Consider the following 117,749-nt stretch of genomic DNA (forward strand, 5'->3'; position numbering starts at 1 on the left):
CATGTCTAAAACACTAAAAGTAATGGCAACAAAAGCCAAAATTGACAAATGGGATCTAATTAAACTAAAGAGCTTCTGCACAGCAAAAGAAACTACTGTCAGAGTGAACAGGCAACCTACAGAATGGGAGAAAATTTCTGCAATCTACCCATCTGACAAAAGGCTAATATCCAGAACCTACAAAGAACTCAAACAAATTTACAAGAAAAAAACAACCCCATCAAAAAGTGGGCAAAGGAAATGAACAGACACTTCTCAAAAGAAGACATTTATACAGCCGACAGACACATGAAAAAATGCTCACCATCACTAGCCATCAGAGAAATGCAAATCAAAACCACAATGAGATACCATCTCACACCACTTAGAATCACTAAAAAGTCAGGAAACAACAGGTGCTGGAGAGGATGTGGAGAAATAGGAACACTTTTACACTGTTGATGGGACTGTAAACTAGTTCAACCATTGTGGAAGACAATGTGGCAATTCCTCAAGGATCTAGAACTAGAAATACCATTTGACCCAGCCATTCCATTACTGGGTATATACGCAAAGGATTATAAATCATGCTGCTATAAAGACACATGCACACGTATGTTTACTGCGACACTACTCACAATAGCAAAGACTTGGAACCAACCCAAATGTCCATCAATGACAGAGTGGATTAAGAAAATGTGGCACATATACACGATGGAATACTATGCAGCCATAAAAAAGATGAGTTCATGTCCTTTGTAGGGACATGGATGCAGCTGGAAACCATCATTCTCCACAAACTATCACAAGGACAGAAAACCAAACACCGCATGTTCTCACTCATAAGTGGGAATTGAACAATGAAATCACTTGGACACAGGAAGGGGAACATCACACTCTGGGGCCTGTTGTGGGGTGGGGGGAGGGGGAAGGGATAGCATTAGGAGATATACCTAATGTAAATGATGAGTTAATGAGTGCAGCACACCAACATGGCACATGTATACATATGTAACAAATGTGCACGTTGTGCACATGTACTCTAGGACATAAAGTATAATTAAAAAATAAATAAATAAACAATATAAAAACTGTAGTATAGGCCGGGCGTGGTGGCTCATGCCTGTAATCCCACCACTTTGGGAGGCCAAGATGGCCAGATCACTAGGTCAGGAGATCAAGACCATCCTGGCTAACACAGCGAAACCCTGTCTCTACTAAAAATACAAAAAAATTAGCCGGGCGTGGTGATGGGTGCCTGTAGTCCCAGCTACTTAGGAGGCTGAGGCAGGAGAATAGTGTGAACCCAGGAGGTGAAGCTTGCAGTGAGCCAAGATTGCGCCACTGCACTCCAGCCTAAGCAACAGAGCGAGACTCCGTCTCAAAAAAAAAAAAAAATGTAGTATATACATACAATAAAATATAATTTAGGCATGAAAAGGAGTGAAGTTCTGATACCCCTTACAACACAGATGAACCTTGAAAACATTTTTTATAACTTCTTTCACTGTGACTTATTTTAATGCATTTTAATGTATTACTGCTATTTGCATAATTTGTTTTTCGTTGCACAACCAGGATTTCTTTCCTAATGTTTCTGCCATAATCAAGGAACACGGAAAAGAGAGAAGTAAGTGGTTTACTACAACATCTAAACCCTTTACCCACACAATGGTCTCCTTCACAGATAGACTCTTGACTTTACAACTCTCTTGTTGCCTATGCCAGATCCTATCAGAGAGTGTGGAGGTGCTTCCAGAAGTTTCTCCTCTCATGGGCCATGAGGCAAGGTTGAAGGCTGGTTTTGCTCTCCAATGTGCACGCCTGAAAAAGCCCTGGTGGGGCACGGGCTGGGTAACTCCCGCTCCACTTCTCTGCTTCATGCAGGGATGACAGGAGCGACTTCCCAGCTACCAATGGATGAAGAGCAGCTGCGGGTACCTATGCACATGGATATCAGCTTTTATATGGATTAAGTACTACTTTGTTTAGGAGGAGGAAATGATTTCCATAGATAAGATAATTGTTCTTATTTTAAACTAAATTGATTAACAATTTAGATTATTCATATAGAGAAGGAAAGGCCTTCTGGCAACAGGAAGCACAGTTTCATATCAAATACATAAAAATGATCAAAATCTTATGGAAGAAAGGTATCTTAATTTTAATCACCAAAATTTAACTTTTTGGATAAATATTTAGGGCTAGAATGAAAAATAAACCAATGCTAATAAAATGACAGTTGCAGGGAATGTTGCTGAGTTTCTTGTTTGTGGTTTGAACACTGAACGGCCCCACCTTGGTATGGTAATAATATTTAGCCTCACTCTTGTTCTTTTGCTGAGGACACTCACCATTTAGGGTGAGAACAATGGAAGGTATTCCTCGCGGAAGGAACTCTTGTAGAGCTGTAAGCTGCGGGGACGGTGGTTCGGCAGCTCAGTGTGGCCGCCTCTCTGGTCAGCATGACCTCTTCAGGAAATAAAGCTGCAGGGAAGCTGGAGTTCTTACTGAAGGTGTAAGTGTACTGTACTTGAAGATTGTAGATCACCACGGTGCCCGTTCCAACATGCCAAAATCTCTGGAATGACACAGTTTTGCTATATTAGGAATATGTATATGCCAGATGCTTGCTTTGTGTATATTTTTCAAGTATCTCTAATCCTTAAATATCTCAAGATAAAATAATCATGGCATTTTTGACATTTTTAAAAACTTTTAAATTTTAAAGATTTTAAAAGAGGAATATAAAATATAGATAATTAAACTCCCTCATATTCCCAGGACCCAGAATTGATTAACAATTAACATCCTATTATTGCTCCCAAAATGCTTCATCTTTGATTTGGATAAAGGTGAGTCTCCAGTAGAACCGTGTAATTTCTATGTTATCACTTTCCTCAGGGTGTTGCACTGATGCTCCTCTGAGAAATGCAGAAAGGACTGCCACCAGATCCAACAGAAGCAGTCAAAGACATCTCAAGAATGGAATCCTATCTCCTCCTAAAGTAAATGGATTTGGGAAAGAAATGATTCTATTTTAAATAATCAGACAGAATTGCCTTATACTTTCCTTAGAGTGCCAAATGCCAGAATGATCTCTGTAGTCTGTGATCTCCCACAGCTTCTCTGGGACCTGCTCCATGGGCACACCCATCTTGTGTGTAGACAGCCCATCATATGTGGCTGCCGCTGCCATGTCCTGCACACCCTGGCTCCACTCCTGGCATGGCTGTGGCTCTTTCTTCCAGCTTCCAGGGAGTGATGACAGAGAAGTCCTGGATAGAGCATATTCATGAGAGATGAGATCAAAGCTAGAATACATGTGTTTCATTTTGCCTGTTTTGGGGGAGCTGAGGTCATGGAGGTTTCCCTGTGAACATGCAGAGTTGCCAGAGGTGCTAATGAGCCAACAGGCCTGATGGCTCTGTCCTTGCGTTTTCTCATTTGCTACCAATTTTAGCGATCTTAGCTTTCAGTAAAGTAGGTATGGATAAAACACTTGCCAACAAATGATATAATATTTCAGATGATTCCATTAGTCTTTACAGCTATGGTCTTATTTAAACACTGTATTGAAGAGACATAACTTCAGAGGTAATATAATTTTTATCACTTTTTTCCCAATTATAAGATACATTGCTTTTTCAAGTTAATTATTCCTAATGAAATATAGATTACCAGGGCAGACAATGTTGTTTTTAACTCATGCAGCTAACTTTCCCATAAAACATGGAGATGTATTATTAGTGAGCCAAGACAGTTCCTCTTGCCGCTACTTACTGTCCCTTTGGTAGAGCAGAGACCCCAGCATGTAAGCCGCTTCAGAACATGGCCGGTGTGCGTCCATCCTCACAACCTGAGTAACTGGCAGGAGCTCCTTATGGGAAAGAACTTCTGTGTCACTGCCTTACGAAGCAAATACAACTACCTTAATGTTATTCTGAACAACATACAGTAAATAATAGCCTTTCATTGCAGTTCAAGAGGTATTAAGTTACATTTGTAAACACATAATGTAAATCAAAAATATAATTCCAAGCCCACCGGCCATCTGAATGGACCCCTCCTCTGGGCAAGGGCATTCCGAGGCTAACCTGAGGGACTGGTTCAGGCCATGATGGGGGGCAGGGGGTGCCTCATTACACCCTCCTCCCTTTCAAAATCACTGACGGAACAAACTAAGTCTGCTGAGAAACATTTTCAATCTCTTCTCTCTGAAGCCTGCTACCTGGAGGCTTCATCTGCATGATAAACTTCAGTCTCCACAACCCCTTATCATCATAACCCAGACATTCCTTTCTACCGACTCCAAGTCATCCAGTTAATAACTTCACTCTTTCAGCCAACTGGCAATCAGAAAATTGTTCCATCTACCCGCAATCTGGAAGCCTCCCCTTCCCCACTTCATGCTGCCTTTCCAGACTGAACCAACGTACATCTTACATGTATCTGACCAAGTCTCATGTCTCCCTAAATGTATAAACTAGGATGTGCCCCAACGACCTTGGGCACATGCTTTCAGGATCTCCTGAGGGTTGTGTCACAGACCATTGGTCACTCATATTTGGCTCAGCATAAATCTCTTCAGATATTTTACAGAATTTGACTTTTTTCATCATCCATAACAGCAGGGAAATAAAACTGCTCATGTGAACACTTACTAACATAGTAATGTATTTAGTGAGGCCATCTGAGGACCAGTGTTCACTGTTCATAAACCTGACCACAGAAAAGCAAGTGGTCATCAGTGCAGGCGTGAGGTTACATTCTCCGTGCCATTAAGCACGCCACTGCTCTTTCCGACGTAGCCACTGCATAAAACTTAAATGCAGTTACCATGCGAGGAATAGCAATCTGCCTTCATCATAAAAGCACCTGACTGAGAAGATTTAGGATTTCAATTATCAGAACTTTATTGCTAAAGTCTTAAGAGATTCCTATTGTGATTATTAGGCATTTCCTTACTCACTAATGTTATAAATTTAAAAGCAAAAAAAAAAAATACTGATTCAAGAGCAAGATGAATGTATGATACGATGCACTCTTTTTTTTTTTTTTTTTTGAGATGGAGTCTTGTTCTGTTGCCCAGGCTGGAGTGCAGTGGCGCGATCTCAGCTCACTGCAAATTCCACCTCCCGGGTTCATGCCATTCTTCTGCCTCAGCCTCCTGAGTAGCTGGGACTACAGGCACCCATCACCAAACCCGGTTAATTTTTTGTATTTTTAGTAGAGATGAGGTTTCACTGTGTTAGCCAGGATGGTCTTGATCTCCTGACCTCGTGATCCATCCACCTTGGCCTCACAAAGTGCTGGGATTACAGGTGTGAGCCACCATGCCCAGCCACAGTGCACTCTTAAAGTTATTTTATGTAGCATAATGCATGGGAAAGTGCTTGGCCTATGACTCTCACCACCTGTGCTTCAACACTTACTGCACATCTTGTATTTGCTGGGTCCTGTGTTTTGGGCATGTGGACATAAGTACCATTCATGCCCCCAGGAAATCTGCTGGATATTACAAACAATAATAATGACAACAATAATATCATCATATAAGTAAATATTTGGGGGAACACTAGTATCTGTGGTTCCAACACAAAAAGGACTAGCACAGGAACCTGGCAGGTGAGCTGGCTGGACCAACAACATCCCCTCTGGACACAGTAAGGTGATTTTTCTACAGCTTTTAAGCTGTTCATATATTGTGTTGTAATACTTCAATTACATGTGTATTTCTGATTTACGGACAAATAGTTGCTCATCTAGTTTATCTTTCTGATATCCTTTATCTGTGTAGAGCTTAGTAAGTTTTAATTCCTAACAATCACAAAGCCACCACTCGCTCCAGGATATACAGGCTGAAGCATCTGAAACCACCACTTTTGCAGGTCAAAAAGTCAGCAATTTAATATGACCCAAACTAATAGCTTTGCACCAAAAAATATGAATGACTTAGTAGCCATTCTTGTTCTATTTAGGTGTCACAACACTCATTTAAGATAGAAAAGTTAGCATTGTTAAGAAGACAGGAATAAATATAAAATGAATATCCTAAAAGAAATTGTTTTATTGAATCAGGTTACTACCAAAATCAGACAAAATAAAATGGCATGGCTTTATTTAGGTAAGTCCCTGTGATTCTCCCTAAGGAAAGCCCATAGATTATTGCCAACATAGTGCTATCTAGCTGTGTTGCGGAACCAGTGGCCAACAAGGTAGAAGGAACCACCAGATTATAAGGGGAGTGAACCTAGACGTTTGTTTTATTACAAATGTGAGGATAATACACCGAATTAATTTCTGGCGTTAAATATCAATCTATTTGTAACATCACATACAAATGTTTTAATTCCTGTGATTGCTGTTTTGAAAAAACATCCTATAGTAAAAATATAAGTGTATTAGTTATTTCTTGTGGATCTTTGAATCTTAAGGAACCAATTTAAAATGACATTTTTTAAATGTAGGAAAAACTAAATGTTAATTCTATTTTTTTATGTTTTGTTTTTTTGTTAGTTTGTTTTCTGAGATGGAGTGTAGTTCTGCCTCCGACTCCCTGGTTCAAGCGATTCTCCTGCCTCAGCCTCCCGAGTAGCTGGGATTATAGACACACGCCACCATGCCCAGCTAATTTTTCTTATTTTTAGTAGAGATGGGGTTTCACCATGTTGGCCAGCATGGTCTCGATCTCCTGACCTTGTGATCTGCCCACCTCAGCCTCCCAAAGTGCTGGGATTACAGGTGTGAGCCACCGCGCCCGGCCAACTAAATGTTAATTCTGTTTTTAACATTGACAATGAATGCAGAGTCCTCAAAATACATAAATAAAATCATGATGCATGCTGTTTGTATTAAGGCAGATAGTATAATAGTCTTTTTCATTTTATTATTTGCAATGTACCTTGCTGAATGTATAGGAATTTCTAACAATCCTTATTTAAAATTTTATTATTAGTACAGGTCATGCCCAACTTTGCCCACGCTTTATGCAGGATATTACTAATTGTGCGGTCACCAGACTTGTTCAAAACTGCCTACTTTAGAGTTATATCTCAGTTTTTTCTTGCTTCTCTATTTTCCAAAATTTGCAAACATAGTATATACAGGCATGGTAATTTTTCCCAGCAGTTTTAAACATTAAGAGAGTTTTCAAATCCATCTTTTATAGTTCCTAATGCTCTAGAAATTATTTTTACTGTTGTGTTCCAGCGGATTTTTTTTTTTTTTTTTTTTTTTTAGGTAAAACAGAGCTTTGACTACTTTGGGTTGTTGGGAAAACTGGGGGGAAAATACTGGGTCAAGCACATTTCATAATTGGATAAAAAGGACTGGAAACAACATCATCCTCACCATCCAGAATTATGTACTTTGGCAGCTCCTAGACTCTGAGCATCTTTGTTCCATGTGCTCCACCCTTTGGCAACGCCAAACAGCAGCAACGAGGATGCAGCATGATACATCTCCACGTCTGTAGGGCTGGTCTCCCCACACTGTTTCCATTTTCAAAATTCTCTTAGCTACATGTGCTCCATTGTCTCTCCATACAAATTTTAGAACCAGTTTGTCAAAAATAAATACATAAATAAACAAATATTCAGTATATTCTTGGAATTAGATTAAATCAAAGAAAGCATTTTTTGGAGAGATACTTAGTTTGCCTATGCATGGCAGTGGTGTGTCCTATCTCCATGAATTTAGGTCTTAAATTCTAATAAAGTTTTATGATGTCCTTTCCACAGAAGTCATGCATATTTTTGTTATCTTTATTCCAAGCCATTATACCCTTTATTGGCTTTGCAAGTGGTTTTTATAGCATTTTCTTATGGTAACATGTTCTTCACAGGAATCCAGTTATTCTAAGATTCAGCAGTCTTACAAAATTCCTATCAATTTCAACAATTTCTGTATATTCTCTTGGGCTTTCTTCGTAGACAACCATATTGTTTTCTGTTTATGAATAGTGCAATTTGTATTTTCTTGTTTTCAATCTTTTGTGTTTTAGAATTGAATTACATATATTTTTATCTCTTTATTATTAATTTGTACTCTAATTGCACTGTAATCATAGAAACTGTCCCTATGATAACAACTCGTATAAAACTTTTTGACTTTTGCTTTATGGAATATTGGGTAACCAGTTTTTAAAACCATGCCATGTATGCTTGAGAAAATTATGTATTCTTTAGTTTTGTTATAACAAATCAAGCTGTTCATTTTGTTTCTAAAATACCCTATTTCCTTACTAACTTTTGTCCAACTGACCAAATTACTAACAGATATATATTTAAGCCTCTTCCTATCATGATTAATTTATAAATTTCTTCTTATAGTTTAGTCAACTTTTGTCTTTATGCATCTTGACTCATTTTTACCAGAAGCATATGAGTTCAGATCTGTTCTTTCTGTTAAAATTAAAAAGTATCAGCTGGGATGGGTGCGGTGGCTCACGCCTGTAATCCCAGCACTTTGGGAGGCTGAGGTGGGCAGATCACGAGGTCAAAAGATCAAGACCATCCCAGCCAACATGGTGAAACCCCATCTCTACTAAAAATACAAAAAATTAGCTGGGTGTGGTGGCAGGCATCTGTAATCCCAACTACTCAGGAGGCTGAGGCAGGAGAATCATTTGAACCTGGGAGGCAGAGGTTGCAGTGAGCCAAGATGGTGCCACTGCACTCCAGCCTGGTGAAAGAGTGAGACTCCGTCTCAAAAAAAAAAAAAAAAGAAAAGAAAAGAAAAAAAAATGTAGCAGCTGGGTGTGGTGGATCATGTCTGTAATCCTAGCCCTTTGGGAGGCTGAGGTGGGCATATCGCTTAAGCTCAGGGGTTCAAGACCAGCTTGGGCAACCCAGTGAGACCCCGTCTAGAAAATACAAAAATTAGCTAGGTGTGCTGGGGCATGAGTAGTTTTAGTATGAGCTATTTGGAAGACTGAGGTAGGAGGGTAGCTTGAGCCCAGGAGGTCGAGGCTGCAGTGAGCTGTGATCTCACCACTGCACTCCAGCCTGGTGACAGAGTGAGACCTTGTCTAAAAACAAACAAACAAACAAACAGAATAAACTGTGGAGTCTGATACTAACTCTGAGTAGTTAGCATTTTATTCCATGATAGGACACACAATTGGTGTCCAGAGAACTGGATAATTGGTGTTTAAAAAGATACTATATATTTGAGGTCAGCAGGAAAAAACTCACATTTGGTGTTAGAAGTGTTAGGAACAAAAGTAGTTCAATTTCTTTATCAAAAATTATTTCAAGTGTGAATAAACTAAACTCCCCAGTCAAAAGACACAGAGTGGCTCAATGGATAAAAAAAATCTAACTGAATGTTGTCTGTAGGAGACTCACTTTATATACAAGGACACTCATAGGCTGAAAGTGAAAGAATGGTTAAAAGATAGTTCATGAAAATTGGAATCAAAATAGAGCAGGTGTGTCTAAACTTATCTCAGACAAAATAGACTTTCAGTCAAAAATTGTCACAAGGGACAAAGAAGGACATCATAAAATGATAAAAGGGTCAATTCACCAGAAAGATAGAACAACTATAAACATATATACAACCAACATCAGAGCACTTAAATGCTGTATATAAAGTAAACATTGGGCCAGGCATGGTGGCTCACGCTTGTAATGCTACCACTTTTGTAGGCCAAGGCAGGTGGATCACCTGAGGTCAAGAGTTCAGGACCAGCCTGGCCAACATGGTGAAACTCCGTCTCTACTAAAAATACAAAACTTAGCTGAGTGTAGTGGCACACGCCTGTAATCCCAGCTACTCAGGAGGCTGAGGCAGGAGAATCGCTTGAACCCAGGGGGTGGAGGTTGCAGTGAGCCAAGATCATGCATTTCACTCCAGCCTGGGTGAAAGAGCAAAACTTCATCTCAAAAAAAAAAAACAATTGAATAAGTAAATAAAGCAAGCAAACATTGGGAGAATTGAACTGAAAGAGAATAGATAGCAATTTAATAATAGTAGCTTTCAATACCCAGCTTTCAATAATGGATAGAATGTTCACACAGAAAATCAATAAAAATACAGCAGAGTTCAACATTATTGACCAAATGGACCAAACACACATACAGAACATTCCACGCAGCTGCAGAAGAACGCACACGCACATTCTTCAAAGGACACAGAACATTCTTCAGAACAGATCACATAGTAGGCCAAAAAATAAGACTCAACAAACACGAGGACACTGAGTTCATATTAAGTATCTTTTCTGATCACAATGAAATTAAACTAGAAATTAACAGCTAAAGGAAAACTGGAAATTTCACAAATATCTGGAAATTAAAGAACACATTTTTGAACAACCAATGTATCAAAGAAGAAATTAAAAGGGAAATCAGAAAACATCTTGTGACAGATGAAAATGAAAACACAGCATACCAAAACTTATGAGATGCAGCAAAAGCAGTGCTAGGAAGGAAATGTATAACAATAAATGCTGACTTTGAAAAATATCTCAAATCAAGTATGTAACTTTACACTTCAAAAAACAAGAAAAAGAGCGAACTAAGCCTAAAGTTAGGCAAAAAAGGGAAATTATCAAATTAGAGAAGAAATAAATTGAGGATAGAAAAGGAATTTTTAAAAAGTCAATGAAATTAAGAGTTGGATTTTTGAAAAAAATGAGAAAATTGACAAACTTTTAGCTAGACCAGAAATAAAAGGAAAGACTAAAAAAAGATAAAATTAGAAATAAAAGAGGAGATATTACAACTATTGCCACAGAAATAAAAAGAATCCTAAGAGCCTATAAAGAACAATTATATATCAACAAATTGAATAACCTAGAAGAAATGGTAAATTTCCAAAAACAACCTACCAATACTGAATCATGAAGAACAGAAAATCTGAACAGAACTATAACTACTACGGAAATTGAATCAGTTGTCAAAAATCCCCCAACAAAAAAACACTCAGGACCAGATGGCTTCACTGGTGAATTCCACCAAACATTTCAAGAATTAAAGAAAATCCTTCGGCCGGGCTGTGGCTCACGCCTGTAATCCCAGCACTTTGGGAGGCTGAGGCAGGCGGATCACAAGGTCAGGAGATCGAGACCATCCTGGCTAACACGGTGAAACCCCTTCTCTACTAAAAATACAAAAAATTAGCCGGGCACGGTTGCAGGCGCCTGTGGTCCCACCTACTCGGGGGGCTGAGGCAGGAGAATGGCGTGGGCCTGGGAGGTGGAGCTCGCAGTGAGCCGAGATTGTGCCACTGCACTCCAGCCTGGGCGACAGAGCAAGACTCCGTCTCAAAAAAAAAAAAAAAAAGAAAGAAAGAAAATCCTTCTCAAACTCCTTCAAAGACATTGAAGAGGAGGGAACACTTCCAAACTCCTGCTAAGAGGCCAGCAATACTCACATACCAAAGCCAAAGACAATGCAAAAAAATTAAACTTCACACCAATATCCCTGATGAACACAGATGCAAAAATCCACAACAAAATACCAGAAAACTGAATTCAATAATGTATTAAAAGGATGATACATCATTACTAAATAGGATTTATCCTTAGGATGAAAGATTGTTTCAACATAAGAAAATTAATTACTACACCAACAGAAGGAAGGATAAAAATCACCAGCTCATCTCAATAGATACAGAAAAAGCATCTGACAATATATGGCACCATTTCATGATTTTAAAAAAAAACTTCCGGCCTGGCACAGTGGCTCACACCTGTAATCCCAGCACTTTGGGAGGCCAAGGCAGGTGGATCACCTGAGGTGAGGAGTTCGAGACCAGCCTGACCAACATGGAGAAACCTTGTCTCTACTAAAAATAAAAAATTAGCCAGGTGTGGTAGCCCATGCCTGTAATTCCAGCTACTCAAGAGGCTGAGGCAGGAGATTCGCCTGAACCTGGGAGGTGGAGGTTGTGGTGAGCCGAGATTGAGCCATTGCACTCCAGCCTGGGCAACAAGAGCGAAATTCCATCACAAAAGTAAATAAATAAATAAATAAATACATATTTAAAAAATGAAAACTTCCAACAACTAATAATGGAAGGATATTTCTATAAGAGTTAAAGAAAGAAGAAAGAAACACAAAACGCAGCTGGCAGTTAAAGACAGGTTTACTTTAGACAAAACCTGAGAGGCGCTCCTAGCCGATTTCGGTCAGAAGACCTTTCTCTTACAGACTAAGAGTGTATATTTGTTTCAGGGTGAAGGGGCTTCTCAGAAGCTTGGAATGTTTATGTGTGTGGAGAAGTTTATGGAGGGGCTGAAATCTCTCTGGGAGGATGGGAAGTTATCTTGGGGCAGACATCTTTCTGGCCTGGAGCTGAGCGAGGTTATGTCTCTGGTCCGGGAGGAGTTTGGAATGTTTCTGGTTGGAGGTGTTATTTGTGATTTATGGTCATGCTGACCTATGCCCTTTGTATTTAGGTGTTTTTTTATTAAGGTATATTTTAGAATGAGGGGCTTGTCCAAGATGGTGATGCTCCTGCTCTGTCAATTACTTTAACATAATAAAGGTCATATCTGAAAAGCCCACAGCTAATATCAGGCTGAATAGTAAAAACCTGAAAGCTTTTCCTCAAAGACCAGGAAAAAGACATGGATGCCCACTCTCACCACTTCCATTCAACATAATACTAGAAGCCACAGTCAACAATTAGGCAAGAAAAAGAAACAAAGGGCATCCAAATTGGAAAGGAAGAAGTAAAATTATCTGTTTGCAGATGACATGATCTTATATGTGAAAAAATCCTAAATACTTTGTGAAAAAAACCTATTAGAGCTAATGAGCAAATTTAGTAAAGTTGCAGGATTAAAACATATCAACATAAAAAACCTATTGCATTTCTGTACATTAACAAAAGATTATCCAAAAGAAAAATTTAAAAAGCAATACCGTTTACAACAGCATCAACAAGAATGAAAAACAGAGGATAAACTTAACTAAAGAGGTGAAATAGTTTTATAGTAAAAACTGCGAAATGCTAATGAAAGAAATCACAGAAGACAGAAATAAATGTAAAGACATCCCATACTTGTGGATTGGAAGATTTAATATTGTTAAAATGTCAACACTATCCAAAGTGATGACCAGATTCAATACAGAAACCTTCAAATCTTCATCTGTCTGGAAGCTTCCCTAAATCAGTCCTTTTGGGGGTCTTTATGGAATCATAATTGCCCATTGGTGATCAACCTGCCCTCCAGGGAGGTTGAAGAGGGGCTGAATATTCCAACCCTCTAATTACATGGTTGGTTCACTAGGTGACAACCCACGTCATCTGGTGATCCAGGAGCCCCTAGCTGTCAGTCATCTTATTAGTACATAAAAAGACACATCACTTAGAAAATCCTAAGTATTTTAGGAGTTGTAGAACAAAAAACAGGACAAAAACTAAATATATCTTTTACAATATCACAGACAGCTTTCTTTTTATTGGTATCTTCTTTAGTTTATTTTAGCAATGCTTTGTAGTTTTCAGTTTATAAGTCTTTTGCCTTCTTGATTACATGCATTTTCAAGTATTTGTTATATTTCGTGCTATTGTAAATGGTATTATTTCATTTTTCTGATTGGCCCTGATAGTGTATAGAAACACATCTGATTTCTTCATGCTAATTTTGTATCCTGCAATTTTGCTGAAATCATATGTAGCTGGTTAGTGGTCAGCACTCCATGTCACTGGATTCCACCTGGGTGGATTCAACTAACCACAGATCAAGAATATTCAGAAAAAAAGTGGATGGTTGTACTGAACATGTATACCTTGTTTCTTGTCATTATTTCCTAAATAATAAATTATAACAACTATTTACATTGTATTAAGTATTAGAAGTAATCTAGAAATAAAATATATAAGAGAATATATATAAGTAAGATGCAAATACTGTATCATTTTATTTAAGAGAATTGAGTATTTATAAATTTGGTGTCTGAGGGAGGTCCTGGAACATAGATGCTGAAGGATGACTATATTAAGTTTTTAAAACTAAATCATTAGAGATTTCTTCATATTTTGTCATCTGAAAAAAGGAAAATTAATTTTACTTCTTCCTGTCCAACAAAGATGCCTTTTGTTTTTCTTGTCTAATTGGTCTGGCTAGGACTTGTAGTAGTATGTTGAATAGAAGGGGTGAGACTGGGCTTCATTCCCTTATTCCTGATCTTTGAGAAAAAGCTTTCAATAGTTTATTTTTTATTAAAAGCTAGATGTGGGCTTTTCATATATAGCTTTTGTCATGTTGATGTAGTCTTCTTCTATTCCTAGTTAAGTGCTCTTATTTTTATTTTTATTTTATTTGGGGTGGCAGGGAGGGGTGGGTCAAGACCTTTTTTTTTATTATTATACTTTAAGTTCTAGGGTACATGTGCATAACATGCAGGTTTGTTACATATGTTTACAGGTGCCATGTTGGTGTGCTGCACCCATCAACTCGTGAGCACCCATCAATTCATCATTTATATCATGTATAACTCCCAATGCAATCCCTTCCCCTCCCCCCCTCCCCATGATAGGCCCCAGTGTGTGATGTTCCCCTTCCCCAGTCCAAGTGATCTCATTGTTCAGTTCCCACCTATGAGTAAGAACATGCGGTGTTTGGTTTTCTGTTCTTGTGATAGTTTGCTGAGAATGATGGTTTCCAGCTGCATCCATGTCCCTACAAAGGATGCAAACTCATCTTTTTGATGGCAGCATAATATTCCATGGTGTATATGTGCCACATTTTCTTAATCCAGTCTGTCACAGATGGACATTTGGGTTGATTCCAAGTCTTTGCTATCGTGAATAGTGCCGCAATAAACATATGTGTGCATGTGTCTTTGTAGTAGAGTAATTTATAATCCTTTGGGTATATACCCAGTAGTGGGATGGCTGGGTGATATAGTACATCTAGCTCTAGATCCTTGAGGAATCACCATACTGTTTTCCATAATGGTTGAACTAGTTTACAATCCCACCAACAGTGTAAAAGTGTTCCTATTTCTCCACATCCTCTCCAACATCTGTTGTTTCCTGACTTTTTAATGATTGCCGTTCTAACTGGTGTGAGATGGTATCTCATTGTGGTTTTGATTTGCATTTCTCTGATGGCGAGTGATGATGAGCATTTTTTCATGTGTCTGTTGGCTGTATGAATGTCTTCTTTTGAGAAATGTCTGTTCATATCCTTTCCCCACTTTTTGATGGGGTTGTTTGTTTTTTTCTTGTATATTTGTTTGAGTTCTTTGTAGATTCTGGATATTAGCCCTTTGTCAGATGAGTAGATTGCAAAAACTTTCTCCCATTCTGTAGGTTGCCTGTTCACTCTGGTGGTAGTTTCTTTTGCTGTGCAGAAGCTCTTTAGTTTAATTAGATCCCATTTGTCAATTTTGGCTTTTGCTGCCATTGCTTTTGGTGTTTTAGACATGAAGTCCTTGCCCATGCCTATGTCCTGAATGGTACTACCTAGATTTTCTTCTAGGGTTTTTATGGTATTAGGTCTAACATTTAAGTCTCTAATCCATCTTGAATTAATCCTCTTATAAGGAGTAAGGAAAGGATCCAGTTTCAGCTTTCTATTTATGGCTAGCCAATTTTCCCAGCACCATTTATTAAATAGGGAATCATTTCCCCATTTCTTGTTTCTCTCAGGTTTGTCAAAGATCAGATGGCTGTAGATGTGTGGTATTATTTCTGAGGACTCTGTTCTGTTCCATTGGTCTATATCTCTGTTGTGGTACCAGTATCATGCTGTTTTGGTTACTGTAGCCTTGTAGTATAGTTTGAAGTCAGGTAGCGTGACGCCTCCAGCTTTGTCCTTTTGACGTAGGATTGTCTTGGCAATGCGGGCTCTTTTTTGGTTCCATATGAACTTTAAAGCAGTTTTTTCCAATTCTGTGAAGAAACTCATTGGTAGCTTGATGGGGATGGCATTGAATCTATAAATTACCTTGGGCAGTATGGCCATTTTCACGATATTGATTCTTCCTATCCATGAGCATGGTATGTTCTTCCATTTGTTTGTGTCCTCTTTGATTTCACTGAGCAGTGGTTTGTAGTTCTCCTTGAAGAGGTCTTTCACATCCCTTGTAAGTTGGATTCCTAGGTATTTGATTCTCTTTGAAGCAATTGTGAATGGAAGTTCATTCATGATTTCACTCTCTGTTTGTCTGTTACTGGTGTATAAGAATGCTTGTGATTTTTGCACATTAATTTTGTATCCTGAGACTTTGCTGAAGTTGCTTATCAGCTTAAGGAGATTTTGGGCTGAGACGATGGCGTTTTCTAAATATACAATCATGTCATCTGCAAACAGGGACAATTTGACTTCTTCTTTTCCTAACTGGATACCCTTGATTTCTTTCTCTTGCCTGATTGCCCTAGCCAGAACTTCCAACACTATGTTGAATAGGAGTGGTGAGAGAGGGCATCCCTGTCTTGTGCCAGTTTTCAAAGGGAATTTTTCCAGTTTTTGCCCATTCAGTATGATATTACCTGTGGGTTTGTCATAAATAGCTCTTATTATTTTGAGGTACGTTCCATCAATACGGAATTTATTGAGCGTTTTTAGCATTAAGGGCTGTTGAATTTTGTCAAAAGCCTTTTCTGCATCTATTGAGATAATCATGTGGTTCTTGTCTTTGGTTTTGTTTATATGCTGGATTACATTTATTGATTTGCGAATGTTGAACCAGACTTGCATCCCAGGGATGAAGCCCACTTGATCATGGTGGATAAGCTTTTTGATGTGCTCCTGAATCCGGTTTGCCAGTATTTTATTGAGGATTTTTACATCAATGTTCATCAGGGATATTGGTCTAAAATTCTCTTTTTTTGTTGTGTCTCTGCCAGCCTTTGGTATCAGGATGATGTTGGCCTCATAAAATGAGTTAGGGAGGATTCCCTCTTTTTCTATTGATTGGAATAGTTTCAGAAGGAATGGTACCAGCTCCTCCTTGTACCTCTGGTAGAATTCAGCTGTGAATCCGTCTGGTCCTGGACTTTTTTTGGTGGGTAGGCTATTAATTGTTGCCTCAATTTCAGAGCCTGCTATTGGTCTATTCAGGGATTCAACTTCTTCCTGGTTTAGTCTTGGAAGAGTGTAAGTGTCCAGGAAATTATCCATTTCTTCTAGATTTTCTAGTTGATTTGCGTAGAGGTGTTTATAGTATTCTCTGATGGTAGTTTGTATTTCTGTGGGGTCGGTGGTGATATCCCCTTTATCATTTTTTATTGCGTCTATTTGATTCCTCTCTCTTTTCTTCTTTATTAGTCTTGCTAGCGGTCTGTCAATTTTGTTGATCTTTTCAAAAAACCAACTCCTGGATTCATTGATTTTTTGGAGGGTTTTTTGTGTCTCTATCTCCTTCAGTTCTGCTGTGATCTTAGTTATTTCTTGCCTTCTGCTAGCTTTTGAATGTGTTTGCTCTTGCCTCTCTAGTTCTTTTAATTGTGATATTAGAGTGTCAATTTTAGATCTTTCCTGCTTTCTCTTGTGGGCATTTAGTGCTATAAATTTCCCTCTACACACTGCTTTAAATGTGTCCCAGAGATTCTGGTATGTTGTATCTTTGTTCTCATTGGTTTCAAAGAACATCTTTATTTCTGCTTTCATTTCCTTATGTACCCAGTAGTCATTCAGGAGCAGGTTGTTCAGTTTCCATGTAGTTGAGCAGTTTTGATTGAGTTTCTTAGTCCTGAGTTCTAGTTTGATTGCACTGTGGTCTGAGAGACAGTTTGTTATAATTTCTGTTCTTTTACATTTGCTGAGGAGTGCTTTACTTCCAGTTATGTGGTCAATTTTGGAATAAGTGTGATGTGGTGCTGAGAATGTATATTCTGTTGATTTGGGGTGGAGAGTTCTATAGATGTCTATTAGGTCCGCTTGGTGCAGAGATGAGTTCAATTCCTGGATATCCTTATTAACTTTCTGTCTCGTTGATCTGTCTAATGTTGACAGTGGAGTGCTGAAGTCTCCCATTATTATTGTATGGGAGTCTAAGTCTCTTTGTAAGTCTCTAAGGACTTGCTTTATGAATCTGGGTGCTCCTGTATTGGGTGCATATATATTTAGGAGAGTTAGCTCTTCCTGTTGAATTGATCCCTTTACCATGATGTAATGGCCTTCTTTGTCTCTTTTGATCTTTGATGGTTTAAAGTCTGTTTTATCAGAGACTAGGATTGCAACCCCTGCTTTTTTTTGTTCTCCATTTGCTTGGTAGATCTTCCTCCATCCCTTTATTTTGAGCCTATGTATGTCTCTGCATGTGAGATGTGTCTCCTGAATACAGCAGACTGATGGGTCTTGACTATTTATCCAGTTTGCCGGTCTGTGTCTTTTAATTGGAGCATTTAGTCCATTTACATTTAAGGTTAATATTGTTATGTGTGAACTTGATCCTGCCATTATGATATTAACTGGTTATTTTGCTCGTTAGTTGATGCAGTTTCTTCCTAGCCTCGATGGTCTTTACAGTTTGGCATGTTGTTGCAATGGCTGGTACCGGTTGTTCCTTTCCATGTTTAGGGCTTCCTTCAGGGTCTCTTGTAAGGCAGGTCTGGTGACAAAATCTCTAAGCATTTGCTTATCTGTAAAGGATTTTATTTCTCCTTCACTTATGAAACTTAGTTTGGCTGGATATGAAATTCTGGGTTTAAAATTCTTTTCTTTAAGAAAGTTGAATATTGACCCCCACTCTCTTCTGGCTTGTAGAGTTTCTGCCAAGAGATCTGCTGTTAGTCTGATGGGCTTCCCTTTGTGGGTAACCTGACCTTTCTCTCTGGCTGCCCTTAAGATTTTTTCCTTCATTTCAACTTTGGTGAATCTGGCAATTATGTGTCTTGGAGTTGCTCTTCTGGAGGAGTATCTTTGTGGCATTCTCTGTATTTCCTGAATTTGAATGTGGGCCTGCCCTTCTAGGTTGGGGAAGTTCTCCTGGATGATATCCTGAAGAGTGTTTTCCAAGTTGGTTCCATTTTCCCCCTCACTTTCAGGCACCCCAATCAGACGTAGATTTGGTCTTTTTACATAATCCCATACTTCTTGCAGGCTTTGTTCATTTCTTTTTCTTCTTTTTTCTTTTGGTTTCTCTTCTCGCTTCATTTCATTCGTTTGATCCTCAATCGCTGATACTCTTTCTTCCAGTTGATCGAGTTGGTTACTGAAGCTTGTGCATTTGTCACGTATATCTCGTGTCATGGTTTTCATCTCTGTCATTTCGTTTATGACCTTCTCTGCATTAATTAGTCTAGCTGTCAATTCTTCCACTCTTTTTTCAAGATTTTTCGTTTCTTTGCGCTGGGTACATAATTCCTCCTTTAGCTCTGAGAAGTTTGATGGACTGAAGACTTCTTCTCTCATCTCATCAAAGTCATTCTCTGACCAGCTTTGATCTGTTGCTGGCGATGGGCTGCGCTCCTTTGCAGGGGGAGATGCACTCTTATTTTTTGAATTTCCAGCTTTTCTGCCCTGCTTTTTCCCCATCTTTGTGGTTTTATCTATCTCTGGTCTTTGACGATGGTGACGTACTGATGGGGTTTTGGTATAGGTGTCCTTCCTGTTTGATAGTTTTCCTTCTGACAGTCAGGACCCTCAGCTGTAGGTCTGTTGGAGATTGCTTGAGGTCCACTCCAGACCCTGTTTGCCTGGGTATCAGCAGCAGAGGTTGTAGAAGATAGAATATTGCTGAACAGCGAATGTACCTGTCTCATTCTTACTTTGAAAGCTTCCCCTCAGGGGTGTACTCCACCCTATGAGGTGTGGGGTGTCAGACTGCCCGTAGTGGGGGATGTCTCCCAGTTAGGCTACTCAGGGGTCAGGGACCCACTTGAGCAGGCAGTCTGTCCCTTCTCAGATCTCAACCTCTGTGTTGGGAGATCCACTGCTCTCTTCAAAGCTGTCAGAGAGAGTCGTTTGCGTCTGCAGAGGTTCTGCTGCCTTTTTGTTGTTGTTGTTGTTGTTGTTGTTTATCTGTGCCCTGTCCCCAGAAGTGGAATTTACAGAGACATTCAGATTTCCTTGAGGTGTTGTGAGCTCCACCCAGTTCGAGCTTCCCAGCAGCTTTGTTTACCTACTTAAGCCTCAGCAATGGCGGGCACCCCTCCCCCACCCTCGCTGCTGCCATTTGGGTTAGATCGCAGCCTGCTGTGTTAGCAATGAGGGAGGCTCCGTGGGTGTGGGACCCTCCCGGCCAGGTGTGGGATATAGTCTCCTGGTGTGCCCGTTTGCTTAAAGCGCAATATTGGGGTGGGAGTTACCCGATTCTCCAGGTGTTGTGTGTCTCAGTTCCCCTGGCTAGGAAAAGGGATTCCCTTCCCCCTTGCGCTTCCCAGGTGAGGCGATGCCTCGCCCTGCTTCAGCTCTCACTGGTCAGGCTGCAGCAGCTGACCAGCACCGATTGTCTGGCACTCCCCAGTGAGATGACCCCAGTACCTCAGTCAAAAATGCAGAAATCACCAGTCTTCTGTGTCGCTCGCGCTGGGAGTTGGAGACTGGAGCTGTTCCTATTTGGCCATCTTGCTCCGCCCCCTCCAAGATCTTGCTCTGTTACCCAGGCTGGAGTACTCAGCAGTGTAATGACAGCTTACTGTAGCCTCAAACTCTCAAACTCACGTGATCCTCCCACTTCACCCCTACACCAAAGAGCTGAGACTACATGCCACCAAACCTGGCTAATTTATTTTTATTTTTTTACTTTTTGTAGAGATGGAGTCTCAGTATGTCTCCCAGGTTGGTCTTGGACTCCTGGGTTCAAGCAATCCTCCTACCTCAGCATCTCAAAGAGCTGGCATTACAAGCATTAGCCACCATACCTGGGCCCTAGTTAAGTGTTTTTAATTAAGAAAGTGTTTTGAATTGTCTCAAACTCTGTCAGCATATATTTGATTTCCAAATGGTTCCAGTTATGTTCTGTTGTTTCTATTTTTTGTTGTTTTTGGAAAATTCACTTTTTGTAGAGATAGTCTCAGTATGTCTCCCAGGTTGGTCTTGGACTCCTGGGTTCAAGCGATATTCCTATCTCAGCATCCCAAAGAGCTGGGATTACAAGCATGAGCCACCATGCCTGGGCCCTAGTTAAGTGTGTTTAATTAAAAAGTGTTTTTAATTTTCCTCAAACTCTGTCAGCATGGTTAAACTTATGTAGTGTTGTTTCTACTTTTTGTTGTTTTGTAAAAAAAAAAAAAGGCAGTAACAAAAAGCTTATTCCCATGGCTGGGTGTGGTGGCTTATGCCTGTAATCCCAGCACTTTGGGAGGCTGAGGCAGGCAGATCACGAGGTCAGGAGTTTGAGATCAGCCTGGCCAACATCGTGAAACCCTATCTCTACTAAAAATACAGAAATTAGTTGAGTGTGGTGGCATGTGCCTGTAGTCCCAGCTACTCAGGAGGCTGAGGCAGGAGAATCACCTGAACCCAGGAGGCAGAGGTTGCAGTGAGCTGAGACCGCGCCATTGCACTATGCAACAGAGCAAGACTCTGTCTCAAAACAACAACAACAACAACAAAACAAAAAACAAACAAAAACGACTGAGCGTGGTGGATCATGCCTGTAATCCCAGCACTTTGGGAGGTGCCAAGGCAGGTGGATCACCTGAGGTCGGGAGTTCAAGACCAGTCTGACCAAAATGATGAAACCCCATCTCTACTAAAATTACAAAAATTAGCTGTGCATGGTGGCATATGCCTGTAAGCCCAGTCACTCGGGGAGGCTGAGGCAGGAGAATCGTTTGAACCTGGGAGGCGGAGGTTGTGGTCAGCTGAGATTGTGCTATTGCATTCCAGCCTGGGCAACAAGAGTGAAACTCTGCTTCAAAAACAAAAAACAAAACAAAGCCTATTCCCTTTCTTCATGGTTTTATTTTCTGATCACTGGTAATACTTTCAGGAGTATTAACAGCATTTACTGTAGTTTGTGTAATTTCTTCCTACAGAGATTTTCAAATGAGTACTATCTCTTAGGCATGGCAAGAGTATATCTCTTGCCTGCATGGCAATAGATGCTTTATGTAGTTTAAGGACACCAGGCTTTATTTAGGTTAAACTAATAGTTTTGCTGTGCTACAGTCATTCCATGGGGGTGGTCCCTGACACCTGGAGGATCAGAGTCTTTGTTGTATTAGAGGCATGTGCAGCAGCAGGAGCAGAAGAGGCACTTAATGGTCCTACTGAGTATGGACCTTAGGACACCATCTAATGGCAACTTCCTCACCCTCTCCCTCTTCTCTTTCCTTCTCTTTTCCAAGTGACCGCTCTTTCAAGAATGACCATCTGATGGGCTCAAAAGTTGCACAGAATAAAATATCACAACAAGCCCCCAGTCCCAGACCTGTAGATTAAGGCCAATGCCCAGCATCGGTGACAGCTTCATTCTGAAATACACAGATAGGCCCCAGCCAAAACTCTTGAACCAGAGCCACTTTATGGAGCACCCCAATCTCATGCTCTTGCTTATAAATGACAAGGAATTATGCAAACTGCTGACTTTTCCCAGCTGAATCTAGAAATGAGATCTGCTAGGCTTCAACAATGCAACACAGAGCAACAAGCAGCAGCTCAAAGTGCATGCTGGCCATCAAGCAACAGAGCAGGTTAGCAACCCAGAGCAAGAGATCACAGCCCCTGGCATGGTGATGATGCCAATTGTTATGGTCACCTGAAAAAGTGTGGTTCTGATGTTGACACTAATGGCTATGTGGCACATACACACTGAGAGTATGAAAATGCTTATTTAACATTTAGTTGAGGTTTCAGGGAGACCAGCACAGGCCTCTCAAGAAGATGTAAAATGGTTCAGAGAGAAAGGAAAATAGCATTGATATCCCTTATGAATGTGAATGTAAAATCCTCCAATAAACATCAGCAAACCCTATTAAGCAACATATTAAAAGCATTATACAACATAGCCAGGTGAGATTTTTCTTGGAATATAAGGGTGGTTCTACATATGAAAATCAATGTCATACACATTAGCAAAATGATAGAAAAAAATCATCCTAATTGAAACAAAAACTGATAAAATTCTACACCCATTTGTAATAAAAATGCATAGTAAACTATGAATAGAAGATAACTTCCTCAACCTGCTATAAGCCACATATGAAAATCTCACATCATTTTGATAGTGAAAAACTGGACTTTCAATATCTATGACCAAAACAAATCAAGGTTGTCTGCTCTCACTAGTTTTATTAAATATGTTAAGGGAGGTAATCTCAGGGTAATTAAACAAGAAAATTAAATAAAAGCACTCCAGATTTTAAAATGCATACATGACCAGTGCGGTGGCATACGCCTGTAATCTCAGCACTTTGGGAGGCCGAGGAGGGCAGATCACTTCAGGTCAGGAGTTCGAGACCAGCCTGGCCAACATGATGAAACCTAGTCTCTATTAAAAATACAAAAATTAGCCAGATGTGGTGGCACACACATATAATCCCAGCTACTCAGGAGGCTGAGGCAGGACAATCATTTGAACTTGAGAGGCGGACATTGCAGTGAGCTGAGATCGAGCCACTGCACTCCAGCCTGAGTGATAAAGCGAGACTCCGTTTCAAAAAAGAAAAAAAATGCACACACACAACCCCACAGACCAACATAAAAATCACAAACATTTTATCACTATACATATAGATGGGAAAACCCAGACACAGACACAGAAGTCCACAAACCTACAGATGTAACAGGTCAGAGATACAGTAGACACTCCCAGGGCACAGCAACCCTAGGCCTTCTGCAGTCTTCTGCAGGTGTTTCTGCACTCTTAGAAATAACTACCATAATATTATACATACTCAATTTTTACTTGTTTTCTTCTTGTCTTATAGAATGTTGGAGAAGACAGAGATAGGTGCACAGTTTTGTTCACTGAATACCAGGACTTACACAGACACAGACACACACCTAAAAACAAGGTTTACACAAATCTCATCATAGGCCCACATATACATAATCTTCCCAGAATGAACTATTCTTGCCCCCATTTCATGTGTGAGAAGAGTGACTCCTAGACCCCAAACGTCTTCCAAAAGGTTGTTCTTCAGCCCGTCCTGATGGAGAAAGTATTTCACACTACCTAAACACAGGGTACAAAAATTGCTTTTCCACAAAAGCACAAAATGGGAATACAAGGGTACAAAAGAAAGGGCTTAAAAAGTGTAGCATGCACATAATGGTAACAGCTAAAGAAAAAACAGAAAGAAACGGAAAAAAGAATTGAAGCAATAAGGACTGATAATTTTCCCCAAATTAGTGAGACACCAAAACACATATTCAGGAATCTCAGAACTTGCCAAGCAACATAAATATCCCAAAATTCACACCTGAGCATATTACATTCAAACCAGAAAAAAATTAGACAAAGAAAAAGCCTTGAAAAGAGTTATAGGAGGAGAAACATTTATATGAGTTAAACTGGACTACCTGAAGGCTTCCTCTGCAAATAAGCACTTTGGTCTCCACAATACTTTATCTTAACCCAGAAATTTCCTTTCTATTGATCCAAGGTCTTTAAACTCAAATAACTGTCAACCAGAAAAATTTAAAATCTACCTATAACCTGGAAGCCCCACTTCCAGTCGTCCCACTTGGGACAACTTCAACTGAACCAATATGTATTTTTTCATTTCTAAAGCTTTATTATTTTATGTTTTTAAGTTCATACAGTCATACATCACCTAATGATGGGAATTCATCTGAGAAATGCATCATTAGTAGATTTCCTTATATGGGAACATCTTACAGTATTTATACAAACCTAGATGGAATAGCCTGCCCACCTAGGCTATCTGGCCTGGCCTATTGCTCCTAGGCTACAACTCTGTACCGCATGCTACTGCACCAGATATGGTAAGCAGGTAACACAATGGTATTTGTGCACCTAAACATATCTAAACACAGAAAAGTTACAGTAAAAATACTATAATCTTACAGTTCTGTAGTCCTATGTGCAGCCTTCATTGACTGACATGTCATTATGTAGCACATGATTGTACTTAAATTACTTGTCCGCCAAAATGAGAGGGTAAATATTTCCTACTTGGCCTGTTTTAATGCAAGGTTGTCTCATCTCAGGCTCAGGTATTCCAAAAAAGAAGTTTGAATCAGTGTACTCCTATTATAAACTCTTCAAATATCATTAGAGTGACCTGAAAAAGAGTTTCATTCACTTTCTGAAGCCGTAACTGGGGCACTGACCAATCTCATTTACAAAGTGCAATAAGTTACTACTACCTACTGAGCCTCCTGCTAAGCTAGAACTCACCCTGCTCCTCGTTTCACCCATAAAGATGCTGCTGATGTGGACCTGGGGTTGCTGAAGATATGGACATTTTTACTTTTGAGGGCAGTTGTTAACAGAAGTACAGGTTACCTGGATTTAACAATTCCATTTTGATCCATGCTCTCAATTTAAGTCAACACTTTGAGAAGTTTCTCTTCGTTCCTAGCAGTCATAGGTAGAACAAAGTTCCTAGTTTCCTATTCTTGCAGACATAGCTGTCCTGTCATTCCTCAAAACCTTTCCCAAAGATGGTTTTCCCATGAAGCTAATGAAACTTAAATTCATAGCTCATCACTTGTCCTCACAGGACCCTTCCAAGGCCTGGGAGGGGTCCCAGCAATGTGTTCACCTCATCATTTTGTCTTTTCCTTAAAGAGGACCTGTCAAATCACATAAGCACCAAGTCCACCAGAACGGAACCCTCCCCTGCCATTTTCCTCCCCCACTGATGGCCACCAGGTGCTGCCCAAGCAGAAGGTTGGGATGATCTTGTGGATAATGGTGGTTCTGCTACCCACAGTTCTGGTATAATAAATCAGCCACACTAGAAGAATTTCAGTTTTTGCTTCAAAAGATGAACTTAATATAATAACCAAATTAGGATATAAGGTCTGAAAAAAGGATGTTTATTCTGATTTATAAAATTATTTATATGAAACGTTCCATGATGTTAATTACACATTTATTAGTTTCTCTTCATTGAAAAGAATAGAGTTACTTAGATAAGGTCTCTCTTTTATGGCATGATACATAATAACCAATACCCCTCAGAATAGTGGTTCTCAACTAGAGGTGATTTTGTTTTCCAGGGGATACTTGGCAATGGCTAGAGACATTTTGGATTGTCACAACTTGAGGAGTGAGGCAGTGTGTGGTGCTCTTGGCATCTCGGGGGTGGAGGCCAGGGATGCTGTTAAGCATCCTACAATGTACTGGATGGCACCCCATAACAAAAAATTATCTGGCCCAAAACATCAGTAATGCCCAGGTTGAGAATCGCTCCTTAAAATAATGGACATATATAGATAAAGAAACAAGGATTCTCTCTGTAAATGATAAAACTTTAAACTTTGGAGTAAAGTGTATGATGGCCAAGCTGACAGGTGGCTTACAGAGAGCCACTGTCTGATTTAAACCACCATATCATGATAAAAAGCAATGAAGCCTCTAGACTTTCATGAATCATGGGCCTCTAAGGACCCTCACCAGGACTGACTAAGTGAGAAGGTGCTGGTTTCTGGAGCAGCAAGAAAGGTACTTTGCTTCCCTACTTGTCTGTGCCTGATATCTTCTCACAGTGAGCACAGGCTTTCATTCCATAATGAGGCTTAAAGTGCAAAGACCTCCAGAAGACAGAACACAGGGACCTACATTCATATTCAAGAGAAAGTGACTCATGACAGACTGGTTTTCCCCTGAGACCAGTTTTCATCCAGTGAAAGGCTCTGAACAGCTGAAAATAATGGCGAGAAAGAGAGGACAGCAGGCCCTGATGAGGCCAGGAAGGAGTGAAGAAATGGGCAATAGAGGTCACTGAAGTAAGTGTCACCTATTCTACCAAGTCTTTCTCCCTGAGCCTGCAAGGAGGGAAGAAGGATGCAGAGAAAAAAAAATAAGTCACATTCTTGGCCATGAAGATTATAGTCAAGTTCAGCTCAGGTGAAAAAACACCAGGAATGCCTGAAAGAATGGCTGAGACACATTCAGTGCTACCCCACGGCCAGGGCAGGGGAAAAGGGCACTTCCCAGCTGTGGGATCATGCTGAACCTCAATCAGTTCTGGGTGACACCCCCTACCTGACACCTAGTATAGTCCTTGACACACAGTAAAATTTTTAGTTCAGACAGTGCTTGTGTGTTGAGTGAATGGAAACTACTCCAGAACAAGATCTATCAAATCCCTAAAGTGCTCTAAAGATGGTTTGTTCTCCTTGACAGCTTTGCTAACACTATTTTCCTCAATTTGGGAGGAAAGTCTTTGTTAGTTTCTTTGCACATCTGAATCCTATTTTGTCTTGCAAAGCCAGTTTGTTTTCTCTGTAAATTCTAAATGCTGGCCTCCAGTGTTTTTCCCTCTTTTCTTATAAGCACATTCATGTAGTACTTATCATATTTTCTGTGTATCTTTCATAATGGTGTAAACCCAGAAAATCTGAGACAGATCTCAATTAATTTAGAAAGCTTATTTTGCCAAGATTGAGGACACGTGTCTGTGACACAGCCTCAGGAAGTCCTGATGACGTGTGCCCAAAGTGGTCAGGGGACAGCTTGGTTTTACACATTTTAGGGAGACATGAGACATCAATCAATATATGTAAGAAGTCCATTGGTTCGGTATGGGAAGGCGGGACAACTTGAAGCAAAGCAGGAAGACTGGAAGTGGGGAGGGGCTTCCAGGTCACAGATAAGTGAGACACAAAGTGTTGCATTCTTTTGAGTTTCTGATTAATCGTTCCAAAGGACGCAATCAGATATGCATCTATCTTAGTGAGCAGAGGGATGACTTTGAATAGAATGGGAGGCAGGTTTGCCCTAAGCAGTTTCCAGCTTGAGTTTTTCCTTAGTGATTTTGGTGGCCCAAGATATTTTCCTTTCACAGGGTGCTTACTTCCAAAAAAGATTTGAGGGAGGCTTTCAAGTTCACAACAAAAATAATAGAGTTTTAAATAAAGAATTTAAAAGGGAGGTCTCAGAAATAATTTAAGAAGAAAAAAAATCATTGTACCAAGAGGCTGGGATAAAGCAGTTACCAGCAATTTCTGGAGGCCAAGGCAAAAAGATGAACATACAAGGCATGTAGAGAGTTTGCAATGTCTGATAAAAGAAAAGCCATAGCTCCTTGAAGTCAGAATATTATTTTTTTCTGATGTTAAATTCTAGGAGGAATTTGCTCCCAGTTTTTCATATATGCTGCCCAAGTTGTCATTTTACATGTTTATCTCATGACCAGAGTTCCTTAGGACAAAGACTATGTCAGTGAAGCAGAAGGTAACAAGAGAAAAACAACTTTTCCTATAATTGGCTGGCTCACTCCAAGGCCAGCAATAGGCAGGGCCCTGGCAGAGCCTTGATAACACTATCTGAAAAGCCAGAGCCCAAAGGAATGAGCTCCAGAGACTCTCCCAACACCCCTCACCCCAGAGCGAGGATAAGAAAACAGAATTCTTTTCTCATAACTATTTCTACAAACACCTGGTTTTACAAGTTTTCTAAGTTCCTGTTTTCCCTACAGTGCAGCTGCAAGGTCACAAGCTCTACTGGGGTTGTGAGGTCCATCATAATTTAGTTAACTGCCTTTGTTCTGCTTCTGTAAGCCTGCTTGCATGCTGCACGAGTTTTGCACCACCATATTCCCGCCATGCCATTCAAACTAGCCAACCTCCTTTCAGAAATGTGTATGAAAGTCAAGCCCTGTCTTTGTTTGGGGCTCAGCCTTTGGATGTTAATCTGCTGAATCGATAGCCACCTAATGAAGTCCTCCTGTCCCACCCATTAGTCTCTCCAGTCTCCTGATTCCTGTAACAATAGGCTACATTTACCTGATAAAAGCCTATATAACATTGTAAGTACTCAAATATTTGCTGATGAATATGATTTTCTTGCTAGTCTGCATATTCCAGTGTATCTCAAGATCCTAAGATTATCGGAGTAAGAGATTCATCAAATCTCTTAGCGGGAAAACCATTTGATTCCACCCCTCGGTCCCCAGTCATGGGCAATGATGGGATTTAAAGACTCACTCCAATGCCACCAGTACCTGATTGGAGTGATGGGCTGGAAGGTCAGACTGGCCCCATCTTCATGCTTCCCTCTCCCTTTCCCTATTGGTTCCTTCCTTGTTTAGGTGATTGTCTTTTTGTCTTTCTGTCTCTAGCACAGATTCTCTGTCCCTTTGGGCATTAAGGCTTTGTCTTATTGCCCTTTCATTCTCTGTGATAATTCCATGGTGCTTTGTACAAAGAAATAGACTTTTCTAATGTAAGGAAACTGAATTGGAAAGAGGTTCCAGAGCAGGCCTTTTCATCATCAGCCTTGCTCCTGTCTGACAAACCCTCAAGAATAGAAATATACCCTCAAGTATAGAAGACCAGCCCTTCCTACACCACACAAGTGATCCAGAAAGCTTAAAATTCAGGTCACTAAAGGAGTTGAAGACTCAAAAGTCAGAAGATCATTTACTCTCCCTTGTTTCCATATGCCCAAAAGTACCCTGGGCAACCCTTCAGCAAAAAAGCCTTTTGTATTTAGTAGGGGCTCAGTAAATGCTAAAATAAGGTCATAGCATAGCTGCCTTGAACACAGTAGGTACTCTGTAAATAACTCTTAAATTGAGAAAGTCATGGCACATTATCTTTGTACACAATAGGTGTTCAATATATATCTATTCAATATAAAAGTTTGTAGCATATCTGCTTTGCATATAATAGGTGCTCAATAAGTATCTTCTACATTAAGGTGATTGTAAGATAAGTGCCTTGCATACAATAAACTCCCAGGAAATGGCTATTGGATGGAATAGTCGTGGACACTTTCTCTTTAGAGAACCCAGGCAGAGGTGACATTAATCAGCCCCGAGGCACAGATCCATGAATGGAAATGCCCATCTCCAGGTGGCACTTTGGAGTGTGCTGGGGAGGTGTGCGAGAGTAGGCTGGGAGCACTGCGCTCATTCGGGACACTGCCAACCCACTGCTGGCTCCCCGGGTATTGATTAGCAATTGGAATCCATTCTCCACTGGGGGAGGGAAACAGCCGCCGCCTCTAGTTGTCACTTCGTGGCCTCACCTGGAACTCCTGCCACAGCCCCCTCCCAGGGCATCCGCCCACCTGGACTTCTCCAGTTCTGGAGAGTAGGTGAGTAGGTGGCAGAACAAAAGCAAAAGTAGAGTAGGAGAGTAGGAGAGTAGGTAGCAGAACAAAAGCAAAAGTCAGCTTCTGATTGCTTTCCTGAGAGACAACAACCCAGACTAGTCTGGGGAGCTGGGCCGGGACCCAACTGTGGTGTCCTTCACAGCCTGGCCTCCCCACCCAGCTACGGCTCCAGACTGCAGTGCTGGGGGAAACAGCAGGACCCCCACTCCCCACTCCCCTGGAGCCCCAGACTGGCAGAGTGGGCACTTCACTGGGAGGGGCAGGGTGAGGGTGCTTTATTAACCCTTGAAGGAGGGAAGGAGCCTGGAGGGAAGGATCATAGGGGACCCCACAACCGAGATCTGAATCAAAGTTGCAGTGTGAATCACCCCTGGGTGACCCCAAGCGCAGCGGGACTGTCCCGGGGGGGGGGTCCCCTGGCAAGGCCCTGCCCATCCATCCCTCTCCCCTAACCATGGCCATGGGGGAGGAGGCCACCCACGGTGGTGGGCAGGTCCATGGGAGACCCTGCCGCTTAGACACGCACTGGGTTGTCAGTGGCTTGGCCTTGGGGGTTTACTGTTAAGGTGAGGCGGGGCAGCAGAGTGAGTGAGGAAGTCTCATTTCTTCCTTTCTCCCTGCTTCTCTGGAGCCTGCAGGCCTCCTAGTGGTGCCAGGAGAGGAAGCCGGCGGGAGAACTGCTGACCCAGGTGGGGCCCCAGAGTGCCTTTGTCTGTGGCCACGGCCCAGCCAGGGTGCTCCTCAATGTATTTCTCCAGTGTATTTGATCGATGTCTCGTGTCTCCCTGAAATGTCCAGGCTGCACCTGACCACCTTGGGCACATGTTCTCAGGACCTCCCGAGGGCCGTGTCATGGCCCATGGTCCCTCATATTTGGCTCCAAATAAATCTTCTCAAATATTTTACAGAGTTTGACTCTTTTCATCAACACAAAGAAGAAAAAAAAAAAAAATGAATGAAGGTTAAATAAAACAAATTTAAATAGGACAAAGACATTGATCCACTAATACAGTTGGATATTTCACTACCTTCTCTATTGGTATAAGGAGAGCCAGCAGGCGGAAAAGCAGGAAGTACATAATGAATTGAATGGCACCATCAAACAACTGGACTTAATTCAAAAATAGAAAATTCAGTCAGCAACTGCAGAATAGACATTTTTCTCAGGTTCACATGGAACATTCACCAAGATGGCCCATATTCTGGAATTTAAACACATCTTAACAAATTTGAAAGAACAGAACTAATACAAAACATGCTCTCAGACTAACATGGCACCAATTCAGAAATCATTAAGGGAAAGATAGCTTGAAAACCCACAAAGACTTGGGAGGTTAAACAACATGCCTCTATAAAATGTAAGGATCCAAGTCGTTTCAAGATATGTTAAAATTATTTTTAATTAAATAAAAATATAACATCAAAATTTGTGGAATGCAGCAAAAGACTAGAAGAAAATTTATACTACTGAGTACATATAATACAAAAATATATATATTCTGTGTCTAAACCTTAGAAAACTAAAAACTGAAGAGGCAACTGAACCCAAAGAAAGCACAGGCAATAAATAACAAGAGAAGCAATAAATGAAATTATGGAAAACCCATAGAAAAAAATCAACAAAAGCAAAAGCTGGTCTTGTCAAATGAACAATAAAATTGACAAATGTCTACTCAAGGTAACTGAGAAAAAAAGAGAAGTCATAAATTATTAATATGACAAATAAAAGGGGGGAAATGAAAATTAAAAAGCATTTGACCAAATTCAACATCCATTATGACAGCAAACTAAAAATAGAAACTTCTCTCTTTGAGAAACAACACCTACAAGAAACCTGCAGTTACCATGATGTTAGAAATAAATGCTCAGTGCCACAAAGTGAAACTAGCACTCAGGCAAAAGTTTTCTCAGGAAGGCAAATTTACTTCTGCAGCAGAAGGGTGCTGCTTGTGTCAATCACGATCACAAGAGCACAATGAACAAAGGAGGAAAAGGGCTTTTATTCCTAATGTAACCCCCACCTCTGTGTCACTCCCCCATGGGGCTGGGCTCAGACTGGAAATTCTAAGTTGACCCAACTGGCTATTTGTGAATACTTTCCCAAATAAGGAAGGGAAGGTGGATGTGAGTTACAGTGGTGGGACGTGAGGTTTTGAAGGGAGGAAGGGAGGAGTGGGTAACCAAGGGAACAGATGTGAGTTATTGATTAGAGCTGACGGGAAGGTTGTTTACAGTAACTGGGGACAAAGAAGAATAGAGAACAAGAAAGTTGAGTTTGAGAACAAAGAACAAGGAAGTTAACAGGCTAAACCTCTGAAGAGGAATTTATTGTATCCTAGAATCACATTGTTGGTGAGAAGCTAGATGCTTTCCTGGGAACATGACAAAGAAGGTGAGGAAGTTGCCTCTCACCAAACAAGGCGAGGAAGTTAACATTGCTCTAGAAGTCCTAGTTAATGCAGTAAGACAAGGAAAGGAACAAATGCTATACAGATTGGGAATGTCTTTGTTGCACATATCATCGTCTATGTAGAAAATCTAAAAACAGGCCAGGCACGGTGGTTCATGCATGTAATCCCAGCACTTTGGGAGGCCGAGGCAGGCAAATCACGAGGCTAGGGGTTTGAGACCAGCCTGGCCAACATGGTGAAACCCCATCTCTAGTAAAAATACAAAAAATTAGTTGGATGTGGTGGTGGACACCTGTAATCCCAGCTACTTGGGAAACTGAGGCAGGAGAATCACTTGAACCTGGGAAGCAGAGGTTGCAGTGAGCTGAGATTGTGCCACCACATTCCAGCCTGGGCAACAGTGTGAGACTGCATCTCAAAAAATATATAAAAAAAGAAAAAAGAAAAAAGAAAATCTAAAAGCATCCACAACAACGAAGAAAACTCCTGGAACTACTAAGAGTATAACAAAGTTGAAGTAAAAGGTTAATATAAAAAAGTCAACTGCTTTCCTACAGTCACACAAATTGTAAACTGATCTTTGGTAAAAAATAAAAACAGAAAGCAAAAACAAAAACAAAAAAAAAACCATAGGGAATCCAATGATTAAAAGATAGCAACAAATAGTATGATAACTATATGAAAATAGTATATAACCACATGAAAAACAATTAATCTAGACATACACCTAACACTTTTCACAAAAATTGACTCAAAACAGGACACTGGCATAATCATAAGATGCAAAACTCTATAACTTTTATAAGATAACATAGGAAAAAATCTACATGGCCTGGGGTTTTATGACAAATTTTTAAATAATTATAAGTTTGACTTCATTAAAATAAAAAAAAACTCTTCTTCTTGAAAAAATGTTGATAAGTGAATGAAAAGACAAGCCACAAACTGGGAGAAATTCTTTGCAAAACACTTAACTGATAAATAACTGGCATCCAAAAATAAAAAAGAATAATTAAAACTTAACGATAATAATATAAATGACAAAATAGAAATGGGCTAAAGATAGGCACATACACATCACCAAAGATTTAGAGACGGAAAATAAAAAGATGCTCAACATGATATGGCATTAGGTAATTAAAATATAACTGAAAGAGATGTCAGTACACACTTATTGGATTGCTACATTTCACAACACGGAAAACACCAAATGATAATGAAGATGGTGAACAACTAATTCTCATTCCATGGTGATAGAAATGGAAAATCGTACACCTACTTTGGAAGATAGTTTCTTATAAAACAAAACAGGCACTTTCAGATGTGTGGTTCTGATGTTGACACTGATGGTGGGTGGCACATATGTCAAGAGAGTATAAAAAGGCTCATACTCACAAGATTGAGGGCTCAGGGAGAGCAGAGCAGGCCTCTCCAGCAGGTGTGAAATGACTGGAGGCAGCAAGAGGAAAAGCTCAACCTGGGTGTTCATTGTGGTTATCAGGTGAGGTCAGAGCAATGGGGCAGGGCCCTGTGTGTTTGGAATCTCCTGCTTGCTTATAAGGAACCCACCATCAGGCTTTCTCATCTGCTTGTCCAGGTGTGGGGTGCTCTAGGAAAAGAGAGGTGACACTTAAGCTGTCATCGGCCAGACATTAAAAAAATGTGCAGTGTACTACTCATTATAATAAGACCAAACAAGGCTAAGAAAAATAGGTGTTCACAATTGCTTGTTCTTATATAAAAGAGCACAGTAAGGATGCTCAAGTCACCTACACTGGTTATTTTGGGGTGGCTGAATTGAAAGCACTGCAGTGGACAAGGATATGCTGGCAGTTGAGTCTTCTTAAGCTAGAATTGCCAAGCTTATAAAAATTTAACAGCTATTACAAGCATTAGTTTTATTAAATAGAAATACATTTCTTTCACAGGGGGAGCTCTGAAACAAATGAAAAAGAAAATTAAAGAACTATATAAACCACATGTTATTTTCAATAGCCTTTACCTTTTTAAAAAATGTTAACTTTTCTTACAGTCCATTCTAGGACTTACTTTTTAAACACTAGCAGTTATGGAACTACAATCACAAAATATGAAAATTTCCAATTTTTTTTTTTTTTGGAGGTGGAGTCTCACTCTGTCACCTAGGCTGGAGTGCAGTGGCATGATCTCAGCTCACTGCAAGCTCCGCCTCCCAGGTTCCTGCCATTCTCCTACCTCAGCCTCCTGAGTAGCTGGGACTACAGGTGCCCGCCACCACACCTGGCTAATTTTTTTGTACTTTTAGTAGAGACGGGGTTTCACCATGTTAGCCAGGCTGGTCTCAATCGCCTGACCTTGTGATCCACCCACCTCGGCCTCCCAAAGTGCTGGGATTACAGGTGTGAGCCACCGCGCCTGGCTTTCCAATTTCTTTCTAAGATTACAAGGGGCATTACAGTTTGGTGATGACTATTTAGGTACAACACCAAATGTGCAATCCATTAAAGAAAAAAATTGTTAAACTGGTCTTCATTAAAATTAAATCTTTCGGCTCCACAAAAGATATTGTGAAAAGAAGAAAAAGAGAAGCCACAGACTGAAAGATTTGCAAAAGACATCTAATACATGACTATTGTCTAAAACATATAAATATCTCTTAAAACTCAACAAAAAGGAAACAACATGACTCACAAAAAAAATGGGCCAAACACCTTAAGACACCTCAGTAAAGAAGATACACAGATAAAAATAAACATATCAGAAGATGCTTCATATCATATTTTATCAGAGAAATGCAAATTCAAGCAACAACAGATATCAATTCTTACCTATTACTGAATAGGTATAGGTATAAACTCAATTTAAACCTATTATTTGGCCATGATTGAATGGCCAAAATCCATAACACTGAAAACAGCAAATGCTGGTGAAATGGCGGAGAAACAGAAACTCTCATTTATGGTGAGTAAGGATGTAAAATTATGCAGCCAGTTTGAAAGAAGGTTTGTAGTTTCTTACAAAACTAAAAATCCCCTTCCAATAATATTCAGTAATCACGATTCTTGGTATTTGGTCAAAGGAGTTGAAAAATTATGTTCACCCCAAAGCTTGTACATGGATGTTTATAAATCTTTATTTATAATTGCAAAAACTTGAAAGCAGCCAAGATGTCCTTCAGTGAATGAAAAGATAAACTATGCTACATCCACAAAATTGAACATTGTTAATTTTTTAAAAATTTTTGAGATGAAGTCTCACTCTGTCACCCAGGCTGGAGTGCAGTGGCACAATCTCGACTCACTGTATCCTCTACCTCCTGGGTTCAAGAGATTCTTCTGCCTCAGCCTCCCAAGTAGCTGGGACCATAGGTGCGTGCCACCATGCCTGGCTAATTTTTTGTGTTTTCAGTAGAGATGAGGTTTCACTGTGTTAGCCAGGATGGTCTCGATTTCCTGACCTCGTGATCCACCTGTCTCAGCTCCCAAAGTGCTGGGATTACAGGCATAAGCCATCATGCCTGGCCCACATGCATATTTCATAAATTCTTTTGTTCTAAACCTTATCACAAGTTACACATTTATGACATGCGTAGACTTTCTGCCTTGCCCTATACTTCCTCTTTCTTACACAATGAATAATTTTAGTATAGTACAAAAAATTACCACAAAATATGCTTTCTCATATGAAATTATTCTCTTTTCTTTTTAAACTTTCTTGCTAGAAATACATCTTCATATCCATAACTTTCTTTACATCTCTCCTACTTACTGGTTTCTATCTTGTGATTTTTTCCCCCAATTCCGTATTTGACAACAGCCTTTCAATAATCTTTAAGTTCGACAAAATTATTCTTTATCTCAACAAAGAACACATATTTATAGCTTTCAGAGTGAGACCTTAGCTCTACAAAAAATTAAAAAGTTAGCTGGGTGTGGAGGCATGTGCCTGTTAGTCCCAGCTACTTAAAAGGCTTAGGTGGGAGGACTTCTTGAGCCTGGGAGGTCAAGGCTGCAGTGAGCTGAGACTGAGCCAGTGCACTCCAGCCCAGACAACAAAATGAGACCTTGTCTCTCACACACAGAAATACATATATTTGGCCGGGCATGGTGGCTCATACCTGTAATCCCAGCACTTTGGGAGGCCGAGGTGAGGGGATCATGAGGCCAGGAGATTGAGACCACCCTGGCTAACATGGTGAAACCCCATCTCTACTAAAAATACAAAAAATTAGCCAGGTGTGGTGGCGGGTGCCTATAGTCCCAGCTACTCAGGAGGCTGAGGCAGGAGAATGGCATGAACCTGGGAGGCAGAGCTTGCAGTGAGCTGAGATCGTGCCACTATGCTCCAGCCTGGGCAACAGAGTGAGATTCCATCTCAAAAATAAATAAATAAAACAAATATATATATATATATTTGGCACACTTTATATACAGAATTATACATATGTTAATTAAAAATTTTAAATTTTAACCACATGCAGTGGCTCATGCCTGTGATCCCAGCATTTGGGAGGCTGAGGTGGAAGGATTGCTTGAACAAAGGAGTTTGAGGCCAGCCTGGGCAACATAGTGAGACTCTATCTCTATAAAAATATTTTTAAAAATTAGCCAGGCTTGGTAATACACACCTGTAGTCCCAGCTACCCAGAAGACTGAGCTGGGAGAACTGCTTGAACCCAAGAGTTTGAGACTGCAGTGAGCTGTAATCACACTACTGTACTCCTGGGTGACAGAGCAAGACCCTGTCTCTCAAAAAACAAAAAAACCTTAAAATTAAAAAAATTAAAAATAAATGTTTGTCACATTAAATTTTATTAAAAATCTAGGAAGTGAGAAATATTGGTCACGTATCTGTGTTTTATAAATGAGAAATGTTGTATAACTTTTAGAAATACGTTTTCACATTTGTATGTATAGTAATAGTCCCCCAAATATTTAGTTTTTCTACAAAATTTCAGAAGTCAAAAATAAACCTATGTTCAGCAATTTATTTTTTATATTATTTGGAAATGACCCACACATTTAATGAGTATCGATTGTTTAAATTTAACAGGAATTTAAAAGTTTAAATTACATGAAAAGTTTATACATTTTTACCTCATTTATATTTACCTAGAATACTAGAATGTTAACAGTTTACCTAGAAGACTCATGATAGCTGGGATATTAGACAGAGCTAGTTAGCATTTCAAGTTATTTCCTTGGTAATCATTTTTATATCCTGTTATTATCACGTGTTCACCTACATAAGACCCTTAAAGTAAAAAATATAGGGGTATTTTGTCAACAACTCAGAAGATTACAGCTATTTTCATTAAATTAACAATACTAAGTTAGTCTTACTTATCAAAAAATTATGTAAATAAAAATTATTCTGCTTTAGGTTGTGTTTATAGTTTTCTACTCCATCTTCTCAAAGCCTGACACTTTAAAACACTTATCAGAGACAAATATTAAGCCATTTAGCCAGTAAACCCTGGCAAAAAGCATGTTGACAATTTTTAATTAAATCATATGAATTTTTATTTACTAGTAATTTTTAAATCAACTTTTTTGTTAAAGATTTACTTGTCATGTGACCTAAAAGGCATTTGGGTGCCTCTATATATTTTATATGAGTGTTCATTTATCCTCAAAAAGTTTCCAGCTAACTACACCAGATTTTACCATGTAGACACAACATAAAAACATAATATGTATGATAGAAGCGGGAGGCAGAGAAATTCTAGGCAGATAAGAGCAGGTCCCCAGTGAAGCCCCACCTTTGAGCCAAAAAGCCTGAAACCCACGACCCAAAGTGAGAACTTCTATCCCTGTTTGCCTGCTCTGTCTCCCAGTTGGTTCTTGCTGAATAATGTCTTTTTACCAGTCAAATGTCACCTTTTCCGAAACTACCCACTGGCCTACCCCGCCCCCATCCTGTTCCTAGAAAGACCCCAGACACAGTTGGTAGAGGGGAGAGAAGTGGCTTGACTAGAGAGAGGTGACTTGACTTCAGAGGGACAGCTGGACTTTGGAGGAGAGGCAGCTTGACTTCAGAGAAGAGCCTGCTGGAGATGGCTGGACTTCAGAGGAAGATTACCTGCCTGTTGCGTCCCTTCTCCAGTTCCTCTCTCTGCTGAGAGTCACTTCTATTGCTAAATAAAATTCTCCTCCACCATCCTTCAAGTGTCTGCATAGCCTTACACTTCTTAGATGCCAGACAACAGCTCGGAACCCATGGAGTGCAGGTACCCAAAAAAGGCTGTCACAACTGGCCCTTTGCCCTCACTGGTAGAGGGCAGCTGCCCCACTTGATGGGGCAAGGGGCCCACTCAGGTGATAACACACCGCTGTCCATGGATGGCAGAGCTAAGAGAGCATTGTAACGTGCCCTCTGGGGCTTTGGGGTTGCAGGCACCCCGAGCTGGGCGCCACCGTGGGGTCCGCATGGAACTTGCTCCTACCAGCACCCAAAGCGGTCGGCTGGATCCTGCATTTGTTCGCCCATGCCTGGTGCAACTGAGGGTCCTGCACGAAGTTTGCCTCTGCCGGTGCCCAAAGTGGCTGACCGGATCCAGCACTCACTTGCTCACATGCTCCCTCCCTCAAGGGGTCAAGTGTGGCGGGCTAAGAGAATGGGGCACCCCCTTCACAAGTCAGATGAAGAGGTGGAGAAAAATCCTGCATTATATACACTTGTAAGTAAACAGGTATACAAAGATCTTATAGCTTCAATTTGAGAATTTTAGTCATGAAATAGTAATGCAAACTCACTAGATAGTTAGATCAAAATTAAATTTTTCATTGATACATAATATCTGTACATATTTATGGAGGTATATGTATTATTTTGTTACATGCATAGGATGTGCAACGATCAGCTCAGGGCATTTAAGATATTTATCGCCATGATCATTCATCATTTCCATGTACTGAGATCATTTCAAGTCCTTACTAAGTAGGTAAAATGCTCAAAAGGCACCACTCCTTCCAAACAGCAAGTAAAAAGCTGAACAAAATTTAAAAAATCAGCAAATCTAATATTTCTTAGATCTTCAAGGAGAGAGACCATAGGGAGAGCCCATAGGGAGAGATCTTCAAAGGGAGAGATCACAGGACCAACCACTGCTCCCAAAATTGGAGATGCAGAGGAAGATAAAGAAAATTAGATCTTACAGGAGCAGAAACCCCCACAGGAACAGGTTCTGGGATAGAAAAACCGAACTGTAATTGACGAATTGCTGAAGGCTCAGTGTGGACAAGTCTGAGAGTAAAAGCTTCAGGGGGACTTGATAATCTGGGCCCCTCCCACACTTCTGTGTGTTTTATCTTCTGGCGCTCCACCAGGTTTTCAGAGAGAACTTCAGAGAAAATCACCTGTGTGCTTTCGGAGCAGGTGGGAAAAGAAACAATTGTGAAATGCAACAGAGCATTGGGTTCTTCATAGCATATTCTGCTCTCAAGAGAAACTATGTTACCAGAGCCTAACTTGCTGGGGTTTTATCAGAGTCAACTGGTCTAGATTAAGGAAAAAATCTAGCATCCTAGGTGACACAATGAAAATACTTAACTCCTGCCCCCTCAACCCATCCTGTTTCACCTAACACCTAACAAAAGGGCATGAATAATGAAAAGCACTCATGAACTTCACACTGCAGAGGCACAGGTTCACCAAAATAATGAAATCTAATCATAGGACTGTAGAACAATTTCTGCCCCCAACACCTCATCACCACATTACCAACACCCTATTTACAGCAGTTTGTTATACACAGTGCATCATGAAAAAATTGCAAGGTATACTAAAAGGCAAAAATCAACCAATCAAATAGTCAATCAATCAATAAATCAGTTTAAAGAGTCAGAATGTGCATAACAACCAGACTGGGAATTTCATACAACTGCAATTAATATGCTATAAATTTTAATGGACAAAACTGACAGCATGCAGAGACATAACGGGTAGAGTTTTTAGGGTTTTCCAGGTATACAATCATATCATCAGAAAAGAAAGATAGTTTGACTTCTTCTTTTCCTATTTGGATGCCTTTTATTTCTTTCTCTTGCCTGATTGCTCTGGCTAGGACTTCCTGTACTATGTTGAATGAGCGTAATGAGAGTGAGCATTCTTTTTTTGTTCTGGCTCTCAAGGGAAATGTTTTCAGCTTTTGCCCGTTCATTATGATGTTTGCTCTGACTTTGACATACATGGCTCTCCTTATTTTGAGGTGTGTTTTTTTTGATGCCTAGCCTGTTGAGGGTTTTTAATCATGAAGGAAAGCTGAATTTTATCAAAAGCTTTTTCCCATGTCTATTGATATGATTGTATGGGTTTTGTTTTTAAATCTGTTTATGTGGTGAATCATAAACACATTCACTGATTCGTGTATGTGGAATGAGCCTTGTATCCCAGGAATAAACCCTACTTGATTGTGGTAGATTAACTTTTTGATGTGTTGCTGGATTCAGCCTGTTAGTATTTTCTTGAAGATTTCGGCATCTATGTTCATGAGGGATACTGGCCGGATGTTTTCTTTCCTCACTGTGTCTTTGCCAGATTTTGATATCAGGCTGATGCCGGCTTCATCAGATATGTTAGCGAGGAGCTTCCCTTGAACTATTTTGGGAACGGTGTCAGTAAGATTGGTACCAGTGTTTTTCTGTATGTGTGGTTTTATTTGGCTGTAAATCCATCTAGTCCAGGGCTTGTTTTGATTGCTAGTCTTATTACTTACTCAATTTCAAAACTTGTTATTGCACTTTTCAGGCTTTTAGTTGATAAACATCTGTAGTAGTTTCAGGATACAAAAATCAATGTATAAAAATGAGCAGAATATCCATATACCAATAATATTCAAGCTGAAAATAAAATAAAGAACACTGTCCCATTTATAGTAGCTACACAAAATTGAAATATATAGGTATATAGAAAACTGAAAACGTAAAATATGTCTACAAGGAGAACTATAAAGCACTGCTGGAAAAGATCAGAGATGTCAAAAATGAATAAAAAATGCATTCTCATGGATTGGAAGAATCAATATCATAAAACAGCTATAATAGCTGTGTTAGGCTGGTCTTGCACTGCTATAAAGAAATACATCAGATTGAGTAATTTATAAGAAATTATAAATTTTCTGCAGGTGTTACAGGAAGCTTAGTGGCATCTGCTTCTAAAAGTGCCTCAGAAAGTTTCCAGTCATGGCAGAAGGCAAAGGGAGAGCAGGAACATCCCACGGCAGCAATTAAAACAAGAGAGAAAGAGAGTACGTCAGAGCAGAGGTACCACTCACATATAAATGGCCAGATCTCAGAAGAAGTCACAATCACAAAGGCAGCACCAAGCCATGAGTGATCTGCCCCCATGATCCAAATACCTTCCACTAAGTTCCACCTCTGTACTGGGCATTACAATTCAACATTTGATTTGGGTAAGGACAGATAGCCAAACTACATCATTTCACCCCTGGCCCTACCAAGTCTCTTGTCCTCACACTGAAAAATACAATCATGCCTACCCAGCTGTCCCCAAAAGCCTTAATTCATTCTAGCATTAACTCAAAAGTCCAAAGTCTCATCTAAGACAAGACAAATCTCTCCCACCTATGAGCCTGTAAAATCAAAATCAAAATCAAATTATTGGCTCCCAAGGTACAATGAGGGTATAGGCATTGGGTAAACCTTCCCATTCCAAAAGAAACAATTTACCCAAATGAGAGGGGCTACAGGCCCCAGGTAAGGCTGAAATCCAGCAGGGCAGCTTTAAATCTCAAAGCTCCAAAATAATCTCCTTTGACTTCATGTCACACATCCAGAGCACACTGGTGAAAAGGCTGGGCTCCAAAGCCCGTGAGACTGCTCTCACACACTGGTGTTGAGTGCCTGTGGCTTCTCCAGACACAGGGTGCAAGGTGCCAACAAATCTACCATTCTGGGAGATGGAGGACAGTGGTTCCATTCTCACAGGTCCACTAGGCAATGCCCCAGTGGGGACTCTGTGCGGGCTCAAACCCCACATTTCCTCTCCACACTGCCAGAGGAGAAAGTCTCTGTGAGGGTTCAGCTCCTACACAGCCTTCCGCCTGGACACCCAGGCTTTTCCATACACCCTCTGAAATCTCAGCAGAGATTGTAAAGTCTCATTCACTCTTGCAATCTGCATGCCTACAGGCTTCAAACCATGTAGAAGCCACCAAGGCATACAGTGTACTAGGGTGTCTGAAGAAGTGGTACAAGCAAGATCTGGAGCCCTTTGGGCTGAGGCAGGAGCAGCGGTGGCCAAGATGTGGGGAACAGTGTCCCGAGGCTGCACAGGGCAGTGGGACCCTGGAACTGGCCAGGAAATAATTCAGTCCTTCTATACCTCAGGGTCTGTGAGGGGAGTACCTGCTGTGATGGTCTATGTAAAGCCTTTGAGGCCTTTTTCCCATTGTCTTGGCTAGTGGCATTTGCTTCCTTTTTAGTTATGAAAACATCTTTAGCAAGGGCTTGCTCTACAACCTGGCTGAATTCTCCTGAAAATAATCTTTTCTACCACATGGCCAGGCTGCAAATTTTCCAAACTCTTATGCTCTGATTCCCTTTTAAAAATAAGCTCCAGATTTAAGTCATTTTGTTACACCATGCCACCTCTTGAATGCTTTGTGGGTTAGAAATTTCTTCCACCAGATATCCTAGATATTCACTCTCATGCTCAAACTTCCATAACCCCCTAGGGCATAAACAGAATGCAGGCAATCTCTTCACTAAGGTGTAACACACATGACCTTTACTCCAGTTCCCAATAAGTTCATCATTTCCATCTGAGACCTTGGCAGCCTGGTTTTCACTGTCTATATCATTATTAGCATTGTGGTCATAACCATTTAGCCAGTCACTAAGAAGTTCAACACTTCCCTCATCTTCCTGTCTTCTGAGCCCTCCAAACTCTTCCACACTCTACCCATTACCCAGTTTTAAAGCTGCTTCCACACCTTCAGGTATCTTTATAGCAACGCCAAACAACTTGGTATCAATTTTCTGAATTAGGCCATTCTTGCAGTACTATAAAGCAATATCTGAGACTGGATAATTTATAAGAAAAGAGATTTAATTGGCTCATGTTTCTGAAAGACATGCAGAAAGGATAGTGGCTTCTGCCTCTGGTGAGGCCTCAGTTTCCTTCCAATTGTCACAGAAGGCAAACAGCAGGCACACCACATGTTGATAATGAGAGCAAGAGAGAGACTTGGTGAGGGGGGGAGGTGCCACACACTTTTAAATAACCACATCTCACAAGAACTCACAATTATGAAGAAGCTATGAGAAATCCATGTCCATGGTTCAAACACCTCCCACCAAGCCCCACCTCCAGCACTGGGATTCACAATTCAACATTAGATTTGGGTGGAGACAAATATCCAAACTATATCACTACCCAAATAATTTAGATTCAACACTACTCCTATCAAAGTACAACTGAAATTCATATGAAAACAAAAAAGAGCCCAGATAGTCAAAGCAATCCTAAGCATAAAGAGCAAAGCTGGAGGCATCACACTACTCGACTTAACACTACACCGTCAGGCTACAATAATCAAAACAGTATGATACTGGTACAAAAGCAGACACATAGACCAATGGAACAGAGTGGAGAACTCAGAAGTAAAGCTGCACACCTACAATCACTTGATCTTTTGCTAAGTTGATGAAAGCAAGCAATGGGGAAATGATCCTCTATTCAATAAATGGTGCTGGGATAACTGGCTAGCCATATGCAGAAGATTGAAGCTGGATGCCTTCCTTACACCATATACAAAAATCAACTTAAGATGAATTAAGGACTTCAATGTGAAACCCATTAAAGTCTGTGGCAAATGCAACAAGGGTTGCTTTTCTTCCTTTCTGTCAAAATTCTGACAGACTGAACAAAGAAGAAATTGATTCCCTGAACACATCAGTAGCAAGTTTCAAAATTGAATCAGTAATAAATAGCCTACCAACCAAAAAAAGCCCAGGACCTGATAAATTCACAGCTGAATTCTACCAGATGTGCAAAGAAGAGCTGGTACCATTCCTACTGAAATTATTCCAAAAAATTTAGGAAGGACTTCTTCCCAACTCATTTCACGAAGCCAGCACCATCCTGATACCAAAACCTGGCAGAGACCCAACAAATAAAGAAAATTTCAGGCCAATATCCTTGATGAACACTGGTGCAAAAATCTCAAGAAAATACTTGCAAACTGAATCCAGCAACATATCAAAAAGGTAATCCACCGTGATCAAGTAGGCTTTATTTCCAGGATGTAAGATTTTAGAGCATGTGCCATATGGTATATTCTCTTATTTTGGAATGGGGAGTTTGTTAGAGGTCTATCAGATCCATTTGGTCCAATGCTGAGTTCAGGTCCTCAATATTTTTGTAATTTCTGCCTCAGTGATCTGTCTAATACTGTCAGAGGAGTGCTGAAGTCTCCCACTATAATTGTGTGGGAGTCTATGTCTCTTTGTAGGTCTCTAAGAACCTGCCTTTTCAATCTGGGTGCTCCTGTGTTCAGTGTACATGTATTTAGGATAGTCAAGTCTTCTTGATGAATTGAAGCCTTTACCATTATGTAATGCCTTTCTTTGTCTTTTGCTGGGAAGAGGCCCTGAGCCTGTCATGAACAGGCCTTAAAGAAACTGGCCATAAACAGGATTTGTGCAGCAATGTGACATGCTCGTGATGGCTATGATCCTCATGCTGGAGGTTGCTGGTTTACCGCAATGAGGGCAAAGAACACCTGGCCCACCCAGGGCCAAAACACTCAAGGCGGTCCAAAACCACAAACAATGGCATGAGCGATTTGTGCCTTGAGGACATGTTCCTGCTGTAGATAATCAGCCAGAGCCTGTTTCTCTGCTCCTTGCTAAGAGTACTTTGTTACCTGTAAGGAATGCTTTTAGTTAATCTATAACCTCTAGAAATAGTGTTTATCACTGGCTTGCTGTCAATAAATATGTGGGTCAAACTCTGTTCGTGGCTCTCAGCTCTGAAGGCTGTCAGCCCCCGATCCCACTCTGCACTCTATTTCTGTGTCTTTGTCTTCATTCTTCTAGTGCCACTGGGTTGAGGTCTCCACAACTGAACTGGCCTTGGTAAGTGGCACCCATATGTGGGGCTCAAACCCAGGTCAAAGGGTCTCCAAAGTGACAGTTGGAGAACGTAGAACTACACTGGAGGGCACCCGAGTACTCTTAAGCAATCCCCGTGGTGAGTAAGAAGGGGAGCTCGGAAGCATCAGGGTAACAATGGGACAAGGGTCGAGCAGGCATGAGGCTTATGTGAGTCTGCTTTGGCAGCTCCTCAGAAAAAAAGGAGTGAAGGTCAGCACTAGCCGACTTATGCAGCTTTTTTGTGTGATAGAGAAATATTGTCCCTGGTTTCCAGACCAAGGAACTATGAATGTAGCGGTCTGGGAAAGGTAGGCAGCGCAATGAAAAAGGCATATAAGGATGGTGCTGAGGATATTCCTGTAACTGTCTGGTCAGTGTGGGTTCTGGTTTGTTCCATCTTGGAGCCTTCCCACACAGATGACGAGGAGGAGGAATCAGAGGAAGAAGGAGAGTACAACAAAGTAACAGAAAAGGTGACAGAGTAGGTTTGCTTGCCAGCTAAAGTGGCAAAGGAAGGAGAGGTTTGTCCCTACCTCTCTGTACCCCTCATTATTTTGAAAAAAAGGAGTGGCCTGACCCTCCAGATCTTTATTTTCCAGAGGACACTGGGCAAAAAGTAGTGAACCCAGTGACTGTTCGAGCAGCGCATCAAGTGACCACTGTCAGTTCTATTCAGGCAGGAATCCAGCAAGCTAGACGAGAGGATGATATGAATGCTTGGCAGTTCCCTGTTAGAATACACCCACCTGATCAACAGGGGAATATTACAGCTACATTTGAGCCTTTTCTTTTTTAAATACCTAAATAATTTAAACAAGCTACTAACCAATATGGACCAGGTTCTTCTTTTGTAATGGGCCTGTTAAAGAATGTTGCTGTCTCCAATCAGATGATTCCTACTGACCGGGATGCTTTTGCTCGAGCTTGCCTGACTCTTGCTCAGTTCTAACAATTAAAACTCAGTGGGCAGATGAAGCTTCCATTCAGGCTGCTCACAACACCCAGGCCCAACCTCAAATTAATATAACTGCAGAAATCCTGTTTATGGCCAGTTTCTTTAAGGCCTGTTTATGACAGGCTTAGGGTCTGTTCCCAGCAGTCTTTGTTGGTTTAAAGTCTGTTTTGTCTGAAATTAATACTGCATATAACTGGATTTCACTTTTTTAAATCTTACTTGCCATTCTGTGCCTTTTAAGTGGTACATTTAGCCCATTTACATTCAAGGTTAATATAGATATTCGTGGATTTGGTCCTGTCATTTTGTTGCCAGCTGCTTATTATGCTGGCTTATTTGTATGGCTGTCTTGTAGTATCACTGGTCTGCGTACTTAAGTGTTTTTTTGTATTAGCTGGTAGTGGTCTTTCTATATTTAATGTCCCTTTCAAGATCTCTTGTGAGGCACGTCTGGTGGTAACAAATTCTCAACATTTGCTTATCCAAAAAAAAAAAATCTTGTTTCTCCTTCTCTTTGGAAGCTTAATTTGGCTGAGTATCAAATTCTTGAAGATTTTTTTTTTTTTAAGACTACTGAATATAGGCTCCTAATATGTTAAGGCTTGTAGGGTTTTGGCTGACAGGTCCTCTGATAGTCTGATGGGATTCCCTTGAGGTAACATGCCCTTTCTCTCTAGCTGCCTTTAACAATTTTTCTTTCATTTCAACCTTGGAAAATCTGATCATTATGTGTCTTGAAGGTGATCTTGTGTAGAATCTTGCAAGAGTTACTCTGTATTTCCTGAATTTGACTGTTGGCCACTTTAGCAAGGCTGGGGAAGTTTTCATGAACAATATCTTGAAATATTTTTTCCAAGTTGTTTGCTTTCTCCCCTTCTCTGTCAGGGATGCCAATGATTTGTAGATTTGGCCTTTTAACATAAAACTATACTTCTCAGAAGTTTTGTTAATTCCTTTTTATTCTTTAAATTTTTGTCAGACTGTCTTGAGAGAACCAGTCTTCAAGTCCTGAGATTCTTTCCTCAGCTTGCTCTATTCTGCTGTTAATACTTGTGATTGCATTGTGAAATTCTTGTGTTGTGCTATTCAACTCTATAAGATCTCTTAGGTTCTGGTTTTTGTTTTTTGTTGTTGTTGTTGTTTTTTCTTTTTTGAGATGGAGTCTCACTCTAGAGTGCAGTGGCACAATCTTGGCTCACTACAACCTCTGCCTCCTGGATTCAAGCGATTCCCCTGCCTCAGCCTCCCGAGTAGCTGGGGTTAGAGGCACATGCCACCATACCTGTCTAATTTTTTATTTTTAGTAGAGATGGGGTTTCACCATGTTGGCCAGGCTGGTCTTGAACTCCTGACCTCAGGTAATCCACCCGCCTTGGCCTCCCAAAGTGCTGGGATTACAGGCATGAGCCACCGCACCCAGCACAGGTTCTTTTTGTTGTTGTTGCTTGTTTTGTTTTGTTTTGAGATGCAGTCTTGCTCTGTCACCCAGGCTGGAGTGCAGTGGCGAGATCTTGGCTCACTGCAAGCTCCGCCTATGCCGTTCTCTTGCCTCAACCTCCTGGGTAGCTGGGACTGCCGGTACCCACCACCATGCCCGGCTAATTTTTTGTGCTTTTTTAGTAGAGATGGGGTTTCACCATGTTAGCAAGGATGGTCTTGATCTCCTGACCTTGTGAGCCACCCGCCTCGGCCTCTCAAAATGCTGGGATTACAGGTGTGAGCCACCACACCTGGCCTCATGCTTCAGCTCTTGTATCATTTCCTTGGATTAGATTTATCCATTCTCGTGAATCTCTATGATCTCCATTTCTTTTTTTTTTCTGAGACAGAGTTTTCCTCTGTCACCCAGGCTAGAGTGTAGTGGTGCTATCTCTGCTCACTGCAAGCTCTGCCTCCCGGATTCATGCTGTTCTTCTGCCTCAGCCTCCCTAGTAGCTGGGCCTACAGGTGCCCGCCACTGTGCCTGGCTAATTTTTTGTATTTTTGGTAGAGATGGGGTTTCACTATGTTAGCCAGGATGGTCTCAATCTCCTGATCTACTCACCTCGGCCTCCCAAAGTGCTGGGATTGCAGGCATGATCCACCATGCATGGCCTATGATTTTCATTTCTATCCATTTTCAGAACTTGATTTCAGTCATTTCAGCCAGCTCAGCCTGTTTAAGAACTCTTGTTGGGGCCAGGCGCGGTGGCTTACACCTGTAATCCCAGCACTTTGGAAGGCTGAGGCGGGTGGATCATGAGGTCAGGAGATCGAGACCATCCTGGCTGGTGAAACCCCATCTCTACTGAAAATACAAAGAATTAGCTGGGTGTTGTGGGGGGTGCCTGTAGTCTCAGTTATTCAAGAGTCTGAGGCAGGAGAATGGCAAGAACCCAGGTTAGGTGGAGCTTGCAGTAAGCCAAGATCATGCCACTGCACTCCAGCCTGGGCAACAGAGTGAGACTCCATCTTAAAAAAAAAAAACTCTTGTTGAAGAAGTAGCGCGGTCATTTGAAGGACATACGACCCTCTGGCCATTTGAGATACGGAAGTTCTTGTGTTGGTTTTTTCTCATCTCTGGGTGTGGGTGTTCCCTTAACTGCAGTGTGGATTGAGTAGTCAATAGACTTCTTTTCTGGGCTGAGTGCAGTGGCTCACACCTGTAATCCCAGCACTTCAGGAGTCCAAGGTGGGCGGATCACCTGAGGTCAGGAGTTCGAGACCAGCCTGGCCAACATGGTGAAACCCCATCTCTACTAAAAATACAAAACAATTAGCCGGGTGTGGTGGTGCACACCTGTAATCCCAGCTACTCAGGAGGCTAAGGCAGGAGAATCACTTGAACCTGGGAGGCAGAAGTTGCAGTGAGCTGAGACCATGCCACTACACTCCAGCCTGGGTGAGAGAGTAAGACTCTGTCTCAAAAAAACAAAAGCAAACAAATAGTAGGTCTTTCTCATTTTTGCACTCATTGACCATCCCCACCTTCCCCATACTCACCCAATATGCTTCCCACTTTCTGGTAACTTCTATTCCCCTTTGCCATGAGTTCAATTGTTTTGATTTTTAGATCCCACAAATAAGTGAGAACACGTGATGTTTGTCTTTTTGTACCTGGCTTATTTTACTTAACACAATGATATCCATTTCCATCCATGTTGTTGAAAATGACTAGATCTCATTCTGTTATGGCTGAATAGTACTTAATTGTGTATATGTACCACATTGTCCTTATCCATTCATCTGTTGATGGACACTTAGGTTGCTTCCAAACATTGGCTATTGTGAACAGTACTGCAGCACATGGAAGTGCAGCTATCTCTTTGATATACTGATTCCTTACTTTTGGGTATATACCCAGGAGTGTGATTGCTGGACCATATGGTAGCTCAATTTTTAGTTTTTCTGATGAAACTTCAAACTGTTGTCTATAGTGGTTGTATTAATTTACATTCTCACCAATAGTGTATGATGGTTCCCTTTTCTCCACATCATCTCCAGCATTTGTTATTGCCTGTTTTTAGATAAAAGCCATTTCAATTACAGTGAGATGATATCTCATTACAGCTTTTGTTTGCATTTCACTGGTGATCTGTGATAATGAGCACCTTTTCTTATGCTTGATTTCCATTTGTATGTCTTCTTTTGAGAAATGTCTAGTCAAACATTTTGTCCACTTTTTAATTGGGTTATTAAATTTTTCCTTAAGGAGTTGTTCTACCTCCTTATATATTCTGCTTATCAATCTCTTGTCAGATGGGTAATTTGCAAATATTTTCTCCCATTCTGTGAACTGTTTCTTAACTTTGTTGATTGTTTTCTTTGCTAGGCAGAGCTTTCACTTGACGTGATCCCACTTGTCCATTTTTGCTTTGGTTGCCTGCATTTGTGAGGGTATGACTCAAGAAATCTTTGCCCAGACAACTGTGCTGAAGAATTTCCCCGATGTTTTCCTATAGTAGTTTCATAGTTTGAAGTCTTAGATTTAAGTTTTTAATCCATTTTGATTTTTGTATATGGAGAGAGAGAGGGGTCTAGTTTCATTCTTCTCCATATGAATATTTAGTTTTCCCAGTACCATTTATGGAAGAGACAATCATTTCCCCAGTGTATGTTCTTTGCATCTTTGTCAAAATGAATTCGCTGTAGGTTGTGGGGATTTGTTTCTAAGTTCTCTATTCTGTTTGACTTATCTAATGTCTGTTTTCATGCTTGTGCCATGCTCTTTTGGTTACCATAACGCTACATAACACATTTAGAAATAAAATATCTAAAACCACAACTACTTAGGGGGGTGAAATATCTCTATAAGAAAAACTATGAAACACTGTTCAAAAAAAATCAGAGATGACACAAAAAATTGGAAACACATTCCATGCACAAGGATAGGAAGAATCAGTGTCATTAAAATAGCCATTCTTCCCAAAGCAATTTATGGATTCAATGCTATTCCTCTTAAAACTACCATTGAGGTTATTCATGGAGCTAGTAAAAAACGATTTTAAAATTCATATGGAACCAAAAAAAAGCTTGAATAGCCAAGACAATCCTAAGCAAAAAGAATAAAGCTGGAGGCATCATGCTACCGAACACCAAACCATACTAAAGGATGATAGTAACCAAAACATCATGGTACTGGTACAAAAACAGACACATAGACCAATGGAACAGAATAGAGAACCCAGAGAAAACACCACACACCTACAACCATCTGATCTTCTACAAACCTGACAAAAACCAGCAACAGGGATTCCCTGTTCAATAAATGGTGCCGGGATAACTGGCTAGATGAATACAGAAGATTGAAACTGGACCCTCTCTTACACCATATACAAAAATTAACTCAAGATGGATTAAATACTTAAATGTAAACACCAAGACTATTTTTAAAAACCTGAAAGATGACCTAGGCGATACCATCCAGGACATGGGCACAGGCAAAGATTTCATGACAAAGACACGAAAAACAACTGCAAAGAAAGCAAAACTTGACAAATAGGATCTAATTAAACTAAATAGCTTCTGCACAGCACGGGCATGGTGGCTCACACCTGTAATCCCAGCACTTTAGGAGGCCAAAGTTGGTGGATTGCTTGAGCCCATGAGTCAACCTGGGCAACATGGAGAAACCTCATCTCTACCAAAAATATAATACAAAAATTAGCTGGGCATGGAGGCAACACACCTGTAGTCCCAGCTGCTTGGAAGGTTGAGATGGGACAATCACCTGAGCCCAAAACACAGAGGTTGCAGTGAGCCGAGATAGTGCCACTGTACTCCAGCCTGGGCCACAGAGATACTGTCAAAAACCAAAAACCAAAACAAAACCTTCTGCACAGCAAAAGAAACTATCAACAGAGTAAACAACCTACAGAATGGGAGAAAATATAACAAATGTAAAGGATACAAACAAACAATCCATTAAAAAGTGGGCAAAGGATACTAACAGCCATTTTGGGGAGAGAGGATATCTTACTGTAGTTTTGATTTGCATTTCTCTGATGATCAGTGATGTTGAGCACCTTTTCATATGCCTGTTTGCCATTTGTATGTCTTGTTTTGGGAAATGTCTGTTCAAATGTTTTGTCCATTTCTCAACTGGATTATCAGATTTTTCCTATAGAGTTGTTTCAGCTCCTTATATATTCTGCTTACTAATCTCTTGTCAGATAAAGAGTTTGTAAATATTTTCTTCCATTCTATGAATTGTCTCTTCACTTTGTTCTCTTTGCTGTACCGAAGCTTTTTAACTTAATGTGATCCTATTTGTCCATGTTTGCTCTGGTTGCCTGTGATTGTAGGTATTACCAAAAAAATCTTTGAAATATATAGTTTTAGTCCTTCATTCTGTTGATATGATGTATCACATTGATTGATTTTCATATTGAGTCATCCTTGCATCCCAAGGATAAATACCACTAAGAATAATCTTTTAAATGTATTACTGAAATTGGTTTTATAGTATTTTGTTGAGGATTTCTGCTCATTATTCATCAGAGATACTGGCCTATAGTTTTTTTTTTTTTTTGTTTTTTTTTTTTCTGTGTCTTTGTCTGGTTTCGTAATGAGATAAGACTGGCCTCATAGAATGAGTTTCAAAGTATTTCCTCCTCCTCCTTTAATTTTCAGAATAATTTGAGTAGCACCAATAATAGTTCTTTAATTATTTGTTCAAATTCAGCAGTGAAGCCATCAGGTGCCAAGTTTTTCTTTGCTGACAGACTTCTTATTACAACTTTGATTTCATTACTTGTTATCAGTCTGGGTTTTGAATTTCTTCATAGTTCAGTCTTGGCAGTTGTATTCATCTAGAAATTTATCCACTTCTTCTAGATTTTCCAATTTATTGGTATGTATTTGCTCATAGTAGTTTTGAATCCCTGTGGTATCAGTTGTAATGTCTCCTTTTTCCTCTCTGATTTTATTTGGATATTCTCTTTTTTCTTAGTCTAGATATATGTTTGTTAATTTGCATAACTTTTCATAAAAAACCCCAACTTTTTGTTGCATTGATCTTTGTGTTTTCTTCATTTCAGTTTCATTTATTTGAGCTCTGATCTTTACCATTTCTACTCTTTCACTAATTTTGGGTTTGGCCTGCTTTTGCTTTTCTAGTTCTTTAGGATGCATCATTAAGTTGTTTATTTGCAGTTTTTCTTCTTTTTTGAGGTAAAAAACTTATTTTCTACATACAAACTCTACATATTGCTTTTGCTGTATCCTACAGGTTTTGTTTCTTGTGTTTCCACTATCATTGTTTCAAGAAATTTTTCAATTTCCTTCTTAATTTCTTCATTGATCCGCTGGTCATTCAGGAACTTATTGCTCAATTTCCACATATTTGTACAGTTTCCAAAATTCCTTGTGTTATTGATTTACAGTTCTATTCCATTGTGGTCAGAGAAGATAGATGCTTGATGATATTTTAATTTTTTGAATGTTTAAAGACTGGTTTTGTGACCTAACATATGGTCTATCCTTGAGAATGATCAATATGCTGAGGAAAAAATGTGCAGCTCTTCATATGTTGTAGAAGAAGAGGAAAGGGATGATTGGGGGTGGATACAACTGAGGAAGCTCAAAGGTGCAGAACAGATAAAAAGGAAAACCAGACCAAACTCAACTGACACCACAGAGGAAGCATATAAACCATCCTTAGCCAAAGCGGAATTCTTCTGTAAATATCTCTTTCATCCAATTGTTGTATAGTGTGGATTAAGTCTGGTGTTTCTTTGTTGATTTTCTTTCTGGAAGATCTGTCCAAGGGTGAAAGTGATGTGCTGAAGTCTCCAGCAATTAATGTATTGGGGTCTAGCTCTCTTTACTCCTAATAAATGTTTGCTTTATGTATCTGAGTATGCCCATGTTGAGTGCAAATATATTGAAAATTGTTATAGTCTCTTCCTGAATGGACCCCTTTATCATTACATAGTGACCTTCTTTGTCTCTTCTTAAAGTTTTTGTCTTGAAATATATTTTATCTGATATAAGTATAGTGACTCCTGCTCTTTTTTGGTTTCTATTAATAAGGAATATCTTCTTCCATCCCTTCATTTTCAGTCTATGTGTGTCTTTATAGGTGAAGTGTGTTTCTTGTAGGCAACAGATCATTGAGTCTTGTTTATTTTCTTCCATTTAGCAACTCTATGTCTTTTGATTGCAGAGTTTAGTCCATTTATATTCAGTGTTATTACTGATAAGTAATGACTTATTCCTGCCATTTCGTTATTCCTTTTTTGGTTGTTTTGTGGTCTTCTCTCCCTTCTTTCTTTCCTTCCTGCCTTCCTTTTAGTTAGGATGATTTTCTCTAGTGATATGATTTAGTTTCTTTTTATTTTTTACATACTCATTGTATGTTTTTTGGTTTGGAGTTGGTGTGAGGCTTGCACATACTATCTATGCTGATAGCACTGTCTGCATAAATGAGCAACCAAATAAGCAATCAAAAAACTAATAAAACCTCCATGCCTTGTCTTCAGCTCCCACTTTTTAACTTTTTGTAACTCTTTGTTATTTCTGTTTATGTCTTATTGTACTATGTCTTGAAAAGTTGTTGTTGTCATTTTTGATTGGTTCACCACTTAGCCTTTCTACTAGAATAAGAGTGGTTTATGAAATACAATTACGTTATTATAATATTCCATTTTTCCATGTACTTACTATTACCAATAAGTTTTCTACCCAAAGATGACTTCTTATTGCTTGCCAACATGCTTTTCTTTCTGATTGAAGTACTGCCTTTAGCATTTCTTGAAGAACAGGTCTGGTATTGATGAAATCCCTTAGCTTTTCGTTGTCTGGAAAAGTGTTTTTATTTCCTTCATGTCTGAAGAGTATTTTTGCCAGATATACTACTCTAAGATAAATTTTTTTTGCTTTAGCACTTTAAATAAGCCATGCCACTCTTCTCTTGGCCTGCAAGAATTTCCACTGAGAAGTTTGCTACCAGACCTACTGGAGCGCCAATGTATGCTATTTCTTTTCTCTTGCTTCTTTTAGGATCCTTTTTTTTTTTTTTTTAAATCTTTGATCTTTGGGAATTTGATGGTTAAATGTCTTGAACTAGTCTTCTTTGGTTTAAATCTGTTTGGTGTTCTATAGCCTTCTTGTATCTGGCTATTGATATATCTCTCTGGGTTTGGAAAATTATCTGTTATCATCCCTTTGAATAAACTCTCTACTACCCTTATCTCTTTCTCTACCTCCTCTTTAAGGCCAATAACTCTTAGATTTGCCCTTTTGAGGCTATTTTCTATAGATCCTACAGGTGTGCTTCATTGTTTTTAATTTTTTTATTTCTGTTTCCTCTGCCTGTGTGTTTTCAAATAGCCTGTCTTCAAGTTCACTATTTCTTCTGCTTGATCAATTCTGCTATTAAAAGATTATGATCCATTCTCCAGCATGCTTTTTTCAGCTCCAGACTTTCTGCTCAATTCTTTTATTTCAATCTCTCTTTTCAATGTATCTGACAGAATTCTTAATTTCTTATCTGTGTTATCTTGATCTTCTGTGAGTTCCCTTAAAACAGCTATTTTGAATTCTGTGTCTGAAAGGTCACTTTCTCTCTTTCTAGAATCAGTCCCTGGTGCCTTATGTACTTCATTTGATGAGGTCATGTTTTCCTGCATGGTCTTGTTACTTGTGGATGTTCATCTGTGTCTGCACATTGAAGAATTGGGTATTTATTGGAGTCTTTGCAGTCTGGGTTTGCTGTACCCATTCTTCCTGGGAAGGCTTTACAGATATTTGGAAAGACTTGAGTGTTGTCATCTATGCCATCTATTTCTGCCTTAGGTCATACCCTAAGGTCAGTAATCCTGTGGTTCTCACAGACTCACATAGGTACCACCTTGATGGTCTTGGACAAGATCTGGATGAATTCAGTGGATTATCAGGCAGAGACACTTGTTTTCCTTGCTTACTTTCTTCCAAACAAACAAGTGGAGTGTATTTCTGTATTTTGAGCCACCTGAAGCTGGAGGCGGAGTGAGACAAGCACCCCTGTGTCCATCGCCATTATGACTCTGCTGGTCAGACTTGAGGCCAGGATAGCACTGGGTCCCATGCAAGGCCTGCTGTAACCACTCCCTGGCTACTGCTTATTTCTGCTAGAGGCCCTAGGACTCTACATATAGTAGGCAGCAAATCCAGCTAGGCCTGTGTCCTTCTCTTCAGGGTGGCAAGTTCCCCCAGACACTGGGTGGGTCCAGAGGTGCCAATCAGAAACCAGGGACTAGAGTTCAAAAACTTAGAAGTGTTCTACTGTACTGCAGCTGAGCTGGCACTCAACCACAAAATGCAGGTTTTTGTATACTGCCCACCCTTTCCAAAAGCAGAGGAGCCACACCCCACAGCCACTGCCACCACAGTTCCATGGGGATTACTGCCAGATCACTGCTCATGACCCCTTAAGGCCTAAGGGCTTTTTAGTCAGCTTATGATGAATGCTAAATGGCCTGATACTCATCCTTAACCTAAGCACTCAGCTGGTAGTTGCAGTCCTTGTGGCCTAGACTGCATTTCAAGTTTATTTAGAACCCCAGAGGACTTTAGCCTGCAGTGGCAAGACTTGCAGGAACTCAAGTTCCAAGTGCTGGGAATGGCAATTACCCTTTAGCTAGTTTATATGCTCCCTCTGTGGTGTCAGTTGAGTTTGGTCTGGTTTTCCTTTCTGCTATAACAAGACAGCACTTAGTTCAATGCCTAACAGTTGATTTACACTCCCTCTCCCCAGTGCACAGAAATGCTCTCTGCACCATGTTGCCACTGCCGGGGAATGGGTTAGGAGTGGCATCGGCTATTCAAGACAGTTTTTTTTTTCTACCTCTTCAGTGCCTCTTACGTGTAGATAGTTGTTAAATTGGTATCCTTGCAGGGGAGACAATCAGTGGAACCTTCTCTTTCACTATCTTGCTCTACTCCCTATTCTATGTCACGTTCGTTTCAGACATATTTCAGAGTCCTTTCCTGAACAGCCAATGATAACCTCTTTTTCAAAAAGGTCCACATCTTACATCTCTTTCAATATATGTGAAATCTTGGAGATGAGCCAAGCTAGAAGCAATCTTACTACAGACTCTAAACCATGAAGAAGGTACCATTGAGTTTTCTTGTGAAAAATCATGGGAAATGGTGTCTGTGCTTCTTAATTTGTTCTCTAATGTCAAGAAAAAGAACTTTGGTCAGAATAAAAGGGCCCATGGCTTTTACATCCAGTCTTTATGCATCAGAAACACTTTCTTTATCAGATGAGTCAATAACACCTTCTTCTTTTTCTTAAAAAAAAAAAATCAAATAGGATATTGATCTGCTCCTCAAAAGTTCTTTCGAAATCATCACTGAAAGAACACGTGCATGATCACTGATTTTATCTGTTCTATACCTTTGAGCTTCCTCAGTCGTATCCACCCCCAGTTACCCCTTTCATCTTCTTCCACAGCATACAAAGAGGATTCACTTCATCTGGTGGTGGTGGTGATGGTGCTTTCTCACTGCTGGGTATGGAGTCATTGCCTTGTTACTGCTCTTTCTATTTTTCTTTCTTTCTTTTTTTTTTTTTTTTTGACAAATCCACATTTATTTATTGATTTTTCGTTAGTTTAAATCCTTGAGGGGTACAGCATCACTCGGATTCTGTGTCCAATGGCCTTAGCAGGAAGATTGCTTCGGAATTTGGCAGGAACCATGCCACTGTTTCCATGGGCCTGAGTTACCTTTCCCCAGATGACTCTGGTTTTATTTGGTTTGCCACCTGGAGTCACTGTGTTGTTCTTTGCTTTGTATACATAAGCGCATCTCTTGCCCAAATAGAATTCTGTTTCATCTCGGGCATAAACACCTTCAATTTTAAGAAGAGCTGTGTGCTCCCTTTGGTTCCACAGACCCTGCTTATAGCTGGCAAAAATGGCCTTGGACCACAGCCTTCCAGACATAGTTCCTTTTAGAAGTCCCGTTCCCAGCAGGCCTCCACGGGAACCAAGATGGCGGGAAGAGCTGCTCTTTCTATTTTTCTTTTACTGTTCTTTCTCTTCTGTACCACTCACTATTTTCAGATGGATTTTTGAGAATAAATGTGCAGAGTTTATGATATGTATGAAGCATGTCTCTATAGAAACTGGCTTTACAAAAATTACCTATGCTTTGCTTCTTTGGGTTGATGTGCAGATGCATTTCAGGATTCTCACTCTGGACTGAGAACACGTTTTTAAATGAATCCATCCAACATGTCCTGCAGTTTATTTGCCTCATGAGATCCTCTGATAATGTAATGGTCATTCTTGCCACCACAGGACTTGTGCTTCTAACTTACAAACAAAATATTTGGTGGGATGCACAGGAGGCCAATTGGGCCCTTTGCAATGTCAACTATGTTGACTGTAACTGTCTTAATTCCATTTCCTTTGTCCTCAACCTTAACAGTCATATGGGGCATATTGGACACATTGTGGTTGCTGTTGACAGATTTTTGGCTTATTAGTGGCCTTATCTACAAGATGGACAGATCTTTGCAACTTTTTGGTATCTTTTGTCTGCAGAAGGCATGACAAATGACTACAAGAGTTCTCCATCTTTGATATGATGAAGTGCTTGCCACTGAGGCTGTAAGCTTCTTGCTTGTGTGCTGTTTCCCTAACACAGGTGCTAATGGCTATGCCACAGCTTGTTTTTAACAAATACAAACAAATCCAATGCTGTTTACTAGGGACTGGGATGGAGTAAGGTGTAGCATAAATCTGAGTCCCAGTCCCAGAAAGCAGAAGTGGCAGCAGCAAGAGCCAAGGGCCACCACAGAAAAGTGGGGAGGAGCTGTCCCTGCAATGTCCAGGGTCCACACCTATGGCAGCCACAGGCTAGAAACCAGACAGGAAGAGATTTACCATGAGCTGGGAGAGTTGGGGGAGTGCTTTCTCCACCAGCAGCAGCTCACAAGGTTCAGGATATAGAAAGGGCTGGGCATGGGGTATGTGGTCCACCCTTCCGCTTGTCTCCATTGATATCTGGTTTTCTATGTGAACAATATGATTTACAAGGAAGATGATTTTATCATATTTCAAGATTATATACCATTTACTTCAATTTCCTTTATTTTGTTATTTACTTACATTTCTTTACTCTTGTATATTAATATAAATAGTGAGCATGCCTCTGGTTCCCAATATAAATTGAAATAGTACTAGTATTTTGCCATTTTAGAATTACATTACTATTTTTTTGAAAATAGTGTTTGTTTAAAGTCATTCAATTCTATTTCTAGTATAGTTTTTCTTAGAAATATCTATCAATTATTTTTCTTTCATCATCTATTGAGATGATCTTAATGCTTTTCTCTTTTAAAATGGGGACCCTAATCATTGAGTTTTCTGAGAATGAATCTCTTTTATTATTGCATTTATTTGCTTAGGGTGTATTTTTCTTGTGTTTAGTGAATTGTCTTTGCAAATACATTATCTAGATGTTTTTCCATTTCCATTCATATGTAATATTTTGTACCATTTAATGAGGGTTTAGTATTAATGCTTTGCTAAATTAATAAAAATGAACCATTCAGAGTTCCATTCTGGCTCCCTGTGGTCTGGAATTATTTTTAAACTCATTAAAATTTAATAATATGCTCTGTAAAGGTTAGCTAGAACTCAGCTATGAAAATGATCTTATTGCTTGTATAACATTAGCTGATAATCACCTTTCTGATATGATAATTCATCTATTCAAGCTTAACACTCCTAGAGTTGCTTTTTATCTGCTTTTAAATTTCATTCAAAAATATTCTTTCCTCTTGGTCCTTAAATTGATTGGCAAAAATTGCATGATGTATTCTTTTTTCAATCTCTTCTGTAGTTGTGGTTATTTTTCATTACTAATATTGTAGTTTCACTTGGTTTCTTTTTCACTTACTGAAAATTGAGAGTCATTTCTTTCATTTGTATTTCTAAAAGTTCACCTTTTGGTTATGTTGATTTCTTTTATTGGTTTTACTATTTCCTCAGTTTTTCATTGTAAATAACATTTTAAAATATTTTAAGACAAGTGTTTTTATTTTCTTTTTCTTCTTTCTTCTTCTTTTTTTTTCTGAGACAGAGTTTCGCTCTTGCTGCCCAAGCTGGAGTATAATGACTCAACCTTGACTCACCGCAACCTCCACCTCCCAGGTTCAAGCTATTCTCCTGCCTCAGCCTCCTGAGTAGCTGGTATTACAGGCATGCACTACTACACCCGGCTAATTTTGTATTTTTAGTAGAGACAGGGTTTTTCCATGTCGGTCAGGCTGGTCTCAAACTCCCAACCTCAGGTGATCTGCTCACTTTGGCCTCCCAAACTGCTGGGATTACAGGCATGAGCGACCATGCCCGGTGTGTTTTTCTTATTTCTTAACAGAAATACTAGGTTTAAATGTGAGTCCTTCGACTTTAAATAAAAGAGTATTGCTCTGTTTCTCTTTAGCCATGCCATGAAGTGTCCTTTTAAGCCGTTTCTCCATATTTTTTATTTTCTCTTTTTTGAAAAATGTGCTTAATTTCTAACATGTTTTTGTTATGTTTTACATATTTACTTCTATTTTTGTTGGGATGTAATTAAAGAACATGAACTATGCACTCAGTTTTTTAAAATATTAAGCTTTTATTTGTGTCTAATACATGATCATTTTTGTAAACATTCCCATGTACAGTTGAATAAAATCTATATTTTCTGTTTGGGGTATGTAAAGGTCTACTACCTAATGCTATCATATTATTGCACCCCAAAGCCTAAAATAGTGTAATACACTGTAAGAACTTAGTGGATACATAAATTCTGCTGATTTCTTTATTTTTTGGTCAACCAAATTGGTCAAAATCTGAATCACATTATGGCAGAGTGCTATTTGTCCTCTAATATCTATTATCTTTTTTGCTGGGCACATGACCTCCAAGATAAAATCCAAATGCCCTAGTCTCCCTTGGAGTTATGTGAGGCCATTACATTTTGTACAGTAAGATGTCAGTAAAAAACATGTGAGGAAATTCTGTACCATTTTCTTAGAAATAAGTTGCTTTCCTTCTGTACTTTCTCCCTTCCCAAGTGATTAGTTTAGAAGAACTTCGTGGTGGTGAGACAGCTTCTGGCATGCAATCCAGAGACTGCAAAGGTTATAGAAGAAGCCCACAGTACAGGTTTACTTTCAGAAGCAGAGGTAACATCTACCCCGTACAGTTTACCAACAAAAACCTTTTTGAAAATTGTAGCAAGAAACAAATAACAGGGAACTCTCAGTTTCCAAAGCAGCAGATAAAAAGCTCAGAAATCACCACTCCTTCCAAACAACAAGTAAAAAGCTGAATAAAATGAAAAATCAACATCTCTAACACTTCTTAGATCTTCAAGAAAGAAGAGGTACAGGATAAACCCATGCTCCCAAAATTGGAGAGAGAGAGAGAGACAGATACAAAAAAACAGATCTTGTATGCAGAAGCAGAAACCTCTATGGGAACAGGCTCTGGGACAGAAAAACCTGGACTGTAATTGATGAATTGCTGAAGGTTCATTGTGGACAAGTCTGAGAGTAAACACTTCAGGGGGACTTGATAATCAGTCCCCCCATCCCCCCCACATACTTTTGTGTATTTTATTGTCTGGAAATCCACCAGGCTTTCTGAATGAATTTCAGAGAAAATCCACCCTTCTGCTTTTGGAAACGGGGGAAAGGGCAGCGGGTGGAGAAACAATTTTGAAATACCACAGAGCATTCTGTTCTTCGCAGTATATTGTGCTCTCAGGAGAAGCTATGTAACCAGAGCCTAACTTGCTGGGTTTTATAAGAATCAACTGGACTAAATCAAAGGAAATACCCAACTCCAATCAAATTTATCATCCTAGGTGACAGCAGAAAAATATCTAACTCCAGCCCTCTCAACTCATGATGTTTCACCTAAAAAGAGGATGTGGGTTACAAAAAGTATTCGTGAAGTTCACAGTGCAGAGGCACAGGTTCACCAAAATAACAAAATCTAACCATAGGACTATAGAACAATTCCCACCCCCAACATCTTATCATCACATTACCAAAGCCTTATTTACAGCAGTTTGTTATATACAGTGCATCAAGCAAAAATTGCAAGGCATACTAAAAGGTAAACATCAACCAATCAGGTTGAAGAATTTTAAGACTGATAATTTAAAACAACTGCAATTTATATGCTATAAATACTAATGGACAAAACTGACAGCATGCAGGAACATATGAGTGGAGTTTTTAGCATTTTCCAGGTATACAATCATATCTTCAGCAAAGAGAGATAGTTTGACTTCTTCTTTTCCTACTTGGATGTCTTTTCTTTCTTTCTCTTGCCTGATTGCTCTGGCTAGCACTTCTTGTATTATGTTAAATGAGAGTAATAAGAGTGAGCATTCTTTTCTTGTTCTGGCTGTCAAAGGAAATAATTTCAGCTTTTGTCCATTCATTATGATGCTTGTGCTGAGTTTGACACAGATGGCTGTCATTATTTTGAGATGTGTTCCTTTGATGTCTAGTCTGTTGAGGGTTTTTACCATGATGGGAAGTTGGATTTCATCAAAAGCCTTTTTCATATCTATTGATATGATCATATGGATTTTGCTTTTAAATCTGTTTATGTGGTGAATCACATTCAGTGATTTGCATATGTTAAATGAGCCTTGGATCTCAGGAATAAAGCCTACTTGGGATGGTGAATTAACTTTTTGATGTGTTGCTGGATTCAGCTTGCTAGTATTTTGTTAAGCACTTCTGCATCTATATTCATCAGGGATATTGGCTGGATGTTTTCTTTTCTCATTGTGTCTGCCAGATTTTGGTATCAGGTTGATGCTGGCTTCGTAAGATGAGTTAGAAAGGAGCCCTTTTGTGGATGTCCTCTGTCACCATTGCTATTCAACATAGTATTGGAGGTTCTGGCCAGGGCAATCAGGCAAAAGAAAGAAATAAAGCATATTCAATTAGGAAAAGAGGAAGTCAAATTGTTCCTGTTTGTAGATGACATGATTGTTTATTTAGAAAACCCCACTGTCTCAGCCCAAAATCTCCTTAAGCTGATAAGCAACTTCAACAAAGTCTCAGTATACAAAATCAATGTGCAAAAATCACAAGCATTCATATACACCAATAACAGACAAACAGAAAGCCAAATCATGAATGAACTCTCATTCAGAATTGCTTCAAAGAGAATACAGTACCTAGGAATCCAACTTACAAGGGATGTGAAGGACCTCTTCAAGGACAACTGCAAACCACTGCTCAAAGAAATAAAGGAGGACACAAAACAAATGAAAACACATTCCATGTTCATGGATAGGAAGAATCAATATTGTGAAAATGGCCATACTGCCCAAAGTAATTTATAGGTTCAATGCTATCCCCATCAAGCTACCATTGACTTTCTTCACAGAACTGGAAAAAAACTACTTTAAATTTCATAATGAACCAAAAAAGAGTCCACATAGCCAAGACAATCTTAAGCAAAAAGAACAAAGCTGAAGGTATCATGCTACCTGACTTCAAACTACACTATAAGGCTACAATAACCAAAACAGCATGGTACTGATACCAAAACAGATATATAGTGCAATAGAACAAAATTGAGGCCTCAGAAACAATGCCACACATCTACAACCACCTGATCTTTGACAAACCTGACAAAAACAAGAAATGGGGAAAGGATTCCCTATTTAATAAATGGTGTTGGGAAAATGGGCTAGCCATATGCAGAAAACTGAAACTGGACCCCTTCCTTATGCCTTATACAAAAATTAACTCAAGATGGATTAAAGACTTAAGCATAAAATCTAAAATCATAAAAATCCTAGAAGAAAACCTAGGCAATACCATTCAGAACATAGGCATGAACAAAGACGTCATGACTAAAATACCAAAAGCAATGGCAATAAAAGCCAAAATTGACAAATGGGATCTAATTAAACTAAAGAGCTTCTGCACAGCAAAAGAAACTATCATCAGAGTGAACAGGCAACCTACAGACTGGGAGAAAATTTTTGCAATCTATCCATCTGACAAAGGGCTAATATTCAGAATTTACAAAGAACTTAAACAAATTTACAAGAAAAGAACAAAAAACCCCATCAAAAAGTGGAAAAAGGATATGAACAGAAACTTCTCAAAAGAAGACATTTAAGCAGTCAACAAACATATGAAAAAAAGCTCATCATCACTGGTAATTAGAGAAACGCAAACCAAAACCACAGTGAGATACCATCTCATGTCAGTTGGAATGGCGATCATCAAAAAGTCAGGAAACAACAGATGCTGGAGAGGATGTGGAGAAATAGGAATGCTTTTACACTGTGGTGGGAGTGTAAATTCATTCAACCATTGTGGAAGAGTGTGGAGATTCCTCAAGGATCTATAACCAGAAAATATCATTTGACTCAGCAATCCCATACCTGGGTATATACCCAAAGGATTATAAATCATTCTGCTATAAAGGCATAGGCACATGCATGTTTACTGCGGCACTGTTCACAATAGCAAAGACTTGGAATCAACCCAAATGCCCATCAGTAATAGACTGGATAAGAAAATGTGGCACATATACACTATGGAATATGATGCAGCCATAAAAAAGGATGAGTTCATGTCCTTTGCAGGGGCATGGATGAAGCTGGAAACTATAATTCTCAGCAAACTAACACAAGAATAGAAAAATCAAACACTGCATGTTCTCACTCACAAGTGGGAGTTGAACAATAAGAACACATGGACATGGGGAGGGGAACATTACACACTGGGGCCTATTGGGGGGTGAGGGGCTAGGGGAGGGATAGCATTAGGAGAAATACTTAATGTAGATGATGGGTTGATGGTGCAGCAGACTATCATGGCACGTGTATACCTATGTAACAAACCTGCATGCTCTGCACATGTATCCCAGAACTTAAAGTATAATAAAAAAAAAAAGAAAGAAAGAAAGAAAGGAGCGTCCTTTGCAACTATCTTTGATATAGTTTCATTAGGATTGGTCCCAGTTCTTCTTTTAATATCTGATTGAATTTGGCTGTAAATCCATCTGGTCCAGGGCTTGTTTTGGTTGCTATTTTCATTACTGACTCAATTTCAGACCTTGTTATTATACTTTTCAGGCTTTTAGTTGATAAACAACTGGAAAGTTTCAGAATACAAAATCAATGTACAAAAATTAGTAGCATTTCTATACACCAATAACATTCAGGCTGAGAGTCAAATAAAGAACACTCTCCCATTTACAGCAGCTACATGAAATTGAAGTGCCTAGGCATACAGCAAACTGAAGAGGAAAGCTACAAAACACTGCTGAAAGAAATCAGATGATCAAGAAAAAAAAAAAAAGGAAAAGCATTCCATGGGTCATGGATTGAAATAATCAATATCATAAAATGGCCATAATACCTACGTTAAGCTGTTCTTTCACTGCTTTAAATACCTGAAGCTGAGTAGTTTATAAGAAAAAGATTTAGTTGCTCACGGTTCTGCAGGTGATACAGGAAGCATAGTGGCATCTGCTTCTGGAGAAGCCTCAGGAAGCTTCCAGTCTTGGTGGAAGGCAAAGGTAGAGCAGGCACATCACATGGCAATAAAGGAAGTAAGAGAGAGAGAGAGAGAGACAGAGTTGGGATGAGGTACCATGCACATTTAAATGACCAGATCTCACAAGAAGTCTATCACAAAGACACCAAGCCATGAGTAATATGCCTTCATGATGCAAACACCTCCCACCAAGTCCCACCTCCAGAACTGGAAATTACAATGCAACATGAGATTTGGGTTGGGACAAATATCCAAACTGTATCATTCCACCCTGGCCCCTCCGAAATCTCTTGTCCTTCTCACATTGCAAAATGCAGTCATGCCTACCCAAGTCTCCAAATGTCTGAACTCACTCTAGCATTAACGCGAAAGTCCAAAGTCTCCAGGGGTTGCAGTGGCTAAGATGTGGGGAGCAGTATCTGGAGACTGCACAGGACAGTGGGGCCCTAGGACTGGCCCACAAAATAATTAAGTCCATCTAGGTCTCAGGGGAAGAAAGAAAAAGGCCTGCTAGGCCGGGCACAGTGGCTCACGCCTGTAATCTCAGCACTTTGTTAGGCTGAGGCAGGCAAGGTCATCTGAGGTCAGGAGTTTGAGACCAGCCTGACCAACATGGAGAAAACTCGTCTCTATTAAAAATACAAAATTAGCCGGTCATGGTGGCGCATGCCTGTCATCCCAGCTACTTGGGAGGCTGAGGCAGGAGAATCACTTGAACCCGGGAGGCGGAGATTGTGGTGAGCCGAGATTGTTCCATTGCACTCTAGCCTGGGCAATGAGAGTGAAACTCCGTCTCAAAAAGGAAAAAAAGAAAAGAAAAGAAAAAGGCCTGCTGTGATGGTCTCTGAAATGCTTTTGAGGTCTTTCTCCCATTGCCTTGGCTGTCAGCACTTGGCCCCTTTATATTTAGGCAAAAACATCCAGTGTGTGGTTGCTCCACAGGCTGATTGAATTATTCTGCTAAAAATGGTCTTTTCTACCACATGGCCAGGCTGCAAATTTTCCAAACTTTTATGCTCTGCTTCCCTTTTGAATGTAAATTCTAGCTTTAAGTCAAGGATCTAGAACTAGAAATACTGTTTAAGTCAGCAATTCTATTACTAGGCATATATCCAAAAGATTATAAATCATTCTGCTATAGAGACTCATGCACACGTATGTTTATTGCAGCACTATTCACAATAGCAAAGACTTGGAACCAACCCAAACGTCCATCAATAATAGACTGGATAAAGAAAATGTGGCACATATATACCATGGAATACTATGTAGCCATAAAAAAGGATGAGTTCATGTCCTTTGCAGGGACATGGATAAAGCTGGAAACCATCATTCTGAGCAAATTATCACAAGAGCAGAAAACCAAATACCACATGTTCTCACTCATAAGTAGGAGTTGAACAATGAGAACACATGGACACAGGGAGGAGAACATCACACACTGGGGCCTGTTGTGGGGCAGGGGGCTAGGGGAGGGATAACATTAGAAGAAATAACTAATGTAGGTAATGGGTTGATGGGTGCAGCAAATCACCATGGCACATGTATACCTATGTAACAAAACTGCACATTCTGCACATGTACCCAGAACTTAAAATATAATAAAAAAATAAATAAATAAATAAAATAAAAATAAATAAAATAAAAGGGATAAACTTGAAAACAAAAAAAAAAAACATTTGAAATCCGTTTTCCTAGCCAGGGGAACTGAGACACACAACACCTGGAAAATCGGGTAACTCCCACCCTAATACTGCGCTTTAAGGAAACAGGCACACCAGGAGAATATATCCCACACCTGGCCGGGAGGGTCCCACGCCCACGGAGCCTCCCTCACTGCTAACACAGCTGTCTGCCGCGATCTATCTGCAGGGCAGCAGCGAGGCTGGGGGAGGGGCGCCCGCCATTGCTGAGGCTTAAGTAGGTAAACAAAGCCACTGGGAAGCTTGAACTGGGTGGAGCTCACAGCAGCTCAAGGAAGCCTGCCTGTCTCTGTAGATTCTACCTCTGGGGACAGCGCACAGCTGAAGTCCAATAGGGGAAGGAGCGGGGGCCGGTGCAGACGCGAACGACTCTGTCTGACAGCTTTGGGGAGAGCCATGGATCTCCCAACGCGGAGGTTGAGATCTGAGAACGGACAGACTGCCTGCTCAAGTGGGTCCCTGACCCTTGAGTAGCCTAGCTGGGAGACATCCCCCACTAGGGGCAGTCTGACACCCCACACCTCACAGGGTGGAGTCACCCCTGAGAGGAAACTTCCAAAGGAAGTATCAGACAGGTACACTCGCTGTTCAGCAATATTCTATCGTCGGCAACCTCTGCTGCTGATACCCAGGCAAACAGGGTCTGGAGTGGACCTCAAGCAATCTCCAATAGACCAACAGACAGTCCTTCTGACTGTCACACGGAAAACTATCAAACAGGAAGGACACCTATACCAAAACCCATCAGTACGTCACCATCATCAAAGACCAGAGGCACATAAAACCACAAAGATGGGGAAAAAGCAGGGCAGAAAAGCTGGAAATTCAAAAAATAAGAGCGCATCTCCCCCTGCAAAGGATTGCAGCCCATCACCAGCAAGATCACTTGGACTCGGGAAGGGGAACATCACACACTGGGGCCTATCATGGGGAGGGGGGGAGGAAGGAGGGATTGCATTGGGGAGTTATACATGATATAAATGATGAATTGATGGGTGCTGACGAGTTGATGGGTGCAGCACACCAACACGGCATAAGTATACATATGTAACAAACCTGCACGTTATGCACATGTACCCTAGAACTTAAAGTATAATAAAAAAATAAATAAATAAATAAATAAAAATAAATAAAATAAAAGGGATAAACTTGAAAACAAAAAAAAAAACAAAAAACAAAAACAAAACAAAACAAAAAAAAACACAAACCATTTTTCTAATGACTGGCTTCATACAAGGTAAGACCCTCGCCAATGAACCTGGCTATATATTCTGGAAGTTTCTCTAACCTCCTTGGGGATGCATCTTCTCTGGACGTGTACACGTAATTTTCCAATCAGGGATGTTTGCTTGTTTCTTTTTCAGAAGCTCAAAATCTCTTACTCCTTCTGGTGTCTGTATGCAGTCCCGCAGGTCTTCTGGTGCTGCAACAGGCTGCCGAAATCTCCTTTATTCTCAGTAGCCTCAATTTATTCAAAGTAGGTAGATTCCCGTTTAGCACTCCAAGTCATGCAAGACAGAAATCAGGCACTCAGGTAGCACCCTGAAAAACCAGATTGTCAAATTTCTGTTCCCTGCTTCTCTTCTACTCCCAAGGGAGAAGCCAACAGTTGAACATTTTCTCCTGGTTACACCGAACAGTGCCCACCTGGGGAAAGGGCTGAAATTCAACAGCTTTTCTAACCCATTCCATGGCAGCTGTTCTTGGTTTTGCACTTGCCTGGGGTACTGATGGCTTCTGGAGTTTTCATAAAGCCTTTTAGATTGCAGTCAAGATGTCAGCCAGGGAGGGCTATCATCATCTGACAGTTTGGCTGGGGCTGGAGGATCCACTTCCAAGATGACTCAGTCACATGCTTGTTAGCTAAAAGCCTCTCAGTTCGTTGCTACATGGACCTCCTCACAAAGCTGCTTCAAAGTAGCAGTTGGCTTTTCCTAGAGCAGTTGGTCCCAGAGGAAGGTGGGAGGGGAAAATTGTAGTGCCTTTCCTTACCTCATCTCCTAAGTCACAAACTGTCACATCCACTTTTTTCTACTTGTTAGAAATGTGCTGTAAATCTAGGCCATATTCAAGGGGAGAAGATTTAGGCTGTACCTCTTAAAGGAAAAAAAATTCAATAAGGGTTAACACATTTTAAAATATACATAAAAGTCACCACAAATATTAAACTTTAGTCATAAAGATGTTCCAATTTACTCTATCCTTATATATTATCAAACGATTTACAAATCAAGAGAAATGTCCACATGCATTGGATTTAATATAGGCATGTGTTTTGTTACTTTAACACATATAAAGATAATCTAAAATGTATACTTAAAAAATTAGGCAGTTTTTGGATTCCTGTCTTCTTTCTAGTTTTCTCTGTGTCTGAAGAAAACAACAGTTTATAATTTTAATTAAAGCTGGTAATTAATAAAAATAATAAGACTACAGTTGATATAATAATTCAACCTGAGGCCCACATTAAAAAAAACTAATTATAAAAAAAATATAAAGACTACACTTGGTATAATAATTAGAAAATATTAATATGTATACTAGCAAAGATAATGGTAAGGGAAGTTAATTTACTAAAAACGGTAATTTACATAAAAAAGTACATGTAACATGTACTTTGAATTCAAGTATGATTAATTATATCTTAAAATTAAGGTTTTAATTTCATTATGCATTTACATACTTATCAAATTATGCATGTCTAAACATATAAAAATATACTACCACTAATTGTTAGTTTGTATAATTTAAAGAAGAAATATTATGTTATGCTCAATATTAGTGGATTTGCCTATCTTTTAAAAAAGCTTATGAATGCAATACAAATTGTTATATGGATTATAAACAAACAGTGAAATTATACTTTGAATTTTCTTTTATATTGTGACAAAATGATTCTGTGCTCAGCTAACAGATATTCCCTTTTAACAACAAAATAGTGTGGAAACTCTGTATTTCTGGTAAACTCTTGAAAGTTTTTTTGAATTTTTAAATAATAGTCTAAGGTGAGTATTTAAAGATCATGGTTACTGATAATTTTAAAATATTGTTCAGAATAATAATGTTTTGTTTATGCAACCATGACTTACATTCATGTCGTGCTTCATTGAATTACTATTCTTGATGTTGTCTTTGCTGTATCTGGCCCTAAATATGCAATAATAAAATTGCTCAACTGTGTTTTATGCCTATACTATCACAGGATTTCCAAGAATAACCACTAGATGACACAAAATTGTGCTCTTTGACTTATAAGTAGAAGAAGAAAATAATGAGGCTTGTTTTGGCAACCTCCAAATTTAATTAACTCAAAAATTGTTGTGAAAACTTTTATAAAATGTAAGACAGATCCCAGAGAAGAACATCAAGCTCATTTCATTTTATACCTGTGTTCTACCAGAATTCAAAAAACAAATCATATGTCACTTAAAATTTTAAGAGCAAAGAAAAAGATGAAACATTTGAGAACTCATATAGGGAGGCTAACATGATCATGACTGAATACAAAGTAAATACTGAAAAAAGTCAATGTCTTTCCTTGATATAAGCTATATACAAACAGAAAAAAGAAAACTGGATTATAATCACAATGGGTAAAATAGCTATTGAATTTACAGAAATGCAGTAAGAAATATATAAGATACACTTGAAGCAGTCAAGAAAACTTTCAGAAGTCTAAATCTAAACCTAAATCCTGAATTAGAAAACTTAAAAAAAGAGATGACCTTTGTCCCAAAGTTTATATCTAAAAAGAGTGAAATTTTAATCAGATGGCAATTTGTGTGTGATTTGATAAACTATTTCAAAGTTTATATAAAAAATAAGTCCATGCAAAAATAGCTACTTTTGGCCAAAAGAAAAGAAAGAGAAAAATAGGGAGTAGAGGTCTGCTTCTACTGGTTATAAGAGGATACTATAATCCTAGAGTACTGTGCTGATACAAAACACATTCATGGCAGTAGTGTGACAGTCAGACATGACTTATAGATAAGAATTTCAAAGATGACAAATGGAGGATTTGAAACCAGTAGAGAATGAAATTGTTTTCAGAAAGCTGGGTATGTGGAACTTGAGAAAACCTATAATAAATGTCAACTAACATAAAGACTTTGATGTAAAAATAAAATCATTTCTATAAGAAAGTAATTCTTTATATCCTTGCAGTAAGTAATGCCTTTGACTTATGACATGAAATAGAAATATCATGAAGTTAAAAATGTACAAATTTTGCTACCTAAAAAGTAAAACCTTCTCTTTAAGCAAAATATTGATAAATAATGTTAAAAGGCAACTGACAGACTGGAAGGAATTATTTGCAATGTATATAAAACAAAAAGATAACATTTAGAACATATGTAGTTCATTCAAATTACTAAGAACTTATAAAATACAGTGGGGAAATGGGCAAGAATATAAATAGGAACTGTACAAAAGAAAAAGCACAAATCATGTATTTACAAATGAAAATGTGCTTCATCTGTCTAACGGCCAAAATGTATGTTGTAATATAACACAGAATTGCCACATCTCATTGGTATAATTTTAAAAATACATATCCAATACAGAAATCTATATGCCACTTCAGTATTTTTATGATTAATTGATAACAGTTTTGTTATTCTAAAAAAAAAACAAACAAAAAATAAATTAAAAATGGAATAAGAAAAAATATTATAAATATTTGTATGACATGGGTAGGAGAAACCTAAATAAGATCCCAAAGGCAGAAGTCTAAAGGGAAGACTAATCAGTTTATCCATATGAGAATTGTAAAGTATTCTGTACGTTAAAAGGAATACTTGATGAGGAAGTGGAGAAAGATGGCGGAAGGGAAAGTGCCACTGATGGTAACCCCTAAGCAATGACACCAAGTTAACACCTATCCACACAGAAAAAAACATACCTTTATAAGAACCAAAAACCAGGTGCCAAAACTGCCTCAAAGGGGTGGAGCACCAAGTGAGCTCTTGGGGTCCCGGATTCCAGGACTTGACCCTTGGATGGCATTTCTGGACCTCCCCTGGGCCAGAGGGAGCCCACTGCCCTGAAGCATGAATCCTAGGCCAGGCAGCCTTCACTACAAACTGACTTAAGAGACCTTGGACCTTAAGGAAACATCAGTTTCTGGCAGTACTTCTCATGGCTGGGGTGGCGGTGGCTACAGCGTGAGGCTCCTCTGCCTTTGGAAAGGGGAGGGAAGAGCAGGAAGGACTGTGTCTTGTGGTTTGAGGGCCAGCTCAGCCACAATACAAAAGAATAGCAGGTAGACTTCTAAGGTTTTGACTCCAGTCCCTGACACCCAGACAGCACTTCTGGACCCACCCAGGGACCAGGAGAACTTGCCACCTGGAAGGGAAGGACACAGGCTTTGCCACTTGCTGACTGTAGAGCCCCCAGGCCTTGAGCAAATATAGGCAGTAGTCAAGGAGTGGTTAAGGCAGGCCTTGGGCAAGACCCAGCACTGTGCTGGCTTCAGGTCTGACCCAATGCAGTCATAGTGGCGTTGGCCACAGGGCTGCTTCTGTCACTCTACCCCTAGGCTTTAGGTGGTTCAGAAAAGAGACCATGACTCTGTATGTTTGGAAAGAAGTAAGGGAACAGAACCAGAGTCTCTGGTTGGCAATCAAGAGAATTCTTCTGGATCTTTCCCAAGACCATCAAGGTGATACCTCCACAAGTCTACATGAACCCAAAACATTACTGGGCTCGGGGTGCCTCCTAAAGATTGTTACACCCAAGTCATTTCAAATATATGAAAAGCCTTCCCAAGAAGGATGGCTACAAATAAGCCCAGATAGTGAAAATTACAATAAATACCAAACTCCTCAATGCCCAGACACAGATGAACATCTACGAGTAAGAAGACCATGCAGGAAAACATGACCTCATCAAATGAACTAAATAAGGCACCGGAGACTCATTCAGGAGAAACAGAGATATGTGACCTTTCAGACACAGAATTCAAAATAGCTGTGTTGAGGAAACTCAAAGACACAAGATAACACAGAGAAGAAATTCAGAATTCTACTGGATAAATGTAACAAAGAGATTGAAATAATATTTAAAAATCAAGCACGAATTCCAGAGCTGAAAAGTACAACTGACATGCTGGAAAATGCATCAAAGTCCTTTAATAGCAGAATGGATCAAGTAGAAGAATTAGTGAGCATGAAGACAACTTATTTGACAATACAGTCAGAGGAAACAAAAGAAAAAAAAACAATAAAGTATGTCTACAGGATCTACAAAATAGCCCCAAATAAGACATATCGGCCTTAAAGAGAAGGTAGAGAACAAGATTGGGGTAGAACATTTATTCACAGGGGTGATAACAGAGAACTTCTCCAACCTAGAGAGAGAGATCACATCTAAGTACAAGCAGGCTATACAACACCTAGCAGATTTAACCCAGAAAAAGAGTATCTCAAGGCATTTAATAATCAAACTCCTGAAGATCAAGGATAAAGAAAGGATCCTAAAAGAAGCAAGAGAAAAGAAACAACATGCAATGGAGCTCCAAAAGATCTGGAAAAACTCAGAATACTATGATACTGTATTGTGGTGTGTAAACTAGTCTTATAAATAGAAAGACTAAAGAATGAACCAATCAAAATAATAACCACAACAGCTTTTCAAGACATAGTCAGTACAGTAAGATATAAATAGAAACAACAAAGTTAGAAAGCATGAGGGCAAAGTTAAGGCAATTGCTATAGCAATTTTAAATATATACACACCCAACATGGGAGCACTCACATATATAGAGGGAATGTTATCAGAGCTAAAGAGAGAGATGGGCCCCAATACAATAATAGCTGGAGGATTCAACACCCCATGTTCAGGACTGGATAGATCTTCCAGACAGAAAATCAATACAAAAACATTAAACTGAAACCGCACTATAGAACAAATGAGTCCAACAGATATTTACAGAACATTTCACACAAGAACTGCAGAATACACACACTTTACCTCAGCACATGGATAGATCATATGTTAGGTCACAAACAAGTCTTAGAACATACAAAAAATTGAAATAATATCAAGCACTTCCTTTGACCACAATAGAATAAAAGTAGAAATCTATAGCGAGAGGAATTTTGGAAACTACACAAATACACGGAAATTAAACAATCTAATGATGTATCTTTATAAACTGGAAATGCAATAGCAAACCAAACCAAAATAGTAGAAGAAATAATAAAGATCAGAGCAGAAATAAATGAAATGAAAAATAACATACAAAAGATCAATGCAACAAAAGCAGGTTTTTTGAAAAGTTAAACAAAATTGACAAATTTTAGCCAGACTAAGAAAAAAAGAGAGAGGATCTAAATAAGTAGAAATGAAAAAGAAGACACTGTAACTGATACTGTGGAAATTCAAGGATCATTAGTGGCTACTCTGAGAAACTATATGCCAATAAATTGGAACATCTAGAAGAAATGGACAAATTCCTAGGCACATACAACCTGACAGGATTGAATCAGGATGAAATCCAAAAGCTGAACAAACCAATAACAAATAATGAGATTGAAGCCATAATAAAAAGTCTTCCAGTAAAGAAAAGCCCAGGACCTGATAAATTCACTGCTGAATTCTACCCGACATTTAAAAAAGAACTAACACCAATCCTACTCATACTGTTTCAAAAAACAGAGAAGGAAAGGATAATTTCCAAACTCATTCTAGGAGGCCAGTACTACCCTGATATCAAAACCAGACAAAGACACATCTAAAAAGGAAAAACGACAGGACAATTTCTCTGGTGAATATTGATGCAAAAATCCTCAACAAAATACTAGCAAACCAAACTCTTTTTTTTTTTTTTTTTATGCATTATACTCATTTAATTATTATTCTTTTTTTTTTTTTTATACTTTAAGTTCTAGGGTACATGTGCATGACGTTTATATCATGTATAACTCCCCAATGCAATCCCTCCCTCCTCCCCCCTCCCCATGATAGGCCCCAGTGTGTGATGTTCCCCTTCCCGAGTCCAAGTGATCTCATTGTTCAGTTCCCACCTATGAGTGAGAACATGCGGTGTTTGGTTTTCTCTTCTTGTGATAGTTTAGCAAACCAAATTCTACAATACATTAGAAAGATCATCCATCATGACCAAGTGGGATTTATCCCTGAGATGCAAGGATGTTTCAACATATGCAAATCAATCAACATGACACATCTTATCAACAGAATGAAGAATAAAACCATATGATAATTTCAATGGACAGTGAAAAATAATTTGGTAAAATTCAACATCCCTTTATAATGAACAAAAAACTTGATATAGAAAGAGTGTATCTCAGCATAATGAAAGCCATGTAAGACAGATCCACAGCTAGTATCATACTGAATGGAGAAAAACTGAAAAAGCCTTTCTTCTAAGATCTGGAACACAACAAAGATGCATGCTGTCACCACTGTTATTCAACCTGGTACTGGAAGTCCTAGCTAAAGCAATTAGACAAGAGAAAACTAAAAAAAGCATCCAAATTGGAAAGAAAGAAATCAAATGATCCTTTTTTGCTGATAATATGATCTTATATTAGAAAAACCTAAAGTCTTCACAAGAAAACTGTTAGAACTGTAAACAAATTCAACAAAGTTGCAGAATACAAAATCAACATATAAAAATCAGTAACATTGGTGTATGCCAACAGTCAGTGGACAATCTGAAAAAGAAATTTTAAAAAGTAACCCCATTTACAATAGCCACATATGAAAGTAAATACCCGGGAATTAATTTAACCAAAAGAAGTGAAAGATCTCTATAAGGAAACTTTATAAAACAATGATGAAGGAAACTGAAGAGGACACCAAAGAATGGAAAAGTATTCCATGTTCATGGACTGGATGAATCAATATTGTTAAAACATCCATTCTACACATTCAATGCAATCCCTCTCAAAATACCAGTGACATTCTTAACAAAAATAGAAAAAGTAATCCTAAAATTTATGAGTAACCACAAAAGACTCAGAATAGCCAGAACTATGCAAAACAAAAGGGACAAAACTGGAGGAATCACATTCCTTGGCTTGAAATACTACTACAGAGCTAGAATAACCAAAACAGCATGGTTAAAACCATGGCATAAAAACAGACACACAGACCAATAAAACAGATTAGAGAGCCAAGAAACAAATCCACACACCTACAGTGAATTCAGTTTTGACAAAGATGCCAAGAATGTACACTGGGGAAAAGACAATCTCTTCAAATAAATGGTGCTGAGAAAACTGGATATCCATAACCAGACCCCTATCTATCACCATCTACAAAAATCAAATGAAAATAAATTAAAGACTTAAATCTAACATCAAAAACCATGAAACTACTACAAGAAAGTGTTGGGGGAAATCTCCAAACATTGGCCTGGGAAAAGATTTCTTGAGCAATACCCCCACAGGCACAGGCAACCAAAGTAAACATGGACAAGTGGGATCAAGTTAGGAAGCTTCTGCAGAGCAAAGGATAAAATCAACAAAGTGAAGAGATAACCCACAGAATGGGAGGAAATATTTGCAAACTATCCCTCTCACAAGGGATTAATAACAGAATATATAAGGAGCTCAAACAACTCCATAGAAAAAAATTTAATAAGACTAGCAATAATAAATGCTGGTGAGGATGTGGAGAAAAGGAAACCCTTGTACGTGGTTGGTGGCAATATAAATTAGGGCAACCACTATGGAGAACAGTTCCTGAAAAAATTAAAAACTAAGCTACCACATAATCCAGCAATCCCACTGCTGGGTATATACCTAAAAGAAATGAAATCAATATATCAAGGGGATATCTGCACTCCTATGTTTGCTTCAGCGATGTTTACAATAGCTAGGATTTAGAAGCAATCTAAGTGTCCATCAGAGGACAAATAGATAAAGACAATGTGATACATACACAAAATGGAGTATGATTCAGTCATAAAAAAGAATGAGATCCAGTCATTTGCAACAACACAGATGGAACTGGAGATCATAATGTTAAGTGAAACAAGCCAGGCACAGAAAGACAAACATCACGTGTTCTCACTTATTTGTGGGATCTAAAACTCAAATCAATTGAATTCATGGACATTGAGAGTAGAAGGATGGTTATCAGAGGCTGGGAAGGATAGAGCAGGGTGAGGAGAGGTGGGGATGGTTAATGGATATAAAAAAATAGAAAGAACACCTAAGACCTACTATTTGATAGCACAATAAGGTGAGACTACAGTCAATAATAATTGCATATTTTAAAATAACTTTAAAAATGTAATTGGATTGTTTGTAACTCAAAGGATTAATGCTAGAGGAGATGGATGCCCCATTCTTCATTATATGCTTATTTCACATTACATACCTATATCAAAACACCTCATGTATCCCATAAATATACACACTTATGTACTTACTATGTACCCACAGAAATTTGAAAAAAAGAAAAACTCACAAAACAATGAAAAGGCAAAGAAAAATCAAGAAAAAATGATTTCAAAATTAATGCCACACCATAGTTCCCTGTGGTTGAGATTATTCTTAGTTCTACCATGAAATCTAAATATATCCTTGGGCCTCTGGACTAATATGAGCTTAGTACACCATAGAAAATTCAAGACTAGGAAATGCCAAACTTACAAAACTGAAGGATATTATCACATAGGGCTCTCATGAAGTTTGCTAAGATTTAATGTAGTACCTGTCACAGAGTGAGCCCTTATGTTGTTGAATGTGGTGTAGCATAGTACTAAAGAACTTTAAAATTAGGACATGCTTTTAAGGGCTTTGCCATTGTTTCTCCTCTCATTTAATTTAAAAATCTACACGTTTACTTTAACTGTGTAATTATTCACCACCATATTTATCTTGTAACACTAGCCAATCACCAGTAAGGGATGAGAATCCCTGCTAATTAAACAAATTCCCCTCCTTTCTGGGGGAACCCAATTGACTAAATTCGTCATATAATCTTTTGTATTTAGGAATAATTTCTACTACCAATTTATTCTCAGTGGAATTTTGCATTCTCCAAATGAGGAATCAACAATGACCATAATAATTGGAGAGTGTGAAATTTAACAAACTTTCCTTTGGATCAGTGAAGGGTTTTTTTAAATTTTACTTAAACATTTTAGATTTAGCTTTCAGCAATAAAAGTAGTTAACATCGGGAATGTTTACTAACTCATGCACATGCACACACACACGTTATGTGTATATTAAATTATATGTATATATATAAAACAATCATTAGCATTCTAAACTAACAAGTCATGTCCATAAAGAAATGTTCCTTTAGCATGCCAATTTAATAGTGATCAAAATTGCCTGAAATTTTCAGGAGAAAAAAATATATATATAAATAAGACTTTGGGGAATTTTGTTTTTTTAATTATACTTTAAGTTCTAGGGTACATGTGTACAACATGCAGAGTTGATCCATAGGTATACAAGTGCCATCTTGGTTTGCTGCACTCATCGACTCATCATTTACATTAGGTATTTCTCCTAATGCTATCCCTCCCCCAGCCCCCGACCCCCTGACAAGCCCGGTGTGTGATGTTCCCCACCCTGTGTCCAAGTGATCTCATTGTTCAATTCCCACCTATGAATGAGAACATGCAGTGTCTGGTTTTCTGTCCTTGTGATAGTTTGCTCAGAATGATGGTTTCCAGCTTCATCCATGTCCCTGCAAAGGACATAAATGCATCATTTTTTATGGCTGCATAGTATTCCATGGTATATTCCACATTTTCTTAATCCAGTCTATCATTGATGGATATTTGGGTTGGTTCCAAGTCTTCACTATTGCGAATAATGCTGTAAATAACATATGTCTGCGTGTGTCATTATAGCAGCATGATTTATAACCCTTTGGGTATATACCCAGTAATGGAATGGCTGGGTCAAATGGTATTTCTAGTTCTAGATCCTTGAGAAATCACCACCCTGTCTTCCACAATGGTTGAATGAATTTACACTCCCACCAACAGTGTAAAAGCATTCCTATTTCTCCACATCCTTTCCAGAACCTGTTGTTTCCTGACTTTTTAATGACTACCATTCTAACTGGCATGAGATGGAATCTCATTGTGGTTTTGATTTGCATTTCTCTGAAGACCAGTGATGATGAGCATATTTTCATGTGTCTGTTGGCTGCATAAATGTCTTCTTTGGAGCAGTGTCTGTTCATATCCTTTGCCCACTTTTTGATGGGGTTGTTTGTTTTTTTCTTGTAAATTTATTGGAGTTCTTTGTAGATTCTGGATATTAGCCCTTTGTCAGATGGGTAGATTGCACAAATTTTCTCCCATTCTGTAGGTTGCCTGTTCGCTCTGATGATAGTTTCTTTTGCTGTGCAGAAGTTCTTTAGTTTAATTAGGTTCCATTTGTCAATTTTGGCTTTTGTTGCCATTGCTTTTGGTGTTTTAGACATGAAGTCCTTGCCCACGCCTATGTCCTGAGTGGTATTGCCTAGGTTTTCTTCTAGGGTTTTTATGGTTTTAGGTCTATCATTTAAGTCTTTAATCCATCTTGAATTAATTTTTGTCTAAGGTGTAAGGAAGGGATCCAGTTTCAGCCTTCTACACATGGCTAGTCAGTTTTCCCAGCACCATTTATGAAATAGGGAATCCTTTCCCCATTTCTTGTTTTTGTCAGGTTTCTCAAAGATCAGATGGTTGTAGATGTATGGTGTTATGTCTGAGGCCTCTGTTCTGTTCCATTGGTCTATATCTCTGTTTTGGTACCAGTACCATGCTGTTTTGGTTACTGTAGCCTTGTAGTGTAGTTTAAAGTCAAGTAGCTTGGTGCCTCCAGCTTTGTTCTTTTGGCTTAGGATTGTCTTAGCAATGTGGGCTCTTTTTTGGTTCCATATGAACTTTAAAGTAGCTTTTCCAATTCTGTGAAGAAAGTCATTGGTAGCTTGATGGGGATGGCATTGAACCTATAAATTACCTTGGGCAGTATGGCCATTTTCACAATATCGATTCTTCCTATCCATGAGCATGGAATGTTCTTCCATTTGTTTGTGTCCTCTTTTATTTTGTTCAGCAGTGGTTTGTAGTTCTCCTTGAAGAGGTCCTTCACATCCCTTGTAAGTTGGATTCCTAGGTATTTTATTCTCTTTGTAGCAACTGTGAATTGGAGTTTACTCATGATTTGGCTCCCTGTTAGTCTGTTATTAGTGTATGAGAATGTTTGTGATTTTTGCACATTGATTTTGTATCCTGAGACTTTGCTGAAGTTGCTTATTAGCTTAAGGAGATTTTGGGTGAGATGATGGTATTTTCTAAATATACAATCATGTCATCTGCAAACGGAGACAATTTGACTTCCTCTTTTCCTAATTGAATACCATTATTTCTTTCTCCTGCCTGATTGCCCTGGCCAGAACTTCCAACACTATGTTGAATAGGAGTGGGGAGAGAGGGCATCCCTGTCTTGTGCCGGTTTTCAAAGGGAATGCTTCCAGTTTTTGCCCATTCAGTATAATATTGGCTGTGTGTTTGTCATAAATAGCTCTTGTTATTTTGAGATACATCCCATCAATACATAATTTATTGAGAGTTTTTAGCATGAAGGGCTGTTGAATTTTGTCGAAGACCTTTTCTGCATCTATTGAGATAATAATGTGGCTTTTGTCTTTGGTTCTGTTTATATGCTGGATTACATTTATTGATTTGCGTATGTTGATCCAGGCTTGCATCTCAGGGATGAAGCCCACTTGATCATGGTGGATAAGCTATTTGATGTGCTGCTGGATTCGGTTTGCCAGTATCTGAGGAATTTCCATCAATGTTAATCCAGAATATTGGTCTAAAATTCTCTTTTTTTGTTGTGTCTCTGCCAGGCTTTGATATCAGGATGATGCTGGCCTCATAAAATGAGTTAGGGAGGATTACCTGTTTTGCTATTGATTGTAAGAGTTTCAGAAGGAATGGTACCAGCTCTTCCTTGTACCTCTGGTAGAATTTGGCTGTGAATCTGTCTGGTCCTGGACTTCTTTTGGTTGGTAGGCTATTAATTATTGCCTCAATTTCAGTTTGCTATTGGTCTATTCAGGGATTCAACTTCTTCCTGGTTTAGTCCTGGGAGAGTGTATCTGTCCAGGAATTTATCCATTTCTCCTAGATTTTCTAGTTTGTGTAGAGGCGTTTATCATATTCTCTGGTGGTAGTTTGTATTTCTGTGGGATCGGTGGTGATATCCCCTTTATCATTTTTTCTTGCATCTATTTGATTCTTCTCCCTTTTTTTCTTTATTAGTCTTGCTAGCGGTCTGTCAATTTTGTTGATCTTTTCAAAAAACCAACTCCTGGATTCATTGATTTTTTGGAGGGTTTTTTGTGTCTCTATCTCCTTCAGTTCTGCTCTGATCTTAGTTATTTCTTGCCTTCTGCTAGCTTTTGAATGTGTTTGCTCTTGCCTCTCTAGTTCTTTTAATTGTGATGTTAGAGTGTCAATTTTAGATCTCTCCTGCTTTCTCTTGTGGGCATTTAGTGCTATAAATTTCCCTCTACACACTGCTTTAAATGTGTCCCAGAGATTCTGGTATGTTGTATCTTTGTTCTCATTGGTTTCAAAGAACATCTTTATTTCTGCTTTCATTTCGTTGTGTACCCAGTAGTCATTCAGGAGCAGGTTGTTCAGTTTCCATGTAGTTGAGCGGTTTTGATTGAGTTTCTTAGTCCTGAGTTCTAGTTTGATTGCACTGTGGTCTGAGAGACAGTTTGTTATAATTTCTGTTCTTTGACATTTGCAGGGGAGTGCTTTACTTCCAACTATGTGGTCAATTTTGGAATAAGTGCAATATGGTGCTGAGAAGAATGTAGATTCTGTTGATTTGGGGTGGAGAGTTCTGTAGATGTCTGTTAGGTCCTCTTGGTGCAGAAGTGAGTTTAATTCCTGGATATCCTTGTTAACTTTCTGTCTTCTTGATCTGTCTAATGTTGACAGTGGGGTGTTAAAGTCTCCCATTATTATTGTATGGGAGTCTAAGTCTCTGTAGGTCTCTAAGGACTTGTTTATGTATCTGGGTGCTTCTGTGTTGGGTGCATATATACTTAGGATAGTTAGCTCTTCTTGTTGAATTGATCCCCCTACCAGTATGTAATGGCCTTCTTTGTCTCTTTTATGTTTGTTAGTTTAAAGTCTGTTTTATCACAGAGTAGGATTGCAACCCTTGCCTTTTTTTGTTTTCCATTTGCTTGGTAAATCTTCCTCCATCCCTTTATTTTGAGCCTATGTTTGTCTCTGCACATGAGGTGGGTCTCCTGAATACAGCACAGTGATGGGTCTTGACTCTTTATCCAAATGGCTAGCCTGTGTCTTTTAATTGGAGCATTTAGCCCATTTATATTTAAGGTTAATATTGTTATGTGTGAATTTGATCCTGTCATTATGATGTTAGCTGGTGATTTTGCTCATTAGTTGATGCAGCTTCTTCCTAGCATCAATGGTCTTCACAATTTGGCATGTTTTTGCAGTGACTGGTAACAATTGTTCCCTTCTATGTTTAGTGCTTCCTTCAGGAGCTCTTATAGGGCAGGCCTGGTGGTGAGAAAATCTCTCAGCATTTGCTTGTCTGTAAAGGATTTTATTTCTCCTTCACTTATGAAGCTTAGTTTGGCTGGATATGAAATTCTGGTTGAAAATTCTTTTCTTTAAGAATGTTGAATATTGGCCCCTACTGTCTTCTGGCTTGTAGAGCTTCTGCTGAGTGGTCTGCTGTTAGTTTGATGGGCTTCCCTTTGTGGGTAACCTGACCTTTCTCTCTGGCTGCCCTTAACATTTTTTCCTTCATTTCAACTTTGGTGAATCTGACAATTATGTGTTGGAGTTGCTCTTCTCAAGGAGTATCTTCATGGTGTTCTCTGTATTCCCTGAATTTGAATGTTGGCCTGCCTTGCTAGGTTGGGGAAGTTCTCCTGGATAATATCCTGCAGAGTGTTTTCCCACTTGGTTCCATTCTCCCCATCACTTTCAGGTACACCAATCAGATGTAGATTTGGTCTTTTCACATAGTCCCATATTTCTTGGAGGCTTTGTTTGTTTCTTGTTACTCTTTTGTCTCTAACCTTTTATTCTTGCCTTATTTCATTAATTTGATCTTCATTCACTGATACCCTTTCTTCCAGTTGATTGAATCTGCTACTGAAGCTTGTGCATTTGTCACGTAGTTTTCGTACCATGGTTTTCGGCTCCATCAGGTCATTTAAGGACTTCTCTACACTGGTTATTCTAGCTAGCCATTCACCTAATCTTTCTGCAAGGCTTTTAGCTTCTTTACGATGGGTTTGAATTTCCTCCTTTAGCTAGGAGGAGTTTGATCGTCTGAAGTCCTCTTCTTTCAACTCATCAGAGTCATTCTCTGTCCAGCTTTGTTCTGTTGCTGGCGAGGAGCTGCGTTCCTTTGGAGGGAGAGAGGCACTCTGATTTTTAGAATTTTCAGCTTGTCTGCTCTGTTTTTTCCCCATCTTCGTGGTTTTATCTACTTTTGGTCTTTGATGATGGTGATGTACAGATGGGGTTTTGGTGTGGGTGTCCTTTCTGTTTGTTAGTTTTCTTTCTAACAGTCAGGACCCTCAGCTGCAGGTCTGTTGGAGTTTGCTCGTGGTCCACTCCAAATTCTGTTTGCCTGGGTATCAGTGGTGGAGGCTGCAGAACAGCGAATATTGCTGAACAGCCAATGTTGCTGCCTGATCATTCCTCTGGAAGCTTCGTCTCAGAGGGATACCCAGCCCTGTGAGGTGTCAGTCTGCCCCTACTGGAGGGTGCCTCCCAGTTAGGCTACTCGGGGGTCAGGGACCCACTTGAGGAGGCAGTCTGTCCGTTCTCAGATCTCAAACTCTGTGCTGGGAGAATCACTACTCTCTTCAAAGCTGTCAGATAGGGACATTTAAGTCTGCAGAGGTTTCTGCTGCCCTTCGTTTGGCTATGCCCTGCCTCCAGAGGTGCAGTCTATACAGGCAGGCAGGCAGGCCTCTTTGAGCTGCGGTGGGCTCTACCCAGTTCGAGCTTCCTGGCGACTTTGTTTACCTACTCAAGCCTCAGCAATGGCAGGTGCCACTCCTCCAGTGTTGCTGCCGCCTTGCAGTTCGATCTCAGACTGCTGTGCTAGCAATGAGTAAGGTTCCGTGGGCATGGGACCCTCCAAGCCAGGCGTGGGATATAATCTCCTGGTGTGCCGTTTCCTAAGACCATTGGAAAAGTGCAGTATTATGGTGGGAGTGACCTGATTTTCCAGGTGCCATCTCTCACCACTTCCCTTGGCTAGGAACAGGAATTCCCTGACCCCTTGCATTTCCCGACTGAGGTGATGCCTCATCCTGCTTCGGCTCATGCTTGGTGGGCTGCACCCACTGTCCTGCCCCCACTGTCCAACAAGCCCCCGTGAGAAGAACCCAGTACCTCAGTTGGAAATGCAGAAATCACCCATCCTCTTTGTCACTCACGTGGGGAGCTGTACACTGGAGCTGTTCCTATTTGGCCATCTTAGAACCGCCCCCCGTAATTCACATTTCTTATTGTTCTGTAAGTCAACAATGTCACAGAATAATCGATATTTTTAGACTTGAAGGCCAAAATAAGTTGAAATGCCTCACACTACTTTGTTAGGTATTAAAGAAGTATTCCTGGGATCTCTTCACTTAGTTTTTAAATTCCCCACATGAATAAAACATGATGGAGGTCATTGGTTTCAGTTTTCATCGTAACACCTACTGTCATCTTAGAATTTTGGCTTCTTGTTTCTGATTCCTGAAACCAAATATACTTGGAGTCATGAGGTAAATATTTATTAAGCTGTTCGGTTAGTTCAAATGCATCAGCAAGAACTAGTAATAAAGGCACTTCCCCAGGATTCTCAAGCACTTGAATCATATTTGCTTCCACGTTTTCTAGAAGCAAGTTATCATTAGATTGTGTTTACTATAGGTGAACACAATCTCTTCTAGTCTTCATTAAATGGTACCATATTGTAAAGAGCCCACATGTGTCAAAGTAGTTTTCTGTAGATTTTATGACTTTCATGTATATATGCATTTACCTTGAATAACTTGTTGGGAACTGTTTTCAAAACTTCACAAAAGCATGGCCAGTTAAGACTGTGGCCAAATTCAAGTAGAGATTTTACCAGATCAACAAGTCTCATACCCTTTATTTGGTTGTAAAGAGGAGGACATTAAACTTCTTCACCTATAATTTCCCTGACGTTTCTTTGGAAGGCTCTCTTAGGGTTTATTTCAACAAACAAAGCGTTTTTTCTTTCATTGGTTGCCATTGTGATAGAATAGATGCAAGCAACTGGCTCTCAAATGTTCCTGGACCAATATTTGCCAGTAGTAAAACCTTCTTCAGAAGCAGTTTTTCCTGTCACTGTTGAAATCAGTTGCATTTTGGGCTCCCTCCTAACAGATTCCCAATGCTCCGTTCAGTGTCTTTGAACATTGGATCCATCATATAGCTCCTAGAGCTGTGATAAGCAGCTGCAGATGATGGGATGTACAGAAATAAGTTTTGTTTTCTCAAACTCCTGAGACAGCTCTTTGTGACACTTGGTTATAGCTTCTTCCTCTCCTGATGAAGTACACAACAAAGACTGTTAAAGGCTGCACTGCACACCTTTTCAAAGGACCCTACAGCCCTCAGGATTTCTGTTCTGGGAACCTCAAAATGCTCAAAGAATAAAGTCTATTTAGTAAAAATTTAAATAACTCTCTCCAGTAAATTGCCTTTTACAGTAAAAAGTGGTCTCTTGTGGTTCTCACATATTTTTCACTATGTTTAGCACAATATCGTAAACCTTAAATAACATCATGGAAATCACTTGAAATGCCATGAGTGATACTGAAGGTCTCCCAAGAAGTAAACTTATGACATTACAAAGAAAAGTTGAATTGCTTGCTATGCACCACAGACTGAGGTCTACAGCTGTAGCTGCCCACCATTTCAGATAGATGATTCTTGATCTCGGAAACAGATGATGTAAACTTATGGTATCAATAAATACAGCATCAAACTATAAATATATGTCCTCTTCCTTATGAATTTCTTAAATGTTTATTTTATCTAGGTTAACTTTTGTTAACTTTTATTTTAGGTTCAGGAGTACATGTGCAGGTTTGCTATAAAGGTAAATTGTGTGTCATGGGAGTTTGGTGTACAAGTTACTTTCAGTCACCCAGGTAATAAGCATAGTACCCAATAAGTAGTTTTTTAATCCTCACCCTCCTCTTACCCTCCACCTCAAGTAGGCTATGGTGTTTGCTGTTCCCTTCTCTGTGTCTATATACAAACAAAGTTTAGCTCCCACTTATAAGTGAGAACATGTAGTAGTTGATTTTCTGTTCCTGCATTAGTTTACTTAGGATAATGACCTCTAGCTGCATCCATATTGATGCAAAGGACACAATCTCAATCTTTTTAATGTCTGCGTAGTATTCTACTGTGGATATATACCACATTTTCCATATCCAGTCTACCAACCATGGGCATTTAGGTTGATCTAACGTCTTTGCCATTATGAATAGTGATGTGTGAACATATGCATGCATGCGTCTTTATGGTAGAATGATTAATATTCTTTGTGTATGTATATGCCAAATAATGGGACTGCTGGGTCAAATGACAATTCTGTTTTAAGTTCTTTGAGTAATCGCCAAACTGCTTTACACAATGACTGAACAAGTTTAAATTCCCACCAGAAGTGCATAAGCGTCTCCTTTTCTCCACAACCTTGCCAGCATCTGCTATTTTTTGACCTTTTAATAATAGTCATTCTGACTGCTGTGAGATGGTGTCTCACTATAGTTTTGATTTGCATTTCTCTAATGATTAGTGAGTTTGAACATTTTTTTCATAACCTTGTCGGCCACATGTTATGTCTTTTGAAATGTATCTGTTCATGTCCTTTGCCCACTTTTTAATTGGGTTTGTTTTTTTCTTATAAATTTGTTTAAGTTCCTTGCGGATGCTAGATATTAGACCTTTGTCAGATGGGTAGATTGCAAATATTTTTTCCCTTTCTGTGAGCTGTTTACTCTGTTGATAGTTTCCTTTGTTGTAAAGAAGCTCTTTAGTTTAATTAGGTCCCATTTGCTGATTTTTGTTTTGCCTGCAATTACTTTTGGCATCTTTGTCATGAAGATCATTTCCATGTCCTATGTCCACAGTGGTATTTTTATTTTCTAGGTTATCTTCCAGGGTTTTAATATGTTTTCATTTTAGATTTAAGTTTTTTTTTTTTTTTTTTGCAGTGAGGAAATACAACTTTATAAAAATATTAAATCAAAGAAATTTATACATTGTGGTCAACTATGTCCTTTTTCTCAAAAAGAAATTTATGTTAACTTACAGCAACATGTGTGCAGTCTACATTTGATTGCTCCCAAGTTATTTGAAAAGTCTCCAAACAATATTGAATGCATTTAAAAACATGTGTTACTGCTAATGCCTTTTGGAAAAACAGCTATCGTAAGTCACCTTGTGGTCATCAAGAACCAAGTCAGCTTAAATAGCAATAACCAACAGATGTATGACAAAGGCAGGAAAACTGAGTCTTTGGCTTCTGCCGCCAGCAAAGTAACAGGAAATGAACAGCTCAGGACATATGGGCAGACTAAATATTCCACTGTAACTTTTTTTACTAAATCAAGAACTATTGCACAGGATATGCTTCATACTGTTCAGTCAAAACAGCTATAATCACCAATATTGCAATGTGTTGTTTCTACAAGCAATGTTTTTATATAAAATTATTAAAAGACAAAAGGGCTTTTATTATTTCATGTATTTTCTTTTTTTTTTTTTTTTTTTTTTTTTTTTTTTTTTGAGGCGGAGTCTCGCTCTGTCGCCCGGGCTGGAGTGCAGTGGCCGGATCTCAGCTCACTGCAAGCTCCGCCTCCCGGGTTCACGCCATTCTCCTGCCTCAGCCTCCCGAGTAGCTGGGACTACAGGCGCCCGCCATCTCGCCCGGCTAGTTTTTTGTATTTTTAGTAGAGACAGGGTTTCACTGTGTTAGCCAGGATGGTCTCGATCTCCTGACCTCGTGATCCGCCCGTCTCGGCCTCCCAAAGTGCTGGGATTACAGGCTTGAGCCACCGCGCCCGGCCTATTTCATGTATTTTCAAACTGCTACTCAAGTTTTAAACCTTGTAAGATTTAAAAAAATAAAGCAGTTATGTAAATTTTGGTTTCTCAAATTGATATGATGGAAATCTAATTTAAAATTTCATAAGATTCCATAAAAGCTGTCCTTCTGAATCATAGATGCAGAATTTTAAACAGTAAAGGATGTTGCAACTTATTTTTTTTTATTATACTTTAAGTTCTAGGGTACATGTGCATAACGTTTATATCATGTATAACTCCCCAATGCAATCCCTCCCTCCTCCCCCCTCCCCATGATAGGCCCCAGTGTGTGATGTTCCCCTTCCCGAGTCCAAGTGATCTCATTGTTCAGTTCCCACCTATGAGTGAGAACATGCGGTGTTTGGTTTTCTCTTCTTGTGATAGTTTGCTAAGAATGATGGTTTCCAGCTGCATCCATGTCCCTACAAAGGACACAAACTCATCCTTTTTGATGGCTGCATAGTATCCATGGTGTATATGTGCCACCTTTTCTTAATCCAGTCTGTCACAGATGGACATTTGGGTTGATTCCAAGTCTTTGCTATTGTGAATAGTGCCGCAATAAACATACGTGTGTATGTGTCTTTGTAGTAATTTATAATCCTTTGGGTATATACCCAGTAGTGGGATGGCTGGGTCATATGGTATATCTAGTTCTAGATCCTTGAGGAATTGCCATACTGTCTTCCATAATGGTTGAACTAGTTTACAATCCCACCAACCATGTAAAAGTGTTCCTATTTCTCCACATCCTCTCCAACACCTGTTGTTTCCTGACTTCTTAATGATTGCCATTCTAACTGGTGTGAGATGGTATCTCATTGTGGTTTTGATTTGCATTTCTCCGATGGCCAGTGATGATGAACGTTTTTTCATGTCTGTTGGCTGTATGGATGTCTTCTTTTGAGAAATGTCTGTTCATATCCTTTCCCCACTTTTTGATGGGGTTGTTTGTTTTTTTCTTGTATATTTGTTTGAGTTCTTTGTAGATTCTGGATATTAGCCCTTTGTCAGATGAGTAGGTTGCAAAAATTTTCTCCATTCTGTAGGTTGCCTGTTCACTCTGATGGTAGTTTCTTTTGCTGTGCAAAAGCTCTTTAGTTTAATTAGATCCCATTTGTCAATTTTGGCTTTTGCTGCCGTTGCTTTTGGTGTTTTAGACATGAAGTCCTTGCCCATGCCTATGTCCTGAATGGTACTACCTAGATTTTCTTCTAGGGTTTTTATGGTATTAGGTCTAACATTTAAGTCTCTAATCCATCTTGAATTAATTTTCGTATAAGGGGTAAGGAAAGGATCCAGTTTCAGCTTTCTACTTATGGCTAGCCAATTTTCCCAGCACCATTTATTCAATAGGGAATCCTTTCCCCATTTCTTGTTTCTCTCAGGTTTGTCAAAGATCAGATGGCTGTAGATGTGTGGTATTATTTCTGAGGACTCTGTTCTGTTCCATTGGTCTATATCTCTGTTGTGGTACCAGTACCATGCTGTTTTGGTTACTGTAGCCTTGTAGTATAGTTTGAAGTCAGGTAGCGTGACGCCTCCAGCTTTGTCCTTTTGACTTAGGATTGTCTTGGCAATGTGGGCTCTTTTTTGGTTCCATATGAACTTTAAAGCCGTTTTTTCCAATTCTGTGAAGAAAGTCATTGGTAGCTTGATGGGGATGGCATTGAATCTATAAATTACCTTGGGCAGTATGGCCATTTTCACGATATTGATTCTTCCTATCCATGAGCATGGTATGTTCTTCCATTTGTTTGTGTCCTCTTTGATTTCACTGAGCAGTGGTTTGTAGTTCTCCTTGAAGAGGTCCTTTACATCCCTTGTAAGCTGGATTCCTAGGTATTTTATTCTCTTTGAAGCAATTGTGAATGGATGTTCATTCCTGATTTGGCTCTCTGCTTGTCTGTTACTGGTGTATAAGAATGCTTGTGATTTTTGCACATTAATTTTGTATCCTGAGACTTTGCTGAAGTTGCTTATCAGCTTAAGGAGATTTTGGGCTGAGACGATGGGGTTTTCTAAATATACAATCATGTCATCTGCAAACAGGGACAGTTTGACTTCTTCTTTTCCTAACTGGATACCCTTGATTTCTTTCTCTTGCCTGATTGCCCTAGCCAGAACTTCCAACACTATGTTGAATAGGAGTGGTGAGAGAGGGCATCCCTGTCTTGTGCCAGTTTTCAAAGGGAATTTTTCCAGTTTTTGCCCATTCAGTATGATATTAGCTGTGGGTTTGTCATAAATAGCTCTTATTATTTTGAGGTACGTTCCATCAATACCGAATTTAATGAGCGTTTTTAGCATAAAGGGCTGTTGAATTTTGTCAAAAGCCTTTTCTGCATCTATTGAGATAATCATGTGGTTCTTGTCTTTGGTTCTGTTTATATGCTGGATTACGTTTATTGATTTGCGAATGTTGAACCAGCCTTGCATCCCAGGGATGAAGCCCACTTGATCATGGTGGATAAGCTTTTTGATGTGCTGCTGAATCCGGTTTGCCAGTATTTTATTGAGGATTTTTGCATCGATGTTCATCAGGGATATTGGTCTAAAATTCTCTTTTTTTGTTGTGTCTCTGCCAGGCTTTGGTATCAGGATGATGTTGGCCTCATAAAAAGAGTTAGGGAGGATTCCCTCTTTTTCTATTGATTGGAATAGTTTCAGAAGGAATGGTACCAGCTCCTCCTTGTACCTCTGGTAGAATTCAGCTGTGAATCCATCTGGTCCTGGACTTTTTTTCGTGGGTAGGCTATTAATTGTTGCCTCAATTTCAGAGCCTGCTATTGGTTTATTCAGGGATTCAACTTCTTCCTGGTTTAGTCTTGGGAGAGTGTAAGTGTCCAGGAAATTATCCATTTCTTCTAGATTTTCTAGTTGATTTGCGTAGAGGCATTTATAGTATTCTCTGATGGTAGTTTGTATTTCTGTGGGGTCGGTGGTGATATCCCCTTTATCATTTTTTATTGCGTCTATTTGATTCCTCTCTCTTTTCTTCTTTATTAGTCTAGCTAGCGGTCTGTCAATTTTGTTGATCTTTTCAAAAAACCAACTCCTGGATTCATTGATTTTTTGGAGGTTTTTTGTGTCTCTATCTCCTTCAGTTCTGCTCTGATCTTAGTTATTTCTTGCCTTCTGCTAGCTTTTGAATGTGTTTGCTCTTGCCTCTCTAGTTCTTTTAATTGTGATGTTAGAGTGTCAATTTTAGATCTTTCCTGCTTTCTCGCCCGGCTAGCTCAGTCGGTAGAGCATGAGACTCTTAGATTTAAGTTTTTAATCCATCTTGAGTTAGTTTTTGTATCTGGTGTAAGGAAGGGGTCCAGTTTCAATCTGCATATGACTAGCCAGTTGTCCCAGCACCACTTATTGAATAGAAAGTCCTTTCCCCATTGCTTTTTTAAAATGGAGTTTGTTGAAGATTGGATGGTTGTAGGTGTGCTGCATTATTTCTGAGCTCTCTATTCTGTTCCATTGGTTTATGTGTTTGCTGTTGTAGCAGTACCATGTTATTTCTGTTACTGCAGGTTTGTAGTATAGTTTGAAGTCAGCTACCAAACTGCCAATGACGTTCTTCACAGAATTAGGATAAACTATTTAAAAATTGATATCGAACCCAAAAGAGCTGGAATAGCTAAGGCAATTCTAGCTTACTTTTATAAGAATATAGTACATAATATATAGAATATATAGCATATGCATTAACCAACTTTGTTATGGATAAGGTTTCTGGTCAACAGTAGGTTGTTAATCAGGTCAGTCAGCATTTACATTTTGGGGAAGTGAAAATTTAGGCAAATGTTCAGCTGCGTGGGGTTCAGCCCCTCTAACTTCCACATTGTTCAAGGGTCAAGAGTACTGAAAGAGGAAAAAAACCTAAAGTGAGCCATGTGTGATTTGACTGGAATTAGAATCACCAGGAAAAACTAATGGTTTTCAGCATATTCTAACAAAGAAATATGGTTGAATGTAAGCATGTATGTTTGTATATTTATCCATCCAGCTGTATTTTGCTGCTCTGTTGACTGAGGAAGCCTATGAGCAATGATGACTCCAATAGCCATACATATCTACCACAATTTGTGCCCAGATATTTGTTCCTAATTACTGTCCTCTAAAGAAAGTCAGGGCTTCTGGAAAAAAATGGAAACAGCTGATCTGAGGGCTGGGGCAGAGAAAATACAAGATAAGGTTGAAAGAGCTTATGCCAGAAAGTAAGGAAGTGTTCAAAGAACAATAGACAGGTCAAAAAGACATGAACGCAGCTTGAAATGGCTACCACTGGTCAAAGCTGAGGGAACCTGAACAATAAAACAATAACTTTTCCCTTCTCCCTTATTTGTTGGTTGGTTTTGTTTTGTTTTACTTATCCATGTAGAAGGAATGAAAGATTAAGACAATCATGATTTGGCAACCACCATAATAATAATTGATCCAACCAAGAATCATCAATGAAATGCTAAATCTAGTGGGTGAGATGTTAAGGAGTAACCAGACATTTACAGAGCCTCAAACTACGTCCACATAAGACACTGGTGAAATACAAAGGGTAGATAGTCACTTAACCATGGGCACACCTGACATATTCTCAACCAAAGAAAGTCAACACTGGCCAGTAATGGAGCCAAGTAATAGCATATGCCTCCAGATACGCTGCATTGGGAAGGACTCAGCCTCACTGAACTGAATCATGAAGAAACATCCTATGAACCCAAACTGAGACAAAATCTGTAAAAAACTGACCCATACTCTTCAAACACATAAATGTCATAAAAATCAAGGAAAGACTCAGGAATCATCCCAGACTAAAAGGGACTAAAAAGACAGAATAATTTGACACAGATCGACCCCTCCAAAGGTCAGCAACCTCAAAGATTGGAGGTAAATAGGTCCACAGAGATGAGAAAGAATCTACGTAAAAACACTGAAAACTCTCAACATCATGAATTATAAATCTCAACATCATGGATTGTAGAATCTCCCATCTTAAATTCTTTGGCTTATAAAGAATATTATTGAGACAACTGGAAAAAGCAAAATAAGATTTATGGATGATATATTAATCATTAATATTAAACCAATTTTAATATCCTGATTTTGATAGCTATACTAAAATTATGGAAGATAATACCTTATTTTTAGGAGATACACACAAAGTTATTTAGAAATAAAGAGGCATCATTCTGGCAACTTATAAACCATTCAGAAAAAGTCTATATTATGCACCTACATTTACATTTATCTAGAAAGAGAAGACAAGAAGGAGAAAGGATAAAGCAAATATAGTAAAATGTTCACATTTGGGGAATAGTATCTAAGAAAGTTTTGTAGTTTTCTTACTATTTTTCTATAAGTCTAAAACTGTCAACATAAAACAATTCTAAAAAGAAAAAAACCGTAAAAATTGACAAATTATAACCTATTAAATGAAATAAACCACAAGTTTATACTGAATCAAGTAAATGAATAAATTGAGTTTGATGAAGAACAGAGATATTTACATAGTCTCAAATTATCTCCCCATAAAATATTAATACTAATTAATCACAAGGTGAAAAAGTAACATTACAGAGGAGAAAGCTAGCAGACACCACTGTTAGTGATCAATGCCAACATCACCAGTAAGAGGGCAAATCAAAATTGTAGGTCACTCATGTTCTACGGGGGTTAACAGAGCTCTAATTTCTCCCTGGGATGGAGTGCCTGAGGGGTGGGGCAGGCTGCCACCTAGGCCTTTCGGGCTTCTCAGCCAGTTCAGCCTGTGGGCCTTTGGTAGCTCAACTGAACAGGAGCTGAAGGGATACCCAGCACAGCACAGCTGGTCTGCCAAAAAGTAGCCAGAATCATTCTTTAAGTAGGTTCCTTATCGCATTCCTCCTGACTGGGTGAGACCTCCCAACTGGGGTCTCCAGCCACCTCCTACAGGCACATTCAGGCCAGCAATAGGTCAGTACCCTGCTGGGCTAGAGCTTCCAGAGAAAGGGGCAGGCAGCCATCTTTGCTGTTTCACAGACTTCACTGGTGATACTTTCAGCTATGGGAAAAACCGAGGGAACTAGGGTATAGAATGAACCCCAGCAAACTGCAGCAGCCCTGCAGAAGAGTAGCCAGACTGTTAAAAGAAAAACAAACAGGAAACAACAACAGTAACAATTTAAAAAGCCACAAAACTCCATCCTCAAGGTCAAAGGTTAAGACAGACCCACAGAGATGAGAAATTACCCCAAAACCATGAAGACTCAAAACGCCAGAGTGCCCCTGCAACACCTCTCCAGCAAGAGATCAGAACTAGGTTGAGCCTGAGATGGTTGAAATGACAGAAGTAGACTTCAGAATGTGAATAACAATGAACTTCAATGACCTAAATGAGCATCTTGTAACCCAATGCAAAGAAGCTAAGAATCATGATAAAACAATACAGGAGTGGACAGCCAAAATAGCCAGTCTAGAGAAAAACCTAACTTACCTGTTAAAGCTGAAAAACACACTACAAGAACTTGACAATGAAATCAACTTATATTGTTACATATAACTGTGATATTGTATATATCACAGAATAGGCGAAGCAAAGAATCTCAGAGCTTGAAGATGATCTTTCTGAAATAAGACAGGCAGACAAGAATAGACATAAAAGAATGAAAAGGAATGAATGAAACCACCAAAAAATATGGGATGACATAAAGAGACCAAATCTATGATGGATTGGAGTACCCAAAAGAGACAGGGAGAATGGAACCAAGTTGGAAAACATACTTCAGTATATCATCCAAAAGAACTAACTTCCCCAGCCTAGCAAGACAGGCCAACATTCAAATTCAAGAAATCCAGAGAACCCCAGTAAGATACTCCACAAAGAGATCATCCCTGAGACACATAATCATCAGATTCTCCAAAGTCTAAATGAAAGAAAAAAATGTTAAGGGCAGTCAGACAGAAAGGCCAGGTCACCTACAAAGGGAACTCCATTAGATGAACAGCAGACCTCTCAGTGGAAACCCTGCAAGTCAGAAGATACTGGGAACCAATATTCAACATTCTTAAAGAAAAGAATTTCCAACCCAGAATTTCACATCTGGCCAAACTAAGCTTCAGAAACAAAGGATAAATAAGATCCTTGTCAGACAAGCAAATGCTGAGGGAATTCGTTACTACCAGACCTGTCTTACAAGAGCTCCTGCAGGAAGCAGCAAATATGAAAAGGAAAAACCATTACCAGGCACCAGAAAAACACATTAAAGTACAAAGAACAGTGACACTATGAAGCAACCACATAAACAAGTCTGCAAAATAACCAGCTAACATCATCATGATGAGATCAAATCCACATATAATACGATTAACCTTAAATGTAAATGGGTTAAAGGCTCCAATGGAAAGAAACAGAATGGCAAACTAGATAAAGAACCAAGACCCATCAGTATGCTGTATTCAAGAGTCCCATCTCACACACAAAGAAACACATGGGCTAAAAATAATGGGATGAAGGAAAATTTACCGAGCAAACAGAAAGCAGGAAAAAAACAACAGAGCTTGCAATCCTAGTTTCTAACAAAACAGACTTCAAACTAACAAAGATCAGAAAAGACAAAGAAGAGAATTACCTATTGGTAAATGGTTCAATTCAACCAAAAGAGATAACTATCCTAAATATATATTCACCCAATACAAGAGCACTCAGGTTCATAAAAGCAAGTTATTGGAGACCTTTGAAGAGACTTAGACTCCCACACAATAATAGTGGGAGACTTTAACACCACAATGAAAATATTAGACACATCATGGAGACAGAAAATTAACAAAGATATTCAGGACCTGAACTCGGTTGTGGATCAAGTGGACATGACAGATATCTACACAACTCTCCAACAGAAAATAAGAGAATATACATTCTTCTCATAGCCACACGACACTTACTCTAAAACTAATCATAAATTTGGAAGAAAAACAGTCCTCAGCAAATGGAAAATAACTGAAACCATAACAAAGGGTCTCCCAGACCACAGCACAATCAAATTAGAACTCAAGATTAAGAAATTCACTCAAAACCACACAACTATATGGAAACTGAGCAAACTGCTCCTGAATGACTTTGGGGTAAATAATACAATTATGGCAGAAATCAAGAAGTGCTTAAAAACTAATTAGAACCAAGAGACAACATACCAGAATCTCCAGGACTCAGTCAAAACAGTGTGAAGAGGAAAATTTATAGCACCAAGTACCCACATCAAAAAGATAGAAAGATCTCAAGTTAACAACCTAATATCACAACTAAAAGGACTAGAGAACCGAGAGCAAAGAAACTTCCAAGCTAGCAGAAGACGAGAAACAACCAACATCAGAGCTGAACTGAAATAAAGACACAAAAAACTTTTTTAAAAAATCAATGAATCCAGCAGGTTTTCTTTTTACATTTACTTTTTATTTCAATAGGTTTTTAAGGAACAGGTGGTATTTGGTTCCATAAATAAGTTCTTTAGTGGTGATTTTTGAGATTTTGGTGCACCCATCACCCGAGCAGTGTACACTGTACCCAATGTGTAGTCTTTTATTTCTCATCCCCTTCCAACACTTTCCCCCAAGTCCCCAAAGTCCATTGTATCATTCTTACGCCTTTACATTCTCATAAGTTAGTTCCCACATATAAGAGAGATCATACAATGTTTGGTTTTCCATTACTGAGTTACTTCACTTAGAAGAATGGTCTCCAATTCCATCCAGGTTGCTGCAATTAGAAGAATGGTCTCCAATTCCATCCAGGTTGCTGCAATTAGAAGAATGGTCTCCAATTCCATCCAGGTTGCTGCAATTAGAAGAATGGTCTCCAATTCCACCCAGGTTGCTGCAATTAGAAGAATGGTCTCCAATCCCATCCAAGTTGCTGCAATTAGAAGAATGGTCTCCAATTCCACCCAGGTTGCTGCAATGAGAAGAATGGTCTCCAATTCCATCCAGGTTGCTCCTTTTCATGGCTGAGTAGTATTCCATGGGGGGGGGGTGTGTGTACATATCACATTTCCTTTATCCACTCACTGATTGATGGGCATTTGGGGAGGTTCCATATTTTCACAATTATGAATTTTGCTGCTATAAACATGCATGTGCAAGTATCTTTTTTGTATAATGACTTCTTTTCCTCTGGGCAGATACTGAGGAATGGGGTTGCTGGATCAAATGGTAGATCTACTTTTAGTTCTTTAAGCAATCTCCACACAGTTTTTCATAGTGGTTGTACTAGCTTACATTAGCATCAACACTATAAAAGTGTTTCCTTTTTACCACATCCATGCCAACATATTTTTTTTTATTTTTTTAATATGGCCATTCTTACAGGAATGAGGTGGTATCACATTGTGGTTTTGATTTGCATTTCCCTGATCAATAGTGATGTTGAGCATTTTTCCACATGCTTGTTGGCCATCTGTATATTTTCTTTTGAGAATTGTCTATTCGTGTCCTTAGCCCACTTTTTTATGGAATTTTTTTTCTTACTCATTTGAGTTCTTTGGAGATTCTGAATATTAGTTCTTTTTGGATGTGTAGGTTGTGAAGATTTTCTCCCACTCTGTGGGTTGTCTGTTAACTCTGCTAATTATTTCTTTTGCTGTGCAAAAGCTTTTTAGTTAAGTCTCATCTATTTATCTCTTGTTTTTGTTGCATTTGCTTTGAGGTTCTTGGTCATGAAGTCTTTGCCTAAGCCAATGCCTAGAAGGGTTTTCCAACATTATCTTCTAGAATTTTTAAGGCTTCAGGTCTTAGATTTAAGTCCTTGATCCATCTTGAGTTGATTTTTGTATTAGATGAGAGATGACGATCCAGTTTCATTCTCCTAAATGTGGCTAGCCAATTATCCCAGCACCATTTGTTGAACAGAGTGTCCTTTCTTCACTTTACGTTCTTGTTTGCTTTGTTGAAGATCAGTTGGCTGTAAGTATTTGGCTTTAATTCTGGGTTCTCATTTCTGTATTATTCATATTCACATCTCTAGCATCCAGCATAATTCTTTACAAATACTGTGTACTCAGTAGGTAATCAGTATTTCCCACATACTCACCAACACTTAGTCTTGTCAGCATTTGTCAGTCTGACAAATATTATATCATAGATCAGTTTTTTACTGTATATTTAAAAATTATTGAGTGAGTAACTTCTTTTTTTTTTTTTTTTTTTTTTGAGATGGAGTCTCGCTCTGTCGCCCAGGCTGGAGTGCAGTGGCCGGATCTTGGCTCACTGCAAGCTCCGCCTCCCAGGTTCATGCCATTCTCCTGCCTCAGCCTCCTGAGTAGCTGGGACTACAGGCACCTGCCACCTCACCCGGCTAGTTTTTTGTATTTTTTAGTAGAGACGGGGTTTCACCGTGTTAGCCAGGATGGTCTTGATCTCCTGACCTCGTGATCCACCTGCCTTGGCCTCCCAAAGTGCTGGGATTACAGGTGTGAGCCACTGCACCTGGCCTCCCATTTCATTTTTAATTAAGCTTATTTGGATCTTCTCTCTTCTTTTCATGGTTAATCTTGCTAATACTTATCCATTTTATTTATCTTTTCAAAGAAACAGCTCTTTGTTTCATTTATCTGTTGTTTTTTGTTGCAATTTCATTTAGTTCTGTTCTGATATTTGTTATTTCTTTTCTTCTGCTGGGTTTGGATTTGGATTGTTCTAGTTTCTCCAGTTCTGTGAGGTGTGACCTTAGATTGTTTATTTGTGCTCTTCCAGACTTTCTGATGTAGGCATTTAATGCTATGAATTTTCCTCTTAGCTCCACTTTTGCTGTATCCCAGAGTTTTTGATAGGTTGTGTCACTACTATCATTCAGTTCAAAGAATTTTTGAATTTCTCTCTTGATTTCATTGTTGACCCAACAATCATTCAGGAGCAGGTTATTTAATTACCATGTATATGCATGCTTTTGAGTGTTCTTTTTGGAGTTAATTTCCAATTTTATTCCACTGTGGTCTGAGAGAGTACTTGACATAATTTTTATTTTTCTTAAATTTACTAAGACTTGTTTTGTGCCCTATCATGTTGTCTATTTTGGAGAATGTTCCGTGTTCTGATGAATACAATGCATATTCTATGCTTGTTGGGTAGAATGTTCTGTAGATATCTGTTAAGTCCATTTGTTCTAGGGTATAGTTTAAGTCTGTTGTTTCTTTGCTGATTTTCTGTCTTGGCAACCTGTCTAGCGCTGCCAGAGGAGTATTAACATCCCGCACCATTGTTGTGTTGCTGACTACCTCATTTCTTAGGTCTAGTAGTAATTGTTTTATAAATTTGGGATCGCTAGTGTTAGGTGCATATATATTTAGGACTGTGATATTTTCCTGTTGAACTAGTCCTTTTATCATTATATAATGTCCCTCTTTGTCTTTTTCAACTGCTGTTGCCTTTAAGTCTGTTTTGTCTGATATAAGAATAGCTACTCCTGCTCACTTTTAGTGTCCTTTTGGATGCAGTGTCATTTTCCATCCCTTTGCCTTCAGTTTATGTGAGTCCTTATGTGTTAGGTGAGTCCCCTGAAGACAGCAGCAACTTGGTTGGTGAATGCTTACCCATTATGCCATTCTGTATCTTTTAAGTGGAGCATTTAGGCCATTTATGTTCAACATTAGCATTGAGATGTGAGGTACTATTCTATTCATCATGTTATTTGTTGCCTGAATACCTGAAAACCTGAAAGCATTCCCTTGGAAAACTGACAGAAGACAAAGATGCCCTCTCTCACCACTCCTATTCAATATAGTATTGGAAATTCTCACCAGGTAAACCAGGCAAGAGAAAGAAAGAAAAGCTATTCAAATAGGAAGACAGGAAGTCAAACTATCTTTGTTTGCAGATGATGTGATCATATATCTAGAACACTCTATCATCTCAGCTCAAAAACTTCTTAAGCTGATAAGCAACTTCATCAAAGTCTCAGGATACAAAAGCAATGTGCAAAAGTCACTAGCATTCCTATACACCAAAAACAGGCAAGCTGAGAGCAAAATCTTGAATTAACTTCCATTCACAATTGCTACAAGAAGAGTAAAATACCTAGGAATACAGCTAAAAGAAAAGTGAAGGACTTTTTCAAGGATAACTACAAACCATTATTCAAAGAAATCAGAGATGACACAAAGAAGTGGGAAAACGTATATGCTCACAGACAGAAAGGATCAATATCGTGAAAATGACCACACTGCCCAAGGCAATTTGTAAATTAAATGCTAGGCCCATGAAACTACTATTGACACTCTTCACAGACCTAGAAAAAGCTGTTTTAAAACTCATATGGAACCAAAATAAGAGACCAAATAGCCAAGACAATCCTAAGCAAGAAGGACAAAGCTAGAGGCATCACACTACCCAGCTTCAAGCTATACTACAAGACTACAGCAACCAAAACAGCATGGTGCTGGTACAAAAACCAACACATAGACCAATGGAACAATACAGAACCCAGAAATAAGATGACACACCTACAACCATGTGATCTTTGACTCTTTGACAAACTTGACAAAAGCAAGCAATAAATGGTGCTGGGAGAACTGGCTAGACATATGCAGAAAATTGAAACTGGACCCCTTCCTTAAACCATATACAAAAGTTAACTCAAGATGGATTAAAGACTTAAATCTACAACCCAAAACTAAAAATCCTGGAAGAAAACCTAGGCAATGCCATTCAGGACACAGGCAAGGGCAAAGACTTCATGATGAAGATGCCAAAAGCAATTACAACAAAAGCTAAAATTGACAAATGGGATTTAATTAAACTAAACGGCTTCTGCACAGCCTAAGAACCTATCAACAGAGTAAACAGACAACCTACAGAATGGGAGAAAATTTTTGCACTCTATCCGTCTGACAAAGGTCTAATATCCAGCATCTACAAGGAACTTAAACAAATTTACAAGAAAAAAAATACAAACTCAACCCCATTAGAAAGTGGTCAAAGGACACAAACAGACACTTCTCAAAAGAAGGCATACATGCAACCAACAAACAGAAAAACCTCAACATCACTGATCATCAGAGAAATGCAAATCAAAACAACATGAGACACCATCTCACAACAGTCAGAATGACTATAATTCAAAAAAATAAAAAGATGCTGGCAAGATTATGGAGAAACAAGAATGCTTTTACACTGTTGGTGGGAGTGTAAATTAGTTCAACCAGTGTGGAAGATGGTGTGGTGATTCCTCAAAGACCTAGAACCTGAAATACCATTTAACCTAGCAGTCCCATTACTTGGTATATACCCAAAGGAATATAAATAATTCTAGGATAAAGATACATGCACACGTATGTTCACTGCAGCACTATTTACAATAGCAAAGACAAGGAATTAACCTAAATATCCATCAATGATAGACTAGATAAAGAAAATGTAGTACATATACACTGTGGAATACTATGCAGCCATGAAAAGGAATGAGACATGTCCTTTGCCAGGACACGGATGGAGCTGCAGAACATTATCCTCAGCAAATCAACACAGAAATAGAAAATGAAATACTGCATGCTCTCACTTATAAGTGGGAGCTGAATAATGAGAACACATGGACACATGGTGGGGAACAACACACACAGGGGCATGTGGTAGGGTGGTGGGTGAGAGAAGGGAGAGCATCATGAAGAATAGCAAATGGATGCTGGACTATTATTAATATCTAGGTGATGGGATGGTCTGTACAGCAAACCACCATGGCACATATTTACCTGTGTAACAAACCTGCACATCCTGCATGCGCACCCCTGAACTTATAATAAAAGATGGAAATAAAAAATAATAGTAATTGCAGGTCACCTGATAGAATGCAGTAAGAAGATCATGAGATAACTTCTGTGATACTCTTGCCCCCCAAAAATTATCATCTAAATCTTATCATAAAAAATTCAGAGAAATCCAATGGAGGGACATTCTGTATTATTGGACTTTACTCTTCAAAAGATTTAAGGTCATAAAGGTCAAAGAAAAACTGAGGAACTGTTTCAGACTGAAAGAGTCAAGACAACTAAATGCAATTCATGGACCTGAATGGGATCCTTTTGCTGCAAAGAACATTATAGACAATTAACAAAACTTGAAAAGGAAAGGAGAATTAAATGATCAAATGTATTGATGTTAACTTTCTGGTTATGAAGTAGTTATATAAAATGTCCTGACTTGTGGGAATGCCCACTAAAGATATCAGATGTGATGGCATAATGTCAGCAATTTACTCTCAAATGGCCCACAGGGGGAAAGTTATTTTTCCTACAATGTGGAAAGTTTCTGCAATTTTAAGACTGTTTCCCAAAAGTTAATCAAATAAAGAAAGGAAACAATAAATAGAAAAAAAGAAAAGGCTTAGGCAAACCTTATTTTTCCACAGGAAAAGATCTATATAAATCAGTGCTTAAAATTAAAATTATCTAAGTTTGATTACACTATAACAATTGCAATACATCCAAACATTGACAATGACCACAGTACCAGTATACCAAAATGATGTCTATCTAAACTTAAATCTATCACTATATATAAAGATAAAAATTATAAAATACAAATAAGCCATCAATTGACTCCACTAAATTGTTAATGGCATCTTGATTATTTGGCTGTTTGAACAGCTAACATTTGGGTGGTTCGAGTAAGTAAAACTCAATAATAGTGGTTTTCATTTGCAAAATCACTTAAAAGTCAGCTGAAGAGGCCAAGAAACATTATTTAAAATACTACATAAATTTTCATCAAACATGTATAATACAGAAGATTTCCCTTTAGTAAAAATGTTCACATCATATACTTAATGGGAAACAAAATATCATGTCAACAGCCCAGAAATAAAATTGCCTTATCTTTCAGATCATGTATTTTCTGTATAAAACCTGTGCATATTCTTTTGCTGCTTCCAACACTGGATCTTGATTCCGATTTTTCCAGTATGCAAATTCTAGAGGAGAAGCTACATATGGTTCAGGTTCAGTAGAAGCTGAAAAGAAAAAGCAAGAATTATATTATTATTATTACTGTTATTTTAAGATAGGGTCTCACTGTTTCACCTGCGCTGGAGTGCCGTGGTGTGATCACATGTCACTGCAGTCTCGTCCTCCCAGGTTGGAACTGCAGGCATGAGCCACTGTGCCTGGCAAGTTTTTGTATTTTTTATAGGGGCAGGGTTAGTCATGGTGCCCAGGCTGCTCTCAAACTCCTGGGCTCCAGTGATCTGCCTGCCTCAGGCTCCCAAAGTGCTGGGACTACAGATGTGAGCCAACATGCCTGGCCAAAGAATTATATTCTATATATCTCATAGTTAACTAAGTGTAAGTCAGTAAAAAAGAGTTGAGAGTTTTTACAGTGTTAATAAGAATGAAAAGTATGTATGACTACAATGATAAGTTATTATTAGATAAGAATCTGGGGAGGTTCCAGGATGGCCAAATAGGAACAGCTCCAGTCTACAGCTCCCAATGTGAGCAATGAAGAACACGGGTGTTTTCTGCATTTCAAACTGAGGTACTGGGTTCATCTCACTGGGGCTCACCGGGGCTTGTCAGACAGTGTGCAGCCCACGGAGTGTGAGCCAAAGCAGGGCGGGGCATCACCTCACCCAGGAAGTGCAAGGGGTTGGGGAATTCCCTTTCCTAGCCAAGGGAAACTGTGACAGACGGTACCTGGAAAATTGGGACACTCCCACACTAATACTGTGCTTTTCCAACGGTCTTAGCAAATGGCACACCAGGAGATTATATCCCATGCCTGGCTAGGAGGGTCCCACACCCACGAAGCCCAGCTCACTGCTAGCACAGCAGTCTGAGATCCATCTGCAAGGCAGCAGTGAGGCTGGGGGAGGGGCATCCACCATTAATGAGGCTGGAGTCAGTAAAGTGGTGGGAAGCTCAAACTGGGTGGAGCCCACTTCAGCTCAGGGAGGCCTGCCTGCCTCTGTAGGCTCCACCTCAGGGGGCAGGGCATAGCTGAACAAAAGGCTGGAGAAACTTCTGCAGACTTAAACATCCCTGTCTGACAGCTTTGAATAGAGTAGTGGTTCTCTCAGCATGGAGTTTGCCTCCTCAGGTGGGTCCCTGACCCTGGAGTGGACTAACTGGGAGACACTTCCCAGCAGGGGCTGACTGACACCTCATACAGGTGGCTGCCCCTCTGATATGAAGCTTCCAGAGGAAGGATCGGGTAGCAACATTAGCCGTTCTGCAATATTTGCTCTTCTGCAGCCTCTGCTGGTGATACCCAGGCAAACAGGGTCTGGAGTGGACCTCCAGCAAGCTCCAACAGATCTGCAGCTGAGTGTCCAGAATGTTAGAAGGAAAACTAATAAACAGAAAGGACATCCACACCAAAACCCCATCTGTACATCACCATCATCAAAGACTAAAGGTAGATAAGACCACAAAGATGGGGAGAAACCAGAGCAGAAAAGCTGAAAATTCTAAAAATCAGAGTGCCTCTTCTCCTCCAAAGGAACGCAGCTCCTCACCCGCAATGGAACAAAGCTGGACGGAGAATGACTTTGATGAGTTGAGAGAAGAAGGCTTCAGATGATCAGTAATAACATGCCAAATTGTAAAGACCATCGATGCTAGGAAGAAACCGCATCAACTGACGAGTAAAATAACCAGCTAACATCACAATGACAAGATGAAATTCATACATAACAATATTAACCTTAAATGTAAATGGACTAAATGCTCCAATTAGAAGACACAGACTGGAAAATTGGATAAAGAGTCAAGACCCATCAGTGTGCTGTATTCAGGAGACCCATCTCACGTGCAGAGACACACATAGGCTCAAATAAAGGGATGGAGGAAGATCTACCAAGCAAATGGAAAACAAAAAGGCAGGGGTTGCAATCCTAGTCTATGATAAAACAGACTTTAAACTAATAAAGATTAAAAGAGACAAAGAAGGCCATTACATAATGGTAAAGGGATCAATTCAACAAGAAGAGCTAACTATCCTAAATACATATGCACCCAACACAGGAGCACCCAGATTCATAAAGTAAGTCCTTAGAGACCTACAAAGAGACTTAGACTCCCACACAATAATAATGGGAGACTTTAACACCCCACTGTCAACACTAGACAGATCAACAAGACAGAAAGTTAACAAGAATATCCAGGACTTGAACTCAGGTCTCACCAAGCAGACCTAATAGATATCAAAGAACTCTCCACTCCAAATCAACAGAATACACATTCTTTTCAGCACCACATCACACTTATTCCAAAATCGACCACATAGTTGGAAGTAAAGCACTCCTCTGCAAATGTCAAAGAACAGAAATCACAACAAACTGTCTCGAAGACCACGGTGCAATCAAATTAGAACTCAGGATTAAGAAACCCACTCCAAACCACACAACTACATGGAAACTGAACAACCTGCTCCTGAATAACTACTGGGTAAATAGCAAAATGAAGTCAAAAATAAAGATGTTCTTTGAAACCAATGAGAACCAAGACACAATATACCAGAATCTCTGGGACACATTTAAAGCAGTGTGTAGAGGGAAATTTATAGCACTAAATGCCCACAAGAGAAAGCAGGAAAGATCTAAAATCGATACCCTAACATCACAATTAAAAGAACTAGAGAAGCAAAAGCAAACACATTCAAAACTAGCAGAAGGCAGGAAACAACTAAGATCAGAGCAGGACTGAAGGAGATCACACAAAAAAAAACCCTTCAAAAAATCAATGAACCCAGGAGTTGGTTTTTTGAAAACATCAACAAAATTGATAGACCGTTAGCAAGACTAATAAAGAAGAAAAGACAGAAGAATCAAATAGATGCAATAAAAAATGATAAAGGGGATATCACCACCGATCCCCCCACTGTGGAGTTCTATGCAGTCCAGTTTGGCTGGATGCTAGAGCAAAGCGGCAGACTACAGTTAGTGGTGAGAGATAAACCTGAGTAACATGACAAGAACCAAATGAACGTGGGTGTTTATATTCCATGTTAAGAATTTTGGAACATTTCCTGAGGGCAAAAGTAAACCAAAGACACTGTAAATGACTGGAGACTTAAAGTGTTCCCTCTCAAGTGACTGTTTATAAACTGTAGCTGCTTGACTAGGTTACTAGAGGAGACTGGAGTGTTTTGGCCTTAAAAATCACTACCATAACCCTGAGAAGTTGATGATGCCTTTGTTTTCTGAGAATAGTTTCTGTGTGCTGGCTGACAGTTCCATAGGGATGGTAGAAGTGAAGTATAGAGCCAGACTTCTTGATTTTATTTTTCAAGTTGTGGAACATGATGAATTCATGAGGCATAAGTATGCTCTTCATTATACATGTTCAATTTTTCACATCTTTCATCAGGTGTGTATAAGAAAGAATATTTAATATAGTATCTATTAGCCCAAGAATGGAAAGGGATGTCATTTGCAGTTTATTTTAGACATATATTACTTAATCCAAATTTAATTCATAAATTTTGGTAACATACCTGTTACTTCTGTAGTTAGATCATTTTCCAACTTCTGCTTCATCTGAAATAAGACAAATATTATTTATAATGTTGAAGAAGAGACATTATCATGGTAAGGAGCATCAATTACAAAACATGGCCTTTAAATAATACTTTTAGAGACTAGACCTAACTTGAAGAATGCTTATATTTAAGAAAATCACATAAATTCCTATTTTAAGTTTAGATAATGGAGAACATATATGTGTTATGCTGTTTAGATTAATCTCAGAAAAGTACAATTAATATTGGTCTGTTGGATCTACATCATTTCAAAAGTGTGATATTTTCCCTTATTAGTACAGAGGTTAAACAATTCAAGTCATATTTTGCAATGGATGTTTTACTTTCCCATTCTTATCAAAACTCTGCCTTTTATCAAGGTCTAATCAGTTTTTCACTTTAATGAATAGTTCCTTAAAATGAACTCTCCATTATCCACTTTTAGAAAATAGTAATTTTAAAGTATGTTCTTTGCTATTAATTCAGCACAGAATCCTTAATACATACTTGAAGAAAGCAGTATTGTTGTGATGCCATGTGAAAGTTCCACTGGAAACATATTATGATATTTGTTATGATTAACATTTCTTTATTCATATAGACACAAAGATTTCAGAAAATTTACATGAAAACAAGAATATAGGTTAGAGCCAGTTTTCAATCTTAGTTTCTTTGATTCAGTAATGTCTAGAATTAAAAACTAGGAAAACAATATAGAGTTATTTAACTGCAACTTTGATTTCTTTTCAGAAATTAGTGCCCATTTTTTGAAGCATCTGGCAAGTTATAGTTATCTACTTAATTATGAAAGGTGTGGGAATATTTCAAACTTATTGCCAGTGTCTCTATCTAGAGTGCTCTTATTTAAACCTTTTATAGAATAGATATTCTCTCACTAAATGCCCAGAACAGGGTCTGAGATAGTTTGTGGTGATAGCGATAATGATATCTAATGCCTTTACAAATTTTAGGTGTCAAGTCAGTTTTTCTTTTTTTTTACTAACAGGTTTGCCAATATTTTGAGACTCCTTTCCATAACATTTCTGTGACAAAAACATTATAGATAGGCTTTATAGAGTAAGTAACATGACAACAGCACTACCAGCCAGGCCATATAAAAGTAGTAATTCAACACCAGATAAAGGAGAAAGCCTTTCTTCAAAGAACACTAGATATTTTCATTCATAAACACTACATAAAAAGTACATTTTTACATGACTCAAATTAAGACACTACTACTGTAATGTTTTTATCTTTTCTCCGAAACGCTCTTCTGGCTAAATATTTCTAATGTAATAGATTTTATTATTTCTTTATACCCCATTCACAAATATTTTCATAACACCTCAATTTTGTTAACATAAAAATGAAATAATCTTCTTAACAAATTGCTTACTTTTATACCTGTTGGGAACAAGTCCCCCAAAATCTGGCCATAAACTGGCCCCAAAACTGGCCATAAACAAAATCTCTGCAGCACTGTGACATGTTCATGATGGCCATAATGCCCATGCTGGAAGGTTGTGGGTTTACTGGAATGAGGGCAGGGAACACCTGGCCCGCCCAGGGCGGAAAACCGCTTAAAGGCATTCTTAAGTCACAAAGAGCAGCATGAGCGATCTGTGCCTTAAGGACACGCTGCTGCTGCAGTTAACTAGCCCAACCTATTCCTTTAATTCTGCCCATCCCTTCATTTCCCATAAGGGATACTTTTAGTTAATTTAATATCTATAGAAACAATGCTAATGACTGGTTTGCTGTTAATAAATACATGGGTAAATCTCTGCTCGGGGCCCTCAGCTCTGAATGCTGTGAGACCCCTGATTTCCCACTTCACACCTCTATATTTCTGTGTGTGTGTCTTTAATTCCTCTAGCGCCACTGGGTTAGGGTCTCCCGACCGAGCTGGTCTCGGCAATACAGAAGAAATCATAACTCTGTAGAGAGAGAATACTTTTGGTATAACAACTTTAAGTAAAGGTCATTTTCTCTCCAAACTCTTCAATAAGAGTACATGGTAGAAGTCACTGCCTATCTTCCAACCCCAGAGTGGCCTCCCCCTACATCAATTCTCTTCCAGCCATTCCCTGATCCTTGAACATTTCACCACATAAATGACAGTGGAGGGCAGCTGCCTTTGGGAAAGAGATCCCAGGTCAGATGCAAAAGCAGAGGGAATAAGGACAGACCCAGAACACAGGGAGGGAGTGCCTCTGGGATGGGAACCCAAAAGCTTAGGAAAGGGGTTTTGAGTGTTGATGGTTCCAATTTTTTCCTGGCCAGTTAAAGGCCAGGGTGGCTTTACCTATTTTCAGAAGTAAAAACAGGCAAATATTAAGCGACTTTTAAAAAGTCCTTTCATTTTATTTTTGCTTTGCCATTAAATCACACATTTTCCTCGTATTTCCCTTCACAGAAATTCAGAATTGTTGTCCCCCGTTGAACCACTTCATACAGTGCCTGGCACAGCTAACAGAAGGGAAAAGGAGAGAAAAGTGTCTTGATGACATTAATCACTGTCCTATTCAGTGAGACAAGGGGGCCATCGATGGCTTTTGTAGTGTGCAGAGCAATAGCTCAGGAGAAACCGAACATCACCAGAGGATATAAAAAAGCTTAGTAAACTGTTAATCTTCACTTTATACAACATACTAAATCAAAAGCTACACTAGCTCCTTATGGAGTAAAATACATAAACTTTTTAATAAAATTGCTCCTCCTGTCTCTATGGCCTTTCTCTTTATCTTCAGGTGGGGATTATGTCTCAGACGGTGGAAGAAGTCCAACATCAACAATGCAAGCACATCTGCAAATATATTTATACTTTTTCATTAAAAATGTAAGTAGGTGGGAAAATTATACATGGGGGAACATAAGTACCAGCATATTTTAGCTAATTAGTAGGATTCTCTTAGAAATGACCCTTTTCAAGCTATGTCCCACAGAAATCTAAGGTTCCACAGAGGATGCTGAAGGATTAAGGGATAAGAAAGTCACGGTTTCAGAGCACTGATCCTTCCTTTAGTCAGACAGCACTACTTCTGCTTTCTAGAAAGTGGTTTCATGCAATTTTAAAAAGTTCTATTCTTAAAAAAAAAAAAAAGAGTTTTACTTAAAGGTATGAATGTCACTGATTTAGTCAAAGTCTCTAATTTTACATAAGAAACAAAACAGGCTCAGAGAGACTGCAGCTTGCCTGAGGTCAGAAAGCCAATTAGTTACAAGCTAGGAGTGGGTGGCTTCAGATCTTTCACTGAGCTTGGAGTTATTCTATGCCCCTAGCTGCTTCCTTCATATTTGGAAAAGAAATACAGATTTAAAAAAATAACTCAGAGAGGCCAGGTGTGGTGGCTCACACCTGTAATCCCAGCACTTTGGAAGGCCGAAGTGGGTGGATCACAAGGTTAGGAGTTTGAGACCAGCCTGGCCAATATGGTGAAACCCTGTCTCTACTAAAAATACAAAAACTAGTCAGGCGTGGTGGTGCACGCCTGTAGTCCCAGCCACTCAGGAGGCTGAGGCAGGAGAATCGCTGGAACCCAGGAGGCGGAAGTTGCAGTGAGCAGAGCTTGTGCCACTGCACTCCAGCCTGGGTGACAGAGTGAGACTCTGTCTTAAAAAACAACAACAACAACAACAAAAACTCAGAGAAAATGCATCTATAAACTGCCATGATGCTCTCTAATGTTTAAGCATGAGACAAAAAAAGTAGCTCTCCAAGGTAAGTTATGAATAAAATTTAAACAACAATTAGTATCATAACTTCTGCTAGTACCAATCGAGACACTCAATTTATAAAGAACACATTTTTCAAACTGCAGAGCAGAAAACTTGAAGGAGAAAATCTTTAATTGAACCAAGCAACCAGAAATCGAGAAAACTGTTCCTTAAAATAACTATTCATTCTCCTCCAAATAAGACTTGGTTTATGAAAATCAATCAACAAGGCAATTATCCATGTTGTGAGTTATAGAAAAACTGAAAACACAAAACAGATTTATCTTTACCATCTAGTATACGTCTGTCCAACTTCTCATCATTAATTGGTACAAGACATGGACTTAATTTCAATTATCACTTAAATCCAGCCAAAAATGATAGGAGAAGCTTCATTTCTCTGGCCTCAGGTTTCAAGTGAGGGCTTAGACTCTCTCTACTTACAGCTTCCTCTTGAGAGGATATCAGATCTACCTAATGGGTGAATTTGGGCAAAGCACACAGTGTGCTTGCTTGGCTCAGGGTCTCTTTCAAAAGATGTGTCTGCCCACAGTGACATGAGTTCAGGTCTGCTGTCATCTCTGCAGTAAGCAGCATGCACCTGCGATGGGTGTCAAGAATTTGTTTTCTCCACTTAAAACTCTGTGGGTTAGTGCCTGATCTGGGATAAAATACTGTGGCTGCACATCTGAGCCACATCCTCCCATTAGTTATCATGAGTCTGTGATAGAGCTAGTGTGTTGATGTCCATCTGACTCCAGTGTTCTGAACTCAGAAGGGAACGAGGAGCACCATTTGCTGCCTATCCACCACAGCCTGAACAAGATGACTGTATAACACTTATAGAAATAGTTTCTTCTTCCTTGACTTTCTAATCTTACTACACATTCTTCATGACTACCTCCACTTTAAAGAGGGGAGGAGTTAGAAGGAAGATTTTTTTTTTAAAGAAATATAGTGAAATCAGTACCAATGGCAAAGTCCAATAAATACAAGGTTCACTCTTCAGCAATTACTTATTGACAGGCTATTGCTAAATTATACTTGAGATTAGAGGCTGGAAAATAAGGAGCCAATAAAACTATAAAAAGTACTTCTGATATATAGGACAAAGGATCCCAGGGTTAATCTAGAATGTGAAAACTATAAGTAAAAATTTGTAAAACACATGCAGAGCAAGCTGTTATCACTACAATGGTGTTAAGTGGCAAGGCTATGCGGCAGGCCAGGTCTCACTAACGCAGGCCTCCATAACAACTGCTTTGGCACTCACTGAATAGTTAAGTTAAATATTAAAAGCTGAAAGAGCCAGTGCCCTTACACAGGCTGGAATGTGACAAAAGCCCACCAAGAGTCTTGCCGAAGCCTTTCCTGGGCCTTAAAGCATGACAAAATAATGAAGGAATTCTTATCAGGACCTGTTTAGTATTAAACAAGTTGTTTTGGGGATCTGAAGAAACTCCCCAGGCCCCACAAACAAGTTTACGGGGGTCTGATGGAACTCCCAAACCTCCATGATTTAACAGGAGACAAGATAAGGGTAATCATCCCGGACCTGGACCCATTTAGAATAAATAAGTTTACTGAAGCTCCAGAGGAAGGTCTTCAGGACTTACACTTTAGTTACAGATTAAAAGAAGTGAATCACTTATGTCTATAGACGAATACACACTTACATGTAGATATATAGCTTAGAAGGTATACAAGCTTTGGAAAACTTAGTAATTTTGAGTTGGTCTGGTAATAATTTCCAGGCCTTCCCTGTAACCGGTTGCAGAAAATAGAACCTCTCTTCCTCCCCAGTTTATCTGTATCTCATTACTGGGCCATGAGAAATAGCAGCCCGACTCTCAGTTTGGTCTGGGAATGGTCAGACTCTAGACTTCATATAATGGGGTGAGAGATGCAATAAACGCTAAATGTCATGAATGCAGAGAAAACTTGTTTCAACAACCAGTTATAATAAATTATTTCTCTGGTGTGTGGTTTCATACAAAATTATAACCATTTTTCTTGAGGTTAGAGAAAATGCTGAGGATGACAGCACTTCATAGTAGGAATAGTCCAAAGTGTTAAAACCTTGCAAATGTAGGAGATGGATAAACAGATCCAATATTAGTGCTATTTTTTTAACATTTTGCTTTTGAAAATCGTAGCTAAAAATTTCTAAATATCCTTTGTTTTGTAAAGTCCCACCCAGAAACCCACCCCTCTCGGCCTAACCTTGTTTTGTAAATATCAGTTTCGGTGGTATGTTACCACCTCCTCCTTGTATTAGCTGATGTTTTCCTATAGGAAATACTTAAATTCCTAGCAACTCTAGAAGGCATCTTCTTTCTGTAACTCTAAAAATTCTGTAGACAACAGTTATATAAGAATTCTTCCAAAGTGTGATCATGGAGATATGCTATTTTTTTTGAGACACAGTCTTGCTGTCACCTGGGCTGCAGTGCAGTGGCACAATCTTGGCTCATTGAAACCTCTGCCTCCTGGGTTCAAATGATTCTCCTGCCTCAGCCTCCTGAGTAGCTGGGATTATAGGGTCCCGCCACCACGCCAGGCTAATTTATGTATTTTTAGTAGAGACGGCGTTTCACCATGTTGTCCAGGCTGATCTTGAATTCCTGACCTCAAGTGATCCACCTGCCTCGGCCTCCCAAAGTGCTGGGATTACAGGCATGAGCCACCGCAACCAGCACTCATATATTGATACAATCATGCTTTTTAATCTCTTTTAGTAAGTCTAACATGACTGGGCAAACAAATGCCCCACAAGGAAACTAGATATGCCTTGGAACTACTACATTAACTTTAAAACAAACAAATTTCTACTTATCTAGAAATACTAAAAACTTATCTAGAAATACTAAAAAAAAAAAAAAATTTTTTTTTAAATAGTTCTTCAAAATTCTTCCCTTGCATCACATCTGCTTTTTTTTTCACAACCCCCACCTGCCCACGACATGGAGTCTTGCTCTGCCGCCCAGCACCATCTTGTAAAATAATACATTACCTTGTTTTTCTGGTAAGTATTGTGAAAGGAAAATATCTTGGGCCCCCAAAAGCTAAAAGGAAAACTCAGGATGGAAACTGCTTAGGGCAAACCTGCCTCCCATTCTATTCAAAGTTACCTCTCTGCTCACAGAGATAAATGCAGATCTGACTGTCTCCTTTGGAAAGGCTAATTAGAAACTCAACAGAGTGCAACTGTTTGTCTCTCACCTATCTGTGACCTGGAAGCCCCCTCCCCGCTTCCAGTCTTCCTCCTTTTGCTTCAAGTTGTCCTGTCTTTCCAGAGTGAACCAATGTGCTTCTTCTATATATTGATCAATATCTCATGTGTCCCTGAAATGTATCAAACCAAGCTCTGCCCCAACCACCTTGGGCACATGTCATCAGGACTTCCTGAGGTTATGTCATGGGTGCGTGTCTTCAACCTTGGCAAAATAAACTTTCTAAATTAACTGAGACTTGTCTCAAATTTTGGGGGTTCATAGTACTAATGAGAACGTTATATTTGCATCTTGCTTAACCATTTACAGACATATGTAACATTCATTTTCCATTAGTACCCAGTGGTACAATTTCATGACTGAGGCATTTAGACACTGATCATCTCATTTTTTTTCAGAAACATAAAACCTAAGCAAACAATATGATTAAAAATATGAGCTAGCTGGGCTCTTGTAATCTATGTATTAAAACAATCATTTAATGCATTCTCTTTTAAGCTATTTGGCCACAATGCTGTCTAAGAAACCTTAGATTTGCTCTTCTGTGATTTGTTAGGACACAAATTGCCAGATAAACACAACAAGGTTGAGGCTCATTCCATGTGGGCCTGTGCTACTTTTCTGTGCATTAAAGAGACCATAAAAACATCAAAACTATAAGCAAATGTGGACCGATTAAAAATTTTAAAAACAACAATATACACAAAGAAAACTATTTATTTTTGTTCAAACAAATGCTTTCTGGATTTTGTAATTTTAAGAGATAGAATCTTGCTATGTTGCCCAGTCTGGAGTGCTGCAGTGCTGTAGCTACTCACAGGAATAATCATTGCACAATGCAGTCTTGAACTCCTGGGCTCAAGTGATCTTTCTGCCTCAGCCTCAGGAGTAGCTGGGACTACAGGTGTGTGCCACTGTGCCCAGCTTTTGTAATTTTCCCCCAGTTGAAAAATGGACCAGTGTTAGACAAATACCTTAATCTGGGTCAAGCATAGCTGAACTAGGTTTTTTTTTTCTTACCAACTCTATAGTTGATATAGCTTGTCATTCTTGGATCCATTTTGAAATCCCCAGAAATAGACTCTTACTCTGAGTGAAACCACATGGTTGAACTAAAAGGTTCCTGTTACATGTCCAGGGGAGATGTACATATGCAGCTTTACATGGAATTTGGGGTATTAAGAATAGAATTGATTCTGTTTGGTCACATTTGCTATTGAAGGACTCTAGATATCATTGCCACCTTAGTCATCAATCACTCCAGTTATGGCCAGGTAGAGAGACCTAACTTATGTGAGCTTTACTTTAAAAATTCAAATAGTTGTTTCATTTAACCATTTCAAAACCACTGTACAACCGCATAACAATAGACACATTTTACTAAAATTGGGATTAAAACGCTGTAAGTGCAATAGCAATTTTTATACAAATTTTTACAACCAGATGTACTCATGTAAGAAAAATCACAAAACTTTTAACTTAAAGAACAGATTAATCAAGTGTTGCAGGTTTATATAACATATAAAAGTATTTGAAAGAGATCAAATGAAGAGACTAAGAGGCAGAAATGAAGTCCACAGGCAAATAGCCCGGGCGGCGCCCTGACAGCCCGGGCGGCGCCCTGAGCCTAGTTAAAGATCGACCCCGGACCTAACCGATTAAGGTTATCTATAGACTCCAGACATTGTAAGGACAAACACATTAAGAAAAACAAACCTGGGGAAGCTCCAATAAGGTTACAACCGTTTGTAAAAGCGCAGGAACCGATAAGAAGGCTGCTAAAAGCATAACTTAACATTAACATGTTAAACCAATTGTAATGCTGTAGCCTAGAGAAATGCCTTGTTCCTCTGTAACCTGACAAGTCCTGTTTACCTCGAGCTATAAAACTCAAGCGCACGCATTGTTCCAGGCCCTCTTGTATGTTGTGGAACGGAGGGACCAAGTTCGAATTGCATTAAAGATCCTTGCCGCTTGGCTTTGACTCTGGGACTCTGGTGGTCTTCTTCGGGGAACAAACGGTCTGGGCATAACATTTGGGGGCTCGTCCGGGATTCCCCAAGCCCACCAGACCCCTGGTCAACGGATCTACTAGGATCGATCTGCTAATAGGTGCGAGGCTCGTCTGTTGTCTGTCTGCGTTCTGAATCGGCAGCTCTCTGAGGCTGCGGCTCGTCTGGTTGTCTGTCTGCGTTCGTTCTGAATCGGCGGCTCTCTGAGGCTGCGGCTCGTCTGTTTGTCTGTCTGTGTCCGTTCTGAACCTGCGGATCTCTAAGTCCGCTCTGAGGCTGTTAGCCTGTCTGAATCCGCGGCTCTCTAAGTCCGCTCTGAATCTGTGACTCGCGAGGTCTGAAGCTGAAAGCTGGCATAAGTCCTGGCGGACGCGCTATAGGACAGCCAGTGGAGACGGTGGGAGACGTCCCCTGGCTCTCATCTGATTCTTGTCTGAATTATTCTGACCCAGATTTCTGGAGCGCGCCTGCGACTGACATAACTTGTTCTGACCCAGATTTCGGAGCGAGCCTGCGACTGACATAACTTGTTGTTGATATTCCGTAACTCACTTCCCTTGCAGGACCTGTTACCTGATAGCGGGGACCCACTGTCCACAGAACCCCCTCCGTACCTCTCCCGCCAAGGCCTCAGCCCCCCCCCCCAGGTTGAGCCGCGGGAGGGAGCAGGCGGACGGGAGGGTGGCTAGCGCACCCGGACCCACTACAAGAGAAAGTAACTCTGAAGGGCCGGCGTGGGTCCTCTGTAAGCTGAGCGCTGGTCCCATGGCCCTGCTTTTCTTTCTCTATATACTCTGTCTCTGGGTCTTATTTCTTTTCTAAAGTCTCTCGTCCACCTAACGAGAAACACCCACAGGTGTGGAGGGGCATGCCACCCCTTCATCTGGTGCCCAACTGGAAGCTTTTCTCTAAGGTGAAGGTATGCTGGAGTGTGGTCATTGAAGACAAGTCAACGAGAGACTCCCGAGTACGTCTACAGTCAGCCTTGTGGTAAGCTTGCGTGCTCGGAAGAACCTAGGGTAACAATGGAGCAAACTAAAGTAAATATGCCTCATCGCAGCTTTATAAAATTCTCTTAAAAGAGGGGGAGTTAAAGTGTCTAGCAAAAATCTAAATACGCTCTTTCAAACAATAGAACAGTTTTGTCCATGGTTTCCGGAACAGAGAACTTTAGATCTAAAAGATTGGGAAAAAATTGGCAAAGATTAAAACAAGCAAGTAGGGAAGGTAAAATCATCCCACTTACAGTATGGAATGATTGGGAGATTCTGGCAAAATCCTCACTTTCACCCTCTCAATTTTTACATTTAAGACTGGGTGGATGATGGGGCACAAGTGCAGGTCCGAAGAATAGGACTGCCAATCCTCCAATTAACATAGAGGCAGATCAACTATTAGGAATAGGTCAAAATGGAGCACTGTTGACCAACAAGCAATAATGCCAAATGAGGCCATTGAGCAAATCAGGGCTATCTGCCTTAGGACCTGGGAGAAAAATCCAAGACCCCAGGAACCGCTGCCCTCCTTTCACTGTCAGGAACGAGAGGAGGGGCCAGCCTCAGGCCCGCAACAAATGGGGCATTTAAAATTCAACGCTTTGTTCCTCAGCGTTTTCAGGAACAACAACCCCCTCTGTCACAAGTGTCTCAGGGAATAAGCCAGTTATCACAATATAGCAATTATCCCCCACCACATGGTAGTGCAGCAGTAGATCTATGTACTTTACAAGCAGTCTCTCTGCTTCCGGGGAGCCTCCACGAAAAGTCCCCACAGGGGTATACGGCCCATTGCCTGAGGGGACTGTAGGACTAATCTTAGGAGAGATCAAGTTTAAACTAAAAGGAGTTCAATTCATACTGGTGTGGTTGATTCAGACTATGAAGGCGAAATTCAATTGGTTATTAGTTCCTCAATTCCTTGGAGTGCCAG

The 117,749-nt window shown here is 39.4% G+C and overlaps 1 protein-coding gene, 1 long non-coding RNA gene and 1 pseudogene across 2 annotated transcripts; all 3 read right to left on the reverse strand.

The window, feature by feature from the left end:
• Nucleotides 1-56,969: 56,969 nt before the first annotated feature.
• Nucleotides 56,970-57,554, reverse strand: LOC117084415 (annotated as a pseudogene).
• Nucleotides 57,555-57,601: 47 nt separating this feature from the next.
• On the reverse strand, nucleotides 57,602-58,033 carry LOC117084416 (60S ribosomal protein L35a-like). The gene has a single exon (XM_033213094.1). It carries the CDS (start codon nucleotides 57,967-57,969, stop codon nucleotides 57,637-57,639), a length of 333 nt encoding a protein of 110 aa, XP_033068985.1. The 5' UTR covers nucleotides 57,970-58,033; the 3' UTR covers nucleotides 57,602-57,636.
• A 33,996-nt stretch (nucleotides 58,034-92,029) lies between these two features.
• On the reverse strand, nucleotides 92,030-106,888 carry LOC117084420. Its single transcript, XR_004437446.1, has 3 exons — nucleotides 106,835-106,888; nucleotides 103,249-103,352; nucleotides 92,030-92,248 (listed from the first exon to the last, which is right to left on the reverse strand). It is a non-coding gene; the product is annotated as an uncharacterized LOC117084420 (long non-coding RNA).
• Nucleotides 106,889-117,749: the final 10,861 nt, after the last annotated feature.

This window comes from Trachypithecus francoisi, unplaced genomic scaffold (assembly GCF_009764315.1).
Source record: "Trachypithecus francoisi isolate TF-2019V2 unplaced genomic scaffold, Tfra_2.0 Contig00484, whole genome shotgun sequence".
Classification (NCBI taxonomy): Eukaryota; Metazoa; Chordata; class Mammalia; order Primates; family Cercopithecidae; genus Trachypithecus; species Trachypithecus francoisi.

Bases quoted from the DNA above. Each gene is read 5' to 3' on its own strand.
- LOC117084416 (XM_033213094.1), bottom strand. From the start codon at position 57,969: ATGTCTGGAAGGCTGTGGTCCAAGGCCATTTTTGCCAGCTATAAGCAG.